The 144,179-nt window shown below is 42.2% G+C and overlaps 1 protein-coding gene and 2 non-coding genes across 4 annotated transcripts; 2 read left to right on the top strand and 1 right to left on the bottom strand.

Annotated features, from left to right (window-relative positions):
* Positions 1 to 28,615: 28,615 nt before the first annotated feature.
* On the top strand, positions 28,616 to 103,275 carry LOC126191394 (TIMELESS-interacting protein). Of its 2 annotated transcripts, XM_049932254.1 has the most exons (6): positions 28,616 to 28,759; positions 58,921 to 59,083; positions 77,795 to 77,897; positions 79,222 to 79,420; positions 95,644 to 95,865; positions 102,941 to 103,274. In XM_049932254.1, exons 2-6 carry the CDS (start codon positions 58,933 to 58,935, stop codon positions 103,214 to 103,216), a joined length of 951 nt encoding a protein of 316 aa, XP_049788211.1. In that variant the 5' UTR covers positions 28,616 to 28,759; positions 58,921 to 58,932; the 3' UTR covers positions 103,217 to 103,274. The 2 variants fall into 2 exon arrangements, with proteins under 2 accessions (XP_049788211.1, XP_049788212.1); XM_049932255.1 differs by lacking the exon at positions 28,616 to 28,759 and having other exon boundaries at positions 102,941 to 103,275.
* Trnat-ugu (transfer RNA threonine (anticodon UGU)) lies at positions 93,806 to 93,880 on the bottom strand. The gene has a single exon. It is a non-coding gene; the product is annotated as a tRNA-Thr (tRNA).
* Trnat-ugu (transfer RNA threonine (anticodon UGU)) lies at positions 94,251 to 94,325 on the top strand. Its single transcript has one exon. It is a non-coding gene; the product is annotated as a tRNA-Thr (tRNA).
* Positions 103,276 to 144,179: the final 40,904 nt, after the last annotated feature.

Here is a 144,179-nt window from a genome sequence, read left to right as displayed (position 1 = left end):
CCCAGGAAAAGAACAGTTGCGGACAACAATGTGAGTTGAGATTACATGACTTGAATTGACTTGATGTGCCGCGACTTGATGGACAATGTGGATATACCTTGAGGTGACAGTGCCGTGACGTGATAGTTCCGTAGCGGACAGTGTGAATTGGCCTTATAAGGGAATAAACAGAGCCTGTTTACCTTATCCATCATGTTCTCTTTTATTATGTAACTAATAACATCATAAACAACTTTGAAAATAACTTCATCAACTCAGTTTTCTTATTTATCCATAGTGTAGACGTCAGCTCTTTTATATTATTGTAAAACCTAAAAAATTTTCACTTTCAGATACCTGACCTCACTTACAGAAGAACACTCAATTTAAAGCCACTAGAAGGTCAAACCCAACTGCAAAGCGATTTCGATAAGACATCTGTATGGTGCGAAAATTGGCAATTGACCCTAAATAATGAAAAGTGTTGCGTCATCCACATGAGTGCTAAAAGGAACCTGTTAAACCCTGGATGCACGATAAATCAATCAAATCTAAATGCCGGAAATTCAACGAAATAGCTACAGGGTGTCTACGTGGACAAGGAAAAAAAATTCCCGGATTTCCCGGTTAAAAATACACTTTCTCCCAGGCGAAAACACACTTTTTCCATGTTAAGTGGCCGTATACTATTCCTTGGCACTGTAAAACTCATCAATCCTTTGAATGTTTATGGTTTTATATACCGACGTAGAATTTCCCGCCACTTTAGAAATCGAAACTCAGGGGGGGAAAAGACGTTTTGAAACACCTTTGATGTGCAGCAGTGTGTACGCTGCATAGTTTCGTATTATGTAGGTATAAATTCGAATTCCACCAAATACCGCATGTTACTTTCCGAAGCACTAGCCACTCATCACTCTTGTCACGTGATCTCGCCAGCTGATGACAGCATAGGACACGTGATGTCGTCAGCCATTAGCAAGATCGCGCTTAAGTAGCGCGAAAACACAAATAAGCAAAGTTAATGGTTTAAATTAATATACACAGCGTTCACATATAATATTGGTCTCCAAGATTAATAAGCTGGAAGAGAAGCTAAGCTTTCACATACACTCCTGGAAATGGAAAAAAGAACACACTGACACCGGTGTGTCAGACCCACCATACTTGCTCCGGACACTGCGAGAGGGCTGTACAAGCAATGATCACACGCACGGCACAGCGGACACACCAGGAACCGCGGTGTTGGCCGTCGAATGGCGCTAGCTGCGCAGCATTTGTGCACCGCCGCCGTCAGTGTCAGCCAGTTTGCCGTGGCATACGGAGCTCCATCGCAGTCTTTAACACTGGTAGCATGCCGCGACAGCGTGGACGTGAACCGTATGTGCAGTTGACGGACTTTGAGCGAGGGCGTATAGTGGGCATGCGGGAGGCCGGGTGGACGTACCGCCGAATTGCTCAACACGTGGGGCGTGAGGTCTCCACAGTACATCGATGTTGTTGCCAGTGGTCGGCGGAAGGTGCACGTGCCCGTCGACCTGGGACCGGACCGCAGCGATGCACGGATGCACGCCAAGACCGTAGGATCCTACGCAGTGCCGTAGGGGACTGCACCGCCACTTCCCAGCAAATTAGGGACACTGTTGCTCCTGGGGTATCGGCGAGGACCATTCGCAACCGTCTCCATGAAGCTGGGCTACGGCCACGCATACCGTTAGGCCGTCTTCCGCTCACGCCCCAACATCGTGCGGCCCGCCTCCAGTGGTGTTGCGACAGGCGTGAATGGAGGGACGAATGGAGACGTGTCGTCTTCAGCGATGAGAGTCGCTTCTGCCTTGGTGCCAATGATGGTCGTATGCGTGTTTGGCGCCGTGCAGGTGAGCGCCACAATCAGGACTGCATACGACCGAGGCACACAGGGCCAACACCCGGCATCATGGTGTGGGGAGCGATCTCCTACACTGGCCGTACACCACTGGTGATCGTCGAGGGGACACTGAATAGTGCACGGTACATCCAAACCGTCATCGAACCCATCATTCTACCATTCCTAGACCGGCAAGGGAACTTGCTGTTCCAACAGGACAATGCACGTCCGCATGTATCCCGTGCCACCCAACGTGCTCTAGAAGGTGTAAGTCAACTACCCTGGCCAGCAAGATCTCCGGATCTGTCCCCCATTGAGCATGTTTGGGACTGGATGAAGCGTCGTCTCACGCGGTCTGCACGTCCAGCACGAACGCTGGTCCAACTGAGGCGCCAGGTGGAAATGGCATGGCAAGCCGTTCCACAGGACTACATCCAGCATCTCTACGATCGTCTCCATGGGAGAATAGCAGCCTGCATTGCTGCGAAAGGTGGATATACACTGTACTAGTGCCGACATTGTGCATGCTCTGTTGCCTGTGTCTATGTGCCTGTGGTTCTGTCAGTGTGATCATGTGATGTATCTGACCCCAGGAATGTGTTAATAAAGTTTCCCCTTCCTGGGACAATGAATTCACGGTGTTCTTATTTCAATTTACAGGAGTGTATAATGTTGATTTTTTTCTGTGCTTGATACACTTTAAGATACATCACACAAATGTGCCAGTAAAATTTTTAATAACGACATAAATGTGTGATCCTCTGAGCTCGAAGTTCTTCTAAACGGCCGTCCTCAAAGAGTTGCTTTTTGAATTAGAGTCAAACGCTTTGTTATTTAAAAAATTCATCGTACATTCTCGCACATAGCTCATCTTGCGTAAAAGGATATTTGCTTTTAGTGTATGTAACGCTTTTCAAACCACCGTTCGCAATATTTTGCCGCTACCTTTTAGAAATAGGTTCGTTTCAGCAGTTGCAAGAGAGCGCCAGATAACAGTCGTCACCGCGCGATGACGCAGGAAGGTAGTGGTGGGCAGGAAATCGCGTATCTGTTAGAAATCACAGTGATTGAGAAGTCACAGATATCACAATAACAACTTTACAAAATCTAACTGCGATTTCAGTCACAGTTAGCAGTCGCAAGTAGCATTTCACATTCAACGCTGTGAGCCATCTGTTGGCCGAATTCCGTACTGCTTTCTGCGATTTCAGTGACAAAGACGTCGCAAGTAGCAACTGAAAAGCGCAGTTAACAGTGCTATCTGTTGGCCAAAGTTCGTACTACGCTCATCTCTGCGACACGCTATCGAGTCTAACTGCGATTTCCGTGACAAGTCGCAACTAAGAGTCGCAAGTAGCAACTAAAAAGCGCAGTTAACAGTGCCATCTGTTGGCCAAAGTTCGTACTACGCTCATCGCTGCGACACGCTATCGAGTCTAACTGCGATTTCCGTGACGAGTCGCAACTAAGAGTCGCAAGTAGCAACTAAAAAGCGCAGTTAGCAGTGCCATCTGTTGAGCAAAGTTCATACTATGCTATTCGCTACCGAGTCAAACTGCGATTTCTGTGACAAATCGCAACTAAGAGTCGCAAGTAGCAACTAAAAAGCGCAGTTAACATTCTTTTCCTAGTGCCATCTGTTGACTGACGTACGTACTTCGTTACGAGAGCCGTGTGCCTCACGAGATCGACGGGCTATGTGTGACTGTATGCATAATACTGAATATGAAGGGCTTATTTCAATAGTGGTACAAGTCCACTTTTGTTCATTTTGAGATACAGACTCGTAAAGTTAAATGAGTGCTGAAAAATCTGCAGTTGAGATACCAGAAATATTCAAACATATGGCTTCTTGCTAGAGATGAACCTTTATTTATGTTTGTTAGGATCATTAATTTCAGAAGCATTATAGACAAAAAAGTGGAGGTAATGGACTTGTAGCACTATTGAAATAAGCCCTTCATATTATATGACGACATGCACATTCAGCATCAGTTATGGTTGGTCAAACACAGCTGTGACTCTGAATGTATTATATTAATAAGAAGCAACATTGCCTTTTTCTCCTGAAAATATCAAGTAACGTAACAAATGTGTTTGATTCTGCTTCCAATATGACAGTTTTGGTTAATACTCCACATGCCTACAGGACTTTGCAATGTTAACACAGCAGAACTCAGACACCTGTATAAGTGTAGTGAAATAAAAACAGTATTATTGTGTCATATGAATGCTTCACTTTTGTTCCGACACAGTTCAAGACTCGGGAGAAAAGTTTTACACCTGGTGTTCTACATGGCAACTTCACACACAAGAACTTTTTGCCGACACTACTACCACCTACATAAGTAAGCTTTTCCTGTGTTACTTTCAAGTAATTCACTTAAGCTATTCCTGATTTAACTGTAAGATCTGTACTTCCCAGTTTCGTATCAACAGCCTCAAAATGCATATTGTAGACTTCAGGATATGTTACAGGTCAGTGTCACACTATGATTGTGGAGAAAGAGGGGGGGGGGCGGCATGTCACTCTCCAACAAGTGTTTACCAATAAATATGTGGCGGAAAATTACGGGTATAGGACGGCTTAACATGTGGAAAATGAGATTTTCATTATTCGCTCACTGTATTTAACATTTATTATTCCTTTAAAATCGCACAACAACTTCAATAAAACACAGTTTAATCACTCATCTGCACACTTATTTCGCAATAATGTCACTTTTAAACTGCAAATCCTCTAAGAGCTCTCTTGAATCTTCACAAGTCTCTCCGAACAGCCTTGATGTGGATAGATACGTACAGCAACCAGAACTGTGTCTGCAAAATCACAAGAATTATTAAACAATTTTTGCTGTCACTAATTACAAGCAATATAATTGACAGAGTAGATTGCTAATATTTGCTGTAATGAAAGCCACTCAATGGGGTATATTTCACATTTGCAAGAACGATCTCACTTAAGTAATTAAGTCCATCGAAACACTTAGAAACTAACCTCTCGTCTGACGAAAACAGTCTAAAGACGCAGTGGCAATTTCTACAGATCTGCTGACAATGATATTTTGAGTTATCACTTTACGGAGTGACTGAAATGTAGTTCGGGTACCTGAGAACATAACAATATGTTAGAATTCATTTTCTAAACACGAACTATTACAGTACTGTATGGCTACTTACATATTAATTACACTATTAATATTTTCACAGTTGTTTCTTTAATACAAGATTAAAGCGAACGGAAGAACAAACGTAAAACATACTTACCAATGATAGGTTTGTTGAGATGCAATTTTCTGTGTGGACAGATGTAGCTTTTTCATATGGTGGTAAGTCACAGAAATCGCAGGAGTCACAGAAATCGCAGAAGTAGCAGAAGTCACAGAAATCGCAGAAGTAGCAGAAGTCGCAGAAGTAGCAGAAGTCACAGAAGTCGCAGAAATCGCGGAAGTAGCAGAAATCGCTGATATAGCAGTGGCGGAGGGATACGCGACTTAGGTTTCTTAACTGCGACTCATCACAGTTAAGAATAACAGATACTGAAAAGTAGCATACACAGAAATCACTGATATCGGAAAATCGCAGTTTAGCCCAACACTACAGGAAGGCCATATGTTCGTACGTGTAAGACATTAAAAGATCTAACATTATGTCATAAAATAAACAAGACATCAAAGGAAACTTCAAGAGAATTTCGTGAACCATACTAAAATGCATAATTCGGCTTAAAGTGCACAGTCGTATGTCCAAATTCGGATATAAATTTTCTTGGAGTACCAGTATTGTATTATCTCATGTTTGGTTCTTTATTATGGCATAATGCATACGTTCACTTGAAATCAGCGAACAGTTGAAACCAACCAAAAGTGAGAAATTAAACAGTTTGTTTCAAATAAACTGACTGCCTCAGCAGAAAAGATTAATAAAAGCCAAATCTCTTTAGCAAAGATAACTTCACTGTTCTGCAAGGCGATTAATGCTTGACTGTCAGAAAGGTGGAAATAAAATCTGAAACTAATGACATATTGTAGCCATCCATAATTACGCGAACGTACACTCCTGGAAATTGAAATAAGAACACCGTGAATTCATTGTCCCAGGAAGGGGAAACTTTATTGACACATTCCTGGGGTCAGATACATCACATGATCACACTGACAGAACCACAGGCACATAGACACAGGCAACAGAGCGTGCACAATGTCGGCACTAGTACAGTGTATATCCACCTTTCGCAGCAATGCAGGCTGCTATTCTCCCATGGAGACGATCGTAGAGATGCTGGATGTAGTCCTGTGGAACGGCTTGCCATGCCATTTGCACCTGGCGCCTCAGTTGGACCAGCGTTCGTGCTGGACGTGCAGACCGCATGAGACGACGCTTCATCCAGTCCCAAACATGCTCAATGGGGGACAGATCCGGAGATCTTGCTGGCCAGGGTAGTTGACTTACACCTTCTAGAGCACGTTGGGTGGCACGGGATACATGCGGACGTGCATTGTCCTGTTGGAACAGCAAGTTCCCTTGCCGGTCTAGGAATGGTAGAATGATGGGTTCGATGACGGTTTGGATGTACCGTGCACTATTCAGTGTCCCCTCGACGATCACCAGTGGTGTACGGCCAGTGTAGGAGATCGCTCCCCACACCATGATGCCGGGTGTTGGCCCTGTGTGCCTCGGTCGTATGCAGTCCTGATTGTGGCGCTCACCTGCACGGCGCCAAACACGCATACGACCATCATTGGCACCAAGGCAGAAGCGACTCTCATCGCTGAAGACGACACGTCTCCATTCGTCCCTCCATTCACGCCTGTCGCGACACCACTGGAGGCGGGCCGCACGATGTTGGGGCGTGAGCGGAAGACGGCCTAACGGTATGCGTGGCCGTAGCCCAGCTTCATGGAGACGGTTGCGAATGGTCCTCGCCGATACCCCAGGAGCAACAGTGTCCCTAATTTGCTGGGAAGTGGCGGTGCAGTCCCCTACGGCACTGCGTAGGATCCTACGGTCTTGGCGTGCATCCGTGCATCGCTGCGGTCCGGTCCCAGGTCGACGGGCACGTGCACCTTCCGCCGACCACTGGCGACAACATCGATGTACTGTGGAGACCTCACGCCCCACGTGTTGAGCAATTCGGCGGTACGTCCACCCGGCCTCCCGCATGCCCACTATACGCCCTCGCTCAAAGTCCGTCAACTGCACATACGGTTCACGTCCACGCTGTCGCGGCATGCTACCAGTGTTAAAGACTGCGATGGAGCTCCGTATGCCACGGCAAACTGGCTGACACTGACGGCGGCGGTGCACAAATGCTGCGCAGCTAGCACCATTCGACGGCCAACACCGCGGTTCCTGGTGTGTCCGCTGTGCCGTGCGTGTGATCATTGCTTGTACAGCCCTCTCGCAGTGTCCGGAGCAAGTATGGTGGGTCTGACACACCGGTGTCAATGTGTTCTTTTTTCCATTTCCAGGAGTGTATTTTAATTCATTTGATATCTCCCGGTCTTAAAAATCCGTTTTATCATTTAACATGAGAGCAATAAACGAAGAGGAAACAACAAAATCACTGAAAGTAGACACAAGTCACGTGGACACGACCCACCTCCCCACCACAACTCAGACTGCTCTGTGCATCAGCCCCGGATTTAGTATATTTCCGAACCGGGGCAATATTAAGTAGTGGCGCCCAGCCACACATCTTTAACGAGAAGCGGGAAAAGGTACTACTCGAACGCGACTCAACTATGCATGCACAAGAGCCCACCCGCAACTGCTCAAAGGAATCTAATTTAAACATCTGTCACGTCACGGTCATCGGAGGCAATCTGTTGTTATGAAGTATTGCATAGTCTTCAAAAAGCATTTGACACATTTTGCTTTTGGCAGACGCTTGTATGATCACTGTGTTTTGTTGTTGTATACAGCACATTTCCTTTTCACCTTTATTTTACGTTTTTTTTTTTCCTCATTCATGTTTCGTTGCTGCAGTGTTATTTTGCAGTAGCGGGTTACAGTAATATCCTTTGTTAGAGTATTGGTTCTTACCACTCAAAATCACAAAAATTCAACTGAAAACTAAAACAATGAAAATTTCCTGGAATTGTAAACAATTCCCGAGTTTTTCCCGGTTTTCTCCCGGATGAAAAAATTCCCAGGTTTTTCCTGGATCTCTTGGTTGTCCCAGGTCGTATACACCCTTACCTAGGAATTACAATAACAAACGAATTGGGAAGAACACACAGAAAATATTGTGGGGAAGGTAAACCAAAGGCTGTCTTTTATTGGCAGAAAACTTAAAGGTGGATTCATACTTGTCGGAATGGCACCATCAAGTTTTTGAGCATCAATGGTCAGTGAAATTCTTGAGCATTCACAATATATGGCACTTCAACGTCGAAAGGACGTCATGTCATTACAGCTAGGTCGTAAAATACCCACCACATGCGCTGTTTCGTAGTTCTTGGTAGATAATCATAAAATGCCGAAATTTGGTTTAAAGTTTGCAATGATTGCTGCTGTACTTGATGATGAATAACGGAAAAGCGAGCAAAAAGAATCTGTGTTAGCAAAATGTTAAAAAAGGACTGTGAAGAAGAGTTCCACACTCTTTACAAGGAGATGGAAGAGGAGGCGTCATCATTCTATAAATATTTCAGAATGTCTAAGAAATAGTTTATTTACCTGTTAAGCAAGATACAAATAAAAATTACAAAGATAAATTCAAGGTTTAGGTGTTCAATATCGCCACAGCAGAAGCTGATGGTCTGCCTAATTATGTCTACATGGGCCCACAGGGAAATATCACGTGGCTCCATCAATGGCCATCAAAACATTCTTCCCGAGACACCTTGACATGATGCTGACATTACATGATGTGTCGATGGCGTTCCATTGACGGTGTGTGTATCACCATTTGAACTACAGAGGAGAATCTTTTGATATGATGGATGTGATTGATTGATTGATTTTTATTGCCCAAAACAAAACGTTTATAGGGATGTAAAGCTTATATAAGCAATGTCAATAAATGTACAAACAACAATGACATAAATACACAAATAATTAAACTATATTAGAAATTATGCTCACAGAAATCTTCCATTGTATAAAAACAATTTTGAATTAATAAAGTTCTTACAAATATCTTAAATTTTTTCAGCTCCAGACTCTTAAGTGACTCTGGTCGTTTATTAAATAACTTCACAGATGTGTGTTTAAAGCTGTTTAGAGTTTTGGTATATGGGCAGTAGTCTTTTCTTACATCATTACAGTGTCGTGTGTTATAACTATGTACATCAGATCAAAACTAGACAAGTTCTTTTTAATGTACAAGAGACATTGAAATATGTATATACATGGCAACGTCATAATACTAAGTTTAATATATAATTCTCTACAGTGAGTTCTAGGTGGTACTTTACATATCAGTATGACAGCTTTTTTCTGGGCTGTAAATAAGCATTTTGAGTAGCAATTATTTGATGTTCTGTCTAGTGGGAATCTACCTTTGTACTGCATTTACATGGAGTTCCCAAAACTGGACTTCGTAAACCAGTTTCCAAATACTGCTCCTGAGTAGTCATGTAAACATTTCAAAATCGACTCTGAAAATCCGCGTCCAGTTGCCGGTTTTCCAGTTCTGCAATCGATTTTCGCTCCTATGCAAATACTTAACAGTTTTTGAAACATATTTTGGTTGCTTTGTTCTCAAATTATTCGGCTCGTATGGATGGAGTGACTTATTGTGCAGAAGCAGAAATATTAGACTGAGCGTGAACCTGTCTACCACTAACAATTAAGTAAATAGGAACAGCGATTGTGCTGACTACAACATAAACTGTAACAGCTGTTTTCCAGATGGCATGTTTAAATGGGCTACCAAATCCACTTCAGATGTTAACAAGTAAACACGACAGTGAAAAATTGTTTCTGAAATTCAGTTTTCGTCTTTCAGAAAATGTGTCACATGTAAAAGCACTGTTAGGAGATGCAGAAGACCAACTAAAGAGACTTCTTACACTACTCTTGTCGGTCCTCTTCTGGAATAATGCTGGGAATTGTTGTATGCTTAACAGATAGGTTTAACGGAGTGCATCGAGAAAGTTCAGAGAGGGGCAGCACGTTTTGTATTATCACGGAATAGGGAGGAGAGTGTCATGGACATGATACAGAATTTGGGGTGGACATCATTAAAACAGAGGGATCTTCTCACATAACTTCCAATTACCAGCTTTCTCCTCCAAATGCGAAAATACTTTGTTGACGCTAACCTACACAGGGAGAAACGATCACCATAATAAAATAAGGGAAATTAGAGCTCGCATAAAAAGAAACAGGTGTTCGGTTTTTCTGGGCATTGTTCAAGAGTGGAATAACAGAGAATTATTGTGAAGGTGGTTGAAATAACCCTCTGTGAGGCATTTAAGTGTGATTTGTAGAGTATTCATGTAGGTGCAGATGCAAAATGAAAAAGTACTGACGTCGTTGTGGCCTCTTTTTTTTATTCACATAAATTATTGCACGTAGCTTTAAAACATACAGAGTTAACACTTTATTTTTAACAGATGCATATAAGGTTGTTCAATAATAGAGACTAAAAGGACACACACTGAACTTAAAGTACCACAGCAAAAATAACTAAACCAGGCATCTGAGAGACATCACATGCCTGTCTTGATATTCTCATAACATACAAGTACAAAAATGTACCACTGCCACACAGACAATGTCCCCACCATAGTGTGGAGGACCCAGAATGTCCTGGTACTTAAGCCAGATTTGCCGACCATTTCTTGTGTGGGTGAGATGTCATGGTGGCAGCAACAATGTCTGCTGTGGTGCAGGTGTGTCCGGGAATTTGGAGGCAGGGTTGGATGTCTGGGAAATATGATCTGGAGGCTGGACTGGTTGATGTCTGACATGTCAGAGAGCCATCTGGGATCCTTGAAGGTAAAATCCACACCGGTTTGACGTGTAAAATGGATGTTTTCAAAGGTGTGCCATTACATAGGACGTCCATAGTGTGATTCCTTCTACTTAAGACTAAAAAAGGGCCAGCATACGGTGGCTGCAGCAAGTCTTTGGGCACAAACAAACTGACAGTTGCCATTGTGAGAAGCGATTGGGCAGTGGATATCAGCACAGTTGTGTTTTAAATGTGGAAGTTCCGCCGTGTCAAGAGTGCTGGCACTCAGTAGTCCACTGGAATTCGTAGAGGCTCACCATAAATTATTTTGACCATAGACACATTGTGTTTGTATGCCGTTTGGAGACCTAAGAGGACTTCGGGAAGTGCCTCAGTCGACTTCTCTTGTCAACTGAAGAATGGGATACAGCTAGTCGTCTTTGACTAATGATATCACATTTCAGTCATAGATATTAATTTGTTTATTGTCGAGACCTAGATAATAAATCGGTTATATTCTGTGGCGAATTGTCATAATCTAAAATAGAAACGAATGAATGTGTTATTAAGAGACAAATACTTTGTACTTTTTTCACTTGTGAAAATTTTAAACCATATCTGTCGATGTTTTGAATTACACCTTTGTCTGATAGTGAGTCGTTCCAATTGCTGTTTCCTCTGCAAGTGATTCGTATCTTGTGCTATGTAGATCAGCTGAAGAATAGGATACTAGTAATAATGAAAGCAAAAAAGGCCACATACTTATCAGTCACATACCATACCTCTGTTGAGCTAGGAAGGTCTTACCGTATCTTCACACGTCAGTTGAAGCATAGGATACAACTTTTACGTTTGTCACTTTCTTGCCTTAGCTAGTACTTGTGTCCTAATTTGCATAGGTCAACTATTGTACAGGATACAAATTATACGTTTCTCGCTTTTTTCGTCTTTGCTAGTACAAGTACCCTATTCTTCAATTAACTTATATAGTTCAACTAAACTACAAGATACAAATTTTACGTTTGTCGCTTTTTCTGCCTTTGATATCTATTTTTCATTTGACCGATACAGGTCAACTGACTATAAAATACAAATTGTACGTTTTTCACTCTTTTTGCGTCGTCGATAGTACTAGTATCCTATTTTTCGGTTGACCTATGTGGGTCACCTGAAGTACAGGATACAAATCTTATGGTTGTCGCCTCTTTTCGCCTTCGCTAGAGCCAGTATCGTATTTTTTAGTTAATGACGCACATACATTTGTATAAATGTCATCTAGGTACTGCATGCCAATGTAAGGTATATCGCTATATACTACTGTTTTCTATTGTGAAACAAGCGATGTACGCAAATTATGTTCGAAATATAGATGTACACATATTTGTCCACGATATGTTTTCTCTGTACTACAGCCGTTTATGTCTCAACATTCGTCTAAGCGTTTGTAATATATAATCAGTGATAAATTCTACATGTACATGGATACTCTGCATATCACATTTAAGTGCCTGGCAGAGGGTTCATCGAACCATGATGTGACGTCATTGCTGAAAGCCAACGGGTTGTATCCCATTCTTCATGTTCCCCTTCTCCTGATGACATGTTAGCAACCCCTTTAAGATTCTATCACAATGCTCTACCACACCATTACCAGTGGACTCGTACTTAGTTATGTGAAGTCACTGAAAACCACGCAATTTATCTATTTCATTGACGAAATGGATTCAAACTGGCTCTCTTCATTGGTTGTAACGTGAAGAGGACAGCTGAAACGCGTAATCCACATACACATAAAAGCTTTTGCCGTAGTTTTGGCTGAGTTGTCAGTGGAGGGATTGCCTTGGGACTACTGAAGAACAGGATACAACCCTCTGCTTTGAGTAATGAAGTCAGAATTTGCCAGAGATGATTTATTACACAGATTTAACAGCAGAGACGAAGTTTCACATGAGTGCTTCGGTAGTTAGGTTTTTGAATCTCTGCACGTAAATCTCATTTAGTAAACACAATTCCTGCATTTTCGTCAGGGTCTACAGTAGAGTTGTGCAGCAGGTGCCAATATCCATTTATCTGTATAGTTTAGTTTTCCACGGTCTTTAGTATGGACAGGGACTGTGATTGTTGTGTGTGAATGTGAGCTGCATTGGTGACACTTCACTCTCAGCTTCAGGCTGTGATGGCTTCGGTCACACAGCTTGAGGCTGCAATTGATGGGCACCACTGTTGTGGGCCGACTGTGGGACGTCCAGCACGTCTGAGTCGTCCTATCAGTGCTCACCAGTGGCCAACCCAGTTACTGCTCACACTGAGGTTGACCCCTCACCTGTGGTCGAGTGGGAGGTCGTCCTGGGGCGTAGCAGGCAGCGACAGACTTCTCAGGGGCCACATGTAAGGCCTCTCTGATTAGTCTGATAACAGGTTCCAGGTGTTGTCCGTGGCTGACTCTGTCACTGAGCGAGATGCCATTGCCTGTCCTGTTTCAGAGAAAATCTCTCAGCCTGCAAGAGCAGGACAGTCGTAGAGGGTAGGATTATTGATAGTTGGGAGCTCCAACGTTAGATGTGTTATGGGCCCTTTAGGGACGTGGCTGCTAAGAAGGGAAAGAAAATCAATGCACACTCAATGTGCATACTGGGTGGAGTCATTCCAGATATGGAAGAGAACAGGGTGCAGCCAACTGCAGGTGGTGGCTCACATTGGTACCAATGATGTGTATCACACTATGAGTCAGAATAGATTCTCTCTAGTTTCGAGTGGCTAACAGAAGTGGTAAAGGCTGTCAGTCTGGCTGGTGTGATGAAAGCAGAGCTGACCATTTGCAGCGTAGTCAACAGGACTGCTTGCAGACCTCTGGTACAGAGCCGAGTGGAGGGTCTGAATCCGAGGCTTAGACTGTTCTGCGACTGTGTAGGCTGCAGATTCCTCGACTTGCGCCAAAGGGTGGGCGGGTTTCTGGTTCCGCTGAATAGGCCGTGAGTCCATTATATGCAGCAGGCGGCTACACAGGTATCAGGGGCGGTGTGGCATGTACTGGGCGGTTTGTTAGGTTAGAGGGTCTGGGGAAAACACAAAACTGGCTTCAGTCACAAAGGGTGCAGCCCAAACACAGGAAGAATTTAGATACTGGAACCATCGGTATAACAGTTGTAAATTGTCGTAGCTGTGTTGGGAAAGTACTGGAGCTCCAAGCGTATTAGAAAGCAATAATGCTCAAATCGTTATAGGCCCTGAAAGATGGCTAAAGCCGGAGATAAGCTCAACCAAAAATTTTACGAAGAACCTAATGGTATTCCGAAAGGATAGGCCGAATGCAGTTGGCGGTGGCTTGTTTGTTTCTGTCACAAGTAGTTTATCTTGTTGCGAAATTGAAGTAGGTAGTTTCTGTGGGTTAGTATGGGCAGAGGTCATTATTTGCAACTGGAATAAAATAATAATTGGATCCTTTTACCGACCTCCAAATTCAAATTATACAATTGCTGAAAGGTTCAAAGAAAACTTGAGTTTGATTTCAAACACATACCCGACTCATACAATTATATTTGGTGGTGACTTTAATTTACCCTCGATATGTTAGCGAAAATACTTGATCAATTCCGGAGGTATGCATGAAACATCATCCAAAATTGTGCTAAATGCATTCTCTGAAAATTATTTTGAGCATTTAGTTCATGAGCCCATGAGAATAGTAAACAAGTGTGAAAACACACTTGACCTCTTAGCAACAAATAATCCTGAGTTAATAACGAACATAAAAACAGATACAGGAATTACTGAACTCAGGGTTGTCATAGCGAGATTTAATATTGTAACCCTCAAATCCTCCAAAAATAAAATAAAAGTATACCTATTCAAAAAATCAGATAAAAGTTCACTTGATGCCTTCCTGAGAGAGAATATCCACTCCTTCCAATGTAACAATATAAATGTAGACCAGATGTGTCCTGATTCGAAAGAAATAGTATCGGGAGCAATTGAGAGATTTGTACCAAATAAATTAACAACCATCGGAACTGATCCTCCTTGGTACACAAAATGGTCAGGACACTGTTGCAGAAACAATTAAACAAACATGCCAAACTTAGACAAACACAAAATCCCAAAGATTGGCGATCTTTTACAGAAGCTCGAAATTTAGCGTGGACTTCAATATGAGATGCTTATAATAGTTTTCACAACGAAACTTTGTCTCGAAACCTGGCAGAAAATCCAAACAGATTCTGGTTGTGTGGGATTATGATAGCGGCAAGACAATCAATGCCTTCTCTGCGCAATAGCAGTGGGGATACTTCGAAGACAGTGCTGTCAAAGCAGTTACTAAACACAGCCTTCCAAAATACCTTCACAAAAGAAGACGAAGTAAATATTCCAGAATTCGAATGAAGAATAGCTCCCAACATGAGTAATGTAAAAGTAAATATTCTCGGAGTAGTGAAGCAACTTAAATAATTTAATAAAAGCAAGTCTTCTGGTCCAGACTGTATACCAGTTAGGTTCATTTCAGAGTATTCTGATGCAACAGCTACACACTTAACAATCATATACAACCGTTCGCTCGACGAAAGAAAGACTGGAAACTTACACAGGTCACACCAATATTCAAGGAAGGCAGTAGGAATAATCCACTAAATTATAAGCCCATATCATTAATGCCGATATGCAGCAGGATTCTGGAACATATACGGTATTACGTTCGAAAATTATGAACTACCATGAAGAAAACAGTCTATTGAAACACAGCCAACATGGATTTAGAAAACATCGTTCTTATGAAACACAATTAGCTCTGTACTGACATGAAGGGTTGAGTGCTATTGACAAGGGATTTCAGATTGATTCCGTATTTCTGGATTTCCGGAAGGCTTTTGACACTGTACCACACAAACGACATGTAGAGAAATTGCATGCTTATGGAATATCATCTCAGTTATGTGAGTGGACTCGTGATTTCCAGTCAGAGAAGTCACAGTCCATGGTAACTGAATAGGACACTTACAAAATGTAACAGATGTACTAAGGAGACTGCATACACTACGCTTGTCCACCCTCTTTTAGAATATCACTGTATGGTGTGGGATCCTAACCAGATAGGATTGATGAAGTAAAACAGAAGTACTCTCTGGCGTTTCCCAAGGTAGTGTTATAGGCGCTTTGCTGTTCCTTATCTATATAAACCATTTGGGAGACAATCTGAGCAGTTATATCTAGAGCTGTTTGCAGATGACACTGTCCACTATCGACTAATAAAGTCATCAGAAGATAAAAGAAAATTACAAAACGATTTAGAAAAGATATCTGTAAATTGACAATTGACCCTAGATAACAAAAAGTGTGAGGTCATCCACATGAGTACTAAAAGGTATCCGCTAAACTTCGGTTACATGTCAAATCTAAAGGCCGTAAATTGAACTAAATTCCTAGAAATTACAATCAAGAACAACTTAAATTGGAAGGAACACATAGAAAATGTTGTGGGGAAGGCAAACCGAAGACTGCGTTTTATTGGCAGGAAACTGATCTACAAAGGAGACTTCATACACTACACTTGCCCATCCTCTTTTAGAATACTGCTGTGTGGTGTGCGATCCTTACCAGATAGTATTGATGGAGTACATCAAAAAATTTCAAAGGGCAGCACATTTTGTATTATCGCGAAATAAGGGGGAGGGGTAGGGAGAGTGTCACTGAAATAATTCAGAATTTAGGGTGGACATTATTAAAACAAAGGTGTTTTTCGTTGCAGTTGAATCTTCTCACGAAATTCCAATCACCAATGTTCTACTCCAAATGAGTTAAGATTTTCGGGGAACTGTTCATGAGAATGAGGAAGGAGGCAAAAGTGATACATTAATCCAGTTATTTCGGAGAATTATTCTGAATTTATATCGAGATTTAGCTTATCAGAGGAAGCTGTAATTCGTCTTTTTAATCTTGTATCTTAGAAACTAGAGTTATGATGGGCAGGTGAGATAATTTTCTGATTTCCAAAATTGCACTGTTTATTTTTAGTAATATGTAATGTATCTTCCTTCTCTCATGATGCTCGCGATTTCAGAGAACTTGCATCCATACAGTTCACAGGCCCATTTATGAGGGCCACCTGGGTTGGGGTCTTGGCTCACTCTGGTGAGACACCAAAGAAACAGCATTATTTAAGCGATCATAAAGGAGTTCCCAAACTACTCTGTAACCTGTATTACTTTAGTCCATTTCATATGTGCAGTGCTACGCAGAACCTGTACTGCATTGTGTCTTACGTTGGCTCTATAAAGTACTATGTTCCACAAATCGTGTTTCTACTTGTTACAACAATATCCATTTGATTTCAGTACATTGTGTTATATATGTAAATTGTTGTGTTATTTATGTAAATTAGGCACATTAAAAGTACGATTCATGACAAAATAGTCTTGTTTGTTTGGCGTGTGTTACAAATGCTGCAGTAGCGGAAAGGACTGTTTTGTTTTATTTGGCAATCAGTGCCATAATAGGAATAACCATATTGATAAACCACTCCAGTTGCGGAAACTATTTGCATTAACAGTATTTTCAGTTTTAGAAAAAAAACCATTATAATTTTTCATGTTGCAAAAGTCTTGATAAAACAGTTGTGTCTCAGTTTCAATCGTTCACATTACGTCAACAGCACAAAATATTGTCCCATTCTGTTTCCTATTGGGAATTACCCTATTTGTAAGCAATACACAGCAGTGTTAGAGTAACTTCCTCCCTCCCCCTTCAGTGAAAATATTATGATCATAGGGTCTTTAATAGTTTAGAGCAATTACCATAACTGTAGCATATGGAAGGAGTCCCTGAAACGCTATGTTCATAACTTCACTTGAATATCAATGTATTTTCAGTGTTGTACTTTATGTCAAAGTGTAGTTAGTTAAAGGTAACTTAAATTGAAATATCTTCTATTGTACTTGTGTAAAGTACCATTTTTCTGAAACTGATGACTTACTATGATTTTTTAATGTAACAAAAATTTGATTGTATACCAATGTCTCAAGGGTACTCAGCCAAATCTATAATAAAAATATTGTTCACTCTTATCTGCCATTGGAACAATAATTTCCCATCTATTAGTGAATGCATCAGAGCAACAAAATTGCCTGCTACCTAGATTTATTCGCTAAACATATAAATTATTTGTGCTCACTCAAGTTAAATTCCACACAATAAAATTAATGGTAAAGTCAGTTTTTTTAAAAAAATATATATATAGCTGTAGGATATAGCTGTTGTTTCTCAGTTCTCGTGGTCATGTGGTGGCATTCTCACTTCTCGCACATGGGTTCCCAGTTTCGATTCCCGGCAGAGTCAGGCATTTTCCCAGCGTCGAGATGAATGGATGTTGTTGTGTCGTCTTCATCATCACCGTTCATCCCCATTACAGTCTGAGGAAGGCAATGGCAAACCACCACCTCTAGGACCTTGCCTAGTATGGCAGTGTGGGTTTCCCGCATCGTCCCCTAAGCTCCTTGGAGTATGGAACCTCATCATCATCTCAGTTATAAGTATTATACACATAACCACATCTGAATTTAACATAAAATAATTGTGATTAATGTGGTATAAGAACATAGGTAATTGTCATTCAGCTAACAGGAAACTGTAGTTATTGAATCTACATTATTGTAACAGCAGAAGGAGTGGCTGGCAAGTCATGTATTTAAATTCCTCTTGAACTCTCACACAAATTGTCTCATGTCACTCCTTTCATTCTTTCAGAAATGACACTTTTCCACCAATAAACTATCTACTACTGACATTCAAATATCTTACCTCTGGTAATTTCCTTCTATCCATTGGAAACTTCATTGATATTGAAAAGGGGAATAGCCAAGACGACTATTAAAATGATGTATATGACACTGGATAACGTGCATAAGAGACAATTTTGCTAATCATTTCAATTCTCTGATGTAAATAAATGAAAATAAAATAAACAAATGTATATTGATTATACATTTTTATTCCAATATCATTTGTTTCGATTTTTATTGCCTGAGAATAATTTTGAGCTGTATGTTATTTTTATTAGCCATACAGCTCTTCCTGTGCCTTGCCATACTACTTTCCAAGCTGCACCATCTGCAACTCTGCTTATTATTTCATATTTGAGAACAGGTATTTTTATTCTAAAAACAAAATTGACTGTATTAAGTTGAGATGACTGTAGAAAAGAAGGAAGAACACAGTAAAGGTGTCACACCTTCTGTTCCCCTTTCCTCTCATATTACATATAGCTGCTAGAGATGATTCCACAGCCAAAATAATATATGAAATAGTTACTGTTCCTCAAACATTTCAGGTGAGATACAATAAGAATAACCTCCAGTTTGGCCATGTGCCATAGGTACATTCCTGCTCCAGAACTACAAAAAAGATTATAGTTGTTTATTGTAAATGTTTGCAAATTATTATTCATATATACACTCAATGTAATTATAAATATCACCACATAATAGAAACAGGATTTGTATATGCCCAAGAATTGCAAAACTGCATGCACAGTGTTCAATAATTCACCACTGGTATTTTCTGTGGAACGCCTACTGCCACTGTAACGAATTAGTCATTCTAAGATATAAATGCAACAGCAAGTTAGCCAATAACAGTTCTCATAATTGTCAGTCAGATCAATCTCCATGATGTCTGTGCTGTCACATTTTGTAGGAGACTCTGATAAGACCAAGCATTTCACAAAGCAGACAGCATTTCATAGTTGCTTCTATATTATGTGCCTACTTACAGTTCACTATCTGCCATACAAGTACATTTGATACAATACTATCGTGTCTCGAAATGTTGCAACTGAATCTAAATGACTGTAGTGTCCTTCTGTTGACAAGTTCATCAAATCGTGTATACCATTGTACACAACTTGTATATTACTTTCCATTTATGGGACTCCACCAGTCTGTAATCTCTGCTACCTTTTTTTGGAGTAATATTAACCTGCTCGTTCTTGGAAAAAAAGTCATAGTCTGTTGTAGCTGCTCTTTGGACCTATGTGAAGTTGTTTGTGAATGGAAACTGTTGCAAATTTTTTCCCAAACTTTATTCGGAAATCTAGAAAGATACGTTGCTGGAGAAATAACAAATACCTGGTCCTTTAACTAATTTCAAGCTAGATTGTAATATTGTTAGACATACAAGTATCCTACAAACTTAGTTAAACGTTTTGCACTAATATTTTCATTAATGAGACCACAGCAGTTTTCGTGCTTTCGTCTACACTCTTGAACACATTTATAGTATCTATCGGCCTCACAGTATCCTCAAGCGAATAGTTTTGCGATCTGGAAGTCTTATGCACAATTTCTGTAGATGACGAGGAAGTATACATGAAATGACACATTCGAAAATACCCAATGTGCTCTTCAGTTGTTGCCAACTTAACTTCTATGGGAATCCTACACTGGGAATAACAGATTGTGGTTCACAGTCTAATATAACAGTCGCGACATTCCGTGTCGTTTTTTTACCGCCAGCGATAGGAGCGTCCCCAGCGGCCAGCAAGCAACATTTCTGAATACAATATGAAATTGATGCGAATATAAATGTTTATATTGATTTTTAACATAGTTTTTACAACAGAGAGAATGTGTAGTATCATAAAAATCAACAGTAGCTAAAAAATTACACCACATTTGTGATTATTTAGTTTCCTAAGGACTCTCGGAGATAGAAATGGAGCATCACAGGACAGTTTACTTACGATTCTCTTGTAACATGCAGGCACTTCCTGAATAATGTCGTATTATTTTAATAACGAAACGTTGCTAGCAAATACCAAAGGACCTGACCTTTTACAAAAAGACATCATATATCCATCCAACAAACCAGAGTTTTGTTCGCTATACTTTCAGCCAAATCAGTAAAGGTGGAACTTAGGAAACACATACAGAATGTAATATCTACATTATTTAACGTATCAACTGAGCCACCAGAACTGTAGCTTAAAGGAAAACCATACAAAGATGATAATAAACCGTCAAAAGCAATAAAACTGTTGGCAATACAGGAGAGTTCTGAACCACAAATGGCAAGAATCTCCAACACATTCGTTTTTGATGCAAAAGTAATTACTTTTACACAAATATACATATATTAGAAAGTCGAGTGATGTGTAAGAAAGGGAGAATCATTGGACTCCACAAAAAAATTTAAGTCGAGACGAAAGCGTCTATGATAATAATAACAGACAAAGGCAGGAATATATGCTTCTCATGTACTGTGTTTCTATTCTCTTGCCTTTAGTGGAATAAGCTGCAAATATAGACATATTCGAAAGTATTTCCTTATGGCTGAGTTGTAGTTTACATCATTGAATCAGTGTGATTTGGCTGTTTTTACATGTGTTTCACGATAATTCATGTCTCTTGGTAACTTACTAATGCATGGAAGGCAACAATATAACAACTACCCTGTTAATTAAGTAGAAAATAATTACAAACAAACATCCTTACGGCGCATGTGACTGTATGCTTTCTCACCGCTTAGAGCACTAGTGTCGCTCCAGCTGTCAAACGGTAACAACTTTTGCACCAGAGAGTGTCATAACTGTATTTATTAGATTGTGGAATAACTAACCGGGGAATAAAATGGCGTCGTACAATATACACTCCAAGTTAAGGTGTGGTTGGCCTATTCCTCGGTTTGCTATCCCTGGATTTATCCCAAGATTGTACAACTGGCCCTATGGGCCGGTCACACTAACTTCAGTTAGCTGTCAGTCAAGCTCTATTCTCGGAATAGCGGGAAAATGCTTTGTACGAACGCAGAATAACGCCTAACTGGAGTATAAAGTTGGGATAACTTAACTGGCGATTTCAGGCCAGGTTATCGAGTTTAACTGGAGGTTAAATTTTGATGATGGCGGGAATAGTGACAGAATTAGTCAGTGATTACATTCGATTTTAGCAGTTCTCTTTGTTATGTTAGAATGAGGAAAGAGATGAAAGTGAGACGTCACCTCAATTACTTTGAAGAATATAATGATTCAGAATTTGTATCTAATTTGCATCCATTGAAGGAACGTATAACTAGTCATTCTGATCTTGTATGCGAGAAACTGGAGCAGATGGCTGACAGGTAAGATTGTTTCTGTGTTTCCTAGCAAGCACTCTTTATTTGCAGTAATATCCATATGATTTCAGTACTTTGTGAATGTTATACTGCTGTGTGATTGATACAAACTATGTGCACAAAAATGATAATTTATGCCTAAATAGTCTTGTTTATCTGGCGTGTGTTACAACTACTGTTGTATTAGAAGGAATTACTCCTTTTTATTTTCCAGACAGTGGCAAAACAGACCTACACAAATAAAAAAGCCACACTTCTCTTGGACGCTGTTTACATTGATACATTTTTCTGTAACAGACTCCAACAGTATGACTTTTAATGTAAGAAAAAGTTTGCTAGTGTACTAATGTTCAGGTGGCTGATAGGGGAAGGCTCTGCGAACATGCTGGGCAGGCGGGAAATAAAATACCACCTATGGACCAACACACATTGAGACCAACACAGATTGGGCAGTGTTTGGTCTGCATCTGCTCCCCAGATTAGGGGCAGCTGAGAAAAACATCCAGGGCTAACAACTATGGTTGTAAACCAGTGGCTCTAACAATAGCAGCCACTGCGGTGTCCTGGTGTAATGTTATGCGTTTTCGTTGACTTACTTGTTGAGGAATGCTGGTTATGCTTTCTTGCAGCGCCGATGTCTTCTGCTAGCACCGGACGCTTCTCCGTAGATTTCACTGCAAGGAAGGGGGAATTTTCACTCTCTCGTTCTCTCTCTTCTTATTTAAAAAATACGCTACTCTTGGAATATCATTCAATGCACCAGAACATATTTATTTCCACTTTGTACAAAAAAACAACTAAACTTTATGACGTAAGCCCCACATTACTGGGCACCCAGAATCAGTTAGTTCCCCTTTTTTGAACACAATTAATACATAAGCTTTTATCGTGGCTGACTATCCACGTCCAGCCCACGTACTCTCAACAGCAGTTCAACGTCTAATGAACAGTCACTATCTCGAATCACTCCATTTGTTTTTCAACAATTCAAAGCTACATTACTCTTTGCAACTGGCCATGGAGCTTCCGGGCCGTATTTGATTATTCTTGGCAGGTCGCGCTGAACACTTGCCAGCGCCGACGAATTATCTCTCTTCCAGTTCCGCCTGTACAAACAATAAGTGGGTGAATTATGCCATACTCATCCTTACGCCCTGCTTTAAAATAACGCGTGTTCGAAACGGCTGGAACACAAGTGTCTCCAGACTTTCGTAAAATTCTGGGGGCGCTACACCACCCCATACATAATATTATCAATCATGGAAGAATGTGATGTGAAACCAATTATCTCAGGTACACAAACCATCGCACAAAAGTGCACAAGCAGGCAAGCAGATTCTGGGCAATCTACGGTACTACACAGAGTCAAGTTGGAGCGTCCTGGGCCCTCAAGCAAGATTAAGTGTAGAAAATTAAGTTACATAGCTACTTTCAACGTAAATTCTGTTCTAGAAACTGGAAATAGAAAAAGATAAGGTAGTCAAAAAAGTTATGAAAAACATGACACACTCGGGAACTTGCTTCATAACAGATGAAAATATTTCAGACTGCATTATCAACTTTTAATGACAATTCAAATGGGTCTCCACCCTTTCCTTCAAATCTACCAATAAAGTATACACCATTGTCAGTGCACATGCCCTCATAAATGAAGAAAGTAGAAAGGACAAAGCAAAGATGGAACGTTTTCGGGGTCAACTTGATGATGTTGTGCAAAGATTTTCGGAAAAATACAATGTCCTGCTTCTGGAGGACTTCATTGCCCAGATGAGGAAGGAGGAGAAATAAAAAATTACTGGATACTACACAGCACTTAACAGGACTAACCAAAATAACATTGGATTGATAGGACTATTCCACGCACACAATATGATCTGTAAATCTGCAGCCTTTAAAAACCTACCTCGAGAACAGAAAACATTTGTCACACCATACCCACACCTAAGTAAATGCCAGCTTAATTACGTGGCAGTCAAACTAAAGTTGCATAAAGAAATAGAAAACTTCAAAGTCCTCAGAGGAGCCAACTTAGATGCTGTTCACTATCTTTCTAAAATCAAACTCAGAATCATCCTAAAAACGAAAAACAGAACCAATAACCCCAAAAGAAGAAAATACTATCTAGAAAAGATAATAAACCCCTAGGAATTTCCCCTTGCAATTGAAGATATGTAAAACTAAAACTGGGATCAGATGAAGGAAAGCCTAATAAGTAAAGCTGAACAATTTGTTCACATAAAAAGAGTCAAAGAAAGATGCCCTGTGGACAAAAGAATATGACAGACTTCGTGATCTAAGAGGAAAAGTATGGGAACAGAAGCAATCACAGAAAACCGAAAATATAAGAAAAAACATAAGAAACTTAGTCAGCAAAAATATGGAAAGAATTAAAAAGCCCAAGGAGGCCACCCCTCTCTCAGATCGATGAAAATTTCATCAAAAACAATGCAAGGAACTTTTATAAGACTTTTAAGCAAAAAATAACCAGATACTGCCCACCGACCCTACAGCTTTAAGACAAAAGCGGAAATATTTCCCACAAGTGGGGTGATTGCAAAATACTGACAGAATATTTCAGAAACCCTCTTAACTGTGAAGAACCCATAAAAAACATGGATATTAACACCTCAACAATAACCAACCCTAACTCTGAAACTACCATCCACTGAGGAGCAACAGGCAGTTATTCCAAATTTCAAGAATTATGAAGCCTTGGGAGGAAACTAAATCATAGCTGAGCTTTGGAAAATGTCAACAGAGCTGCAGTAGACTCTCTCCAAAACATCTGGAAAAATGAAAGAATCAAACCTGAATGGAAGAGAGCTCTCATTCACCGAGTCCATAAGAAAGGGTGCGAAACAGACCCCCAACAACTACAGAAGGATCTCACTCCTATAAGGAACATACAAGACATTCTCTAAACTCCTATTAAATATGGCAGAACCCCAATTAGACCATCAACTTCGAGAATCCCAAGTGGGTTTTAGGACAGGCAGATCCTGCTTAGAACAAATGCAAAACCTCAAAAATCTCGTGGAATACCAAAAATCAAGTGCAAAATCATATGTTATCACTTTCACTGACTTTCAGAAAGCATATGATTCAATAGACTGGGAATCCTTCACCTCTGTACTCAAAGAATTAAACCTATACAACAAAACCATGAACTTAATCGGAGAAACCCTTCTCCAAAGTCAAACCCATGGTGTAAATCTCTGACCCTTTTGAGATAAAAACTGGTGCACAGAAAGGAGATAGACTCTATCCACTGCTGTTTAACTGTGCCCTAAAAAAGTAGTCAGAGAGTGGAACTTGAAGATCCACAGAGGAATCCGACCAGGAACAGATACCAAAGCCATCAAAGCCAATTGTCTAGCCTTTGCAGATGATAAAGCCCTACTAGCCGAGACCGGGGAAAAGGCAAAGAACAGACCCTGAAACAACAAATACCTTTTCACATGATTCATCTGAGTACAAATGACAGCTCTGCCAATGCATTGCCCTTTTATTCCTTGTGTATGTAATACTACCACAGTCTGTATATGTGCATATCAGGAATGCACTGCCCTTTTATACCTTGTCTATGCAACACTACCACAATCTCTATATATGCGCATATTGCTGTCCTCAGTTTGTTTCTAAATCAAGATTTTCAGATCCCTGCCTGAAGTCTACCAGTAACTTCTTTACCAGAATTTAATTCCATTCTGGATCCTAGACAGGGATTAATAGTATATGGAACGTTTTACCTGTATTATTGTGGCAGCGAATTCTAAAGTTCGCCTCTAAATCACTCTTATTATGAACTCAATATTATATAAGGAAGCAAAAGAAGTGTAACAACAGCTCCATTCCTGAAGGCACTGCTCCAAGACCATCCATTATCCACTTAACTCAATAGTCTGACTGCACTCTCCTTAAGAAGAAACAGGACCTATTTTGTTTTGCTAGCTGTCACAACTCCCATTTGTTTGACATAGAACAGTACTGAGTGAAAGTATGTTAGCAAACCCTTGCACCAGATCGAATAAATTTGGTTACTTTGCTTAGCTCTTTATAGTAAACAGTACTTAACGATTTTCAAATCATGTACTGTTTCCCAGGTATCTATGGGGTCAACAGCTCGTAATTTCTCTGTTAAATAATAAGAAGTATCAGCTTTCTTCTCCCTTTCGCTGTATTCTCTGCTTTTAATTTTCCACAAGCATGTCTGACTCTAGTACATTACGACAAATTCGGCAATGAACTGTATAAAATAATGACGAGCATCTATCATTTTAAAATGCACTCCGCACGCACAGACGAGAAACACCTGACTGAACAAACGATGATTCAAACACGTTTTAGTGCCAGATTTGCAGGGTGACCTCCTGTCCACATGCTCCAACTTGTCTGTGCAGATGCCATTTGAACCCATAGATTTTAGCACTTTCGCTCAAAAGTTTCCCCACATCTTAAGTTCACACGCAACAATCTTTCTGTGCATATGTGATGTACGCATACATTTGTGTAGACAGATCGTTGCGTGTGGATGGGTCTTTAGAATGTGCTCCAGGTTCTACATCTACATCTACATTTATACTTCGCAAGCCACCCAACGGTGTGTGGCAGAGGCCACTTTACGTGCCACTGTCATTACCTCCCTTTCCTGTTCCAGTCGCGTATGGTTCGCGGGAAGAACGACTGTCGGAAAGCCTCTGTGCACGCTCGAATCTCTCTAATTTTACATTCGTGATCTCTTCGGGAGGTATAAGTAGGGGGAAGCAATATGTTCGACACCTCATCCAGAAACGCACCATCTCGAAACCTGGATAGAAAGCTACACCGCGATGCTTATTCTTGTCCTCGATTAGCTATCCCTGGAGTTATCCTGCAATCGTACAACTGGCCCTTGTTTTTGTGGGAAATTGTAAGTGTTCGATGACGACTTGGATACATTTTCCATTGAGTGTTCTTCCACAATATCTGCAAGGGAAAAATATATTTGTTTATAGGTTTTGTAATAACAGAATAGAGTTGATGTAAAGAAGAACATAAGTTTAAGAAGCAATTTTCATTTAATCACATTTTAACTGAAAGAGTCAGCTTTGATAAAGATGACTATTGCAGTTGTTTATGATATTACTGGTTTCGTAAGAAAAAACCTAATGCCTAATGTATACCGGCTCGGTTGTTTCCAAAAATGGTTGCCTGTCGAAGTCGAGGGCTCCAAACGACACATATCGAGTGTGCGATCGTAAATCGGTCATGCGACTCCGCTGGCGGGCGTTCTAATCAATTATTTGTGACCTTCATTTTTGTCTGTTTTGCATCGTTCCCTTATTTGCTCTAAATTACGTAGCTCCGCGAACTATTCGTGTGTTGCTAGGGAAACCCAGACGATTTATGTCGTTAGCGAGTTGGATGTCTGGTGTACTTTATGTTTCTTCGGTGGATTCTCTCACATGGAAGAATCTAATTCCATGTTTATCCAATGTAGAAAACTGTTCGACTTTTTGTCGCAAATATACAGTACTACCAGACGAGAAAAGAAGGGACTGTGTAGACTGTGGTGGTGCGGGGTGTGCAAAACATCGTAAGAGCAGTTTCGGTGCTGAAATACCGTTACAATTTCATTGCGGACATTATGGAAAACGAATGAGTTTTAGGAAGAATACATGGTTCGACTCACCCAAATTATCCATCCAGAACACCGTAATGGACTTTCACAAGACGACAATACCGACTGCGAGTAAGGTAAGTCGTCTCCTTTGCAGTATTTTTGTAACGCTTTTGTTTTGTCGTTACAGTAGTGACCAAGGTAAACATACTCATAACGCCCGCCACCAGAGTCGCATGATCGATTTACGATCACACGCTCGATTTTTTTACGGACCTTGCGCTCGATATGTATCGTTTGGATCCCTCGACTTCGATAGACAATCATTCTTGGAAATTACCACTGGCTCTATTTATTCCCTTATTATAATTATTGTTTGATGTGATTGAATGCACACATTTTCGCTAACGAATAAATGTCGACATTTCCTATGTTGTTAAACTTCTCAGCACTTTAGTACACAAAACTGATGAAGAACACACATGTATGAAGTTTGCTTTGGCCATTAATAAATTTTATTGTTGTTAGTTCCTCAGTTCTGTTGTTATGCTCCGGCTTTTTGTGTCACGGACGGTATCTCATAACCTCAAAACCAACATCCGATACCGGACTTACCACAGAGGGGCTTAATGTAGTATGAATATAATGTGACGTGACGGTGACGCAACAGTTAATGTGAATCGATCTTAATAATTTCAATCTACTGACAAATTTACGAATGGATGTCCTAAAATGCATGTATGAAAACGGCAAAATGTTAGCTTGCTGTATTTTACAATCCTTATCATTTGGAATGACTATGTTGTATGTGTGCTAGAAGCAACAATAAATTTTAAAAATAGAAAGAAAGTGATCTCTGATTCTTTGATGAACTTTGCAACATTGAGCAAATATCTTTTTAGTTGCGTGTGACAGGTGTTCCGTGGTATCAGTTTGGGGTTATAAAGAAATTTTTTCGAAAAAAAGATGCCAGGAGAACCAAATCGGGAACCTGAAGTGTGTGATACATGTGATTTGCAAACTAATGAGGAAGTTAGGGAACTGACACTGACTGATAAACTAAACAAGAAACTTTTGATGTCTTTGCTGGAACGAATGAATACGGGGAACCAGTTTGAACGTTTCATTGATAATAAGGACGCCGAAAATGGGAATAAAGAAGATTTCGCATAGGGACTTTGGGTACTGATATAGTGCCTGCCAGTATAGAGTAAAAGCTTGTAATTGTCGTTCACTATATTGCTTATCTTTGACACTAGTTTCGCGCGCTTTTTTAACAACAAACAAATTGCTAGGGACTACTCTCTTGCAGGTAAACCTACTACTGTTGTATATAACCTACTACTGTTGTATATGTGAAGTAAAGTGAGTGAGTGTAAAGTTGATAGTATTTGGCCATAAATGAGCATATTTGAAGAGCAGTCGTCCTTTACGTACAAGGATCTTATAAAAACACTTGCTCACAAACACGATTAAAATATGTACATAAAAAAATTTATACCATGCGGTTGCAACAGAAAACACATGTTATTAATAGGTATTTGCATACAAAAGGCCAAAGATGTGTTGTAATTACGTTGACTCATTTTCGCTCTAGTTAACACTGCAAAACGATTATTTTATTTTTGTTTGTTTTAACACTGAGAAACAGTTTTGACCCATTTGTTTCATAATGACCACACAAGTTGTGAAAATCTGCTGCTTGTAACCTCCTGATATTGATGTACAATTTTTTTTATAATTGATAAATTTTTACCCAAGATATCTGCACTCCTACACATCACAGTACGACAAGTTTGGCAATTTCTTGTAGCTGCCCTGGCAAATAAGCACTACCAATGGACTGCAAGAGTCTCCCAATCTGCTTGTAGGGCCATTTACTGTAGGAACTGTGATTATCAAGATGTGGGCTTGTGTTCTCACACTGGAGGTTCAATAGTGGAGCACTTTTACCTGTTTCTCCCATAGAAACTAGATGCCTCATCTGTTTCATTCCTCTCTTCATTACAAGATTCACTGGAGCCAAAGCTTTATTCTGAAGCAGTTTCATGTTCACTTCTGTGAGAAGGATAATTTTACTCTTCAAGATCATTTACATCACTAGCTTTATCTTCTTCTAACAATTTCCGTACAGAAATTTGGACAAAGCAGAGATACGTTAATTATAACTCAGAACCATTGTAAAAGTGATAATAAATGAAAACTCTGCTTAAAAATAAGATGATTTAAGTTGAAGCATAAATTTTGACCATATAGAAATGTATTCCAAGGAAGTGGATCAATCTACAATGTGTGCAGTAACATTTTGAAATCAGTGGTTATTATGTTGACTTGTTATCAATCTATAAACCCGTATTTTCTTTTGTAAATCATCATTATAAATTGTTGTACAGGCAAAGATCTTGAAGTGTTTCTTAAGCAGGGAAGAGCATTAAAATTAAAGGACAAGAATGTGATTTATGTTGACTCATATTACATATTTGGGACATCCTATTCCTAGTGTACATTTTAAGTAAAAAGTGTCATCAAACTATTAGGAGTATGGATCTGGTTTTTATCACAGAATATGCACATTAGGTTGGCCTTTAAATGACAGAGTTACAGATTTCTACTTCTTGTCGGAAAAACTTTTTTCCTGCCAGCAGAGAAATGAAAGTATAACATTATGTGTCAAATAAGATAAACTTAACATTAACGTTTCACTTTTCAAACACCATGAAAATTTGTAAGAGAATGACATCTGGAAAAATGAATTGTAAATTCAATTAAAAGTCAGAGAAATGAAAATATCCTCTTGAATTGGTATCAAGTGGATTAATTTTCTGTATAATTTCATCACATTTTACAGGCCATTTCCGACAGTGACCAGCACACTCCATTGCAGTGATTGTACTTGCTTGTCCAGCATTGAATTTCTTCAGTTTGATGATCTGCAGCAGCAAAATTCTTTGGAAACAGCAGATATGTTTGTAGTAGTTCTTTCTTGTAGTGAAAACTGTGAATGCTTTTTTGTTCGGTATTGGTGGTGCTGAAGAAAATATTTGAGCCAGATTTAAGTTTCATATTGATTCCATGAATTCCATCGATAGACACATGAAAAACTTGCATAGTTGCGGTACTTGCAGCTACCTGAGTGAAAATTGATGCATCACCTAATATTAATTTTCACTTTTTTACTGCATTACCCACTAGCCATTCTGCAACTGTTCCAATTCCATCTATGGCTCCTTTACTGTGGAGTGTAGCAAATAAGTTCCAGGAGATTTCCACATTATGAAATGATTGAAATTGAGGTACAACAGCAGTAATATATTTGTTTTTAAATTGTGAGGCAGGTCTATCTCACCACATTGAAACGACCTTCACATTTTCAGGTATGTAAGCAACCGCAGAACTTGAGCCACGGCTTTATCCAGAGCACGCTATGTGGCTTATACAGTGACAAAATTGCTTTACTAGGCTGCTGATATCGCGTCTTATGGTACCAATGTTTTCTAACTGTCTCGCTATTTTTAGCTTTTTTTTCTTAAACTGTCTTTGCTTATCTTGACTCAATGGTAGAAACATTTGTTTCTGCTTCTGCTGGCTTTTTCGAGCTTCTGCTCGCTGCATCTTCTTAAATTCTTCATATTTTCCTTTACTCTTTAACCTTTGCCTTCACCTACTCTGTCTTTCTGCTGCTGCTAAGGGTGTCCTCTTCTTCTAATCTTAAAATAATACAACTGTGACTCAGATTACGTGACTCACATTACACATTTAATTTTCTATTTTTACAGTATTGGTTGAAATTGGGAAACTTTTAGTACTGTTATTAGTTACACATTCTCACTAATGAGTAAATTACTGAACAAGATAAAGTTATGTCTAATATTTCTCTTGGTATAAAAACTTAATTACATGAAAGTGACTCATGTTACATGAAAGTTTATGCTGTTATATTATTTACCCCAACCTATAATTTACCTACTTCATTTTTATACTCTTTTATGCAATACATTAGGGTATGTAACAGTAATATAAATAATGATGTGCTAATTCTTACCAGCCAATTATTTGAAATGAAGGTCCAAAATCTCCAATAATTCACACTGTCATCACATTAAAAACATATGGCATTATAAAAATGGCTATAAATTATGAAGGAAAGGCAATAATGGGCCACAAACCATTGTTTCCATACAGTAAAAAGTCCAGCCTTTCCAAAAAAATATATAAAAAGCACCAAATTTTAAACTTTTAATATCATAAGTGTATTCTCCTTTACATGGAATATCCCTATTTCATTGTTTAACACAGTCTGTTGCTACAAATGTTTGCTGATTTTGAGTGGTAATAGTGAAAACTACTAACTACCCTGTTTTTGACAGTAAGAGTTAACCACTCCCCCCCCCCCCCCCCCCCCCTCTCTCTCTCTCTCTCTCTCTCTCTCTCTCTCTCTCTCTCTCTCTCTCTCTCTCTCTCTCCTGCCCCTTTGCTGTATGTTTTTTAGCTAACGCATATTGTGTATGCATAAAATGCACTAAAAGAATTGTCAAAAAGTTTCTCAGTTGGGCCTCCTATATTGTAGTATGTAGCGTTTTAATGAGACCTACATGTAAAGAAAAGTATAATTAATATGGAGTGAATGATGGTCATAGATTTCAGAGTGATACAGGTAAGTGTCACCATAATCAAGATTTTGTATTCATATTCTTTGGTTTCGCCAGTTGTCATCTGTATTATCACCTTCCAATCTAAACTCAACTCTGAGCTGCACTACAGTACTGAAGAACATTTCATGGAAGCCACTATCAAATATGCCTGGATCAGTCTATTCATATGTAATCACTGATCACTTGGATGGTGTTAATCCATCATTTCACGTTTAGTTTTTCTTCTGAAACACCATAGTACCTCCATCGGTAATCTGCTTTAAACCTATATCTGTAGTCTGTGAACCACCGTGAGGTGCCTGGTAGAGGATATGTCTCATTGTACCAGTTATTAGGGTTTCTTCCCATTCTAGGCACATGTGGCGCGCAGGAAGAATGATTGATGAAAGCCCTGTGTGTGCAGTAACCATGCTGATCTGATCTTCACGATCACTATGTGAGCGATATGGAGGGAGCTGTACTGTATTCCTAGAGTCATCATTTAAAGCTGGATCTTAAAACTTTGTTAACAGACTTTCGTGGGATAGTTTATGACTGTCTTCAAGAGTCTGTCAGTGCAGTTCTTTCAGTATTTCTGTGACAGTCTCCCACAGGTCAGATATATCTGTGACCGTTCATGCTGCCCTTTTCTGTACACCTCCAATATCCCCCGTTAGTCTTATTTCGTACGGGTCCCACACACTTGAGCGATATTCTAGAACCAGTAGCATGAGTGATTTGTAAGCAATCTCCTTCATAGACTGATTGCACTTTTCCAGTATTCTATCAGTGAACTGAAGTCTATGACCTGCTTTACTGAAGCTCCATGATATTCCATTTCGTATCCCTACGAAGTGTGACACCTAGCTAGGTATTTGTATGAGTTGGCTGATTCCAACAGTGATTAATTGACATCTTTGAACCACTTCGAAATCTTGTCAGGATGTGACTGAATAGTTATGCGCTTCTTTCAGGCAGGACTTCATTGGAGATAACTGCATCATCTGCAAAAAGTCCGAGGTTACTGTTAAAGTTGTCTGCAAGGTCATTGATATACAGCATGAACAGTGAGGGCCACACACACTTCATTGGTGCACCACAAAAGTTATTTGTATACCTGACACTTACTCTCCATCCAAGGTAACATGCTGCGATCTCCCTATCAAAAAGTCCTGAAAGCAGTCACAAATTTCATATGATACCCCATATGGTTGTACTTTTGACAATAAGCGTAAGTGTGGTACTGAGTCAGATGCATTTGGGAACTTAAGAAGTACTGCATCTGTCCGAATGCCTTGATCCAAAGATTTCATTATGTCATTTGAGAAAAGTGAGAATTGGGTTTTACATGAGCAATGTTTTCGGAATCCATGCTGGTTGGCATTGAGGAGGTCATTCTGTTCAAGATACCTCATTATGTTTGAGCTCAAATTATGTTCTAAGATATTACAACAAAAATATGGCAAGGCTACTGGATGGTAATTTTGTAGATTACTTCTTCTATCCTTCTTGTAGACAGGTGGGACTTTTGCCTTTTTTTAAGTACGGGACACGGTTATTTGTTCAAGGGATCCAAAATAGATTACAGGTAGAAGAGGGCCTAACTCAGCTGCAAATTCAGTATAGAATCTGACAGGGAATCCATCACACCTGGAGCTTTGTTCAGTTTTAACGATTTCAGCTGTTTTCTAGCACCACTGATACTAGCACTTATTTCATTCATCTTTTCAGGATTAAATTTGGGCAATTCTCCTGTGTGTCCCTTTGTAAAGGAACATTTGAAAATTGAGTTCAGCTTTTGGTTTGTTATGCTCAGTTTCAGTTCCTTTCTCATTCTTTGCAGACTGGACACTAACTTTGGTGTCCCTAACAACCTGTACTGATGACCAGAATTTCTTTGGGTTTTGTGAAACGTTACTTGACAGTATTCTCCTACAGTAGTCATTGAAGACATCACGCATTGCTCCCTTGACAGCCAAAAGCGTTTCATTCAACATCTATTTATAGCCCTACGCTTTGTTTTACATCTATTATGCACTAATCTTTGTTGTTTCTTTAGAAGTTTATTTGCAGTGACTGCATACCATGGAAGGTCCCTCCCATTTTTAACTGTTCTGCTGGATGCATATCTATCCAGTGCATAGTCAGTTATTCTTTTAATCTTGAGACATAGTTCCCCTATATGCTCCTGCCCTGTGCTGAAAGTTTCAAGTTCCTCATTGGGTTATGACATCACTGATTTTTTTTATCTAGGTTGAGAATTGCGAACCATTTAGGAATAAAGGGAGACGACTCACTGAAAGGCAGAAGGACTATGCTGTTGGTAGGTACACAAACAAAAGGTACAGAGCTTTACTAGCTTTAGGAATGAACTTCCTTTTTTAAGCTTGTAGGAAAAACATGTATATGCCTGTCTCCCTACATTCTGCTCAGTTGACTACCAGCTCTTTCCTGGCCCACAGTGAGTGTATTGAGGTGTGTTGAAGGATGCAGGTTGGGGCAGGGTGAGCGATGGAGAGAGGCGGGAGGCAGAAAAGAGGGTGGGGGGAGGTGTCTAGTAGCTTGTGGGAGAGTGGGGAGCTGTCTGTGGGCTAGCTAGGGATGCTGGTAGAGGGGCAGGTGGCAGCAGTTGGTTGGGCATGCAATCTCACAGATGAGAGCGTGAGATACAGCACACATCTAGCCGACACGAATTGGTGGGAGGGGTTAGTGGGGCAGGGGATATGGTGCGCACATGTGCACGTGCCCCCTCCCCATGCGCACGCACGTCACACACACACACACACACACACACACTACTGGATTAGTGAATGAGGGGACAGCGATTTACCTTAAGTGTAGGCCAGGAAAGGTTATGGGATTGAAGGATGTGCATTAAAGATAGCTCCCCTCTGCGCAGCTCAGAAAAGCTGGTGGTGGTGTGGGGAGGACCCAGATGAGATGGGTTGTGAAGCAGCCATTGAAATCTCGCATGTTGTGCTGTGCTGCATGTCTTTCCACTGGTCCACCTTGTTTTTGGCAACAGTTTTGTGGTGCCTATTCATTCTAGTTGACAGTTTGTTTGTTGTCATATCAATGTAAATCACTGTGCAGTGGCTACAGCAGAGCTGGTGTATAACATGGCTGCTTTGACAGGTGGCCCGGCTTCCCGGGCCATATCCCCACACACACCTGATCCTCGCATCCATCCCATAACCAACCGCAAAGAAGTGCCCCCCTTGTCACCCAATACCTTCCAGGACTGGAACGACTGAACCACTTCCTTTGTCAGGGCTTTGATTATCTATCATCATGCCCTGAAATTAGGGAAGTCCTAAGATAACTTCCATCACCTCCCAAAGTGGTGTTCCAGTGCCCACCCAATTTACACAACATCCTAGTCCATACGTATGCCACTCCCACCCGCAGTCACCTGCCACAGGGATCATACCTGTGAGGAAGACCCAGATGCTAGACCTGGACAATCCACCCACCCAGCACCACCTCCTCCAGTCCCGTCTCAGGCTGATCTTGCCCCATCAGAGGCAGGGCCACCTATGAAAGCAGCCATGTTATATATCAGCTCTGCTGCAACCACTGCACAGCCTTTTACATTGCCAACTACAATGAAAAGCCACTGCCAAACTGTTGCCAAAAACGAGGTATACCACCCAGCGCGTGCTTGCGTGCGTGCGCGTGCGCGCGCATGTTTTTCCTACAAGCCTGAAATAGGAAGTTCATTCCAAAAGCTAGTAAAGCTCTGTACCTTTTCTTTGTATACCTGTGATGACACAGCGCTACTGCCTTACTGAAATTGTATATATTTTTCTGCTTGTTTTAGTTGTTCTTTATACTTTTGTAATCATTTTTATCACAGCTGCATCATGATCACTGTTACCAGTCTCGATGTGAAAATCCTCATAGAGGTCACATCTATTTGTTGCAATTAGATCCAATATATTTTCATCTTGAATGGGGTCCCTTTTTACCAATTAATTGTTGGATGATTAAAGTCACCACCAATGATTACAGTATGATCATGGAACATTGTACAAGTGAATTGGGGTTTTTTCCAAAGTTTTCTGTTACATCATGAAATGATTATTTTATACTCACCCGTGATACTGGGTCTTTCCCACACAATCTCACAAGCAGCTTTAATTTCTGTCTCTGTGGAATTGAGTTTCTCGTCTACTGTGACAAATACACCACCTCTATTTCCCAGTTGCCTGTCCTTTCCATTTACACTCAAATTTTCTCCAAAGATCTCACTGCTATCATTTTCAGGTTTCAACCAGCTTTCTGTACCTGGTATTGTGAGATTTGCTGTTTTTCAGGAGTGCTTCAAACTCTGGGACTTTGTTGCAAATGCTTTGGTGGTTTACCATTAGGATTTTAATACTCTCACATGTGGGATGCATTTCTTTCTATCTTACACTGATACTACCGTGTTTCCTACAGTTTTCATTATCTGAATTGGATGGAGAGTTGCCTATTTAAAAATTCTTGTGTGTACCTCCCACACAGGTACGTGAGTAGGAGCCTTTGGCATGTAGTGCACACCTGACCTAGCTAGGGAGACCGTACAGTTCTCAACCCTAAGGTGCAGGTCCAGGAAGTCACAGCCTAGCCTGGCACGGAACCCCCAAAGTCTCTGGTTTAGTCCTTCCACTCAAGTCAGAACCAAAGGACCACAATCAGTTCTGGGGACAATACTGCAAATTGTGAGCTTCATTGAAATTCCATGTGCAAGACTGGTCTTCTCAATCTTCTCTGCCAGTCTCTGGAATGACACAAATATGACCTCAGAGCCCAGGTGACGCACCGTTTGCCCCAACGTGCACTACAATCTACAATTGGTTGCACAGTGTTCCTTCAGTGGCTGCTGGAATAGCGTCATCAACATGTCGAAGGAAAACCCCATGCATACACAATGAGTGCACCTGGTGTCCTTTCCTGTCCCCTGTTGCCATTTCTCTAAGGAGCACCATCATTCTCCGTATGTTAGAGCTGCCAATAATTAACAGACCCCGACCCATTTGCATTTGCCTCCTCTTGACACCAGACAGAACAAGTTTCCCCAAAAAATGCATTGCCAACAAAGCATGTCTTGTATGGATAACAATGTTTTACTGCTTTCTCCCCATGCCATTTATAAAAGAGGATATTAATATTTGCAGTCAGTCAAAATATTTCATTACAAAGATTCAACCTTTTCCATTTCTTCCCATTGAACTTTTTCTGATGCCGACCTACCTACTGCAATCTGCAAGGCCTCTCAGTATAGTTTTGTAGTATACAAATTTTGTTTTTCAACTAATAATTTGTGGTTCTCTAACATGCAGATGACACCACTACAGGTCGAATCTACCGACCAATGAGAGCCCTAAGTTTATATTTAAGAGAACCGTTTTACGTAGCTCTCATCTGCTATGTTCTTGTTTATATGTCATTGGTGTTCTTTAAAACTATGTTATTTATTGTGAGTGGTTGCCTAGTTTGTGTTGTACACTAGAACTGTATATACAGATCGGTTTCATGGAGTTCAGATCATAATGAAAATTGCAATACTGTTGTTCTGATTTGTAGTGTAGTTGGAGGTCTGAGTTAAGCTGGAAGGTAATGGTTGTGATTTGGTGAAGCCAATGGGTGTATCAATATAAAAAGCTGTTTGTAAAAATAAAGATGGACAAGCTGATTCATAATGTAGCTGTAGGCTTTGGTTAAGTTTGAACATTACAGTAAAGATAATGATTTCATGACCTTTTACCCCATACATAGAATGTTCCATAGTTACAGCCATTTCCCTAGTGGAAACCTCTATTTTTCCAATGTGATGTGATATTTTAAAATTTTTCGTATGGTTCATTGCAGGAACTTCTTTGTCTAAAAATCCTGATTCATGTGGGGTCGTGTTAGTTTGTTGGTTTTTGTTTCTTTAATGGTTTTGTGTTAGTGATAGCATTGGTCATTTCTTGACTTGTATCTCCACCATGTTAAGCAATTGGTCTGTCACCTTGGTGTCACATTGTTTACTAATCCCAACAAGTCCTGCTTCTCTTCTTTGTACGACTTCAGGGCCTGAAATTTGCTGTATTTTTATGGGTACAACACAGAAATGTGATACACTAGTTGAGGCCAAAGAAAGGACATTTATACCTGGTATTACACCATTCTTTGGAAACCTTTGAAATTAATAATTTGGATGAGAGCCTTGTTTGTCATTTAAATCGCACTCATAGCAAGAATTCCCAATTCGGTTAAGGAATGTTATGTTCAAATGTTACCTTTTCTCCTGGCACAGAAACCTACCCCTTTGACTCCTCCTTATGTTGATGCTCATCCAGTTTTTCACATTTTTATCACATAGTCTTTAGAGAGAATTTGTGTAATGGTTCCTTCCTGTGCCCCTGTAACACTATTGACATTACTTCAAATTTCTGTGACATCTCTGTTTATCTTTTAGGGGTGACATTTGATAGGTTTAACAGTATGTGTTCTCAGTGTCTGTTGCAATGGCACCCCTGAATAAAATCTCAGTTTACAAGCTGCGTAACTTCGCACAAAACACTCAAGCTTTTGATAGCTGTCATTACCACAGTCACAAATTACTCAACTTCTCTTCCCACTTAGCTGTCACTTTGGTCCTTTCTGGAAGGCTATGAGATATTGAAAAGAAAAACACTATCACAAATGTCATTTCAGTTTTCTGGTGTTTCAATTAAAAAACAATGTTCAAAATTTACTGGGTAGTATTCTTTCAAACTTTCTTCAAAGCATTTGATATCCTGGTTCCTCTTCCAAGCAGTCGCTTTCTACATCTTCAGCTTTGTCTTCCACATCGTCTAACACACAATCTCTCTTTTGTATGTCAACATAAAATTTTAAGGAATCATCTTCATTCCATCCATTACCAAATCGTTGTTTCACAAGGTCGAATAAATCCTTCTTTTTCCTGATTTTATTGGATCTACCGAACTGACAACATTTGGGTGACGGATCTGATCTGTTGCTACACCTCTTTTTAGCAAGGTCGTATAACTTTTCGACAGATCATCCAAACCATATGAGGGTTCCATCCTAAAAACAACACGGATTCTTTTCCCCTTCAGTTTCTTTTTGATTATAGCCCATTTCATGTTTCTTATCCTCACTGCCTTCCTCAAATTTTGGCAGAGTGCAGAACATCCCAGTCTATTCCTAGTCTTCAAACATTCCCAATTTTCTGATAAATCCTGTGATATTGCTCAGGAGTTAGTATTTGAGATTGCTTCTGAAGACTTTTTTACGCAGTACCAAAAAGTCGATTTACAGATAAGTAGGAGTGACCACACATTGGAAATGTAGTGCATATCTCCTTTACTGAGTCTGGAGATTATTTAACAGCCACCATTCGAGTGAATGGACCACATGGGCGTTCTTGTTTTGTCCAGCGCAGCCATCGCAAAATAGTCTTACGTTGAAGTGTTTTCTTCATATCTATGCTTATTCAGAAAATCTTTAAGGCTGAAGCGACTTCGTTTGAACCTCTACTAGCCTGGTCTTCAGTCCAGCAGTAAAAGTAGATCAAAGCTTAAAGACAGGCTATTGGGCAGGTTCTCTTTCATAATTTTGTAAAACTGTTTAGCTCGCATTTTACGAGCAGCAAGCTCTGCTCGTGCCCTTTGTCTTTTGACCAATTCTTTAGTTTTATTCCATGTTTTATTCTATAGCAGTACCTACAAACATCTACTGCAGGATCACCAAACCCCAAATTAAATTTTTTTGAGAATATGTTGCTGAAGAACCACTTTTTTACTTTTAATGAATCAGGGACACTTTCATTATACATTTTAGAAAGTTCTTTGATGTTTATGTCTGGAGATAGATACAGCCCTTTACTTTTCTGTCTGCTATAGTGACTTTCTCTAACCTTCAAATTTGTGATGAATTGTGTCACACTACCTTTCTTTGCAAAGTTTTGTTTTGTTCTGTGATCCCCTCCTCTTTTTTCACAAATGGCATCACCAGCAACTAGTGAGGAAGCAATGCTATGAAGTTAAGTTGTTCCTAAACCAAACAGAGCTTGAAAAAACTTGGGACACACAGGAACTTGTATGCTGTCTACTCTCACATGAAACTTTGTAGTTTGAGTCTTCAGTTTTCCATCGTCTTTGACAGAAACCTGTCCTGCTGCAGTTTGTTTAAGTGTCTGTAGATTTTTATCCTATGAGGGTCACTGCAAAAGAAATGCACACTATTTTTGTAAAAATCCAGTTTTCATTCTGCATGTGTGAAAGTTTTGCAGTGTGTAGATACATCCTTCCCACTTGTTTTCAAAGTTAGTTTAACCTGTTCCCGTGAGTTGCGCCGTCACAGCATGTCTTCAAGATGGCTGCTACACTTGACGTTCGTCAGAAGCAACGTGCTGTCATAGAATTCCTGTGCTCTGAAAATGAGACGATTGGAAACATCCACAAGAGGTTGAAGAGGTTGAAAAAGATGTATTGAGATGCTGCTGTCAATCGCAGTACAGTTAGTTGGTGGGCAAACAGGTTACATGATGAAAGCGGGCACGGCAATATTGAGGATTGTCCTCGCAGCGGCAGGCATCGTACTGCACACACTCCAGACAATGTGCAGAGTGTTAACGAATTGGTGACTGCTGACAGGCGCATCACAGTGAACGAATTGTCACGCTACTTTGGGATAGGGGAAGGAAGTGTTTGCAGAATACTGAAAGTGTTGGCGTTAAAAAAGGTTTGTGCCAGATGGGTTCCCAGGATGTTGACAGTGGCTCACAAAGAAACGAGAAAAACTGTATGCAGCGAACTTTTGGAACAGTAGGAGAATGGTCAAGATGAATTTCTTGGAAGAATTGTGACAGGTGATGAAACGTGGCTCCATCATTTTTCACCAGAGACGAAGAGGCAGTCAGTGGAGTGGCATCATGCAAATTCACCCAAGAAAAAAAAGAATTCAAAATCACACCTGCTGGAAAGGTTATGGCTACGGTGTTCTTCAATTCCAAAGGACTCTTGCTTGTGGACATCATGCCAAGTGGAACCACCATAAATACTGATGCATATGTGACAACACTGAAGAAACTTAAAGCTCGACTGAGTTGTGTTCAACCATATCGGCAAAAGCAGGATGTTTTGCTGTTGCACGACAGTGCACGGCCACATGTCAGTCAAAAAACCATGGAAGCGATCACAAAACTCGGATGGACAACACTGAAACACCCGCCTTACAGTCCTGACCTGGCTCCATGTGACTATCATCTATTTAGGAAACTGAAAGACTCTTCGTAGAACAAGGTTTGAAGTGTGCACGCTGCCAAACGGTGGCTCCAACAGGTTGGTCCAGATTTTACCGTGCAGGTATATAGGTGCTCGTTCCAAGATGGCATAAGGCAGTTGAGAGAGATGGAAATTATGTGGAGAAATGAAAATATTGTTCCTAAAGGATGTGTCTGCACACTGTAAAACTTTCAAACATGTAGAATAAAAGATGGGTTAAAAAAAAATAGTGTACATTTCTTTTGGAGTGACCCTCGTAGTTCTGATTAGATGGTAAGCTGAGATGATACAGCATTTGAATGTTCCCTCTTTGTGTCCACAAGGAGGCTCAAACTCCAGCTTTTCAGGGTCCTTATAACGGCACGTGAAAAAGTTAAATAGTACACTTTTAAGTGGATTCCTATCCAGAAATTAAAGCGAAACACGTAGTTAGTATGTGTAGTAAAATAAATTTAGTAGACAATCTCACAAAAAACATCTTACTTCTCCGTCTGCTCAATCTTTATTTTCACAACGCTTTTCTGCCACTTCCTGGATCCAGAGGAGTGGCTCCCTCCATGTACATCTCCTACCATGTCAGTCATATTTTTCACGAGCAAGAAGCTCCCACATAAACGAGATAATGACCAGCCAGTCTGTTTCGTGTGACAGTGTGCTGGCAACAACAATAAGTGGTACGGGTATAATATGCAATGAAGTTTTGAAATGCATTTTGTCTTGGCACCACAGCTTTTATTTGCCTCACTGGAAAAACTCGTTAGAAACGGCAGTAAATGGACTTATCACGATTTGAACCAATTTCAGTGAAGGAGTTACTGCACTTTGAACCAAAAGTCAAATTTTGCACCTGATTTAAATGGCTAAAAATATAATTTTTAATGAAAACAACACCATAGCTTGATATAGCACACCTTGTAAAGTAGAAATTCCCTTCAAACTAATTTTTGACCGCAAGTGGAATTACTGCATTTTGATATGTTACTCCTCATACATATGTTTACTTTGTTTCCATGATTGTTCTTCAGTTGTACATGGAAGTTAATGTTAATCAAATTTTGGCTAGTGTGTTGTATTGGACACCTCCCCCCTGAAATATTCATTGTGATGACATGGATCTGTAGTGTACTCCAAGGTGTAGGTTAAGTTGAAAGTTGATAATTTGATTGTGAGTTGGTAAAGCCAACAAATGTGAATGGCAAGTAAAGGTTGTGGTAATAAATTGACCTGTAGCATAGTCTTATATGCAGGGGTGATTCTAGAAGTCGGTCAGGGGGGGGGGGGGGGGGGGTTGGGCGAATGGAATATCACTTAACACAAGGAGAGTTGGGGTCCTTCACTGTCTGATTGGTAAAATTTGGTTTTGCTTAAAGTAGTTTCTGGTAACTGTTTTGGAGGTCAGGGTAAAAAATGTGTATTAATAAATAATAAGACGCCCATTTTAAGTTAAATGACATTTACTGGTTTAGATAGTAAGCTATTTGCTGCTCTTATTCTGTTAAAATGTGTTTGAAATACATTGCAACCTATATTCCTACATAATTATTAAAAAATGAATGAATCTGTTGGAGTAATATATTTGCTGATTTCTGAAGTCATTTTATCCAGTGCAATATGATGCTCCATTGGCGCGGGGGGGGGGGGGGGGGGGGGGGGCTATCCCATAGCCCCCCCCTCCTTGCCACTGCCCTTGGCCTTATGTTTACTTTTGTACCATATTGAAATCCACATTCCCATTTTTAACACACTTTTTGTCATAAAAAATAAAACTTCATGATAAATTTAGAAAACATATATTAAATATGGAGAAGTCTCCAACGAGTATTTTGATGCATGTTATGTACATATACGTAAGCTATGAAAAATGCAATGGGGCTATGCATCTTGTTGTGATTTCTTTTTATTACTCTGTTGTTGCGTTATTAGCTGTAGTTAGTTGCAATTAATTGACATTGGTGGGCATTCTGGAATTTGGTCTAACCATTTTGGTGTGGTGAGGTTTTTCATAATAGTAGTGCAAGTTCGGTTTTTTGTTATTGTGAAGTTTGTTCTAGCGCTGAAGTTCAAGGACTCTGTTCTAGCTATATAGGTCAAGAAGTTGTCAATAACAGCATTTAGAGTGAGTTGGGGTGTGTAGTTTGTCCTAGCTGTATAGGTCAAGTAAACTTTTCAATGCCAATGTTTTGCAGATTTACATTAATTTCTTATTTGACTTGAGTATGCATTTGATATCGGTAATGTCATTTATTCTGTCTCTCCCCACCCAATTCCCACTATTGACCCATTAGTTTCATTTTCTTCTTGGAATTATTTTGATTTAATAATGCATAATGAGATTGTTTCATGTCTTTTTATTTTTTGATGACATGGTCACCACGTTGAGTAAGTGTGAAATGGCTCAGGTGTGCACTACACATCAGAGGTTGGTGATTGTATTGGGGGTACTCAAGGGGTTTTTAGATGAGGTAACTCCATGTAATCCAGGTAATGACAGCTGTAGGAGACCCATGAGTGTAAGTGAAAGATCCAAAAGAATGTTCCTCTACAAATAGGCGAGAGTATTAAAATCCTAGTAGTTACCTGCCAAAAGCATTTACAATGAAGTGCCAGAGTTTGAAATGCCCCTGAAAAGCAGTGATGATCACATAATACTAAATACAGAAAGCTGGTTGAAACCTGAAATTGATTGTAGTGAGATTTTTGGGGTAAATTTAAATGTGTGTGGAAAGGATAGACTAATGGGAAATGAAGTAATGTATTTATTGCAGTGGACAATGAACTCAAATCCACGATATAGAAATTTAAACTGCATGCAAGATTGTGTATACCAGAACAGTCGTGGGCATAAAATAGTAAGTGGATCTTTACAACACCATACAGATCAACGATGTAACCGAAAACTTTAGAGGATACCTCAGTTCGCATATATGGAAGTCCCCTGTCATGCTGTAATCATCGGTGGAGGCTTTAATTGGACAACAATCAATAGGCAGCACAGCGCTACCCCACATTCTAGTACTCGCTGTGGCTCGCATGTGCATCTCAGCTGTACTGTGTTCCAGTTCTGTGTGTTGAGATACATCCTGTCATTGTTTGGAGTGTTTCTGGGTTGTTGTCTCGCTGTATTTATCAGCTCAGTTCTTGATTGCTTGCCTCGTGTTGTGTCCTGGTCGGTTGTAGTGTCTGTCGTCTCCTACTTGTTCGTCTGTCCTGTATGTCGTCGTTAGCAGATACCTACAGTGGCTCCCCCACCTGATGGCTCCGTCTCCATTCTCTGCCGCACACTGCTCGCCGGTGGCTCACAGCTATAATGTCGGCGACAAGGTAAAAGAGTCAATAGCAGGAAGCTAAGTTGGTCTGTCTCCTGGAGCAGGAGCAGCAGCTCATGCAGCAGCAGTGCCAGTTTAGATGACTTACAGCAATCCTTGCAGTTGCTGATGGACAAAGTCACGGCACGGAATGCCCTTCTGCACCAGCTCCCGGTCGTCCCTGTTTCTTACACTTCCCCATGTACGCTGCCATTTCCACCCTTTAACAATGCTAAGGAAGACTGGGAAACAAACTTGCATCATCTGAAACATCATTTCATAGCGTTTCAGGTCATGAATGACTCCCTACAGTGGTTGTTATTCTTGTCCTGGCCATCACATTCTTTCTGCTCCGCAAGTTGGCACCATTGTCAGATCCCGTGGCAGATGTGTGTAATGCTGACTAACTGCTATTCTCAGCAATGCCATGTCATGGCGTCTCGGCTTGAGTTCCACCAGTACCATAAACAGCCTGGTCAGTCATACCATTCTTTGGTTACAGACATGCAGGGTCTCCCCCCTGCGGGTTCGGGGGTTAGAATAGGCCCGCAGTATTCCTGCCTGTCGTAAGAGGCGACTAAAAGGAGTCTCACATGTTTCGGCCTTATGTGATGGTCCCCTCTCTGGTTTGACCTCCATCTTTCTAAATTATTCCGAAGAGCGAGCCAAATGGGGAAGGGCGCCTCACATGGTGCGCTGTATCCGTCGTGCATTGAGACCTTTAGCTGGCTTTTTCGTTGTTGCAGTGGTGTCCCGCTCGTTTTCCATCTCTTGGGCGAGGATACGTCCCTGGGTGCGATTACCACGCTGCACTCTGCAGTGTTGCTTTTAACTGCGACGACGACCTTGGACATTTTTGCACCTAAGATCCAGCACGGTAGCCAGTCCATTGTGGTGGGGCCGCCATGTACCCTGTTGGTTGTAGCCCCCTGACAACACAGGGATCGCTCTACTGATGCCTGCGCCTTTAACTCCCCACGTGTGCCAAGGAGTAGATGCCCATCTCCCTGGGGCACCAGGACTCCCGGCAATGGCCATCCTGCCAGGTGGCTATTGCTGCGGCTGGGTGGCGCCCGTGGGGAGGGCCCTTGGTCAGAGTAGGTGGCATCAGGGCGGATGACCCGCAATGAAGCGTGGTACATCATCTCTCTCTGGCGGCCAGCCACCAGCAGTCTCTAAGCGTTCGAGGGCTCATTTTAAAGCTAACGTTTATGACCCCAAATTGTTCCCATCCCTGGCCACACCATGGGAGGAACGAAAGGCAATGAATGACAGTGACATGTATACGCCCAGGTATCTCATCTGTACCAGAGCTGATGGTGACTCGTTTCTATCCGTGAAGCCTCAGTTCTTTGTAGAGCATTTAGAGGACAAGTTTGGGGAGGTGGAGGGCTTGTCCAAAATGCGCTCTGGGTCAGTTTTGATAAAAACGGCATCCTCTGCCCAGTCACGCAGGTTACTTGCTTGTGACAAGTTGGGGGATGTTAACGTTACCATCACGCCACATAAGAGTTTAAATATGGTCCAGGGTATTATTTTCCATCGGGACCTACTTTTGCAGTCTGATGACGAGCTGCGCGCCAATTTAGAGCGCCGAGGTGTACATTTCGTCCGGCGCGTTCATCGGGGTCCGAGGGACAGTCAGGTAGCTACCGGTGCCTTCATCTTGGCCTTCGAAGGTGATACATTACCAGAGAAGGTCAAGGTGATGGTCTACCGATGTGACATCAAACCCTATATCCCTCCCCCGATGCGGTGCTTTAAGTGCTGGAAGTTCCGTCACATGTCCTCTCGCTGTACTTCTAGCCTCACATGTCGAGATTGTGGACGCTCATCTCATCCCGATACTCCATGTGCTCCGCTTCCCGTCTGTGTCAACTGTGGAGAGCCTCATTCCCCTTGCTCACCGGACTGCAGTATCTTACAGAAAGAACGCAAAATAATGGAATATAAGACCCTGGACCGACTGACCTACACTGAGGCTAAGCGGAAATTTGAACGGCTACATCCCGTGTGCATGATGTCATCTTATGCCTCCACTGTCACTCCTGCTCCAGCTCCTTCAGCTTCAAAACTACAGTCAGCTCTCAGAGTCAGAGGACCTCACCTGCCCCCTTGACGATGGGGTCCCCTTCTCTCGCTGTTGCTCCCACACCATCTACCTCGGGAGCAGCACCCACTAACCCACTGGGGACACCAGTCCCCACTTCTAGGCCGGAGAAGCGTAAGTCTTCTTCGGCTTCTCTTGCTCGGAAGGGATCCCTTGAGTCACTCCCTTCCCAGGTTCCTACCAGCGGCACAGCAGACACCAACCAGTGGCTGAAGAAGCCACAGGTCGCTGGTCGTCGGGCTTCGCGATCCTCTTCGGTCCCGGAGACTGACTCCAATAAGCCCTCTCAACAACGGCAACCAAAGGAACAGCGGAGAAAACGACTTTGAAGACCCGTAAGACCAAGACACCTGCGGTGGCACTTACTCCACCGCTACCTAAAAGCTCTGAGTCTGATGATGAGGTGGAGATCCTTGCGTCCGCTGAGGACCTCGCTCTCGCCGGTCCCTCAGACGCAATGGATAGCACTTAAGCACTTGCACGGCTGCTCCATCGGAGGCAGCAGGTGACCCAGCGGCGTAATCTGCCTTCCCAGTCCCGTCACGCCTTTCTCCGCCATGGACAATACCATCCTCCAGTGGAACTGCAGCGGTTTCTTCCACCATCTAGCTGAGCTCCGCCAACTTATCAGCTTTCACCCTTTCTTCTGCATTGCTCTTCAGGAAACTTGGTTTCCAGCAATGCGAACCCCCGCCCTCTGTGGCTATCGGGGTTTTTATAAGAACCGGGCAGCATATGAAAGGGTGTCTGGTGGCGTCTGCCTCTATGTCCTTCACACTGCACAGCGAGTCTGTCCCTCTCCAAACACCTTTAGAGGCTGTCGCTGTTCGGGTGTAGACGCCACAGGCTGTTACTGTCTGCAGTCTTTACCTTCCACCGGATGGGGATGTCTCGCAGCATGTCCTGGCTGCGCTGATAGCCCAATTGCCGCCACCTTTCTTGCTATTGGGCGACTTCAATGCCCATAACCCTCTGTGGGGTGGGTCAGTGGCAACAGGTCGAGGTGCCACCGTTGAGCATTTATTGTCGCAGCTCGATCTCTCGATTTTAAATGATGGTGCCTTCACACACTTCAGTGTGGCGCATGGTACATACTCCGCCATTGACCTTTCAGTCTGTAGCCCTAGCCTCTTACCGTCTGTCCAATGGAGTGTGCATGACGACCTGTGTGGTAGTGACCACTTTCCGATCTTTCTGTCACTACCACAGCGTCACTCTTCAGGGCGCCCTAGCAGATGGGCTATGAATAGGGCTGACTGGGACTTGTTCTCCTCCACTGCTGCTATTGAGCCTCTCTCTAATGATGACATTGATGCGGTGGTTCAATCGGTCACCAACGGCATCGTTACTGCCGCCGAATCTGCCATTCCCCATTCCTCTGGGTCCCCTCGGTGGCGGACTGTGCCTTGGTGGTCGCCTGAGATTGCTGCAGTGATTAAAGATCACCGGCGGGCACTACAGCGTCACAAGCGACATCTCTGCATTGAACACCCCATCACCTTCAAACGGCTGCGTGCGCGGGCCCGCCGCCTTATCCGCCAAAGCAAGCAGGAGTGCTGCGAGCGGTATGTGTCCACCATTGGCCTCCATGTCTCTCCATCGCAGGTCTGGGCCAAGATCCGATGCCTCTATGGCTATCGGACCCCCGTCAGCGTCCCTGCGCTCTCACTGAATGGAGCAGTTTGTACAGACTCCGACGAAATTGCCAACAGCTTGGCAGAGCATTTTGCTTTTAGTTCCGCTTCTTCCAATTACCCACTGGCCTTCCGCTCCATTAAAGAGCGGATGGAACGTCGGAGCCTTTCGTTTCGCACCCACCACCCAGAATCTTACAATGCTCCATCAGTGAGTGGGAATTTCGCAGTGCCGTAGCCACTTGCCCTGATACCGCTCCTGGGCCAGATGGCATCCACTGTCAGATGCTGAAACACCTTTCAGTGGACTGCCAGCGGTGCCTCCTCGATCTTTACAACCGTCTTTGGGTCGAGGGGGAGTTTCCGTCGCAATGGCGGGAAAGCGTTGTCATCCCCGTTTTGTAACCTGGAAAGAGCCCTGTGGAGGTGGACAGCTACCGTCCCGTTAGCCTCACCAACGTTCTTTGCAAGTTGCTTGAACGGATGGTGAGCCGGCGCTTGAATTGGGTACTGGAGTGTCGGGGCCTTCTTGCTCCGTCTCAGGGTGGGTTCCGCAAAGGCCCCTCCGCCACCGACAATCTGGTGAGCCTGGAATCGGCCATCCGTACTGCCTTTGCCTGCCGTCAGCACCTGGTCGCTGTCTTTTTCGACATGCGGAAGGCGTACGATACGACATGGTGTCATCACATCCTTTCTACGCTTCATGGATGGGGTCTTCAGGGTCCTCTGCTGCTTTTTATCTGCAGTTTTCTGTCGTCTCGTACCTTCTGCGTGGAAGTCGTGGCCTCATATAGTTCCTCCCATGTCCAGGAGAACGGTGTGCCACAGGGTTCTGTTTTAAGTGTCTGCCTGTTTTTAATAGCCATTAACGGGCTCGCTGCGGCCGTGGGCAATTCTGTCTCCGCTTCCCTGTATGCTGACGACTTCTGCCTTTACTATAACTCTATTGGCATTGCAGCTGCTGAACGTCAGCTACAGGGTGCAATCCGCAAGCCACGTCTTGGGCTGTAGCGCGTGGTTTTCAGTTTTCGGGAGCCAAGACCTGCATTATGCATTTCTGCCGCCGACGTACTGTCCACCCGGAGCCGCGGCTTTATCTTGCCAGCGAACTTCTTTCAGTGGTGGAATCACACAGGTTTTTGTGGTTGGTTTTCGATGCCCGGTTGACTTGGCTGCCTCATATCCGGCAGCTTAAACAGGCGTGTTGGCGGCATCTAAACGCTCTGGGATGCTTGAGCCACACCCGCTGGGGCGCCGACCGATCTACCCTGTTGCGGCTCTACCAGGCGTTAATCCAGTCCTGTCTGGATTATGGGAGCCTGGCTTATGGCTCAGCATCCCCATCTGCGTTGCGGGTGCTGGACCCAATACTACACAGCGGGATCAGACTTGCCACTGGTGCCTTCTGCACCAGCCCTGTGGACAGCATACTTGTTGAGGCAGGTGTCCCTCCACTGCGACTGAGGCGCCAACATTTACTGGTGGCTTATGCTGCCCATGTTTTTAGCTTGCCCAGGCATCCAAATTTCCGTGTCCTGTTCCCGCAGTCAGTCGTCCATCTGCTAGACCGTCGGCCCCGGTCGGGTTGTCCGATTGCCGTACGCGTCAAAGAGCTCCTCTCTGGGCTTGGGTTTTTCCCAGTTCCACCTCCTTTACGAGCACCTCTGCGCACGCCCCCATGGTGTGTGCCTCGCCCTTGCCTTCGGCTCGATTTGGCACAGAGCCCGAAGGACTCAGTCCCTCCGGAGGCCTTCCGATGCCACTTTTATTCCATCCTGGCCACATATCAGGGCTCTGGAGTTGTTTACACCGACGGCTCGATGGTTGCTGGTTGTGTCGGTTATGCTCTGACTCTAGGGGCTCACTATGAACAACATTCATTGCCAGCTGGCTGCGGCGTTTTACTGCTGAGCTGGTCGCCATCTTTCGTGCCCTAGAGTATATCCGGTCCTGCCCAGGTGAGTCCTTCGTCATCTGTAGCGATTCCCTGAGCGGTTTACGAGCTCTCGACCAGTGTTTCCCTCGTTCTCGTCTGGTGATGGCTGTCCACGAGTCCCTGCATTCACTTGCCCGTTGCGGCCGCTCTGTGGTCTTTGTGTGGACCCCCGGTCATGTCGGTATCCCGGGCAATGAACATGTTGACCGCCTGGCCAAACAGGCCACCAATGAACCCACCCTGGACATTGGCCTCCCAGAGACTGATTTGCGGGCAGTCTTCTGCCGCGAAATTCTCTCGCTTTGGGACACTGAATGGCGCAATCTGCCCACGCCAAACAAACTCCGTTCTCTCAAGGCGACGACGCGTGTGTGGCAGTCATCCATGCGAGCCACTTGCAGAGATTTAGTTGTTCTTTGTCGGCTCCGCATTGGCCACACCCGACTGTCTCACAGCTGTCGTCGTGAGGACCCCGCCTCTCTGTTGCTGTGGGGCGGTTTTGACGGTGGTGCACATTTTATTAACTTGTCCGCTTTTAACTGTGCTCAGGCAGACATTTGCGCTGCCTGATACGCTCCCTGCCCTTTTACTAGATGACTCTGCCATGGTGGACTTAGTTTTGCGTTTTATTCGGGCAGGGGGTTTTTATCGTTTAATCTGAGCGTTTATGTTTTTTAGTGTTGATTCTGGCTTTTATCCTCTGATTTTTAAACTGAGTTTTTAATGTGTTCTTGGTGGTTGGCTTTTCCTCTTTTGTTTCTCTATGGTCGGCCAACCACCGTCACTCTCTGTGTGTTTCAAATTGTTTTGTCTGACCTCTGTCGGAGTCTTTCTTGTCCCGTGTCGTCTGACGTCTTTCCTGCTGTTCGTTTTTATTCTCTTTGGCCGGTTTTAATTTTTTGGAAAAAGGGACCGATGACCATCGCAGTCTGGTCCCTTTAATCCCACAAACCAACCAACATGCAGGGTCTCACCCGCAAATGCGACTTCACTTGCGCCAGTAAGCATTGTGCAAGTCGTCGTATGCAGACTTCTTGATTTGTGATGTTGTCATTCAATTAGCAATCGATGCAGAAGTCCGCTCAGCTGTGTTGAAACTTTGTAACCCCCTCACTGGAAGACATTCTGCACATGGCCCACTCCTTCGAAATCGCCCAAGCGGTGAGCGAGCGTTTTATGGCAAGGTCACAGGTGGCAGCAATAGAGTTCTCCTCACAGGTGCCTGCCTCATGCTGTCGACGTGGTACAGACCACACAGAGCAATGTTGTCGAGACTCATTGTCCGACGTCTCTGTGGCTTGGGAGCTGCCGGTCGCCCCTCATTGGTGGTCGCGTGGGTCACTTCCATCTTGCCCCGCAGTGCTTTCCCACCACTCTCATGCAGACTGGCCCCATCACTGCATACGTCCATGCTTTGTCAGAAAGATGGCCATCTCCAATCTGTCTGTCGCAGCCGCTCAACCCGCTCCTGTCCCTCACCCGCGGGGCATCAGGATACCCTGCGCACACTGCAATCAGTCGTGCAACTGGACATCCCATTGATGCGGAAGTTGTTCATCATACTTCGCATTTTTAATGTGGATGTTCATTTTCCAGGTTGATACGGGGCCATCGTCTCCTTGACCAATCTGGTGACTTATACACGCCTGGGTTCCCCAGAGCTGTCTCCCACCTCTTGGCAACTGGTCACATACGGTGACAGTTCTGTCACCCTCCATGGGCAGCTCTCTGTCCTCTTTCTCTTCATCGTCATCATTGTCCTCTTCATGTATATGATAGTCTTCACTGCCATTAACAGTGTTACTTATGCTGCATTCTTGAAAGTTTTAACAATAATATCTTCTGTCATCTGTACCATGACCGTTTTATCCATTGACACACTTGTTTGATTGTAGGTTGTTTTAAAGCTCCGTTTGGCATGAATTCATGTTGGATTTCATCCATTTGTTTCATTCGTTTCTCGTATACACTTTAAATGGTTTATTTATCAAGACATCAAGATGCTGGAAGTACCCCAAGAATAAAAGCAAGCTCTTTATTTCCTTGTCTTAATTTCTCTTTCACAGAATTTTTCAAAAGACTACTAAACTGATACAGCACAAGAAGAGAACTCTTCTTCAATAAAGCACCTTTCCTTCTCCTCCACAATCTGTTAATCCATAATTTCATACCAGCCTCGTCCATCCAACCCTCGACATGTATGTGAACACCACCACTTGGCAGTATTTCAGAAGGTTTGGGAAAAGTTTTGCGCATGAAAAAGATCATTTCATTAAGTTTAGTACCATCAGAACAGCACGAAAGGACAACAGTGTAGTGCATTTTTTTCATGTCCACTTGTTTTATAGTTGCAGTTTTAGTAAGTTTCATGGCAACAGTTCTGGTACTTAGCACATCAAATGTCAGAGGAGTTTTGTGTGTACTCACTATTCAGATTAGTTCACACTGGTGTTCTTTCAATGTTGAATAATAAAGCAATGGAAAGATATTTTCTCTTCATTCTATTGTGACGTTTACTGATATGTTTTGGTTTTGGTTCACATGCTACATCTGTGACGCTTCATAAACCTGTAGCATCAACTCCACCCTTAAAGTATGTTAAGTTCCAATGTAGCACTAGATTACAAGCATACATTTAAATCATTTTTGTATTAATTCCAATGTCGTTTTGACAGTGTCCTTGAATCTGTTTCAATATGTCTCATCTTCTAGTTTTGGCAATTTTTCATTCAGTCTTGTGTTTGCACATTTAGTCTTCCTCATTTTTTTCAGTTCTTCTTCACTAGCCTGCCAATCACAAATGATTTTTTTCTGTTGGTGGAGGGTTGAAATGCTGCTCAGTTGCTCTGTTTTCATGTTCTTCTGCATATGCTATAACTTTTCAATTTATAGCCACATCATAGGAATACCTTTTATTTTTTTCCATTTTACTAACAAAAATATAATACTCTTACTGATAACATGTATCATTTTTAACTAAAATTCTCTGGAACCGTAGGCCACAGTGATGCTTCATAGGCTAGACACTGTTCTGTGTTTGTGATGGCTGGGCAGGAGGGAGACAGTGTTTGCAATCTTGTGAATCCCCACACTGTCACATTGGTGCACCACTGCTTCCAGTTGAATCCAGTGTTGCCAGATAGGGATAGGTTTCACATGCCATCAAACAAATGGCCATTTTTAAGACTGTCGGGAATTGTAAATCAAACACTGGACACTTTTATATTAATTTCCAGTATAAGGCACATCTGAATTTTGGAGGCAATTCTTCAAACGAAAAAGTGGATCTTAGAGTCTGTAAAATACAGTGTATATTGCCACTGTAAATTTAAGCCTTGGCACAGGTATAGCTGTGAAGGCATCAGAGAAACTACCTGTCTGATGTGTGCCATTTGATGTTGCAGTTTGAACACTGAACAGTGACCTTCATTGTTCACTACTTTTTATTTTTAGGTTTTCCTGTCTTTGTCCTGAGGTCTTATTGAATTTTCCTTCCACTTCCCAAAATGTTTATACTTGTTAATACATTTATTGAGTCATCAGTACATTTTTGTATTACATCCACAATAGAATCAATTAATCTATTTTGATTTTTCTTGTGTGCCTCACCACCAACTTAACAAGTAATTTCATGTCATTTTTGGCATAAGACAGCATTGTTCCTTGATATACATACTTAATAGATGTGGTTCTGTAGCACCAAACTCGACACCAATCTGATGCCTGCATGCTTCAGAGTTTCTGCTTTAGTGCCCACTGACATGTTTCTTGAAGCGTGCACTCGCTGAAGCGAATGGGAGAAGTTGTGCATAGATAGATGTACCACAAAGTATCTGTCAGTAGATCCTACTGCAGGCACAGAAAGAAAGCTGTCATGGTGTCACATGCTGCAAGAAAATCAGTAGTTCTTGCTTTCTCTACAGGCACTGCTTTATGCACTGTGGCAGTGAACAACACAAAAAGAAGCAAACAGCCATTACCAGTGAAAAAGTGGTTGAGCTGGTGGGAGGAGAGGGGAAGCTGGACATTCATTTGAAAATAACTTCTTTAAGAGGATGACTACTTGTTTCAAAATTAATTGATAATAAGTGAGGATAATTATTGCTTTCTAATAGAGCTTGTGCAACAGAAATTAAGGTAGCAAGACACTGTGAAGAGGAAAGCAATTACTACTTCTTAGAAATTAACAGCTACCATAAGATTCCATGCCATTGGTGAATTGAAGTCTGTCAAAAAACTATGGTTTTGATACATACGTGTTCTCACTACTAGCACCACTTCTCTTCTTGGTTTCAGTGGCATATCTTTATGGCAGTACTGTGAATGCAGAGTTTTTATTTTCTTTTAATTTCCTCCCCAGTCGTCTGCGGCCTTAACTCATTTAACGGCATATTTTCTTTAATGCTATATCACTTTTGTTCCTGTTGTTGTAGTATTTAGTTCTGACCTCAGAAAGACACAGCTTCAATCCATATTTTCAGTTAAAACAAATTTGTGTTCTTAGTAACAAGTTACCATATTCTGTCTTCACCCTTTTGGAAATTAGTCAGTGCGCTGTGGGAGCTGTGAAACGCACAGCTGCAGATGTCTTCACCACTTGGAAATGCACCTAATAGTGAATGCTTCAGGTTCTCTTACCAACATTTGTCTATAGTGGTATACACTTTCATGCACAAAGGTAGACTTGTCTTTGGTTTGGTGCGGTATGCTGCAGTAGAGTGAGGGTAGCAAGTTTAGGCAGTTTTTTCAGTTCTGCATAATCATGTAACACACTAAAAGGAATGTGTTATCTTCACTTTAAAACTAATGAGACAAAGTTCGGTCCAACCCTCAACTCCACACACAACTCCATATAATACCATAGTTGTACAGGTGCTGGTACTTGGAGTGAAGATGCAACCATCATGTTTATACTTTGCATGAAGCACACAGAATGTGTTGTTAATGGGGGGGGGGGGGGGGGCGGCTAGGTAATTTGTGTAAATCAGACAATGTTAAAGTGGGAATATAGGCATTGGTAAGATGAAGATGTTTTCTGTGGTTAGCGTGAGATGGTGTCATCATGAGAATATTATTTATTTCCTTTGGAGGCTTTAAGTTTATTTTTAATTGCAATTTTATGCTGGATGCAGGTTTGCCAATCCAATGCTAACAAGGTGACTGTACAAACTTCCCTGCACTAATTTGATTCATATTAACTAGATGTTGTAGGGCATGACTCGGACATCAAGTATGCAAACAAGAAGACGCAACTCTTGACTGCTTTTGAAAATAGAGTTTGAAAATTTTACACATGATTATCTTCATTGTATGGTTGTGAGTACTGAAAGAGTCTGCAGCCAAACAATTAAGCAATTAGTTTCAAAAGTGCTAGGTCTTTGGATTGAATTTGCCTGCCAGCACTTTTTTTTACTCCCCCCCCCCCCCCCCCCCCCCCACACACACACACATGATTATCTTCATTGTATGGTTGTGAGTACTGAAAGAGTCTGCAGCCAAACAATTAAGCAATTAGTTTCAAAAGTGCTAGGTCTTTGGATTGAATTTGCCTGCCAGCACTTTTTTTTACTCCCCCCCCTCCCCCCCCCCCCACACACACACACATGGTTATCTTCATTGTATGGTTGTGAGTACTGAAAGAGTCTGCAGCCAAACAATTAAGCAATTAGTTTTAAAAGTGCTAGGTCTTTGGATTGAATTTGCCTGCCAGCACTTTTTTTACTCCCCCCCCCCCCCCCCCAACATAATTCTATCAACAGATCCATTACGACTATGCATATTATCAAAATTTAAAGATTCATAATACTTATCCTGAAAACAGGAGAAAAAATTGTCATAAGGAGATTGGAAATAAAAACAGGATACACAAGAACTTTCAGTCAAATCAGCATGGTTATTTTATTTATTACTGATGCCGATAAAAGTGAAAATAATGAAGGTATTATTAAGTATTGATGGTTTACGCAGTCATAATAGATCTGTTGTTAGAATTACTTCGGAATTAAAATAATAATAATAATATTACGTTACCAGCAGCGAGATTCGATCCACAGACTTCATGTTTTGAAACGAAGCACTTACTCAGTCAGCTATGGAATCTGGATTCCTTGAATACTAGTGACCATATGAAATGTATAAGCATGATTTAAAATTTTTAAAATTGAATTTCTTGAAAACAATTGGGAGTTCCGTGTTTCTTCATATGGATGTTAATCTCTACATACCCTGTTAATATTAATCAAATTGGTGAGGGGAAGTTTGTACTGTCCTCTTGTAAGTAAAACCAAAAAGATTCTCACACCATTCTTGTAACTATAGGGGTGTTAGTGCTGAATGATGGCAGGGTGTCATTTTGTTTAAGTGAAGCTGATTGATTTTGAAGCCTTTTTAGGCTTTGCGCTGGATTGGAGAAGGCAAGATTCCCAGATCTTGATTTTTTTCGATTCCAGGAGTGACCCCTCTCATCTGATCACTTGTATGCAGAGTGCCGACCAAAAGCTGGAACCCATTTGTTTTACCGATGCTAAGACTGTGCCCTGTGTATGGCAGTTTAAACTTGACAGGTTGTCATACAATGTTTGTATATTTCCCCTTGTGAAACAAGTCAGTAGTGTGCAAATGTTGATAAGTCAAATCTCATTTAAAAGACTACAAAGATGTATGTCATGTCAATTATAAGGTACTTCACAACTTCAGAAAGCTTAAAATGTTATATTTTTCAAGTGACTGTCTGAATTAAGAACCACTTCGTTGGTAAATAGTGTTGTAATGTAATTAGATGGTTCAGTCACATTAATGTGACCGCTGCCTACGTTTGATGTCAGTGTGCAATAACCATTCACAGATAGGAGGTTGCAGTGCTAGCAGTGGAGGTTATATAGTGTGTGTCGGGGGATGCAGAAAACAGAGCAGTCATTGTCGTAATACAGAAGTGGAGCGATTTATCTGATACCTAAAATGACATGGTCATTGGCCTTCTGGCCAAGGCAGGAAGCATTTATGAAATGAAATGGCTAAGTTTGTAAACTGTTCTCATGCCGCTGTGTTTAAACTGTACCATATGTAGCAAAGTATCACTATCCAAAACTAGTGCCAAGGTAACTGTGGTGCACCACAGGCCATAGATGACAGAGTTGCATGGCGAATAGATGTGTGTCTGGCCACCCATATGAAACAAGGGGCTACCAAAAATGTCTCCTCAATGAGAATTAAGCTAATGTTGTTATGTATGGGCATCCATAGCAGGTGCGTGGTTCATGGAACCAAGTCGACTGCTGTCGATTGGGGTAGAAGGCCGGAATTTGCATGCCAGTACTGCAACAGAATGCCCACAGCGTGGCGACAGGAGGCCTTCTCAGCTGAGTCACATTTTACGCTCAGTGGAATGCTCCTGGGTGATGTCAACATTGTGGAAGAAACAGTGGATCAAAACAAATATGTATCTATCATTGGGGACCATGTCCACCCCTACAAGCAGTTTGTCTTTCCTTGGCACGATGGCATCTACGACCAGGAAAATACAATGTGTCACACAGCTCGCAGCATACGTGCATTTTTTGTGGAGCGCTAGTTTTGGTTTACCATACTCTCCTGGCCCCCAAACTCCCACACTACCTCAATTGGGCTTTTCACAGCATGGATCCTCAACTGAGAAACCTAGTGAAGCTGGCCACTACACGGGAGTCGTTATGGCTCCACATCCCTTTTGGTACCTTCCAGAACCTCAGTGACTTTTCCTGCACATTTCGCAACAGTCCACACTGCTGAAGGTGCTTATTCAGGCTTTTGACTGCTGGTCACATTAATGTGACAGGACAGTGTCTATTCCACCCTTGAATTTCCATTGAGCAGTTGGTATGGTAAGTGCTAGAAAGTTTGATTTATAAAAAACACATTTGGGTAATTGTAAACAGTTTAATATTAAGTATGTAATGGTGGTGACTAATTTTCTAACAAACCAAGTTTAGGTTGTGTAATTTGGGGGGGGGGGGGGGGGATTTGAGGCCGTATAAGACAGATTTACCTTACCATAATCATGACTTTTCAGCCTCTGTAACTACTGTTGCCTTTGGGAAGAGCACTTGTACTTTGACAGATAACTTATCCACTGAGATGTGTTCTTCGCATCATGCTGTGTTTAAAAATATTATTCTACTCTGACATGGTCAGTACGAGGGTAGTGCTGCTCTGTATGTTCTGCAGCAGAAATTGTTCATTTGTGTTACACAAAGATGAATTGGAAATAACATTAATAAAATGTGTGACAAGATCATGAGAGGAATTCTAGTGTGGAATAAAAGATGCAATTGCAGTAATTTTATTTATGACATTCCTTACAAGTGGAGAAATTTTAGAATTTTACTGAATTCCTGGGGGGACTCTGTTGGCTTATACTTTTTTTTCATTATTAGATATAAAATTTATTAATTGCTTAACCAAGCTAAATGTATAGCAATTTTCTCATGTAAAAGTTTCATTATAGCAGATCTGCTTGTTTACATTCATTGTCCTTAGCATTGGCTCTTGAGAACTTATATCTGTATACTGAATTATCATACTGCACTAAATGTATAAAAATAGTGTTTTCTTGTTCATAGGAAAATTAAAATATGTCTTCAAGTGTCTATGATGATGATGATTTACTGGGAGATCCAACAACTATTGAAGAAATAGTAGAAGTTGAATTAGAGGAACAGGAAGAAGCAGAAGGCAGTGATAATGATCAAAATCATGTGGAGGATGGCCATGCTGAGACTGAAGGTTGGTGATAATTAACGCATTTGTCATTATTTGAATTATGTATTTTACTGAAGTAATAGGTTTGGAAAGGATAGATCGCTACTCGCCACATAAGTGAGGCTTTGAGTCACAGACAGGTGCAATGAAAAAGGTGGGTAAAATGATAAAGCTTTCTAACAAAGTCCTTCTTTTGCAGTAGAAACACACACACACACACACACACACACACACACACGGTGCTGGAGCTGAAGCAGCAGTCTGCTGGAATAGATGAGAAGGAAGCATGAGGAAGGTATTAAGAGGACTATCAGGGTAAGTGTGGGGGAAGATGCTAGTGCTGCTGGTGAGAGTGTACTAAGACTTGGTGAGGACAATATAGGGCTGTTAATTGCAGTGTTAGGTTGCTGTGCTTGGGGGGCTAGAGCAGAGTATTAGAGAAGGAGAAAGGTGCATTGGTAGCGGGACAGATGACATGTTGTACTGGAGTGGGAACAAGGGAAGGGGATAGGTAGGTGAGAGACAGGGATTAGCAAAAGTTTAGGCCAGGAGGGTTACAAGAACAAAGAGTCTGTTGTAGGAAGAATCCAGATGCCACAGGTGAAATTGTAAAGTGAAGAACATCATTTGGTCAGCACGTTCATCAACTGGGTGGTCCAGCTGTCTGTTGACATCAGTTTGTTAGTGGCCATTTATGTGGATAGACAGCTTAATGGTTGTCACGCCCATGTAGAAAGTGGCACGGTGTTTGCAGCTTATCCCCTACTATCCCTCCCACCCCCCACATCGTGCTGTTTCTCAACCCCCACCACACATCCCAACAGATTCATACTCAGTCAGGCGCTGTCATGAAAGGGCTCCAGCAGCCTGTGACTCAACGTCTTCTCTACATGGTGAGTAGCCATCTGTCCTTTCCTTATTATTGTTTTGTATTCTTAACTTTCCATTGTTAGAAATAGTGTGTTTGAAATTTTTTGTACAGTATAGTGCTGTCGCTGCTATCTGTAGAAATGTGTTAGTCCTTCTGTTGAGGTGTTCAAAATCTTATTGGCTGTTTGCCAGTTTGACAGTGATAAAAAATTTTAGTTCAGTTGGACAGCATAAATGAGTTCATCAGCAACACACCCTTCATCTTAGCTAGGTGATAGACCAAAGGCTGTGGCAGCTTCTCGTTCCCGTGTCTGAGGAAATTGTCTGATGTGAAGTTAAGCAGCTGTCAGATCAGTTTTACCACCAGGGAGCTCACAACTCTGGTGAGTTCATTCTTGGCTGTCATGGACCCTAGCCTTTGCAACACCTTTTCCCTTTCCGGGCTGTGTTTCTATCATACTGCTATTCTTTTTACCCTCCCTCGGGGAACATGTCTGGGATATTTCTCGAAATGTGTCCTGAAGTTTTAGTAGCCTGACATCAGAGCAGTCCGTCCCTGTTTTTTCTTTCTTCACTCTCCATCTCGTACCCTTCTTCCGCTTCGGCATTTGAGGTCTCTCTTTGTTTCTTCTTCCTCCCTGTGCACTCCTGACGACTGGCCCATGTGTTTGATGCATAATAGGTGACTGGGTAACGAGTAATTCCTATCCCTGTGTTGATAGGTAGGGTTCAAATGTAACATCTGGTACAGGGCAGGCCCGGGGAGGGGTGATTGCCAGTTGGTCCCTCCGTCAGGAGTTTGGGAGGTATGACCTGAGGTGTGAATAATCACGTAAGGTGAGCTCCCCTCTGAGAGGGACCCCCAGTTGTAAGGAGCACACCATCAGACACGCTTGCAGTCATGGGGGATTTTCTCGCAATGAACCAATTAGCATCTCAGTCTAAATTTACTAAACATAAACAGAATGAGGCTAAACATTTGAAGATTCTCCCCGCTGCATTTTAGTTCTGCATGGTATCACATACTGAAGGAGGTCAGTCCTTCGCTATGGTTAATCTTCCTATATTCAGAAAGGTGTTGATGCAATTGCAGGTCCTGTGAACTACTGCTATCATTTACACAATGGGATTTCGTATTTGGAGACCAGTTGTGATTTTGAAGCCCAATAACTGTTCGCAGCGTTGCTCCAGCATGGCTGTCCTGTTTGTGTTGGCGCCTGTTGAATGTTCAATTCTTTGCATAGTGTTATTTACACTAGGCTGCTTGATGGTATGACTGAGGAAGAAATCCAAACTTATCTGTCTGAACAGGGCATCGCTGCAGTCCGTTGGGTAATGAAGAAAGTTGATGCAACCTAGTGTTTACATGCACTCCTTTTCTGATGTTTGATCGAGTAGCACTCCCATTGAAGATCAAAGCAGGCTATGAAGGCATCACGGTCCAACCGTACATTCTAAACCTAGTGCTTGTTACCAGTTTCAACGTTACAATCCCATTAGCATGTCCTGTCGAAACACAACCAGATATGTTACTTGTGGTAGGGATGTTCATGAAGGCAATTGCTCATCACATTCTCCCCCTTCCCCCAGTATCAGTTGCAGTAGCGATCACGCAGCCTCGTTCCGAGAATGTCTGGTGTATCTTGATGAATGGGCTGTCCAGGAGATCTGGGCGAAGGAAAAAGTACCTTACCCTGTCGTTCACAAGTTGTCAGCTAGTCGAAAGACCATCTGGTACTTACAGTACCATTCTTACTATGCCTTGCTCCATGAAGGATGTGACCACACATGCTCGTGACTTCAAATTCAACACTGCAATTGTAAAATTAATGGTAGCATCCCCGCTCCTTCCCCTCCTCCAGCTGTGCAACAAGACACCCAATCTTTGCCTCTGGCAGTGAAGTCACCTGTTAGACAACTGTCAGGCTGGGAGGGACACAGGGAATATTCCTGTGAAGTCTTCTTACGTCCCTTCAGCCAACAAAAATCCGAGTCTTCAAATGTCAACTGCAAAGGCTCTAAGAAATCAAACAAAGGCTAATGGTCTTCTGCTTGCTTGATACAGAGATCCTCTTCAACAATGTCACCATCTTATATTCCCACCTGGCCGACATCCATTTTGCCAGTGCGCACCACCTTCTGTTTTTCTGCCCTGGAGTCTGCAGGCCGGCCCAATGAGAATGCCAATACCTGTGTAAATCTCATGGAACAGGAATTTCCAGCTTCTGCACCCTGTACCACTGAGTCTTAAAAGGCTGGCACTTGGCAGCTGCCAAGGTGACAACCCTTCATTTGTTCCCTCCTCCTCTTTCCCCATTATTACTCTCCTCCAATGAAATGTTTGCGGATTAGATCCAATAAGGAGGAATTGCGACTGCTATTGGAATCACAGTGTCTACTTGTCCTCTGCCTGCAAGAAACAAAATTGCGTCCTTGCGACCGCTTAACGTCTCACATTTTGTTGTAGTACAGTTTGACCTCCTTCCTCCCCCTCCCCTCCCCGAAGATGGCATTCTGCCTCATGGGGGAGTCTCCTGCTCATCTGGGATGATGTTCATTGCCAAACCACCCCAATGAACACTTGGCGGCAAGCCTTTGCAGTCCACATTATTCTTCCTCGCTTCACCCTTTATCTTTGCAACATCTGCACCCCTCCGTCATTGAGTGTCACCGGAGCAAAACTTCGTCCAGTTAATTGATCAACTCCCTCACCCCTTTTTGCTGCTCAGTGACTTAAATGCACACCATCCTCTTTGGGGCTTTTGCAGAACCTGTCAGAATGGTGCCATCTTGGCTGACCCCAATCAACTCAATCTCATCTGTCTTAACACTTGAGCACCCATGTACCTTTCAGACGCCACACACACACACACACACACACACACACACACACACACACACACACACACACACACACACACACACACACCTGCCCCCCCCCCCCCCAAGGGGGTCTACAACTCTTTTGTGGATATGTGCGTAGCGAACACGGGACCCTGAGCTAATGTGGCCCTCCTTCCTTTCCGGGCTGCATACCTTCCTTTTCCGCATCCTTCCCTATCCCCCATCTTCGCCTCCCCCTCCCCTCACCTCTGGCTCTTTCCTTTCTCCCCCTCTGGGAGTATGGTTTGTGCCTACGTCCGGAGACGGACGCTCGTAAATGTAACGCATTCTTCGTCTTCTCTGCTTGTATGTCTTCATCCTTCCTTTGTCCTTCTCTTTTCCTTACCTCTTCTCTTTACCCTTTTCTCCACTGCGGCGTTTGAGACCTTTCTTCTTTCCTTTCCCTTTCTTTGTTTTTCCCTTTCTCTTTCTTCCTCCCTGTGCGTGTCTGAAGGCCGACCCACGCATTTTTGTGTGTAGCTGGTGACGGGGTAATGCGTAATTCCCCGCCCCGGGTAGACAGGTAGGACACGTACGTGCTCCCTGGTAACGGCCAGGCCCAGGGAGGGGTGATTACCCGAGCTGATACCTTCCGAAAGTGCCGACTGGTCCCTCCATCCATTTGTCGGGAGGTGTGACCTGAGGTGTGAACAATCACCTAAGGTGGGAGTGCCCTCAGAGAGGGCCCCCACAAGGGAGGAGCGCGCCATCGGAGACGCCGGCAATCATGGGGGATTCTTCCACAATGGTTTCCTCATCTTCCACTGTCTGCTCACAAGCGTAAGTTCACTGAGTCTCAGCCACAGACAGTTCTTCCATCGTTGCCACAGTTCCTTGTTGTTTCTCGGTCTGGCGAAGGTCACGACTTCTCCATGGTCAACCCTTTCATTATTCAGAAAGGTGTCGACGCAATTGCAGGTCCTGTAAAGTCTTGTTCCAGATTACGAATGGCACCTTGTTGTTAGGAAACAGACAGTGCACTCCAGGCACAAAAATTGCTGCGTACTTCACTGCTCCACACCTTCCCTGTCCGGGTTGAAGCGCACAGCACTTTAAATTCCTCACGTGGAGTCGTTTATACATGCTCCCTCGACGGATTGTCTGACGAGGAAATTCAGCACTAACTGTTTGACCAGGGCGTAACGGCTGTTCATAGAGTTATGAAAAGGGCTGACACGAACATCGTTCCAACCCATACTGTCTTCTTGACATTTGACAGAGTTCAACTCCCATCGAAAATAAAAGCGGGCTATGAGATAATTTCCGTTCGCCCCTACGTCCCAACCCCTACGCGTTGCTATCGGTGCCAGCGGTTCAATCACACCAGCGAGTCCTGTTCCAACCCGGCCAAATGTGTTACATGTGGCGAGGATGCCCATGAGGGTGCTTGTCCATCTCCATCCCCTCGTTGCATCAACTGTATGGGTGACCACGCTGCTTCCTCTCGAGATTGCCCCATTTTTAAAGACGAAAAGCTCATTCAGGAAATCAGAGTGAAGGAAAAGGTATTGACTTTTGCTGCTCGAAAATTATTCGCAAGTCGAAAGCCCCCTGTGCCTCAGACAGGAAAATGCAGCACTGTCCTTGCCTCTCAAAGGAGGCGGCCATGCAGACTTGTGATCTCACCTTTAGTGACACGGTCAGATCGGCCAGCGCAAAGATTGCCCGTTCAACCTCCCCACTTTCGCCTGCTCAATCTATGGCTAACCCCTCATCGGGTTCTGCTAAATCTCGATCCCAAAAGTCAGACACCCGTACTTCCAAAAAAGAGCATACTCGTGAAGATTTTTTACGTACCCCACCTTCACAATCATCGGTTCCTCCTTCATCTAAACATCATGTTTCCAAGAAAGCTAATAAGAAACCCAGTTCCTCTCCTTCTCCGCCACGGCGTGTCTCATCTACAGCACCACCTGGCGGTAACTGCCCTCGGCCGTCTTCTGTGTCGCCGAGGCGCACTGCTGGCGGCCAATCAACCGGCTGATAGCTGGTGGCAGGAGCTGATCCTGAACAACCTATGGATCAGGATCTTTTGCCTTCGGCTGAGTGCCGTTCCATGCTGTCGGTCGCAAGCTCTGAGCAGTTGTTGAGTTGACGGCAACCTTGGTCAGATCCTTCCACTTTCTGTCCACCCTATGTCCATTATCCATTGGAATATCCGCGGCACATTCGAGCCAATCGGGATGAATTGACGATCCTCCTACGATCCTACTCGCCGGTCATCTTCTGTCTTCAGGAAACAAAGCTGCGTCCCCATGACTGCTTTGTTTTCCCCCATTTTCAGTCAGTCCGATTTGATCTCCCATCTGTTGAAGGCAATCCAGCACATGGAGGACTCGTGATTCTTCTCCGTAATAGTCTCCTTTATCACCCAATGCCCTTAAACACTCCCTTCCAAGCAGTCGCTGTCCGTCTTTCCCTTTCTGGATACACCCTCTCTCTTTGTACTGTATTGTATACGTTCCATCGTCCACATCAATGGCATGAGCTGATCTTCATCTTCTTGGTCAGGTTCCACCCCCCTATTTGCTGGTTGGGGACTTCAGTGCCCACCTCACCACCCGCTTTGGGGATCTCCACATCCATGTCCGCGTGGCTCACTATTGCTAGACGTCTTTCACCAAGCGGATCTTGTTTGCCTCAACACTGGGGACTCTACATTTTTGTCTGCCTCCACGATAAATTTCTCTCATTTGGACCTTTTGGTCAGTACTGTTCTGCTAGCTCGGCACTTCAAATGGTTCGCTCTTGCTGATACATACTCAAGTGACCACTTTCCATGCGTCCTTCGATTGCAGCCACAACTGCCATATATGCGCCCGAGATGCTGGAAGTTTGCCCAAGCCGATTGGACACTTTTTTCGTCTCTAGCGACATTTGATGACCATCACTTTCCTAGCGTCGACGATGAGGTCACTCATATTACAGACGTTATTCTTACAGCTGCGGAACGTTCAATAACTCGCACCTCTGAATTGCCCCGGCGTCCCCCAGTTCCTTGGTGGAACGAGGCATGCCGTGATGCAATACGTGAGCGGCGACGTGCTCTTCGCGTTTTCAGACACCATCCTACATTGGCCAACTGTATCCGCTATAAGCAGTTCCGTGCGCGGTGTCGTCGCGTCATCCGCGAAAGCAAGAAGGCAAGCTGGGACTTCTTTACTAGCTCATTTAACACCTTCACTCCCTCCTCGGAAGTTTGGAGTCGGATTCGACGGTTATCAGGCGCACCTAGTTTCTCCCCGGTCTCCGGGCTCACTGTCGCGCATGATACATTAGTGGACCCCATCGCAATTTCTAACTCATTGGGTCAACACTTTGCTGAGATTTCGAGCTCTTCAAACTACCCGCCAGCGTTTCTCCCGAAGAAACGTGCAGCGGAAGTGCAACCTCTTGCTTTCTCCTCTCCAAATCGCGAAAGCTACAATACTGTTTTCTCCATGCGGAAACTCCAACATGCACTCTCTTCTTCTCGCTCCTCTGCCCCAGGACCGGATGGTATCCACATCCAAATGTTGCTGCATTTATCATACCATAGTCTGCGTTACCTCTCCTTCACCTTTATAATCGAATTTGGACTGACAGTACTTTTCCCAGACGATGGCGAGATGCTATCGTCGTTCCTGTGCCGAAACCTGGAAAGGACAAACATCTCTCCTCTAGCTATTGCCCCATTTCTCTCACGAGTAGAGTATGTAAGGTTTTGGAGCGTATGGTGAATTGCCGTTTAGCTTGGTGGCTGGAGTCCTGCAGTCTTTTAACACCTGCCCAATGCTGTTTCCGAAAGCATCGTTCTGCAGTTGACCATCTTGTTGCTCTCTCCACTTATATCATGAACAGTTTTCTCCGGAAACGCCAAACAGTAGCAATATTTTTTGATCTGGAGAGAGCATACGATACCTGTTGGAGGACAGGCATCCTCCACACACTGTTCTCTTGGGGCTTTCGAGGTCGGCTGCCCCTTTTTCTTCGCGAATTTATGGCAGAGCGCTCATTTAGAGTGCGGGTGAACACTACTCTTTCCCGTACTTTCTCCCAAGAAAACGGGGTACCCCAGGGCTCCGTGCTAAGTGTTGTACTGTTTGCCATTGCCATAAATCCAATTATGGATTGTCTCTTTCCTGATGTCTTGGGCTCCCTCTTTGTGGACGACTTTGCGATCTGCTACAGCTCTCAACGGACCAGTCTTCTTGAACGACGTCTTCAAGGCTGTCTCCATCGCCTCCACTCTTGGAGCATCGAAACAGGCTTCCGCTTTTCTCCCAGTAAGACTGTTTGTGTTAATTTTTGGCGTCGTACGGAATTTCTTCCACCTTCCTTACATCTAGGACCTGTCAACCTTCCGTTTTCGGACATCGCTAAATTCTTGGGTCTTATGTTTGACAGAAAACTGTGCTGGTCCTCCCACGTTTCCTATCTTTCGGCTCGCTGCCTGCGATCCCTAAACACCCTCCGTGTCCTGAATGGTACCTTCTGGGTAGCAGACCGAGTGGTCCTTCTCCGCCTCTATCGCGCCTTAGTGTGCTCAAAATTGGACTATGGCAGCATAGTTTACTCCTCTGCTCGGCCGTCTATTCTTTGGCATCTCGACTCTATCCACCACCGTGGATTACGTTTAGTGTCTGGAGCTTTTTACACCAGCCCTGTGGAAAGCCTTTATGCTGACACTGCTGAACTTCCGCTGTCCAATCGGCGAGCTGTCCTTCTAAGTCGTTATGCTAGCCATCTGTCTTCCATGCCTGCTAATCTGGCCCATGACATTTTTTTCAACGCCTCCTTGGATTTAGGGTATGCAGGCCGCCCTTCCTCCCTACTACCACCGAGAGTCCGCTTCCGTCAACTGCTCCATTCTCTTTCCTTCCACTTTCCTAAAACTTTCTTGACAACTTGGGGTACAGCACCACCTTGGCTCCATCCCCGGACCTGCCTGCTCCGTGACCTTTGTCAATTTCCCAAGGATGGTACCCCTTCACTTGTTTATCGTTGGGCATTTTATGTTCTATGTGCACAAATGAAGGAAGCCACATTTATATACACTGACGGCTCAAAAACATCGTTTGGTGTAGGGAGTGCCTATACTGCTGGCGACACCCCAAATTGATTTTGGCTTCCCGACCAGTGTTCGGTTTATACTGCGGAGCTTTATGCTGTTCTCCAGGCTGTCCAATACATCCGTCGCCATCAGGGGATACAGTATCTTATCTGTTCAGATTCTCTCAGCTCTCTCCTCAGTCTCCAAGCTCTCTACCCTGTCCACCCTCTGGTCCACCGGATTCAGGACTGCCTCCTCTTGCTCCACTTGGGGGGCGTCTCGGTGACGTTCCTCTGGATCCCAGGACACGTTGGTATCTGTGGAAATGAGGCGGCCGATATAGCGGCCAAGGCTGCAGTCTCTCTTCTTTGGCCAGCTATTCGCACGATTCCCTTTGCCAATCTACGGAGTGTTTTATGTCGTCGTGTTGTTCTTTTATGGCATGCACATTGGTCGACACTTCCCCATAATAAATTGCAGGACGTGAAAGCTCTTCCCTGTGCTTGGACCTCTTCCTCCCGAACACGTCGTCAAGAGGAGGTCATTTTAACTAGACTCCGGATAGGGCACTGTCTTTTTAGCCATCGACATCTTTTAAGCGGCGATCCTCCCCCACTTTGTCCCCACTGCTCTCAGCTGTGGACGGTAAGACACCTTTTACTCGAGTGCCCCTATTTTACTCCGTTACGCGCCCGTCTATAGCTGTCGCCTGAAATATCGTCCATTTTAGCAGATGACACGCGCTCAGCCGATCGCGTTCTCGAGTTTATTAGTGCCAGTGAGATGATGTCAGTCAGTTGAAGCTCTTTTTGGAGACAACCAACCCCTTTGTGTAGTGGTTTTTTAAGCTTTCCTTCTGCTTTTGTTTCTCCAATTTCTTGAGTTTCGTTCCCATTGCTGCTGGTTTCCATTTTGTTTTTTACCTTTTCGTAAGTCGCCGACCGGCCGCTAATGGAAAAAAAAAAAAAAAAAAACACCAACAACATTCCCATTTGGACCTCTCATTATGCACTGCCCAGTTTGCCTGTTGTCTTGAGTGGTCTGTTCTGACACGTCTTGAGCGACCATTTCCCATGTGTTATCTGTTTCCTGACTCCTGACACCTATGTGTAAACCCAATTGGCAGCTTTCTAAGGCTGACTGGAACTCTATTCCTCCTTGGCGATCTTCAGCAAACAAAATTTTGCCCCATTTGTCATGAGTAGGTAGAGTACCTCACAAATGTTATCCTTATCGCCGCAGAATGTTCCATACCTTGCACTACTTCTTCTTACCGCACTGTGCTCTGGTCCCCTGATGGACTGAGGCATGCTGTGACTGCGGAGACATGCTCTCTGATTTTCTATTCGTCATCCTGCAGTGGTGAATTTTATTTGGTATAAACAGTTGCATGTGCAGTGTCGCTTTCTTCGATATAGCAGAAAAGCTAGTGGGATTTCAATTACTAATTCTTTTAACAGTTCTACTCCTCCTCCTGTCATGTGGGACAATCTCTGTTGGTTCTCTGGGACCAAGGTTCATTCCCCAATTTCAGGTGATTCTATTGTGGCCCCAAGGCTATTTCCAACACCTTGGGTCACTATTTTGCAGACATTTCGAGCTCCACCCACTGTCATCCCGCCTTCTTCCATCAAAAATAAGTGCAGGATAAGTGGGTGACCTCCTCTCAGAATTGTTAATCCTACAATGTCATCCTTATTGTGAGGTATCTAGATCATGCTCTCACTTCATCTTTATCTTCAGTCCCAGGACTGGATGATGTTTGCATTCAGATTTTGCAGCACCTTTCTCTCGTGGGCAAGCATTTTCTCCTTCATACATATAGTCATATTTGTGCAGATGGCTCATTTCCCAGACGCTGGCGTGAAGCCAGTGTCATACCCATACCTGAGCCTGGTAAGGACAAACACCTTCTTTCCAGCTTCTGCCCCCTTTTTCTCACCAGTTGTGTTTGCCAGGTTATGGAACATATGATTCATGGCCGGTTAGTATGGTGGCTCGAATCTCGCAATCTACTAAGCACTGCACAATGTGGATTTTGAGCACGCCACTCTGCAGTTGACCATCTCATCACTTTGTCGATCCATGTTATGAATGGTTTTCTGCAGAAATACAAGACTGTGGTCACGTTTTTTGATTTGGAGAGAGCCTACGACACCTGCTGGAGGACTGGTAACCTTCGTACTCACTTGTGGCTGTCTCCCACAAGGTATCTCAGGTTTCCTTTTTTTTTTGACAACTTTGCAATCTATGGCAGTTCTTCATGGACTTGTCACCCTGAGTGGCGTCTTCAGCGATGTCTCAGTTGTCTCTACTCTTCGAATATTGACATTGGCTTTTGCTTTTCCACTGCAGAAACCATTTATTTGAATTTCTGGCAGTGCAATTGGTTTCTTCCACCATCTTTACATCTGAGCCTGTTCCTCTTCTTTTCACTGACGCTACAGAACTGCTGGGGCTCATGCTTAATAGAAAACTTTCTTGGTCCTTCCATGTGTGTTATCTGGCTCCACGCTGCACCTGATCTCTCAGTGTCGTACTCATTCAAAGCAGTACTTCCTGGAGAGTGGATCGGACCAGCCTCATCTGTTTGTACTGCACCTGCTACCCTTGAATTTATTATATGTGGATTGTCTCACTTAAAGTGTGCCATTTATTCCAAACATACTGAGGTAAAATACCAGAATGTGACAGGTACTAACTGCACGTGGGAATTCAGGCATATATTCAGATGATGATGATACATAATAATAATTTCCTTGAAATAGAAATAATATGGAATTTTTCAAGTGAAACAATATGCAACTTTTCAAGAAAGGGTCCATAGTAGAGAAAGATTAAGGAACATGTTAACTGAAGTGGCAGAGAAACTGGTATAAGCATGCATATTCAAATACAGAGTTATGTAAACAGGCAGTTTATGGCGCTGTGGTTGGAAACAACTATATAATGCAACAAGTGTCTGGCGCAGTTGTTAGATTTGTTACTGCTGCAACTATGGCAGGTTATCAAGATTTAAGTGAGTTTGATCATGGTGTTTAGTTGGCACACAAGCGATGGGACACAGCATCTCAGAGGTAGTGATTAAGTGGGGATTTTTCCATATGACCATTTCACAAGTGTATCATGAATATAAGGAATTTGGTAAAACATCAAAACCCACGACATCACTGCGGCCAGAAAAACATCCTGCAAGAATGGGACCAATGAGTATTAAAGAGAATCATTCAATGTGATAGAAGTGCAACCCTTCCGCGAATTGCTGTAAGTGTCCATACTGGGATATCAAAAAGTGTCAGTGTGTGAACCATTCAATAAAACATTATCAATATGGGCTTTCGGAGCCGAAGCCCTACTGCTGTACCCTTGATGATTGCTTGGCACAAAGCTTTATGCCTCGCCTTGGCCCCTTGACACAAACATTGGACTATTGATGACTGGAAACATGTCGCCTCGTCTGACGAGTCTAATTTAAAATTGTATCATGCGGATGGACCAGTATGGATACGAAGACAACCTTACCAATCCATGGATGCTGTATGTCAGCAGAGAACTGTTCAAACTGGTGGAGGCTCTGTAATGGTGTGGGGTATAGGCAGTTGGAGTGGTTTGGATGCCTGATACTTCTAGATATGTATCTGACAGGTCACACGCATGTAAACATCCTGTCTGATCACCTGAATCCATTTGTGTCCATTGTGCATTCCGACAGACCTGGGCAAGTCCGGGAGAACAGTGCGACACACCACAAGTCCAGAATTGCTACAGAGTGGCTCCAGGAACACTCTTCTGAGTTTAAACGCTTCCTCTGACTACCAAACTCTCCAGACAAGAACATTATTGACCATATCTGGGACACCTTGCAACGTGCTGTTCAGAAAAGATCTGTCACTCCGGCAACGAGCAGAGATGTCGTGGGCACGTCCGGAGTTCAGAGGAGTACAGAATAGAGTGATGGGTGTAGCGGGTGTAGCCTGCTCGGTCAACAGCCCCATCCGTCCCCCCACTTACGACGACTGGAAATGCTTGTGTGGCAGACAGCCTTTCTCAGAGGAGCGTGATCACCCGATGTCTTTGTCTGACCCGCCATCTAGAATGACCCAGCCACCATCAGACCTTGACTTGGATGATGATTCTGGAGATGATGATATTGTAGTGCATGATGCTCCTTTCATGTCACTCTGGGCCGATGAGAGGGCACAAAGGATGATAGCAAGCACGCTGCAGCGTCCAGATGGCGAGCGGCGCAAACAACCAATCTCCGCAGCACCAAGCGGCACCAAAATGACGCCCAAGGCCCAAGAAGAAGGCGCAGCTTGCTATCTCAACTACCGGCAACAGAAGATGCACAATACCTGACGAAAGCATGAAGGTGCAACCTGGACTACCGTCACGTCTTGGTGGGCGGCCAGACCCAGGACGACAACTTCTGTGCCGCCCACAGCTACTGCTAACTGCTACAGCGCGCTAACAAACGAGGAGAAGTCGGAGCAAGCAACAGCACCCAAGCAGACAGAGGCCACGGCCACTGGCCACTCAGCAGAAGAAGAAGCGACTGCTTCCTGATTGGACACCACTGCCGGACAGTCGCAGCAACAGCCGCCGCCCATTTGAAGTGGCCAAAGACTATAAAGGCTTCCTGCAGCTCGTGAAGCAGTGGACGACTGTACACTTCATGATGCAAGCTGCAGCAGGAATCCTCGTGTGACTGCAAGTCACGAATACGGAGGACTTCATCAAGGTGACGAGCGAGGTGTCAAACCAGGGCTGGCACTGGTACACGCACGCCGTCGTTCCTGAAAGACTACTGAAAATTGTCGTGAAGGGCTCCCCAGGGCGGCGGAACCTGAACTCCGGGGAGCGAACTGGCGCAACTTGACTCCAGCATGCGCAACGTGACGTGAGTCAAGTCCCACGTCAGGCACAGGGAGTCGCTTTCTCTTCTGGTGATTGCCACCGACACCCCAGAGAACAGACGGCTCTACCAGCTGCAATGAGTGGCCAACATGAAGGTCACCATTGAAAATATCAAGTAGAAGAGGGGCTTGGTGCAGTGCTTTCGCTGCCAGGGGACGGGCCACATGGCTCGCCAGGCTTCTTGCCCGAGGTGTGCGTGAATGGCACAGGCACCCGTGCAAACAGAAACTGTCTGCTTCCGAGGACACACACTCCCAAGTGTGCAAACTATGGCGGACCACACATGGCGAGTTACCGCAGCTGTGAAGTAATCGAAGCCACAGTTGCTCGCCAACGTGAGCAAACAACAAAGAAAACTGTCGACCGCTCCCTCGGCTGTCCATGCACAGGCGGCCAGGAGCCCGGCAATCGCAAGGGCGACGCTGGCAGCTGATGCTGCCGCCTCCACAGATGGGGGCATCAGAAAACGACGCATTCGTGCAGGAAAACATGCTTGAGAGGGCACACCTGAAGACTTAAGGCCGGTTCCCACTAGAGTGCGGCAGCGTGGCGTGCGGCAATGGCAATGGCAACGGCAAGCGTTTTCCGCATTGACGCGGCTCGCGGAATTGGCGTTCCCATCTGGAAGCGGCAGACGTTAGCGGTAGCCAATGAAGGACAGCCACTGAGGTACGGGGCAGGACCCACTGAAACGCGCGGTGCGTTTGAAAAACTATATCTAGTTGGGTGAAGAAATACCAATTTTTCATTTTCTGTACAATGTACTCTTTCACATATTCCATTATGCATGTTTTCTCATTTCACCATAAACAGATTTCATGACTACCGTTCATCATTGTTCACTATCTAGCACACTGCTTAAGAATCATGAAAGAATAATATAATTTAAAATCTTGTTTCGAAAACTTTGTTCCAAATATGTAAGACATTTCCCGGTGCAGACACAAACCTACAATACTTTATTAGTTACGAGCTGCAGTTTACAACTAAAGAGACAGTAAACGGTAGCAAATTAAGGAAATGGAACTTGAATAAGTCAAGACCCACAGTTTTTCGATAATCTTAAAGTTAGCGTAATGCAACGACTGACTGAAACAGAGGAAGGAATCCGCTAGAATACAAATGGATATCTTTGAGAGAAGAAGTGGTGAATGCAGCAGAGTATGAGAATGGGAAGAAGGTACAGTAGAAATCGTTAGATAAAACGTGAAATACTAAATCTGACAAGAGGGAAAAATATAAAAATGCAGCAAATAAAGTAGGCCATTGGAAATAGAAATGTCTAAACATGACGTTGACAGAAAGTCCAAAATTGCAACGTGATTTTGCACTTGGAAAACATAAGGGAATGAAAATGAGAAAGAACAAAGAAAACTTTGCTCAAAGGAGAAGCAACTGTCAAGAACTCATTTGGCAAGCCAGAACTAAGCAAATAAGAGAAGGCTACATAGTTGAAGGAATATGTAGACAGGAGAGGGGGAGGGGTTGTACAAACTAACATAAGTACAATGTTAGATTCCTGTGAGATGTCTGAACACGCAAGGCAATTCTGATCCTACCACTTAACTAAGTAGACACACTGAAGAACAGCGAAACTGTGTTTATAGCATTTGCATGTTTAGAGAAAGGTTTTGACAATCTTAATTAAAACATTCTTTGAAGCTCTGGAGATGTCATCGATAAAACACAGGGACACAAGATTATCTACAACTTGTACAGAAACCAAACTGCATTTCTAAGACTTCAATGACTTGAAAGGGAAGCAGTAATTGAGAAGGCAGAAGTAGAGAGGATATAAAATGAAGACTGTGAATAACAAGAAAAACGTTCTGAAAAAGAAAATTTGTTCACATGGAATATAAATTGTAATGATTGGGTACTATTTTACGAAGGTATTTGTGTGGAGTGCAGCCTTGTAAGTGAAACGTGGGCGATGAACAGTTCTGTCGAAGACAATGGACGCTTTCAAAATGTGGTGATCAATAAGAATGCTGAAGATTAGATATGAGGATCGTGTAACTAAAGAAGAGGTACAGAATTAAATAGAGTAGGAAGAGGAAATTACGGCACAACTTTGACTACAAGAGGGGTAAGTTGACAGGACATATTATGAGGCGTCAACGAGTGAGGACAAAGGGGTTGGGTGATAGTATTCTGATAATAATCATTTGTTCAAACGCTATTCTACTATTTTATCTGTTAATGTAAGCAGTGAATTTAGTCTTCCATGCACTCCTCCACAAAACATTTAAACCAAAACTGAAATCAGCTGAACACCAAACCTTTCAACCACTGTCTGACAACTACTGCATTCACTTTCAACTTTTTATAACCATCACTGGCTAGCCCCACACATATACAGATATAAGGAGAACAGAAATAAACAAACAATTTCAGCATATAATTCTTTAGGTTGGCAACATGTACATAAACAAACCAAACAGGAAGGGGCGTGAGGTGAACACACTGTAGTTACGACTTCAAATCAGTGTTTTCGGTAAAATGTCTACAGCTAGTGACAGAAGAAAAAAGAGCGAACATGAAAATGTGCTTATGTTCCATAATCTAAGTTTTAGTTTAACCTCCAGCATGTGACCAGGTGAGGGGAAACGTATATGTCCGCCAGAAACTCGATTCACTGTAAGTAATCAGTTATGCATTTAAAACAAAACTGAATCATTCTAGATTCCACCGAAAATGCCTTAAAGTAAAAGGCAAAACGCGTCTTGAACCAATAAAGTACACTCGATAAGGAAAAAAAACGTTTGTTACTTACCAAAGGAAATAATCAATAGCTGTAGATACTTAGCAAATTACATCTTATGACATACCAGCAAATTAGTTTCTGTTTAACTTCTCATTCCACACGCTATTAAATGCTGTTTAAAAAAAATCATCTATCCCTTCTGAAAAGCTGTAGTTTCTTTCATATCTCGGTAGATAAAGAGATTTTGGATATTTATCATGCGACGAAATACATGACTTTTTACAAGTTATCGTTTGCAAAAAAACGCTTTTAGATTTCTTGAACCATTTACGAAATTTGCAGTTGATACAACCACATGGTTTACAACGAGCAGGACGAAGTATCGGTCGCGTCGCGAGCGGTCACCGCACAGCCCGTCCGCCGACGTATCATTCAATATCTCGAGAACGGTGATAGCTATCGTTCTGCTCTCAGCTTTCAAAGCAATTTCGATATGTTGACTAAATTTCATACGCAATAATGTATTACCTAAAATGAACTGTACGCAAAGTCCACGCAATGCGTTTTTACCTCTGCACACTCATTAAAATTTCGTGTAAAGGTTTACGTAAATGCGATACAGCAAGTAACCACGACGAATATCGAAAAGAAATTTGGCCCCTTATCGAGAGAAGATATCAGGCTGTAACATGCCCAAGAATCGAATTTTTCTACCGAATAGTTTCCTTGGAATCGGATGATAAGTATTTCATAGCTGCCACCGCGTCCGCGCCAGCGGTTCGGCGAAAGTTCTTGTGGCCCGGGGTTGCGTACCTGACGTCACGCTCAGCGCATTCTGTGATTGGCGGCGCGAACCTGGGGCGCGTCACGTGGCAGCGGAAGCGGTTCGACATGGTCAAACCGCGACGCAGAGCCCGCCGCGCCGTGCCACTGACGCCGTTTCCACGGCAACCACGCCGCTGACGCGCGGTTTTGACGCGCGGCAGCCCTAGTGGCAACCGGCCTTTAGGTGCCGACACCCCTCCCTCCCGCCCCCGGGGGAAATCGCATAAAGAAGAGTTCACCTTGTTAAGAGGCAGCAGGAGTGGACTCACCCCAGCTGCCGCCCACAACCGAGCCGAAGCACAGCATCCGCTGCACAAGAAGACCAGCTATCTGCAGCTGTCTTCGCACTCTCTGCAATAATCGAAAAGGTCTCGCACTTGGCAGAGATGCTGTAGAGAGTTGCACAGTCACAGCTGACCACCTTACCAGTGGCCACCCAGCAGCTATTGCAGTAAGGCACTCCCTAAGCCGTCCTTGCAACACAGGCGGTGTAGAAGAAAATAAATCCTGAGAAGGGCAATAGGAAGACAAAAAGACAAGGAGAAGCAAACATCTCACACTATACCACAGAAGATCTGGAGGCAAAGTACAGACAGCCTACTAGGACTCTGCCTACCCAGGGGTCAGGAAGCCCCTGATGAAGCCCAGGTGTCGTCGTCATCCACCCCCTCGTACTTTTTCAGACATACGGACACCCCTGCGGGATTCGTGGCGTCAGTTCCTTCCAGCACTACTTCAGACATTAGTAGAGTCCGTGCCATGTTGTGTTGTGACAGTTCTGTGTGGTCGTAGGGACCCTACACAATATTAGGCAGGTGCACCTGTTTCTTTGGCTCTTCAGTGTATTTTGTTTATTTAAAGGAAATAAACAATTCCATTTTTCCTAATTCAGAAAAATCCAATTGTCCATTCACAGAAGCAGAATTTTTATATCGTTAGTTGCTCAAACATTGGCTGACTGTATCCTCCAGATATAACTAATATGCATTCCAGTGTAAGATGTAGAGGTATATGTAATCCTGAAACTACTGGAGCTGATAATAGACATAGGTTTTTGTCATACACTCTGTTTTCTTAATGCCTTCAGGCTAATGGACAAGTGCACCCAGTGGTGAAAATATTCACAACTACAAGGTGGTCTTGTCCTCCTGGCCAACAGGAATATCCAGCTGGAACGATTTGTCTTGTCTTGCAGTGAAGAGGGGAAGAGTTAAGATTTATTAATTGCATTGCTATTAAATAAACACTGAAGTATACAATAGACATCGAATTGAAATATTCATGCTGCTATTTCTTCATTAGTTTCCTAACTCATAGTGTCTTTGTACTTTGTTTATACTTATTATGTACTTACCTGATAGCGATTTATTAATGGGAATATGTTTACTGCATCCCAACATGTACTGAGGGAACTTGCATTTTGAATTTTTGTTATGAATCTTGGTTGATCTTATGAATGAAGTATAAAACAAGAAATATAAACTGAGAATTTAATTTTCAGATAATCCTCTGCCAGAGCTTCAAACTGCACCAGAAGGAGTTCCAGTTGACCCAAAGAAGAAACGAGTTGTTAAAAATCCACAACCAAAATTAAATCCTGTAAGGTTAGTGTATTCGTTCTACTGTGACATATTAGAAAGTGTAGATGAAGAGAGAGAGTAAGATGCAGTTTTTCTAAATTAGAGAGAAATGTCTGTTTACGATTCTATTGACTGATACCCAAAAATCTTGGGCAGTGCGTCAGTGTTCATGCGAAATGGAAGTGGTGGTGTGTGTGGCCAAACCAGACCTTGTGTTCTCTCAATAAGCGTAAAACACACTATTAGTTTGAGTACCAGTTTGTAGTAGAATCTGTGAACCTGGATAAATGGATATGTTGTGGCATTTAGAACCATTTGATTCCAAACACCTACTACACCCTTTGATGTTCTTTTGTTTTCCAGAGCTCGCACTGATATTCTATGAAACACAAATTATCTCAGTATTTCCAATTGTGATTGATGTGATGGCTGGCAAGATCTTAATAAATTGAGAGCCAGGCTGTAGGCATTGGTTAAATTGAAACAACCGTGCAAATCAGTTGTCACCAAGCTCTGCCTCTAATATAATCATGAAATAAAATAAGATGAGCCCAGTATCATTGAGCAAACAAAACGTTACTGGTACAGTAAAATTAATGTCTGTCAAAATTAAGACATTAGAAAACTAATAAACAATTGAAATAATGCTTGGGGTCTAGCACTTGATTTATTAAAATCTCACAGGCAGTCACATCCTCTAGAACTTGAAAATACCAAGAGGATTAGGATTTGCATTTCACAGAATATCAGCACATGTGCTAAAAGACAAAAGAGCATCTAAGGGCATAGTGGATATCAGGAATCGAACTCAAGTATCAGTAGCAGCATGAGACTAACAACTGTTCAGTACACAGGCAGTGAAAGTACACAGGCAGCATGTACATGTAACAACAAAACTCGTAGCACCTGAAGATGATGGCTGGGCGAGTTGTCAAAATATGGTGCATAACATGGGGGAAAAAAATCAACAGAACACTCAGAAGCACACAGTTTAAAGATATTGTTCATTAGTATTATCTCTCTTTCCCTCTCCTTTCAATTTCTGGTATGACTGCAATTTGGTCTGCATATTCTTTAACATGTAATATCAGGTTATAGTTACTGAGCAGAACCAAAATATGTTTGTGCCATATTTGAGATCATTCATGGATTGAATTGTTACATTTACCTTGATTAAATGCTAAATGATCAGTAAAGTTAGTTAATAGTCTCAAATTAATAGATTTGTTGCAGTGTCTGTCATCTAAGATTGTTCCAATGAATTTGTACCAGATTATAAATTCAAGCAAAGTGTTTGCAAGTTTAAATGTTCAAGGATCCCACATTAGTTATTGCATTTTTATTTTAGGCTTATGGGCCCACGTGGGATTGCAGTGCTTGAAGATACATTTAAAGATTTCCAGTTCAGCGGTAAAGGTTTTGAAAAATCAGATTTGAATCAGTTGATGAAACGACTTGAACATTGGGCTCACAGACTGTTTCCAAAATTCACTTTCGACGATTGTCTGCAGAAAATAGAAACTTTAGGCCACAAAAAGGAAGTGAAGGTAGGTAAAGTACTTAAACATTGGAAGTTATTAACAAATTCAAAATAATAATGTAATTGTAGAAAACTATAACTGAAAATATGAAAGGTAAGTACTAATATCTGTAACAGAAACAGCCAATTGTGAAGGTGTGCTGTAGTCAATAACTTGTCGTGAGGAAGCCTTAAAAATTTGAATAACTGCTTGACAATTCAACAACTGCATTGCAGCAGCAATCATGTGGAATGCTGACCTAGAGAAAATATTGTGAAGTTTGTAAAAAAAAAAAGGGGGGGGGCGATTTATGACTGAATAGTAAAATGCGGTATACGTGTAACCACAAAATAAATATCAACTGTTGTTGTTGTTGTTGTTGTTGTTGTTGTGGTCTTCAGTCCAAAGACTGGTTTGATGGAGATCTCCATGCTACTTTATCCTGTGCAAGCTGCTTCATCTACCAGTGCCTACTGCAACCTACATCCTTCTGAATCTGCTTAGTGTATTCATCTCTTGGTCTCCCTCTACGATTTTTACCCTCCACGCTGCCCTCCAATACTAAATTGGTGATCCCTTGATGCCTCAGAACATGTCCTACCAACCAATCCCTTCTTCTAGTCAAGTTGTGCCACAAATTTCCCTTCTCCCCAATTCTATTCAATAACTCCTCATTAGTTATCTGATTTACCCATCTAATCTGCAGCTTCTTCTGTAGCACCACATTTCAAAAGCCTGTATTCTCTTCTTGTCCAAACTATTTATCATCCACATTTCACTTCCATACATGGCTACACTCCATACAAATACTTTCAGAAACAACTTCCTGACACTTAAATCTACACTCGATGTTAAGAAATTTCTCCTCTTCAGAAACGCTTTCCTTGCTGTTGCCAGTATACATTTTACATCCTCTCCACTTCAACCATCGTCAGTTATTTTGCTCCCCCAAATAGCAAAACTCATCTACTACTTTAAGTGTCTCATTTCCTAATCTAATTCGCTCAGCATCACCTGACTTAATTCGACTACATTCCATTATTCTCGTTTTGCTTTTGTTGATGTTCATCTTATATCCTCCTTTCAAGACACTGTCCATTCCGTTCAACTGCTCTTCCAGGTCCTTTGCTGTCTCTTACAGAATTACCATGTCACCAGCGAACCTCAAAGTTTTTATTTCTTCTCCATGGATTTTAATTTCAACTCTGAATTTTTCTTTTGTTTCCTTTACTGTTTGCTCAATTGGGGATAGGCTACAATCCTGTCTCACTCCCTTCCCAACCATTGTTTCCCTTTCATGCCCCTCAACTCCTACAATTGCCATCTGGTTTTTGTACAAATTGTAAATAGGTTTTCACTCCCTATCCAACTATAGGTTTCTTCTGGATTAACACTGCAAAATACGCTAATAGGGTATTCTTAAAAAAGGAAATGCAACAAACAACATGGTTATGAGAAACCAACATCTAATTATTGGGTCATGGCAGCAAGAGCCTGTGCATGACAGTGTAAAGGACATTTTCCCTCCAGGAGCTGCTAGGTTTCTGCTGTAGGCAATTTCCATACAGGGGCCACTAGCTTTCTGCTGTAAGCATTTGGGGTGCTCTTCATGGTTGGCAGCCTCTGTTGGGGAGCCTGGAGTTGCTGACCGGCGAGCTACTCAAATGCGACATGAGGTGTGACAGTGGTGGCGGTTACGTAGTAATGCGCAAGTTACTACACTTCTTCCGTTGGGGGGGCTGCTTCATGTTGCTATGGTGGTTGGCACATCCATAGTGGTGGATTCAGTTGTCCTAGGTGTGAACATGTCCCAATCTATGCCCTGTAATGATGTGAGTGCAGACATGCATGTCTTCCTTCCCCTGCAGAAAAGCAGACAGATGATCCCAGCACCCCATAGGCTGGGGTCATGTCAACATTGGACTTGGCATGAGGGCTATGAGCTGAGTAGCTGCGATGACCAGAGGTAATGTAGGAAGTGCTGGCAGGTGCCAGCATCAGTGTGGGCGGCACTGGCAGCTGTTGGGGAGCTGCCTGTGTTCAGGTAGAAGACCCCTGTGGGTGCACAATGAAGACCCGGCATCTTCCTCCTGCCCCCCCCCCCCCCCCCCCACCCACCCACCCACCCACCCAACGCACATCGCCTGTTGAGAGAAGACAGGTTACATTTGTGTGGCCAGGCCACCGGCAGATCAACTGTAGACCACATTGGAAGGGTTGGCAGGCACGGTCTGGACAGTGTGCCACCCACGGCAATCATTGATGCTGGCAGAAGAGGCATGGGTGCAGCGGTCTGCAGGGAAGCGGCAGTGCTTGCACAAGGCACAGCTAATTGTAGTGGTGCTCATCAGTATGCAGTATGATCACACAGTGCCTGCACTTGCAGTGGATGATACTCGGAATCCAACATGGGTGTCATCTGAACCTTCGAGTCCAGAATCAGAGATGAGGGTGCAAACCTCAATGATCCTCAATGATGCCGTTGCTGTTGCACAGCAGCAGGAGATAGAGCAGCATCTGCAGCTGCCAGCCGTTTTATATTTCTTTGTGGTCAAGCAGCGTTTAGGGCATTTGTAAAGAAATTTTGTACAAGGGTTATCAATGATTTTTGGTTTGTTTTTGAAAAGCATCATGGTTGGGTTAAATTTTAGAATAGCAAGGAAAGGTTATACATTCTCATAATTGTGGTAGTATGTTATATAAACTGAAAAAATAAGTCTAAATAACTTAACTCATAGTGCTAAGAACTTTCTAACAAGATTTTTCCATATAATTTTTTGTAGTTTTGTAGATTTTATAACAGAGGCAACAACATTCCTCTGAGGTGGATCATATATAACGTAACACACTACTTTGTTAAAGTGATATGTTGCACAGTGTATTTAGAACCGACTAACAGTGATTGTCGAATGTACAAGAAAATTTATTTTGTGTAGTTTGAAAAGTGGGGCACACATGTTGTGTATGGGGTTTCTCGGTATGTGTGTGCTGATTGAATAGCAATGGAGACGGCGTCGCTACTGGATGGGGCGATGCTGGCAGCAACTCGCATTCCGCCACACTTCTTGTTGTTAATGTTTTCTTCATGCAGAGGATCCCCACCTCAGAGTTGCACTGGCATTCATGGAAGAAGACAACCTTGGCAATGCATAAAAGAGTCATGGAACAAATGAAGCTTAAGTTAGGGTCTGTGATGAAGTGGGACCCTGATCATTGTTAATGTATTTGAGATATACTTCTCAAGCAGACAGAAAATTGTTTGAAGTTCATTTCCTGAGTGTGAGAAGGTTTTGTAATATGGTTTGGCTTACAAAAGAAGAAAATTGTCTCATTTAGTGGTGTGTAGAGTAGTAGTCTATTGTAGAGTTTTCAGCACTCAGCACCAAGCCAGAAAGGAGAAGTGGTCAGTGATACAAGGCATACATCGTATTGTTGAATGCTGATTCAGGGAGGGAGAGAGAGAGAGAGAGAGAGAGAGAGAGAGAGAGAGAGAGAGAGCGCCTACCTTCCAGATAATATGTAGCATTACTCAGCACAACTGTCATCGAGATACCCAGGAAACATTTCAGAGGTCACCAAGGTTGAGAAAGATGTAAGTCTCAGCAAAAACTGTGATATCTCTTTAGGTGATGATTGGGCATTGAGTGAAAGCACAGTTTCTCCAGAATGTGTTCTTGTTATCGTAAAAAGACTTGGATGTATACATTAGGAAGGTGAATATTGAACCAACACATAATTTGAGTGCTGTGGTCGTCAGTTCCATGTAGCTGGGGATGCAGGTAATGTTGAGCCATTACTTTAATGAACTGTACATTGTAAAATGCATCTCACACAGACAGATATTACAACGCAGGGCAGTACAACATTTTATGTAAAATCATAGACAGAATGCATAGATGCAGTTGTGAAAAACTAATGGAGAAAGATTGGTCCAACATTCCTTCCTGGAGTCACAATCTCAGACAAGATTGCACAAGAGAAGCCTTATTCCAAGGATAATATTTTGTCTGTCTTAAAAACACAGTCTCACAGTGGTACCATTCAATAAAATGTGGTCTTTAACACAGCTGGAAGCCTAATAGTGTTTTATTGGAGGGGGCAGACTTGTTATTATAGATGAGCTCTTTGATAAATTTTTAGAAGAATTTTTGTCCTTGGTGCAAAGTTGTAGGACGTTCCAAAAGCACTAGACTAGATGAGATGTTACGGTGCCTTGATGATCCTGATGTGTGCTGAGTCCTCAAGTACAACTTGGGCAGTCCAACAACATAATTGGAATAAAGATGCTCTTTATCTAAAAAATCTGAGTATGTAAAAATAAAAATTAATGGATAGCAAATAGCCCAAATTAGGGAGCTGTTATGCAGTGCATGGTTGTATACAGTTGAGCCCTGCATCCATGTTGCAAACCTGCATGTGTGGTGTTGGGTCTCCAGCACTCACTTTGCATCCAATGTGAAATCACACAGCTGACTGTTTTCTCACTCGCCATCAAGTGTGCATTCACTCGCTGACTGGAAACAGGCGTGTGGCCTTGCCGTGCAGCTAAGGAAGTGTGGACACTACAGCTTCATCTAATGAGCCTGACAAGCATTGGAATACACTTAGAATTATAATTTCTTTTTAGCTGTTGAATGTCCATGTTTTCTACAGAGAATGTGTATGCTGGTGAGCCTCAGTCACCAAATGTTACCACATTGAGTATGATAACGTATAACAAAAATTAAATTGCTAATCAAATATTGAATGTAATTGGTGGTCATTGATGTAGTGTGGAACTGTAAATTTGCCCGAATGAATAGCTGATGAGATAATGCTCACATTTGGTCTGCAGCTAAAATCACATTGACGTTGAGAAATGTTTTAAATGGAACAAATGAAAAAGACCTGTGTGGAGGAGCACGACAACTAATTGTAATTGTCAACTTTGTTTACTATTAACAAAATACTTTAGTCCAGCTGCACTGTAGGCCCTTGTTAGTGTTTGTTCCCTCAGCTCAGTGCAATATCTGTTTGTAAATAAGTAATTAATTGTTTGTACAGAAATGTGTCTTGGTGGCTCATTGCTTTGACTTCCAGACTGCAGAGCTAAAGGTTGGGGTTCGAGCCCCACCTTGATCCTCGTCCTCCTCTTCCCCCCCCCCCCCCCTCCCCCCTCTAACAATAGGGTCAATGCCAAGTCTAGTTGCACTATGTTTCAGGCTGTATAAATTGGTTCAGTGGTGGGAAGAAGGCGAGCTTACACCACTGTGCCTACAGAGATATGCAAAATAGTTTGTCAAAAGTATATAAATTCGAAATGCAAGTAGGGGGCTATTTTTATTTCAAATATAAATACAAAATCTTTTAAATAAAGATATTTAAATACAAAATGCAGAACACACACATTCAGAATACCTTTATTTAAAATACCCTTATTTAGTGAACATTTTACATCCTATTTAGTTTACTGATTCGAACACCAATAATAGTTCAAATGTTCCAGCTTTCATGTTCTGCCTATGTGGGCTCATTATTATCCCACCAAAGGAAAACAGTTGTTCAACAGGAGCAGAACTTGGTAAACAAGTATTATATTTAAGAATAACTGTTCAAGAAATCTAAACTATCCATGAATAATTGGGGTGAAGGGATTGGAAAGGAAACAGAATGGGAAAGATATAGGAAGGAAATAATGACTTCCAGCCACACAGAGCATTGCGGCAATGCAATGGTGAGAGTTGAAATTTTGTGTCAGATCAGGACTTGAACCCGAATGCTTCACTTCTCTAGAATGAGCGCCTTAATCACCTCGGACATTTGGACACGCTTCCTGTCAGACCCAAATTTCTAACTTTCTGATCACTGCACATAAGACTTCTGCCTATTAACCCCCTACTTGTAGATTTCTGTTTCCCATAGGCATTCAGATGTTGATTGTGCATTGGTACTGAAACTTTTTCATCAAACAGTTGTTGCACCCATAGAATTATGAATATGAGTGGTGTCTGCTCTGTTGCACATATCCGATAGAAGAGACACCACACATATATAGAATCAGAACTATTGCTGTCTACAGAAAAATCAAGAGCCATAAAAAAACGTATAATCAGATCCTGCCTTCTCCTTTATCGGAATATTGCAAGTTCTTTCCGTCTTCTTCTTTGTGTTTCTTACTTGGCAATTCTTAAATGAACAGTTCTTTCAGGTATTATCTGCTAGCCTTTAGTACCCATTTCATTTTGAAAAAAGGGGCAAGATATGGATACTAAAATGCCATTTTATGCTTTTGCTTCCCCTTATTTAGATAACCTTTTAAAAATGCCTGTTAAGGCTTTCATTAATAATTTCTGTCACCACCACAGTAAGAAGGGTTATCCATTGCAAGCTGTTTAGCATACTTTGCATTCTTGTTAGTTCTGGCAGAAGACATCCATAGTGGGCATCTTCGTCCACTTCTAAACTTGTATATTCACTAAGACATTATATTTTGATTTCTTTAAAAGTTGCTAATCTGAGATTCCTTAAAAGTTTCATTTAGAATATCCTTGACTGTGAGTAGATCTTGAACGTAATTATATTATGAATTCCATTATATTGGACGGGGATAAGTAGGGAATTTTCCAGTTGATTCTAGATGAGTTGCACAATCTTTAGGAGACAGTGAACGCAGATTCCAAAATGCATGACATTTTGACATGGCTGCGTTGTAAAGTCTTTTGTATGAATTGCTTTGGGATCTGGTCTTATCCGTATCTCATTATGCTATTAAATGTAATGTGGGGGTAGGGAGCACACCACTCAGTATTAGGCAGTTGCAACTCTTTCATATCTTCAGATGTCATCAGAAATTCTTGTAGGCTTAACATGTTGTCATCAACATTATCATATACAGCTTCAGTATTTTGAATAAGAACTGAATCTCTTTTGCTTGTTCATGTATCTGAATCTCATACACATATTTTAAAAGCTTTGACTATATTTGATTCATCGTTGGAAATAGTTATCACAGTTTATTTCAGCTTAAAATCAAATTCAGAATTGTCCTTAATCTGTTCAGCTACTTTATCGTAACTTTGTTCTGTGAAACCTCCTGCAAGCCAGAGCTTAACTTTTTCATTCAGATGTTTCAGTCCAATGAGCCATTACACCCAGATAGCTTCTCTTGAATAATGACTTAATATCAGCAGTGGTGCAAATAAAATTAAAATTTTTTGAAGCTTTTGTATTCTGTACACAGTCTTTGGTGGGATAGATAACTGCTGTGTACCTTCAATAAGTGCCTTAAAGGATTCATTTTCTACAATTAATATAGGTGATATTGTTGTGACTCGCCAATTATTCAAAGTGCCGCCGCGCAATTACGCACGTCCTCTACGTGCGGCGCTGTCTGCCAGCCAGGCAGCAGCTGCGCCACCTAAGCGGCCAGCCGAGCAGAGGTCGCTAGACTGAGACTCAGTGTTTAATCGAATGCCGACTTGTACACAGATCAACTTTCTCAGTGACTTATATGTGTTGTTGTGTTGTCCGAAATAGGTGTTAAATTTGACGATTTAACAATTGGCGACGAGGATGGGATTTTTCCTTTTCACCGTTGACTCACAGGGTTCCATGGCTACTATTGAGCAGCTCTTGCAAAATCTCCTTGAACAGCAAACGCTTCTAACAGCGGCGATTCGCGATTTCGTCGCCACGTCAAATGCGGGGCGTTTCTCGTCGTTGGCTGTACCTCCTTTTCCACCTTACGATGAGACGGCGGAAGACTGGTCTGATTATGAAAAACGTCTTCGACAGCACTTCTTGGCATTTCATGTCACGGACGAACAACCATGTAAGTCTCTGTTCCTTTCCTGGATTTCACCTCAAATGTATCGGTTGTTGTCGCAATTGGCTCCTTTGAAGGATCCCGCGTCTTTGTCCTTTGCTGAAATGTGTTCCCTTCTGTCTGTCTATTTTCAAAAGCAAACGCATGTGGTAGCCTCTCGTGTTGCCTTTCATCGTTGTCAAAAACAACCAAATCAGTCCTATCGTGCTTGGGCTGCTGAACTTCACGGCCTCAGTCGAAAGTATCAATTAGTTACTGACGTTCACAAAGAATCCTATGCCGATTCCATGGTACGGGATGCTATTATCCGGTCGGCGCCCGACAAAGAAGTTCGGCAACATGCCCTTCAGTTGGCGAATCCGACTCTAGATGAAGTTCTCTCCATTGCGCAGTCTTTTGAAATTTCTCGCGCCGCTGGGGCGCAAATAGAAGCGTGGGGTGACGTCGGGGAAATACAACCTCTGTGCGCTGTTGACGACGCGTGCGGCGCGTCCCCGCCGGCCGACGTGGCCGCAGTACGCTCCCACGCGCAGCCTCGGCCTAGCCGTAAACAACCCACTAAGAAACTGCAGCAAAATCCCCGGCAACTTCCTTCATGTCCGCAGTGTTTTACGAAACATTCACGCGAGGATTGTCCCCAACGTTGGGCTGTGTGTCACAATTGCAAAAAGAAAGGTCATGTGTCTTCCGTTTGTAAATCCGACCACATACATGATGTTCATGAACATGACGCTGATTCTGATTCTGTGTTGTCTGTCAATTGCACTTCTTCCCTTTCAGGGAAGTTATTCCTCACTGTCCAAATCCTTGGTCGAGATGTTCGCATGCAACTGGATACCGGTTCTGCTGCCACTATAATTAATTCTCAGACGTATCTTCAGCTGGGTTCTCCACTCCTGTCCCCTGTCACTCGGCAATTACGGACGTACAATAAACAGAAGATTTCTCTCTTGGGACAGTTTAATGCTGAGGCATCTTACAAATCCGTCGTTCGCACTGTTCCCATATTTGTGGTCGATCAGAGCAACGCAGAAAATCTTTTTGGTTTCGATGCCTTTCGCGTTTTTGGGTTCTCCATAGATGACTCTGTCAATATTGTCTCTGACGCTATTCCTTATGCTCAACTGGATTCCTTGTCGACGACATTTTCGTCCCTTTTTTCTCCTGGGTTAGGCCGTGCAAACGACTTTGAAGCTCATATCACGCTCAAACCCACTGCTCGGCCTAAGTTTTTTCGGGCTCGGCCCATTCCTGTGGCCCTTCGTGATCGGGTAAAGCGGGAGTTGGATCGTCTCACTGCTTCATGTGTCTTGCTTCCTGTCACTTCCAGTGAGTGGTCCTCTCCTGTCATTGTAGTTGCTAAGCCCAATGGTGATATTCGTCTCTGTGACGATTTCAAAGCCACTGTAAATGCTCAATGCCTCATCGACACTTACCCTATGCCCCGTCCTGAAGAACTGTTCACTAAACTCGCTGGAGGACAGTATTTTTCTAAAATTGACCTGTTGGAAGCTTATCATCAACTTCCTCTCGACGCTGCTTCCCGGCAGTTTCTGGTCCTTAACACGCCTTTCGGCCTCTATCAATACCAACGCTTGCCATTCGGGGTTGCTAGCGACCCTGCTCTCTTTCAGCGATTCTTGGAACAATTATTGCTCCCTGTCCCGGGGTGTATCAGTTACATGGATGACATTGTTGTCACTGGCTCCACCACTGAAGAACATCTTCAAAATCTCCGCACACTTTTTAATGTCTTACAGACTGCCGGTCTTAAGTGTAATCTTCAGAAATCACAATTTTTTCAGGCATCTATCACGTACTTGGGGTTTCAGCTCTCTCGGGATGGTATTCGTCCGCTTCAACACACTGTTGCTGCGATCGATGCCCTTCCTCGCCCTACATCTGTTAAGGAACTGCAGGCCTTCTTGGGGAAAATAGCATACTATCACAAGTTTTTACCGCCTGTGGCGTCGGTGGCTCACCCGTTGCATCGCCTGTTGCATAAAAACGTGCCTTTTCACTGGTCCGCGTCATGTGACGCGGCTTTCCGGAAATTAAAGACTATGCTGAAACAGGTCCCGTGCCTGGCTACTTATCGACCTGGCCAACATCTTGTTCTTGCCACAGACACCTCTCAATACGGGGTCGGTGCAGTCCTTGCGCACCGTTTTTCTGACTGTTCGGAACAACCCATCGCTTATACCTCCAAAACGCTCACGGATGCCCAACAGAACTGTATTATAAGTAAAAAATTTAATACACAAAAACAAACTGAAATCATTATATTTGCTTGAGAACTGCTTCTACTTCAATAGAATTTTTAAAAATATTCAAGGTGTGTGTGTGTGTGTGTGTGTGTGTGTGTGTGTGTGTGACTATAGTTAAGTGTAATCACTGTGCATAAGAAAGAACTAATGATAGAAAATACTAGTGTAAAGGATTATCGTAAAAATGGTCAGTAAGTTGTCATATTTTTCACTGTTAACAGGCATAATGAGTGTAAACTGACCCGTTCAAAATTATAGTGACAGACCGCATTTATAATCCATTGAACAAGCAAACAATTAACCATCATTTGTGGGTAACTCCAGAGAATGCTGATGGATAACATCGAAAACCACTGATATCTGTATAAGTAATAGTTACTGTTATTTTAGGGCCTTATCCAGTTTGTGCCTTGAAAATAACAGGGGTTTACATGTGGAAATATTGGACTTATGACAAATTATCCAGCTGCATTCTCGCTTGTTATTAGAGATTCAACATTCTCCTTGGACATTATAGTCTGTTTAATTCAAAGGATACAAAGTTCTAATCAAAAAGGCTAGGAAATTTACAATGATAGGTTCAGGAAGCTTTTTAGCATGCCTCACTGACAGTGCTAATGCTACATGCGGGATGTTGTTTTCTGCCTCATGCATAAGCGACTCATGTATGTTATCTTGAATTTGTGTGTGTGTGTGTGTGTGTGTGTGTGTGTGTGTGTGTGTGTACCACATAGCTTTAACACTTTGCCCAAATTAATTCCATGGGGGCCACACTGACAGTGACACTTGGGTAAATGCAAAACTGTGTGACCCCATTTACGTGCAAGGAAGTAGAGTTTGTACTTTCCTGTTGTGTGACTTGCATTAATTAATGAGGTACTGGAGATCGGCATGAGTCTGGTTTATACTGTGCTTAATATTTTTATTTTTTAAGCCAGGGAAGAGTATTTGTTTTTCTGGTGTTTTCTCTGTAACAGTTGAATTATAACTGGCAATGACCGACTTCGATGCAAGGTGTGACAAGAATTGTGAATCACGCCACGGAACTGACAGCGTTCATTTACGAATGGTAGTCACTGCTGTTTTTCTTACACGTAAATACAAGTTTATTCTCAGAAACAAAACAAGAGGAGTCAGCATGCAGAATGATTATCCGAGAGCCTATGCCTGTGAGAACTTTTAAACCACTGGTACAGTCACTCATTTTCCAGCAGGTCTTCCTGGAATGATTCTAATTGACCTTTGTTTCATCAAGGTAACACACTATTGAACTACTTGAAGCCAGTTTTCTCCTGCATAACTGTAACACATTTTTGTGATGTTGGGCATTCATCATTAATATGGAGAACTTGAAAACATGGTTGTGAAAACCACCCATTTGTGTTGCAGATTCCTTACAATTTCTAAACTTAACTTTTCTACAGTTCCTACAGCTCTGACACATTCGTTTACTGTTCTATTTACAGTTATTTAGCCGACACCATATGTTTCTGTAGTCCGTTCTTGTGTCCTCAGATGTCCTTGTATCGTCAGGTGCCAACAGTAGCAGACCTGCTTTCAAGTTCACATTTGAAAAAGTTATAAATGTGGCAAATAATCCCCCTCGCCTGCTTGTGAAGCATTTCACATTTATTGCCCATCACTTGACTTTTTTCAAATCTTGCTTAAACATTTACAGATACACATTCACAATTATACTGCTACAGGAGGGGGGGGGGCTGACAGTTGAATGACTAATTCAATTGTCGCGAAGTATTATTAACAGTGCTGCATGTAGGAATGAGATTCTCGCTGTCCAGCTGTAACTCGCTGCTAGCTGCCCAGAAGGAGAATTAATATTATTGGCTGATGGTGGTTAGTGGAGGGGGATGCACAGAACGGCTGAAAATTGGGCCGCCCCCATACATGACACAAACTTTAGTAGCATCAAAACACCCTCTATCAAGTAGAACCTTCACATTGTTCTCATTCCTGTCCTCTTTCGTTCAGTGTGAAATTCATTCATAATGGTTATTTGCTTTTACTTCTTATCAGCAAAAATTAATTTGTTTCCCATGTTCAGTTTTTCTCCCCGTTTAGTTTGGTACTGTACATTGCATGTCTATTTCAAATATACTTTTTTTCTGTTTCAAGTAAATTGAGTTTATCACAGTGCAGTTGTCATATTCTTGGTCACTATTTGCCACATCATTTATTAGATCTGTCACACTGGATTTGAAGCTTAACTAAAAATGTTGTATGTTTCATATTAAGAAAATATTAGAATTTGCTATTAGGTTAAAGTACACTTCTACCTCAAGCATACGAATTGTGTCCGGAAAATGAAGCAATTTTGTGTGTGTGTGTGTGTGTGTGTGTGTGTGTGTGTGTGTGTGTGTGTGTGGGCGCGTGGGCACTGGTGCTTATAGGGGACGCAGATCATTGTGACTGTTTAGATTATTTGGGGTGGGGGGGAGGGGGGGGGCGGCTATAGGATCACAGTCTCTGCATGTTCCTGTTTAATGCCTGTGTCACAAAACACAATGGAATAATCACTAGAACAACCTTAAGCAATGAAGTTTAGTTTGGAACTGAACAAATCTCTTGTGAGGAACCAATAATTGATTTTGCAAGCTCACTGGGACAGTGCTGTATCATATTTGCAGGTTTAAAGTGTTTCAGGAAAAGGTGATCGACAAACCACGCGCTGTGGCCATTGACCGGCACAACCGATAACAATTTGGCCCATGTACACAATCTGTTAAATTCTGACCATTGATTGAGTATCTTGATGATTGCAAAAACTCGCAACATTCCTGAAACCATTGTGCATGAATTGTACATGAGGAAGGTGTGTGCCAAGCTTTTACGGACAATTAGAAGAATCACCAGGTGACTATCACGACTGAACTCCTTGAACACATGACAGTTGAACCTTCTTTTTGACTATGTCAAAGTTGCCAATAGTACACCTTGGGATCCCCAGAACTGGAAAAAGCAAGAGTGAGCACATCAAAAGTGAAAACTAGGTTGATTGTCTTCTTTTTTGACACCAAAAGTTTGGTCCACAGAGAGTTAATTCCTTAAGGTCAAACTGTGAATGTGCCTACTACTTTAATGTGCTGGGACAACTGCGAATAATGGTAGTCCGAGTGAGAAAGCAGATTGCCAGTACTTGGGAGCTCCATCATGACAACGCTTCAAGCCACATCGCTCTGAGCATCCATGAATACCTGGCGAAGCGCAACTTGGCATCCAAAGCTACTGCAACACCTCCACAGCCTTGATGTTGCTCCAACCGATTCCTTTCTCTTCCTGAGGATCAAGACCGGCCTGAAAGGAATCTGTTTTGAGTAGATTAAGGCCTTCCAAGGCACCATATCGAGAACCTTTCTGAAGTCCCCATTGAAGCCTTCCAGGACGTATACCGTGTCTGGCAGAGCTGCTGGAAAAATTGTGTGGATGCCAAAGGGAACTAATTAGAACAATATTGTAACAATATTTACAGTAAATCAGTTGGTTAAACGCATTAATTTTCAGACACATCTAATACGAACATGTGTTTTGAATTGATTATGAACATATTGTACACTTGTTTACAAATGCTATTTTTAATCGAGCAAAAAGAAGAAATAGAAAGAAAAGAAAGTTGGCAATCACTGTAAATAACTACGAAGGTGTATAACAAGACCACAGCTCTTTGTGCAGGAAAGTTGTACTCATCGTTTTGAATGGATGTGATTCAAGGAACATGAAAAGAAGTGTGTAAGACCCATATTTCCTCACTTATGAGTATTTTTGCACTTTTGCAGCATTGAAATGCTGTTTTGTGGATAGTATACACAGACACGTTGAAGAATGTCACAAACACACACTACATCTTAGAACAAATGTATTGGTGCAGTGGTTATCCTCTGACTTGACACTCAAGAAAAGCAGGACATTTAGATTTAAATTTTTCATGGTTACGCTAAATCATTTTAGGAAAATGCTAGGCTGGTGCCTTTGAAAAAGGACACTGACAATACTGTTCCCCATTCATGTCTAATTTGTGCTTGTGCTTCATTTCCAGTGAACTCATCATAGATGAAATATTAAACCTTGAGCTCCTTTAGCTATCTCAACGACATCAAATATGCAACAGAGTATCATTTCAAGACAATGGTGACAGTTCATAGGCTCAAGAAATGTTCTAAGGCAAAAGCAAGGTCGACCAAGAGTTATGACGGTAGTATCTGTTCCCGAAAGAACAGTTACCGTCAATGACCATGCAGCTTTGCTAGAAATGAAATGATAATTAATTGGACACCCTAGCTGCAAGCAGGCGTTGATATACTTCATTGGGGACATGTTGAAAATGTGTGCCCCGACCGGGACTCGAACCCGGGATCTCCTGCTTACATGGCAGACGCTCTATCCATCTGAGCCACCGCGGGCACAGAGGATAGTGCGTCTGGAGGGACTTATCCCTTGCACGCTCCCCGTGAGATCCACATTCCCAACATGTCCACATGTCATTTCTAGCAAAGCTGCGTGGTCATTGACGGTAACTGTTCTTTCGGGAACAGATACTACCGTCATATATAGTTAAAAATATGGGTTCCCGGCCTTTGACCTTCTTGTGCGAACGCACACGCTATGCCCGAACTCGTACGGGACTTGGTAGATTAATCTGCCACGAGTAATGAGTATGATGGGCAAACATCTATTAGGCGCACTACGAATGTAGTGTTGTGGACATGTTGGGAATGTGGATCTCACGGGGAGCGTGCAAGGGATAAGTCCCTGCAGACGCACTATCCTCTGTGCCCGCGGTGGCTCAGATGGATAGAGCGTCTGCCATGTAAGCAGGAGATCCCGGGTTCGAGTCCCGGTCGTGGCACACATTTTCAACATGTCCCCAATGAAGCATATCAACGCCTGCTTGCAGCTAGGGTGTCCAATTAATTATCATTTCAAGAGTTATTAGTTCATAATAGAGCTTACATGTTGCTTAAGTTACACAGCAAAATCAAAGAATATCCACAAGGTAATTGCCTGCTAAGATTATAGCTGTGAAACAGTCTATTGCTTTTACAATTATTTGAACATCATGGAAAGAAACCAGTTTAGTTGTGGTGGGGTTATGGTATGAGAGAATAGGTGTACCAAGCTTTATATCTTAGTTTGTTGCCAGAGGAATATTGTCGGGCATATTTAATCCAGACTACCTGTTCAAGATGTCCACTTGAATCGTTGTGTTCAGGTAGATGTGGATCTTTTCAGTGACAAAATCGAGCTCTTCTTTAGGGTGGGAATTGACTGCCAATACAGCTCTTAAACTACCACGTAGACAGCATGCCACATCACTGCCCAGTAGTTTGTTGGACAATATGCCATGACCATATCCTCTGTTAACGTAAAAAACAAATTTCTCTGGTTCTGCTATTTTTTAAATAAGAATCTTCATTTTGAGAACCCTTCTGATTAAATTTGTTGTAAGCAGAGTATTTTGTGATTAATATTTACCTTGTTCTGTAGCCCTTCAATATTTTCATGAAATACAATTTACTTATTGTCCTTTGCTTTTGGACACTAGTATATGTATGCTCAAGAAGTAAAATGTTGCATTCAGGACCCCTATACTTCAATGCTAGGGCTCCTTGTATAAACTTTTTTTTGAGAAAAAAAGGAGGGGGGTGGCAGCCTTAAGTAGCATTCCGAATCAAAAGATGTGGTCATGTTACTGGTAGAGTTATTGTAAGTTTCACTCATATTCATTTTCCTTAAGAAAGCAGCTAGTATTGAGGATGGAAGAAAAAGTTAAAATACTTCCTAGATATTCCATGATGTTCAAACTAGGTTTATTGCTCCATTATTATTGTCACCACTTTATTGTGGGAACAAGTGTGTATAGATTACGTCAAGAGCTTGTGACACTGTATGAAAATTATAAAACGGGAAACATTCAGTCAGCTCATTATGTTGAAATCTGGGGAAAGCTGATGATTTAAATAGCTTCAAGTTTGGTGGTTTGATGTGTGTTGAATGAACATTGCAAAAACAACAAGGTTCGTAAGGTGTTTGCAAGATATCAATTATATAAAGACTATGATTATTAGCACATACTAGATGCCACAGTGTCTCTCTAAAATTAAGTGCTGTTTGTCTGTTGCCTACAAAGTGACTGTATGACTAATTACTGTAATCTCATTTTGCAGACGTATGTGAAGAGACTTAGGATGGGTCTTGTCAATGAGGTTGAACCAGCCTCACTTTGTGATGAGGTTAACGAAAAGGAAGAGCAGATTGATGAACCAATTGATGCTTTTGATGCTCTTATTGGCCAGCAATTATCTTTAAGTCATGTGTCTCAGGCTCACATGGCACATCAGAATGCTTCACATTCTTCAGCACAGCCTCAGACGCAGTCAGTAGTCAAGGTAATTACTAACTTCCGTGGTCTGGAAACTTTCTTTGCTCTGCCATGCTTTCACTGTAAATGATAAGTTGGGTGGAGTAATAAGTGGAGTGCAAAATTTGTTATTTTCCTCTACTCCCACCTAAAATTATAACATAGTTTACATTAAAAAAATAACAAACTGGTATATCTTTAAATATTGGCTTATGAATGCATAAAAGATTCCACACTGGTGAGAAGGTTAGTTCCTGTGATCTATATCACAGGGCTTAAAAGTACACATGAAACTCTTGATTATAATTTTTAGTGCCCTAACTCTTTCATTGACATCTTCCAACACTACTAACTTCGCATCTCATCTGCCTGGTACTGGAAGTTGCCTTTGTTTCTGTTATTAGCCTTTGTTTCTATTATTATGTTTTGTTTGTCATTTATTCCACCTTAACCAGTATGTAAGAAGCAGTCATTTCTAGATTTATTAATTTCTTTGTAGTGTACGTACATTGTTCATTTGAAAACAGCTACTTTTAAGTTATGTTACAGTAATGCATTATATAAAATACTGCATAATACTGGTACAAGACATTTAGATGCCCATATAATGAAGCATTTTTATTAGTGAATAACAAGTGTTTTATCAGATTAAAGAAAATAATGTCACATGGTATATATATCTACAACATTATGATACCTGTGTTGTGTGTGGCCCTCGTGTAGTTAGTTACTTGTACTAAGGTTAAATTCACAATAAAGGTTATGATGTTTTTTTATGTCTAATGATGTCTGCTTGAGAATTCCTCTGTGATATAGTAGGAGTTGTTACGGCAAAAGCTTATTTTGCAAGGCAACCTCACTTCCTGGATAAATGTCAAGATTTTTGGGGGTCCGTGGGCAACGACAAATGTTTGTTACTTTCCTCATCACCTTACACTTGCTTTTAGTGTAAGAAGATATGAGGACACTGTGAAATGCAATAAAAACCAGGCCCTAGGTGTCACCTAGTGAGATGACATAAAATAAGTGAAAAGGATAGATTGCTACTTCATCATATAGTGGAAATGTTGAGGCACATACAGGCCCAACAAAAAGACTATTAAACAAGTAAGCATTCTTCTGAATTACACACACACACAAATGCAACTCTTACATACATCACCACACAAGCCAGTGGTTACACACGCACCCCTGCGTGTGTGTCTATCTCTCTGTCTGTCTAATTCAGAAGAAGGCTTTTTGGCCGAAAGCTTAGAGTAGCAATCTATCCCTTTTCATAATACTGTCATTATTCCATCCTGTATTTTCTGTTGTTTGATAATGTAGGTGACAAGTATTACATTTAACTTTTCATAGTGTAATAATGATAATAATAATAATAATAATGATAGTAGTAAGTGGCATTGGGAATCACATCTCAAAGTTTTTCACATACAAAGTAAAGTAAACAAAAACCATGACTGGCAAGAACAAATTCTTTGATGTTAAAAAGGCATCCTAGAGTGAGAAGTGGACAATTACTGCTTGCCAAGGAACAGTGTCTCTCATCAGCAGAGTAAAAATTTGACACGACCAGTACCAGAGTTGCATCTAGATAGGAGATGGTTATACTGACTGGTTTACCACAAACAGAGAGTTGTAAGGGAGCAGTACATTGTCACTGCTCGTATTCATCACTGTAATGAATGAGGTAATAGGGAGAATACCCCTACCTTCTACCTATTACCCAAAATCCACAAAGAGAACCATCCTGGCCGTCCCATTGTGGCAGGCTTCAAAGCCCCAACAGAACGTATCTCAGCTCTGGGAGACCAACACCTCCAACCTATCACCCGCAGACTCCCATCCTACATCAAAGACACAAACCACTTCCTAGAATGCCTCAAATCCATTCCCACTCCCCTCTCACCTGAAACCTTTCTTGTCACCATAGATGCTACATCCCTTTACACTAACATCCCACATACCCATGGTCTCTCTGCCCTTGAGCACTACCTCTCCCAACGCCCACCCGAAGATCTTCCAAAAACATTGTTCTTTATCACACTTACCAACTTCATTCTCACCCATAATTACTTCACTTTTGAAGGCTGACGTACAAGCAAATCAGGGGAACGGCCATGGGAACCAGGATGGTGCCGTCCTATGCCAACCTCTTCATGGGCCGCATGGAAGAGGCTTTCCTGAAGACCCAACAGCTGCTTCCCCTGGCCTGGTATAGGTTTATAGATGACATCTTTGTAGTCTGTGGACTCATGGTGAAGAAACACTCCTTAATTTCCTCCATACTCTCAACTCCTTTTCAAATCTGAATTTCATCTGGTCCTTCTCCAAAACCCGAGCCACCGTCCTGGATGTTGACCTTCATCTTGTTGAAGCTCACATCCCCACCTCTGTCCACATCGAACCCACAAACAAACAACAGTACCTTCACTTTGATAGCTGCCATCCATTCCACATCAAACACTCCCTTCCCTACAGCCTAGGTATTCGTGGCAAACGTATCTGCTCCAGTGATGAATCCCTCAACAATGACACCAATAACCTGACCAGTGCTTTCCTCTCTCACAACTATCCTGCAGACCTTGTCCACAAACAGATCTCCTGAGCAATACATTCCTCCCCCTCCAACAACAATGTTCCTACCCCCAGACCACACAGAAGCATCCCCCTTGTCACCCAATATTATCCTGGCCTCGAATACATCAACAAATTACTCCACCAGGGATATGACTTTCTCAAGTCAAGCCCTGAAATGAGATCATCCTTTGACAATATTCTCCCCACACCACCCAGAGTTGCCTTTCGTCGCCCCCCTAACCTCCGTAACATCCTTGTCAAACTATAATATTCCCAGACCACCTTCTCTACCCAGCGGTTCCTACCCCTGTAACCGACCCCGCTGCAAAACCTGACACATGCATCCCCCCCCCCCCCCCCCCCCCCCACCCACAACCACCTACTCCAGCCCCGCTACTGGAAAAACATACACAATTCAAGGCAGCGCCATATGTGAAATAACACATGTCATTTATCAGCTGACATGCCTGCACTGCACAGCCCTTTACATTGGTATGACGACAACTAAACTGGCTGAGCGCATGAACGGGCACAGACGAACTGTCCGCCTAGGAGATGTCCAATACCCAGTAGCAAAGCATGCCCTCCAGCATAATTGTAGGGACCTAGGAACCTGCTACACTGTACGTGCCATTTGGCTTCTCCCACCCAACACCAGTCCCTCGGAACTGCGGAGATGGGAACTTGCACTCCAACACATCCTTCCATCCCACCATCCCCCTGGACTGAACATACGTTAAACAACCTCACTCTCATTTACTCTTCAGTCTTCTCCTCTTTCCCTTTCCTCTTTAGCCATGCACGCATCTTTTCATCCTACATAATGTGTTTATCTTTATACTATATACCTCTTTACTTCTGTATGCATCCTCTTTGGTTTGAAGCTGACACAGTACTTACAGTAGAATATTAGAATATCTTTGGCTTCCCTCTGACACCCATGCCTCCATCTTTGCTACCCTCCCTTTTTACCTTTCCCTTGTTGCTTCATAACCTGGGTTGTGAGTACCTGAATCTACTTTCCCTTCTTCTCCTTATTCCCCTCCCTCCTCCCTCACGAGGGAACAAAGTTCCGAAACCTAGGACAAAAATTTTGTGTTCTGTTTTGTGTATCTATCGGCTGTACTGAGCTGAGGTAAGTACTGGCTAACCCCTCTATCTCTTTGTTAGTATTTGTTTCACACCTTTACATGAGATTTTCCATTAGTCATTTAGAATAAAACAAAAGGGTAATATGAAATTTGACACATTTGCCTTTGCAAATGATAGTATGATGTGGGGAAGCACAGAAGTATTAGTTCAGTGTAAATGGCACATAATGAAGCCATCAATTTTGAAGCAGTTTGGCCGTAAGTCTCAACCACACAAAAAGAGTTTTGGTGCCATTCAGCAGACAAGGATTACATGTGAACATTCTTGTGGATGGGGAGAACCAAGAACACGTTGATCACATTCGGCTCTTTGGTGGTAATAACTTGAGACACCAAGTTTTCCACAGAAACCACTAAAAGAATTCAAAAACCTCATTTTTACTTAGGACTGCTCTGACTGACTGCAAAATCCTCTTAAGAGCCAAGAAAACCCGTTATCAGGTATTTCCTGAAACATACATGACAGAAATATGTTGCCGAACTATCAACCTGGAATCTGCTTTTTCTACAGTTTTCTGTGCTCGCTTTGTATAGGTACTCCAAAGGTTTTTACAATTGTCACTGTTTCCAATGTAATGGAATAGCTCGCATATTTATCTGCACTTACTTTCAGGGTCAACTGTCGATCCTGTGCAGGTATTCGTGCATTTCGTTATAGTTTTGTGACCTTGCAATCTTCTTACAGACAACAACAAATAGCATCATGAAACTCCCAGCATTTTCCAGTAGATTATTTATGTTTCTTGTGAGCAGTAATGGCCCCACAACAGTCCCTTTGGAGTTTTCACGTGATTATCATTATATCTGTCAGTTTAATCCCATTACATAATGAAGTTAAAATCTCTGGAATAGAAGGCAAATATAATTCCCACAGTCTTGTTTGTGCAGTGTATTGAAAAAAATTTGTACCATCTAGAATGCTGAAACTAAATGTCCTGTTTGAAAACAAAAAGCATTTATGCATCATAATTCATATATTTAGAGCCAGCCTCTGAAAATGGTTCCATTACATAAAGGAGTGGAAACATCCCTGTTGGTGGTGAAGGTGGAAATGTGTTGTAGGAGGTTGCATGAGAAGCCGCACTGAAGATTGAGTGCATTTGACTTCTTTTAGAAATGTTAGTGGGGGAAGTAAAGCTAACTATTCCACAGCTTATAAAAGGATAAGAGCCCAGAATTTTTTTGAATTTCAACAAAATGGGAATCTTTTACAATTTTTTTGCCTCAGTAACATTGTGTGTTTTCAAGCAAAGAGAAGTTTATAGCACTGTTGTGTGTTTGTAACGATAAAAATGAGAAGTTGCCACCATTAATAATTGGAAAACTTGGAACTGAGTGATTCAAGTATGTGAAACAGTTGACCGTATTAATGCCTAAATGGCCGCAGAAGTGCTTTGAATGTTCCTTAGTTTAGATGCCAAGATCAGTGGAGAAAAAGAAAGGTTGTTCATATTAGAGATAGGTGCCTCCACATTTGAAGATAAGCACATTTCTCAGGGAAACTGAGGTGTTTATCCCGGTAACTGTATCTCTAGACCTGGACAATATTCAGTTTGTGAAGGAAAACACAGAATGGCTGCCGTGAAGAAGTCAGTTACGTTAATTGAAAACGAACTATTTACACGGTCTTGCAAATTTTGGCTATGGTGCACCATTTGTTGTTATGCAGGGTGCCCCATTTGAGAGATGCCCCATAAACAAACATTTACTTAAATTACTATTAAAGGCTTTGCATACAAATCAGGAAATGAAATGGACATTCCATACCTTGCTCATTGAGAAATAAAGATGAGTCACAAAAGGTGCTGGAAGTGACCTCCCTTGACTTGTAAATGTCATTGAACATGGTGCTACAGTTTCTCAAATGTTGCTGCCAGAACCTCTGGTGTCACTGCCTGAATTTCATGGATGATGTTCTCACATAAATTTTCCAAGCTATACAGTTTGTTCCTGTAGACCTTTCCCTATAGGGCACCCCAGGGGAAAAATTCAAGTGATATTAAATCAGGTAACTTCGGGGGGCCACAATTCTTTCAAAATCCCTCTGCCGAGGGAAAAAAGGTTCGACCTCAGCCGTGGTCACTTGATACTAAACCTCTATGGATATATGCTGGCTTCCTTCACAGCTCTGTGGCATGCTCCGTGACATTCCACATTCCTGAGATAAATGTCAAACACATTTTGCAGGTGAGGCCAACAATCGTTTCGTGTTGGCCACTTTTTCTTACAATAATGGCAGCCGGCCCCCACCATGAAGATCCAGTACCATTCCACTGCTCTCTATCTTGTTCACTAACTTTTTATGCAGCATTTATACAGTAAATGCCGGTCACCAAACTATTCAACAAACATTCGCTGACATGTCTTAATGGAGCAAGTAATCCAACATTATTTCACAAGAAACACATGCTCTTCAACAGAATAGCTATACATTGTCACTGAACACTGAGCTCCAGCCATAGAAACGCATGGAAACAGTCTGTTGGGTGAAACAATATTGCAGAGGCAATTCAGTGGAATTACTACACGTGTGTGGGGTCTCTTTTGACTGGGGGACCCTGTAGAAAATGATGATTTTCCTAAAGAAGAGTGGAAAATCATAAGGTGTTCTAGCAGTGAGTCATTTCAGGATTGTTTCATATGATGACATTAGTATCATACCTAAGATGGATGTAAGTGTGCTATATGAAGGAAATAGTTGAAATAGGCAGTAGTGGGTATGAGAGTGGTGGGGCAATGAAGAAAAGAAGTCACCTAGAGCCTGTTCTGCTGTAGCTTCTAAAGAACCTGATACTGTTGTAAGCTTCTTTCTTCGGTGGTTCTTGTAGTATCATCTCCCTGGTATGAGAACTCTTGTCAGTATGTTATACTTGGAGGTAGGTGTAAACCACTGCTTTTTCTCAAGAAAATCAAAGACATTATTTAAGTAGTTGTCTTTAACATCCCTCATCATCATATTTAATGTGTGCCAGAGATCTGCTTCTCTTTGAATTATTCAATGAAATTAGGATCATATGCTATAGATTAAAGTTCCAGCACGGGCTATTGCTGTGATTACAGATTGCTTTTATGGCTTAATAATTATCAAAGTAAGTTTCTGGGTCACTCCTTCAATGTAATCTAGTCAAATTCAAATTTAAGGAGGAAAAAAAAAAGGTTGTCTTCCCAGGTATTTGCTAAAGAGGAGTTTTAGTGGACGACCATTACAATGCTCCAAAGATAAAATCTGTTGGATAATGGTATGAAGTGTCAATTTATGTGGTTAGATTATTACAGTTCTCTATAATGTATTAGTTGTTGTGTCCTTTTTGTTGTGCAGAAGCAGTTTACAAGTATTTTGTTGTAACTGTTGTTCATTTTTAATGTTTACAGACACTTACAGAAGAACAAAAAGAACGTATGCGACGTAATAGACTTATTGCAGAACAGAGAAAATTAGAGAGACTTAAGGCACAACAGATGGCCAGCGTAAATGAAATACCAGAAGCTACACAGGATTATAACTCTTCCTCAAATGATAATTTGAATCCACAAAATACAAATGATGCAGTGATTTCTACTGAGACTGAAACAAGTGCAGCAAGTCAAAACAGTGCTAATATTAATCAAACAGACAACATGATGGAACTGGATTTGCAGTCGAGTTAATTTATCCGCTTATTTTATGACTAAAACTCATAAGGAACAAATACAATTATTTTTGCATAATGCATAAAAAATCCTTGTGTTTCTTTTATTTTTTTTTTTTTTTTTTTTTTTTTTTTTTTTTTTTTTTTTTTTTTTGTTATTTCCAACACTGACGTTTATTCTTGGCTAAATTAACAGTTATGTCTCAATTTATGCAGTGTTGCAAACTACAACAAACAAAATTTTCTGGACATTATTTTCCTTTAATCTAGTCAGTATCTCAACCATAGGTTCTCATTGAATGACAGCAAGTTGCTTTTTTTTCCCTAAAGTGGGTATAAATATAAGGAAACATCATTTAATATAATTCCTTTTGGTTTGTGGGGAAACGTCACAAACCTTAAATACAGAGGAGAACAAATATAAGATGTTCCACATAAAACCAGTATGCCTCAGTACCAGTTAATCATCTGTAGTCAAATTGCTTGTGAAGTAGCGACACTGTCTGAAGTTGGCTACACTGAATTTTCTCAGAAATCTGAGTGCCACAGTGTGTTCATGTGTGCGTTTTTGTGAGAAGCTTGTGTTGTTGAGTAGTTACAAGAATAGGGCAGTTCACATTAGAACAACAAACTGATATTGTGGAGTGTTACATAAAGACAGGCGTCAAGCAGTAATTAAAGAAATGTTTCAAGCAAAGTCCCCTGATAGGAAACACCTTGCTACCAAGAAGTGGACGGCTTTAGGATCTGTTCAGAATGTGCAGAGGAATAGGCAGGAAACACCTTGCTACCAAGAAGTGGACGGCTTTAGGATCTGTTCAGAATGTGCAGAGGAATAGGCAACCGACAGGGAGAACCACTGAAACATCAGACAGAATTTGCATGGACATTACGAGAAGCCCCCGGCAAGTTGGTAAGGAGGTTATCGCAATGGGTTGGTGTATCTTGCATTTAACAGGTTATCTAACCTTCCAGTATTGCAGATACTAGTCGCAGGACAACCCACATATTCTGCATTAAGAAACTCTCCACCCAGAGAAGGTAATTTATGTTCTTTGTTTGACGTCTGCAAATTGGCCCCATATTTTTCAATTACACTGCCAGATATCTAAAGATATATGACTTTTTCTGTGGACAGTTAACAAAGTGGAGACGCTGTATTCGGTATTCCAACAAGATGGGGCAACCACTCACACATCCAACGAAAGTATAGTCCACATCACCAATGTATTCCCTGAAGATGGACTTGCCAATAAAGGGCTCCAGCCGCCCAAGGTCCCTGGATTGAACATCATCTGATACTTATTTATGGGGCATACTAAAAAGCAAAGAGTTTATTGACAATCCACGCACAATAAATGATCTTAAATGGAACATTACTAGAGAAATGAACATCATCACACATGCAGAATTATAGTGTGTTGCTGGTAACATCCATTGCAGTCAGCGGAATGCTTGGATGCCTGTCGCCACCACTTCCAGCATCTCGTGCAGACAGGTAGATTTAGTTCATTGTTGCTTGAAGCTTGGGTGTGAGATGTGCTGGTTTTATATGGGATCCACTGTATGAGACCGATAATTAAATGAAGATAAAATCTGGGTATAATACTGTTACATTAATATTGACAACCGTTCACTTTGCAGAGGAAATGTTACATAGTAGATATACATAGCCACAAGAAACTGGACACTAGCCCACATTTTCACCTTTCATGGTACTTGCACGAACGTTCAATCAATCAAAGAATCTCTCTTCACTGAATAAGATATAGGAAATACCTTTATGAGGCACACTTGCCACGCTGCTGATAAAAACGCTTAAAATAGAAAATAATATTTCTAACACTGGAAGTCCATGATGGAACAATAATAATAATAATGAAACCTTAAATGTGTTGCATTGTTTTCTGCAGTAGCCACCAGAAAGATTGCGGGAGGCGCACATCGGCACAGCGCATCACGGACGGTAGTTGCCGCAAGTAGAGTCCCGTTCACCAGAGGGCACACGAGAATTCGGACACGACCTCTGCCGGCGGAACAACAACAACAACAACAACAACTCAGGCAGCACGAAGGAACACTCACACAACCTTCGCACCCTCTTCCTCAAATTCAGATCTGTGGGCTTGCGTTGCAACCTGCATAAGTCAAACTTCTTCCAACCGTCCATTGAGTATGTGGGCTACACCATCTCTCGGCACGGCGTCCAGCCTCTAGGAAGTTTGGTCCAAGGTATCGTCGACCTTCCTCGGCCCGCTTCGCTGAAAGAGTTACAAGCTTTTTTAGGCAAGATAGCCTATTACCACCGGTTCATTCCCAGGGCTTCCACCATAGCCTGCCCCCTGTACTGCCTTCTGCACAAGGGTGTTCCTTTTGATTGGTCGCCTGCATGCGAGCGAGCGTTCACCTCGTTGAAGGGCCTCCTCACGTCAGCGCCTTGTTTGGCTACTTTTGACCCCCATAAGCCGTTGGTCCTGGCTACAGATGCTTTGCAGTATGGGGTGGGGGCGGTCCTGGCCCATTGTAACGCAGATTGTTCCGAGCAACCACTGGCGTTTGCGTCTAAAACTCTTAGTCCCGCGCAGGCCCATTACTCCCAGGTGGAAAAAGAGACTTTGGCCATTGTCTACGCTGTTACCAAGTTTCACCCTTTCTTGTATGGCACGAAGATTCAGTTAATCACTGACCATAAGCCGTTAATATCGTTATTTGGCCCCGCCTCTCAGATTCCGGATAGGGCAGCCCATAGACTACAGCGCTGGGCCTTGTTCCTCTCTTAAGTACCATTATGACATACATTTTCGCCCTACCGGACAGCATGCCAACGCCAACGCTCTTTCCCGTTTTCCAGTGGGCCCGGATCCTAAGTTAGATCGAGAGGAGATTATGTGTTTTCATTTGGATGTGGCGTCCCGCCAAGCAGTTGATGGCTTTCCGATCACTAGTTCTCGAGTCGCCAGGGAAACGGCAGCTGACTCGGTTCTCCGGCAAGTAGTTCGCCTCATTCAGCAGGGGTGGTCCTCCCTCCAGGCCAGGCCTCGGACCCTCTTCGTAATTATTTTATTCTATGAGACCGCCTCTCGGTCTTGGAAGGAGTTCTCCTTCTGGCTACTGATGATACAGCTCCTCGCGTGGTTGTTCCTGCAAGTTTACGAAGGGAGGTCCTCGCGTTATTACATGCGGGGCACTGGGGTGTTTCCCGTACTAAAACCTTGGCTTGCAGTCATATGCACTGGCCCAGTGTTTACAGAGAAATTGAGTACTTGGTGGCCACCTGTTCCCAGTGTGCGAGCCAACAGGCATCTCCCAGGGCAGCGTTCTTTTCATGGCCGCCGGCAACCCAAGCATGGGAACGTGTTCACATCGATTTTGCGGGCCCGTTTCTCAATGGCTTTTGGCTCATTGTCATTGATGCTTGTTCCCGATTCCCATATGTGGTTCGCTGCTCCTCAACCACTTCAGAAGTTGCAATCCAGGCACTAGCAAAAATTTTTTCTGTGGAAGGTCTGCCAATCACCCTGGTCTCGGACAATGGACCACAGTTTATTTCGCAGACCTTCCAGGATTTTTGTAGGCGCTTCGGTATTCGGCACGTTTGCTCTCCCCCCTTCCATCCACAATTGAATGGGGAAGCCGAGCGCATGGTGCGCACATTTAAGACGCAGATGAAAAAGTATGTGCACGAATTTCCTGCGGAGGAGGCATTGACGTTTTTCCTGACGGCATACCAGACCACACCAATGGGAGAACGCAGCCCCGCAGAGCTCCTCCATGGGTGCCAACCTAGGACTCTGCTGCACCTCCTCCGGCCTGGTCCTCACCAGTCTTCGCAAAATGAAATACCTGGCTTTCCACTAGGTATGTCGGTCTGGGCACGTGGATTTGGTCGCAATCCATGTTGGATACCGGTGGTGGTCCTGTGACGAAATGGCAGCCGGCTCTATACCTTGCAGGTGGGGGACTGGGTGGTACGTCGTCACCAAAATCAGCTACGTCCACATTTGGGCACCCACCCTCCAACCTCTCGGACACCGGCTTCCCCATTGCTGGCACCCGTGTTGGTTTCTCAGGGGACGTTACCGCCTCTCCCCGCTGTGACTCCGCCGCACTGCGATGGTTCTCAGCCTTGGCAGCCTCCAGTAGCTCCAGCACTGGCATCGCCATCATTAGAGATGCCCCAGCAAGAGCCGGCCCCCCTCGCAGGCCCGGTTTCTCAGGAGGCTGGTTCACCTGTGGTCGTCCCTTCCCAATCGTCCCCACCACTGGGTCTTTCCCCTCCCGAGGTGGAACAGGATCCGGAGTTGGACAGCTTGTCGCTCGTTCTGTCCCGGGCTCCGGTTGTGGGACGACGGGAGCCTCTTCGTGTGGGTCACTTCCAGCCGTATTCGAAGGTTCCGGCTCGAGGGTTGGAAGATACCCTCGACTCCAGCCTTCCAGTGGATGTGGAGGTCATTGCTCCTGCCCGACACTTCACCTTCCGATGCAGTGGATCACAGTGGCTTCACCCCCCCGAAGGAGGAGGAGTGCAGTAGCCACCACAAAGATCGCGGGAGGCGCACATCGGCACGGCACGGCGCGTCACGGACGGTAGTTGCCGCAAGTAGAGTCCCGTCCACCAGAGGGCACGCGAGAATTCGGACACGACCTCTGCCGGTGGAACAACAACAACTCAGGCAGCACGGGCCGTGCCCAGTCAGTTAACATCGGGCATGCCTAGGACACAGTCCCGGTCTACGCTAAGTGACGTGCGACGTAAAACGTGAACAGTGTTACTACATTTTCATTGTGCCTGTCTCTACATTTCATCTGTATGGTGAGCAGCAATCTATTCTTTTCATATTATTGTTATTATTATTAAAATATTTCTAGCTTTTAAACTGTACAATTCTCCTTCAAGGAGGAAATAGACGCAGGTTAGGAAGGTTGGAAGAGAGCGGTAAGAAGATGTCATACCCAAGATTGAGAAAAACCCACCAGATGAAAGGGGGGGGGGGGGGGCAATGAAGGAAAAAGTGTCAAAGATAGTACATTAGGAAGAGCTTTTTCAGCTTCGGTTCAGAGATATAAGCGACAGAGTGAGAAATGAAGCAGGATTACAAGACAGAGAGAAAATTAAAAGTGGAAAGAAAACGGAAAAGAGAAATGGGTACAACGATAATAAAAATGTGCAAGTAAGTAATCTAACAAAACCATGTAGGACGGAGAACTGGTTTTAAGTAACTGGATACTATAAATAGGGACCTTAAAAATTGGCAGTAAATTGCGAATATAGATGAGAGTTCTCCCTCAAAATATGTAATTACCTAATAAATGCCATTGCATTGCAAATGATATCCAGATGAACAATTTTTTTCGGAAATAGTGTAAAACAGCTTCATTTTCTTCACATAAATACTGGAAATGTTACTGTTAATGTGAATCATGTAGTGAAGCACAATTTTGAAAGATAATTTGTGTAAGAATGTGTTTACAGAATAAAAAGGGCATGAATGCTTTGCACTATCAATGAACTTGGGGATCTGGTGTCATGCCAATAATTGTAGACGGTTGAATGGTCTGTGTAACATACACGCTGTGTAATGCAATGAAGTACTAGCTGTGGGACCTCCTAGTATCTTAGAACAAAAGAAACATGTATATTTGTGTGCTAGCCAAAGTTGAAAAGTTGGTATAATGTGGACACTTCAACATGGCAGTTTTAGGTGGTGAGCAGTTTGAACTGTGGTTGCATCAAATACCGTTACAAGTCAGAACTACCTCATTTACGATACTGCCGACATCATCAAGCAATAGCGAGGTAGCACTTACCGAATGCTTTGCATTATGTGTTGCTCATTGTTTTCTTTTCTGATTTTGAAATGAGTGAAGAAACTAATCCTGGTTCATCACAGAGTTTAATTACTACCATCAAAACACCAGAAGGGATCAGTGATCCCCATGATGCATGTGTCAAGTTCCACTTTTGCAGAAAAATGGAACATGGTCATAGGTGTGGGACAATTTTAAGAAAGTGTGTGACCCATTCTTGAGTACTGCTCTATTGTTTGGAATCCCCACAAGGTCAATTTAAAGGAAGACATTGAAGCAATTCAGAGGTGTGCTGCTAGATTTGTTAATGGTAGGTTCGATCAATGAATGAGTGCTTCAATGGTGCTTCATAAATTCAAATGGGAATTCCTAGATGGAAGGTGATGAGAAAATTTAGAGAACTAGCATTTGGAGTTCACTGCAGAATGATTCTAATGCTGCCAATGTTCATTTTACATAAGGTCCATGATGATAAGAAAAATTAAGTCTCATACAGAGGCATATAGACAGTTTTTCCTTCACGCTGTTTGTTAGTGGAACAGGAAAGGAAATGATTAGTAGTGATATAGGGTACCCTCCATCATACACCTTGTGGTAGATTATGGAGTACGTATGTAGAGGTAGATGCACGCTGGCTGCCCTGCGAGAGAAATTGTTATCCCACAGCACTCCTCTCCCCTCTGGTAGACATAATTCTAGTTTGTTTACGCTTGTGTCCAACTGCCACATTCTGCACTGTATTTATTTTATTTTATTTATTGCTCATTTAGTCTCACCAGATTAGGGCCCTAACTTTTGGAGACCAGCCACTTACAAGAATATAGGGTGTAGGAAACCAGCCATTTGTGCCTTTTATTAAAGTGGTATTGGTGCAAATGTAATTTATGTATCTTCGAGGATAAAAATACTAAAAATGGGCCAAAGTTAAAGATTTATTTTTCATATTTGCTTTAGTCTTTTGGTAGATTACAAATTTTAAAATAATGATGACAGGAAGTATAATTTTCCTCCCAAGAAAAACAAAAAGTGAAGTGAGCTAGTGAGAAATTTCTTGCTCTTAAGCTTCCAAAATTTCTTGATCACTCAACGAATGTGACATATTTGTAGCAGGGTTACAACAAACTGCAAAACCTAGTGAGTACAAGCACAGAACCGTGTCAGTGCAATCATATTGGCTCAGCTTCACAATAACAGAGCTTTCACTTTCTTTTCCACAAGTTTCACAGACTTTGTTGTTTGAAATTGTCACTCAAAATCTACGCTACCACAAATTTTGTGCAGGGTGGGTGCCCAAAATGCTTAGAGAGCACCATAAAGAACAGCAAATGGGGGCAACGTTGACATTTCTGGAGGCCTACCACAAACATGGTTATTCATTACTGGATCAAATCGTAACCGGTGACGAGACATTGGTGAAACATGTTAATTGTGAGACAAAATTACAGTCCATGAAGTGGGGGCACACAAGGTCCCCCCAAAAACAAAGAAAATGTTTGCAGAATTTGTCAGCAAGGAAGTTGATGGTGACAGTGTTTTGGGATAGGCAAGGTGTGCCTCTTATTGATTTTCTCGAATGTGGAGCAACCATAAATTCTGCCCGGTACTGTCAAACTTCGCGCAGCCTTAGAAGACCAATTCAAAACAAACGCCGAGGTAAGCTGATGTCCAAAATTTTTTTTTGCGCAACAATGCCCGATCTCACATGGCAAATCGTACTAAAGAACTCTTTAATTCATTCAAATGTGAAATTTTCTCTCATCTGCCGTGCAGCCCCAATCTTGCACCAAGCAACTTCCACTTGTTTCCCAACGCAGCAATTTGATGACAATGCGGAACTCCAGGCGGTGTGACTCACTGGCTGAAGTCTCAGGTGGCAGAATTTTACAATGAATGTCTGGCAAAGCTTGTCCACCACTTTGATAAGTGCCTCAATGTGTTTGGTTAGTATGTGGAACAGTAGTATGTCAGTCGCTGTTTCAGACGTATATAATAAAATGTATTTCTTGTGTTTAGTTTTTTGTTTCTGCCAAAACGTTCCCTAATTCCGGAATAGTCCTCGTACACCATATTAAATTTATTAATCAATACAGGTCGTGAATTTACTGGTAACTGCAGGGCTGAAAAGCATTAAGTCCGTTTTTGAAAAACAAAAATAAATGCAGATGAAATGTTCAAATTGTATTTTCACTAACAAAAATTAAATTCTAAGAAATTACTTTATAGATAATAGGAGTTATAATCAATATTTATTTGGCTTAGATACATACATCTATACAATTTTTTTGTTCTCCTGAAAAGTTGTGAAAATAGACTTAATGCCACAGGTCCGACCGATTCATTTATTCCTATGTTCTTTGCAGCATTTAGGATTAATGGGGAAGAGGATTCTCTGAACTGAGGGCTAATAAATCTCTTGTGAGTGACTAAGATTGCTTGTGTTTTAGATGGATTAAATTTCAAACCTACGCTCTGCACAAGCACTGTTAGGGTAAGTAAATCGGCTTTTACATGCTGTATGGCTGTGCTCAGGTTTGTTGGACTTGCACTTAGGTATAACAGAATGTTGTAAGTGTGTAAGCGATTTATGAGAGCAGTTGTGTTGCAATTTTGCTGGGAACCAGACTGGTATTCATCTAAAAGGTTATTTGATGTTAAGTAATTAATAAGCTGTTCGCGAACTATATATTCTAAAGCCTTGGGTTGTGCTGGCAGAATTCAAATGGTCCTGTTGTTGGAAGGCTGTTTGTCAGATTCCTTCTTGGGTAACAGTTTATGGCTTCCTGGTCCCGGGCTGTGAGAAAGTTGCTGGTGGTCAGAGAACCGTGAAAAAGTCTGTTATTTTGGCATAGATGATTGATGAGAAGATAGATCATTTGCTCTGTTGCAGTATTGTGCCCTGCAGCTGCTGAATGAATACATGCAGCTGACTTCTGGACCATTTTTGGGAGTACCAGTTGTAGAAAAAGTTTTGTTTTTACCATCCACTGATACTTTAACGGACTTAATGGTTTGTCCCCTAGTGTGTTGGTCAAGTAAAGATATCAGCATAGCAAAATATTCATTTAGAGCCTCAGTAGGAACTAAAGGGTCAGCTGAAGATTTTTTCAATAGGGAGGTCCAACTTGTTAAAGAGGGCCTTAAAAAGGTTCATCTTTTTCATTTACTCTGAAAAAAACATTTTTATTTATTGATTTTATGTACATAATGTGCTTTTAGGAGGCCTTTGTACAGACAGTATTTGGTCTTTAAAGTTAACAAGGAAAGGTTTTCTTGAAGTATTTTAACATTAGGTTGAATAACTTGTGAAGTTAAATGGGCTCAAATCTGTTTGGACAATAGCTATCTATCTCCAACTACAACTACAATCTTGTATTTAAATTTATGATGTAACTAAAACCAAGCCAGAATGCCTTCAGCACATCAAAGCATCTCAACTTCCTCAATTCTATCATAAATGTGATTAAAGTACCTTTCAGTTCATTAAAATTCTTCAATTTCCTTAAGTGATTGAGAACTTTTATAAAAATTATTATTTCAGCAGTCAGTTTGAAACTGTAGCAACCACATTTGTTTGTAAAACAAAACAGAATACACAAATACAGTGAGCTACAGTTTAGGGGTCTTAAATTTGATACATGCATTGATTTCAACAAGACTTCTAATGTATGTGACCTCATGAATGAGTTGGGGGTTTATCTGTGATAATATGGTTATACAGTGTTTGATGCTAATAAATTCCTCTATGATGCACAACATACATTGCTATTTTTATGACCGTTATTTACAAATATGTAACAGTTGTGACTGTTGGACTCATTGTCCAAGGATATTTTGAATAACAAAATAGAACATGTTTGTGAAAATGATAAGTTGTGATTTACCTATTACTGTGCTCTGTGTGCCAGTAAATGAAATCACCAACAACAATTTGTATTTTTCGATTCTTAACACCACTGGCACACACAGCTGATGTATAAATAACTGTATAATGCACCTGATGATGGCAGCATGCCACCAAAATGCATTGTGCTAATAATATATTTATAAAAAGTGACTGCAGCAGGGTAAATTATTCCACATAACATTGTTATTGTTGTAAAACTTGAAAAAAGATGTATAACTGTTCCACAAATGATGATGCCTTCCAATGTAATAATCACTATACTACGCATATCTTACGCAAACCAACACATAATTAAATACTGGCTGTCTAGGAAATAAATAACTATTCCCCCAAATCAAGATAAGGACTGTTTGGTCATTTGATAGTCTATGAATGCATGCAGATTTTAAGATTTAATTGTGCATGGAATTCCAGGCTTCAGCTGTTATATACTACAAGAGCGTACATACGTTTTGGTCGGAAAAAAAAGGGAGGGAAGGGGTGGGAGATACAGGATGCAGTCGGCTCAAATGAATCCAATCAGCTCGATGAAAAAATCCGTTAGAAACGAACGAACTATAGGATGTGCAGTCATCGCCTGCCCTTTCTGCTCTCCATAAACCACTTCCCATCATTCCACATCAAAACTGATTTTCATAATTACTGAACCCCAGCCAGGTGACCAGGCTGGGCTTTTTTTGCTACAAATGATAGAATTTTGACCAATTTTTTAAACAAAATGCAACCGTAGCTGTTTGGGTGATATTTTTGTTGATCAGTGTAATTTTTGGATGACACAGCCAAATCTAAATGTGTTTTTAAGAACTGATTTTAATTTAATGTTATTTGTAATTATGTTTATCGTTTCGCTGTCTTGTGAAATACTGAAATATTGCAACCCCAAACTTCTACCAGTCTCCAAATAACTACTCCAGTGCTAACATTAAACTGCTATACAGGGTGATCAGAAACAGTCCAAAAAGCTTGTAAGGGTGATGCAGGGTACACTTTGCTGAGAAATAATTAAGAAAAATATTCAGTACATCACTCAGTTTCCGAGTTAACTGGCATCACAGGTAGCTAATCAGGCCATCGCGTCAGCAAATTCAAGCTGCCCGCCAGATATAATTTGTGTCAGTTGTTCTTATAGCACAGGTGATAACACAAGAAACTGCTCAACTCAGCCTTTGCCTCAAATTCAATCCTTAGTACCGTTCCATGTCCAATTTTTGTATCGCTGTCTTTCTCGACTTTAGGAAATAAAACAAAGTACACTTTTGGCGACACCATCTCCAACAAGCTGCTTGAATTTGCATGCGTAATGGCCTGATTGGCTGACTTCAGTGCTAATGAACTGGGAAGTAGTGCAACATACCGAATTTTTTTAGCAATTATTTCTCAGATCAACCTACCCTACAAGCTTTCCAGACATTTGCAAACACCCTGTAAATAGGTAATTAAGCTACTATAGTAGTGCATACATATTTTTAACTTGCTATAATGCTAATGGAAGGATCAAAATAAGTTTCTCACTTCTTTCTTGTCACAGACTTTTCCCCAATTCGAAACTACTGTAACAGCATACAGCATAAAACAATAAGTTAAATTCAATTGCAAGTAAGAACTGAACAGGTTAACAAATCTATGACTGAGTACAAGAAAGGCCAACAATGTACAGTAGGTGGTCTTGGTTAAAGTAGGGAATGCTGAGAGCCGATAGTGGTATCGGCAGTTTTTGTCTGTCAATGGCCTTGTTGACTATCGATAGTGGATATCCCTTTTTCATCGTATGATTGAAAGTCAAAATATCTTTCAATTTCACTACACAGCAACTAGATTGTGCGTAACTTCATTTAGGTGATATGGAAGGTCCAGACACCCTTTGGCTGCATCCTTATTTGACTCCTCTACAACTAACCCACTTGTTCACACATGAATCTCCCAAGCGGTCTCCTCCTCCAACCCAGCATATACTGAATGTTGAAAAATGTCAGAGATAAACTCCCCCTCCCCCATCTATTAGTGTCCAAGCCTAGAATACCATGACTGTGAAGTCAATTTTCTCCAATATACACCACCCATTGCCACCTCCCATTGCTGTCCTATCCTCAGAGACACACTTGTCAGACTACCATCCCTGCCCCAAAGTTCCTGCACCTATAACTGCTCCTACTGTAGAACCTGCTTCACGTGCGCACCCACTACCACTTACTCCAGCCCCATCACTGGTAAAAAACTGCAGTACTATGATTCAGTTATGTCGAGAGCCATTTTACTGTCACACAGTATGCAAACAAATGTAGTCACATCATGGCACTTACCACTGATTCACCTTCCGAGTGAGCTCACTCCACACACACACACACACACACACACACACACACACACACACACTCATGTTCTTTACAAACTAACTGTGTAGAACACAGCACAACATTTATTATTGGGAGACCACTCTCAAACTGATCAAATGCATGAATGGACACAGAGTTTTCCACCTTGGGGACATCAGTAACCAGCTATTGAGCATGTTCTACAGGCATGACTCAAGTGACTAGAGTGCATCTACACCATATGCTACTGTTTGGATCCTCCCACCAGTCACACATTTCCCTGAACTTTTAAGATGGAAACTTGTTCACCGAAATATCTGTTGTGGTCTCAGCACCCCACAGTGGGGAAACTGGCAACATTAGGGCAGTGATTTACCAGTTACTACAGTAGAGTATCTGCCAGTATGCACCTAGTTGGTGACCAGCCAGATAGTACATGCAAGCACTACTCTGTTGATAGTTCCATAAATGGTCCTCCCAGGGGGCTCGCCACTCTTCGGTGGTTTCGTGCTTGGCTAGCACAGAGCCCCAGCCTTTGCAGCATCTTTTTCCTTCTGTGCTGCATGTCTATCCTCTTGCTATTCTTTTTCCCCTCCCTTGGAGAACATGTATGGAGTGTTATTGGGAATGTTTTGCATTGTCTTTCGCTGACGTAAGGACAGTCTCACCACTGTTTTTCGCTCCATTTTCCTTTCTTTGTGTCACTTCTCTCATTCCTACACTTTGGTGTTTGATGTTGCTCTTTTTCTCCTTCCTCCCTGTACACTCCTGAAGGCCGGCCCATGCATCTGACGCGTAACAGGTGACTGGGTAATGCGTAATTCCCAGCCCCGGGTTGACAGGTATGTTTCGCACATACCCCATGGTACAGGTCAAGCTCAGGGACGGGTGATTGCCTGAGCTGCAACATTCCCAAATTGCCGATTGGTCCCTCTTGTCAGGTATTCGGGAGGTGTGAACAATCGCCTAAGGTGGGTGCGCCCCCTTTTGAAGGGGTCCCCCAGTTGGAAGGAGCGCACTATCAGAGACACTGGCAATCATGGAGGATTTTCTCGAAATGAGCCAATCATCTTCACAATCAACATCTACGAAACATAAACTTTATGAGGCTAACGATTCAAAGACCCTTCATGCTGCTCCACGGTTCCTCGTGGTCTCATGTACTGAAGATGGCCAGTCCTTCACCACGGTAAATCCGTCTATTATTCAGAAAGGTGTTGATGCAAATGTCAGTCCTGTGAAATCTTGCTCTCGTTTATGGAATGACACTTTGCTTTTGGAGACTACTTCTGATTCTCAATCACAACAACTTCTTGCCACCTTGCTCCTCCGCTGATACCCTGTTTGTGTCGAGGCCCATAAAACTTTGAATTCTTTCCACGGTGTTATTTACAATAGGCTGCTCGACGGTATAACCAAGGCCAAAAGCTAATCTTACCTCTCTGATCAGGGTGTCAGTGCCATCCATCGAGTGATGAAAAAGTTAGGTTCCTCCCTAGTGCCCACCCACACTTTTTTTCTAACCTTCTCTTCTCAGAATCATGAGTGCTAAAATGCCGCCTTTACTATGAATGAGCTAGGTCATGGTCTCGGTACATCCCAATCCTCTGCCCCAGGGCCAGACACTATCCACTTTCAGATGTTGCAGCACCTTTCTCTTGCGGGCAAGCATTTTCTGCTTAACATGTACAACTGCATCTGGGCAGAGGACACAATCCCCAGAATTTGGCATAAAGCCACCGCCTTACCCATATATAAGCCCGGTAAGGACAAAAACCTTCCTTTTAGCTACCGCCCCATCTCTCACCAGCTGTGTTTGCAATGTGATGGGACATATGATTCATGCTCGGCTGGTATGGTGGCTTGAGTCTCACAATTTACTAACAAATGCACAGTGTGGATTTCGAGTGCGGTGTTCTGCAGTTGACTATCTTGTTACTTTGTCCACCCATGTCATGAATGGTTTTCTGTGGAAATCCCAGACTGTGGCCATGTTTTCCGATCTGGAGAAGGTATATGACACCTGTTGGAGAACTGGTATCCTCCTTACTCTTTACACATGGGGCTTCCGTGGCCGCCTGCCCTGTTTTCTTCAGGAATTTTTAAAAGACCAAGTTTTCAAGATGTATGTGGGTTCTGCCTTGTCAGACACCTTTATCCAGGAAACTGGTGTGCCTCAGGGTTCCGTCTCGATTGTCATCCTCTTTGCTATCACCCTTAACCCTACAATGGTCTGTTCCCTGCCTGGCATCTCTGGCTCCCTTTTTGTTGACGATTTTGTCATCTATTGCCTTCCTCCACCGATCTGTCTCACTGAGCGGCGTCTTCAGCGATGTCTCGATCATCTTTACTCCTGGAGCATCGACAGTGGCTTTTGTTTTTCAAGCGACAAAACCGTCTCTAAGAATTTCTGATGGTGCAAATGGTTTCTTCCACCAGCTTTACATTGTGGGCCTGCTGTCCTTCCGTTCGTTGAAACTTTGAAATTCCTGGGACTCATGCTCAATAGGAAACTCTCTTGGTCCTCCCATGTGTCTTATCTGGCAGCCCACTGTATGCGGTTCCTCAGTGCCCTACATGTCTCAATGGTACTTCCTAGAGTGCCGATCGAACCTCCCTGCTCCATTTGTAGCGGTCCCATCTGTTCGAAACTCGGCTATGGGTGCTTTGTTTATGCATCTGCACATCCATCCCTCTTTCCGTTTATTCACTGGTGCCTTTTACACTAGCCCGGTTGAGAGTCTGTATGCTGAAACTGCTGAACTACCACTGTCCTACTGCTGTGACTTCCTCCTCAGCAGGTATGCAGGCCATTTGTCTGCCATGCCTAGCCACCCATCCTATGCCTCCTTCTTCGATGATTCCTTTGATCAGCAGTATGGGGCACATCCCTCTTCTCTGTTACCTCCTGGAGTCTGCTTTCAACACTTGCTATGGCGGCTTAACTTCACACTACCTGCAATTTTCCCGGTGGATGTGAAGACTTCACCATCTTGGATTCATGAAGCGGCCCACGTTGTCGAGCACGTTTTACTTTTTATCTGCCAAAGCAATATAGCGAAGGCCATTTAATTTTTAGTTTCGGACATCCGTTTCTGGATGGCGTCTTTTTAACCCTTTCTCCACGTCCCTGTTTTTAGCTGTCTTCTCTTATGCCTATTGGGGCTGACAAATAGTCATTTTTTAACTCCTCTCTGTCTTCATGTTGTATAGTTTTGACTTGGGCACATATGACCCAGTTGTTTTTGTGCCCTAAAGCAAAACAAAACCAAACCAATCCAATTACAGCAGTCTCATCCGAAATGTTCTGCTGCAGTTCTTGAAAATTGTGAGGGTTACTGCAATACAATTTAGGCATGAGGGCTCCGCACACAAAGTAATCGCATGCTGACAGCTCAGCTGGCCTGAATGATTAGTTAGGGCCATGACCGGACTGACCTCTGCTAAAGACTCTTGTCACGTGTGAAGATTGTGTACATTTACTTCAACATTCGGCCAGCTGTATCAACAGTTGCTCCATGTTGGAAGTACTTATGGGTCTCTTCCTCCTCTGTTAATCGTGCCAAAAATGGTCTGGGCCACTTTCATTTGCCCCACCCTGTATAATCTGAGGCTATTTTTACCTCCCAAATGGAGACACAAACACTAGAATGGAAACTTTGCATGTACTCAACAAAAGTGCCAGTAGTGATATTTGAGCACTGTATACCACAACACACGAGTAGCAAGAATCTTTTAGATTGAACATTGGACAGACAGCCATCATCAGATGTAACTGGAGCAGCCAAGGGCACAGCTAGAACACTAAAATCACTTGAAGCTACCGAACCAGCTACAAGGGCAGCAGCAACAGCTGCACTAGCAATAAGAATTCGTCTGGGAGCAAGAGCAACTGCATCAGAGGATGGTTGCCACTTTTTTTTTAAGGGGGCTCAAGAGCATCACAGGTTTCATTTAGAACGTTACCATGGTAAACTCTCTTCAGGGCAGCAAACCTAGTTGCATCTAAGTCAGCAACAAAATGGCATATTAGATATGAGACCAATCATCATAATGATGTACCAAATTAATCACTACCTGCCTGCAATACTATGGTTCAGGTACATTGAAATCCATTTCACTGTCGCCAGCATAACACAGTGTGCAAAGAAATATAGTCACGTCAGGACAATTACCATTCACTCACCTTCAGAGTGAGTGACATGATCACAAAACCCTGTGGCACAGAAGCTGCTGTAAGAAGAGATCATGTGACATTATGGAAGACAGAAAACCATCTCAATTCCTGCACCACCTTCGCCTGTTGGCAGGTTCGGAAGCGCTCAACAAATTCTTGCACTCCAAATGAATGTCAGACGTGCCAAAAACACCACTCCCTACAATCATGGAATTGAACAGAATTTAAGAGGTTTCAGCTCCACTGGTGTTTACCATATTCAGTGTGTCACATAAGGCCACTACAGAGAACTTCACATCATGGTTTGGTGAACTCACACACCAACTTGGGGCACTCAGTGCAATTAAAGGATAGAGAAGCCCAATTAGGCAGAAAGGGAATGCCACTCACAGATGTGGCACTCATAATCCTCATCCACATTGGAATGGGAGAAATGGGGAGCAATGATCTACAAGACGCAATTGAAGCTTGTTACCTAAGTTTTGCTGAGATTGCTTTGCTTGCTCGCACATCCTGTTGGTGGCAACCCCTTTACAACCTTTTGAGGTAATTCAGCTTGTTATGTGGGTGCAGTTCCGCAGCAGCATGTCATCAAAGCTTTGGGACTGTTAAGTTATTTTCTTAAAAAATCTGGCAGAAAAACTATGCTCTTGATCACAATTGTACACGGAGCTGTTTGCTGCCTAAGAGGTCAAAGGCCATGTCTTGTCTGTGTACATAGAGCATTGACTACTGACATATTTTTGCAGCCCCAGAACTATTATCCCCTAGTCCAACTGAATTTCACCAAGAATGCCTGTTGGGCACCTGTGGCTGAGCTTGTGTAAGGCGAGCCTCTGCTGCCAGGAGAGCTCTTTCTCCTGTTGGCCACACCTGCCTACACAACACTTGGATTTGTAATGAATAAGAAGATAGAAGAGTAGCAATCAGTAACTCCTTTGTGCCACAATAAATGAGCAATGTTTGTTCTCACAGACCCGGGCACAATCAAATACATCTTTTGTGCTGAGGCTCATTACGTACAGCCTTGGAGCCACCCTACCAGCACTCCTACCCAATCATGGAGTGGCGTGACAGGATGCTGACTCCAAGTAAAAGGGGAAAAGAAAGTTGTGTTCAAAAATACCTGAGTGTCACAGATATTTCTGAATCTCTGGCCACTACTCCTCAGTCCCTTGTGCACCCTCCACCCCCAACAATTCAGCTGGTAGCTGCTGCACACCCAGTTGTGGGAGGCTGCTTGCAATAAAAATTCTAGTTTGCACCTAGCTGGTGACCCAGGCGGACAGCGGTTGTAAGTGCTACTGTGTACACACTTACATAAATAGAACTGTTTGCTACCATATTTTGAGGAACTTAAAAGCAAAGCCATCAACATTGAGAATGCTAAAGAGATTACAATGTTGAACACAGAGAAGAGGGCAGATAGATAGAAAGAGTACAATGAACGCATACAAGGGGGAGAAACTGCTGACATGATAGAAGAAGAAATGGGTGTCGATCTGGAAGAGATAAGTGATCCAATCTTGAGTTTGACAGAGGTTCAGAAGGCTTATGACCAAACAAGGCAAAACTAATTGTTAACATTCATTCAGATTTCTAAACTTATTGGGGGAAGGAGCAACCAAACAATTACTTTATGGAGACATGTCATTGGACTGTCCGGAGAATATCACCTACAGAATCTTGAAGATAACAAGAGCAGATTAATTAGAAACGTAGTATGAAGAGCGTAACACCTCATCATGATTCAAGTTTATGTCCAAGAACACTACACAGAAAACTAAGAACGAAAATGGAGGATCTGTTAGATGATGATCAGTTTGGCTTTAGGAAAGGTATAGGCATCAGACAGGCAGTTTTGATATTGTGCTTACTAATGGAGACAAGACGTTAGAAGACTCAAGAGCCTTTCCTAGGATTTGTCAACCTAGAAAGGTGTTAGACAATGCAGAATGGAGCAAGATGTTTGAAAGTATCAGAAAAAGGTGTAAGTTGTAGGAAAAATGGTTATTGTATAATACACTGTGTGATCAAAAGGATCTGGACACCCGGCTGAAAATGACTTACACGTTCGTGGTGCCCCCCATCGGTAATGGAATTCCATATGATGTTGGCCCACCCTTAGCTTTGATGACAGCGTCCACTCTTGCAGGCATATGTTCAATCAGATGCTGGAAGGTTTCTTGGGGGAATGGCAGCCCATTCGTTACGGAGTGCTGCACTGAGGAGAGGTATCGATGTCGGTCGGTGAGGCCTGCCACAAAGTCAGTGTTCCAAAACATCCCAAATGTGTTCTGTAGGATTCAGGTCAGGACTCTGCAGGTCAGTCCATTACAGGGATGCTATTGCTGTGTAACCACTCTGCCACAGGATGTGCATTATAAATAGTTGCTCCATTGTGTTGAAAGATGCAAATCGCCATCCCCGAATTGCTCTTCAAAGTGGGAAGCAAGAAGGTGTGTAAAACATCAATGTAGGCCTGTAGCCTGTGCTGTGATAGTGCCACGCAAAGCAACAAGGGGTGCAAGCCCCCTCCATGAAAAACACAACCACACCATAACGACACTGCCTCTGAATTTTACTGTTGACACTACACACACTGGCAGATGAAGTTCACCAGGCATTTGCCATACACACACCCTGCCATTGGATCGCCACATTGTGTACCGTGATTCATCACTCCACACAACGTTTTTCCAATGTTCAATCGTCCAATGTTTGCGCTCCTTACAGTAAGCGAGGCATCGTTTGGCATTTACCAACGTGATATATGGCTTATGAGCAGCTGCTCGACCATGAAACCCAAGTTTTCTCACCTCCCGCCTAACTATCATAGTACTTGCAGTGGATCACGATGCAGTTTGGAATTCCTGGGTGATGGTCTGGATAGATGTCTGCCTATTACGAATTACGACACTCTGTCAGTCAACAGACGAGGTCGGCTTGTACACTTTTGTGCTGTACATGTCCCTTCATGTTTCCATGTCACTATCACTTCGGAAACAGTGGGTCTAGGGATGCTTGGGAGTGTGGAACTCTCACGTATGGATGTATGATACAAGTGACACCCAATCACCTGGCCACATTTGAAGTCCGTGAGTTCTGCGGAGCACCCCATTCTACTCTCTCACAATGTCTAATGACTACTGAGATCACTGATATGTAGTACCTGCCAGTAAGTGGCAGCACAATGCATCTAATATAAAAAACATGTTTTTGGGGGTGTCCGGATACTTTCAATCACGTATTGTATACTGTGAGCTGAAACTGGCAAAATGCTTGCTTTGACCTACTCGGTCTCACAGCTTTTGCTTAATCTTTGTCTCCCATCATCCTTCCCTAACCTTCAGCCAATCCCTCTTTCTTCCCTGAAGGAGAAATGTATAGTTCTAAAAGCTAGAAATATTTTCTGTTGTAAAAATTTCATTTTGACCACATATTTACAATGACTGACAACGAGGTAAATAAAAGTTTACATCACATGTCAATAATAAATAAGTTGCAAATATTGTCTGTTGTTATTTCAAGAAGGATTAAAGAAGAGAGCATTTTTTGCTAGCACCAGACACAATAAAGTAGCAGGAGCTAAGAAGCAACACTAAAACTTTAAGTGTGAATTAAAAAAGATTTTATTGCCAGACAATGTCATGACTGACACAACATGAGTAATAAAATGGAGATTCACAAAATGCTTTCAGTTCGCTTTTAGTTGCAAATGAACTGAAATAGCCAATCTTCACAACATCTTCACTTCCTTAGGAATATTTCTGACAACAGCTAATGAAGTTTTTATGGCTGGACATCAAACGGTCTACTGAATTTTGCCATTGTTTAATGGTAACCTTAGACAACATCAATTCATTGTCATACTGAGTAAGCATCAACAAGAGAAAAAAAAAAGTTCAGAGTGTCGAATCTGCTGATATATAACTGCAATAAAGCATTACAATGAGAGGGCATGGGCAATTACAAGCAATGTGAGTATATTTTCTCTACCTTCATAATTAACAAAAGCAGTGGCATGACAACTCTGTAGATTTTTCTGAAATTCTATTAAGTTTTTTTTTCTGTGAATGAAAATTGAATGCTATGTGATGCAGCAAGTACAAAAGGCAGCAGAGAATAACTGTCAATAAAGATATGTGAATTTTCTCAACTTTGTTTAGTGATTACAGGCATCTCAGTATTTATACACTATTTTGTTTCAGATAGCCCATTTGTTCTTTTACTCCTTTGTTACACCTGGTACCATGTGATTCTGAATTTAAAGTCAAGCTCAGTGCCTTTCAGTGTTTTCACAACTTACCCATCCCTCAGTTGTATTGCTGGACTTCCTCATTTGTCTAACAAAAGAGCTTTAAAATTTTTGAAAAGGTAGAGGTTATTACTTCATATATCTTATCAAGTCCAGCTGCAGGTATTCCTGTTTTGGCATTCTGTAAGTAGATACTCTTTCCTGTCTCAGATGCTGCAAAATGCCGCAAGAATAGCATGTGACTTGAGGTAGGGGAAAACTAACATACAGTACAGAAATACTACAAAAATATCTTAGTCAATAATTTCTTGGCAAAAAAATGAAGATGGTATGTAATTATGTATTTACATGGGTCACTTATCACCAAAAAATATGGAAGATTAGGATTTAATATCTCATCGATATCATAAAATACACAGCAATAGTTTTGAATGGTTCCAGGAAGGGGAAGGAAATCAGCTTTGCTCTTTAAAGGAGCCATCATGGCATTTGCTTAACTATGTGTGTGCGCCCCCCCCCCCCCCCTCCCCCCCAGCAGTTCTTGTCAACTGACAACTAGTGTCTTATTGATCAATCAGTCTTTGCTTTGAGTCATGTTGGGCTATAAATTTCTTTTTTCCCCCTCTCAATCTGATTCAGTAACTCCACATTATTTACTCAATCTATCCATCTAACCTTCAGCTTTCTTCTAAAGCACCATATTTCAAAAACTTCACTTCTCTTCTTGTCTGATCTGTTTATCATCCATGTTTCACTTCCACACAAGGTTGTACTCTAGGAAAATACTTTCAGAAGACTTTCTAACATTTAAATTTATATTCAGTGGCATGGAGGAGATCATCCTGTTTATGGTCCTTATTACGTGTTCACTCAGAATATGTTCTGAGATTCTACAACAGCTGGATGCCAATTCTGTTGTTTTGTAGATCACTTTTGCTGCGCATTTTGCATATCAATACAACCATTGCTTTCTTCCAGTTGCTGGGCACAGTTTTTTTGTTCAAGATATCTATGGTGTTTTATGTTTAAAAGAGGAGCTAATACATCCACAAATTCTGTATGGAATCTGATAGGGGTTACATATGGCCCTGCTGAAGTTTAGTTCACTTTTAGTGATTTCAGCTGTTTCTCAATGCCACTGACACTACTAACTACATCAGTCACTTTTGCAGTGGTACAAGACTTGAAAACCGGGATAGATTCCTTCCTCCCTTTCCAATGTCCTTTATCCAGCTAATGCTCGGTTGGGATTCATTCAGCACATCTTCAGTTTCACAAAGAACCAACCATACCTATGCATAGCCTGTTATTACAGTAGGGCCTCCACTTCAAACAGCATTTTAAAGCTATTAACAGCTGCTGCCCCCATCCCCAAACTAGCCTCTCATGGGGGAAGAAAGTACCTCCAGGCTGGCCAGCACCCCGGTCCCCATCTTTAAACTGCAAGGTGGATTTTATTCAAGCGCACCTCCATGTGTCCCAGAAGTGGGTGCTTCAATGGCCTCAGCTATACAGGCAGGTGTATTAATCCTAGATTCTTTTTTGGAAAGGTACATTTGAAAATCAAATTCAGAATTTCTGTTCGGTTTTAATACCCTCAATTTCAGTTTTTGTCATCCATGACTGTGTGAAAACTAACTTCGATGCCACAGATAGCCGCTATAGATAAACATTAACCCGCTTAATAGAGCATTGGAATACGATACAGCCGTGATTCTAAATGGCATGGATTCTGAAAACAAACCCTTGGTTCTATAACCACTCTTTTAATTGAGAACAATATTATCCCTATCATATAGGGGAGAGGTGATCGATAGTATCGGAAATAATTAATAGCACTGAAAAAGCTTTAATTTAAATTATCGGCATATAATCTTTCATCAGAATAACGCCCGCAGCACATTAGCGCATCAGGGAACTCAAAGAGCATTCAACGCAGCTACTTCTGTTTCTAAATTCTACTATATAAACATGCGCGGGTATTGTTAGTTCTCTTGTTTTGTTTTCTGCACTCTGAATAAGTCTGTGGCGACTAAAGCCGCGTACACACTGATCCTGACACGTTTCCGGCCGCTGGAAACATGTTTCTGTTGGAACATTGTTTTCTGGGATGTTTTGCAAATGTTTCCGACTTTAGTTTCTGGTGTCCGTCCACATTGGCGGCAAACATTTCTCGTTGTGTGTTCACGCCGTCTGCAGTGTTCCTTGTATTCTTCTTCTGCGTTATGTCTGATGTCGAGGAGAAACTAATGATATGTGGTGCTGCATTACTAGAAGGTTTACACAAACAACATGAAAGTCGTCCTCGTTGTTGATGGAGAAAAACATTCTATAGAATAAATGGCGGGAATGACTTGTTACGTGAGCTGAGTATGGAAGACTCCTCTGGCTTCCGTAACCTCACTCGGATGTCATCTACCGATTTCGAATATCTGGCAAATATGATAGCGCCATTTGTTTAAAAAAAGACTAATTTCAGGAAAGCTATTTCAGTCAGCCAAAGGCTTGCAGTTACTCTTCGTTTTCTGGCAACAGGAGCTTCATTTCAGAGCCTTACGTATTTATTTCACACTTCGAAGCATGCAATATCTCAAATAGTACCTGAAGTATGTGGAGCTCTGACGGAAGTACTGAAGGATCATGTAAAGGTAAGTAAATGAAAAACATAATTAAATAAGCATCTTTTCGAAATATTATTTGCCAGTTACATTACACATCTCATCAAACACAACTTCTTCAGCTATATAACTCGTAAATGTGACTGGAGGCTTACTACGTGATGTGATGGCCCTGCCACATTCATACCCACTGTCGACTGCTGACTTTCCAAATATGCTACATGCTGTTTCGTTAACACTTCATTAAGCAAAGGCGTTGTTTTTGCTCTTTGTAACTCTGGCAATTATCGTAACATTGATGCCACATACTGTCCCGTAACATTGATGCCACATACTGTCCACATGCACCACATTCATCGTTCTGTTATCTTCTTGTTTTTGCAGCACCTTAGTTAATAATTAAGACGCAGTTTTTTAGTGTTGCTGCATATCTTTTTTCTCGCCAACCCTTCTGATTTTTCGTGGTCGAGGACTGGAAGATCCAGCCACAACCTCTTCATTTTCATTTATGCCCTCTGGTGAATGTACGAAAGCCTGAAATCAAATTTAATTCTTTCAGATACCAGCGACTGAAAACGACTGGAGTGAAACAGCATGTTTGTCCTCACAGCTTCTTCAGTTCCCCTCATTGTGTCGGAGCATTTGACAGGAAACATATCGTGCTTCAGCGCCCTGTTGGTAGTGGAAATGAATATTACAATTATAAAGGTTCATTCAGCATTGTGCTGCTTGCTCTCCTCGATGCCAGCTATAACTTTTGTTCGCAGATAATGGCTGCCAAGGCAGAATATCAGCTTGCGGTGTGTTAAAAAACGCGAGCATAAGTGAGTTAATTAACAAAAAGAAACTAAACTTGCCACAAGCTGAATGCTTACCAGGTAGCACAAAGGCCCTACCATATGTTTTTGTAGCAGACGATGCTTTTCCCTTACAGGAAAATATTATGGAACCCTACCCAGGAAAACATGTTAAAGGTTCAAAAGAGTTTTTAACTACAGTCTTTCTAATGCCAGAATGGTTGTTGAGAACACTTTCGGCATTGTGGCTTCAGTTTTTCGTGTGTTTTGGAAACCTATGTTGATACTATCACAGAAGGCAAAAACTGTCACACCAATAGCTGTTGTCTCCACAACTTTTTAAGGCGAAATGCTGAGGCAAGGAACCAGTACACCCCACATGGAAGTTTCGATTCCTACGATTTACGAACAGGTGAGATGATTCCAGGCACATGGAGACGAGATGACACTGCATCAGTTTTCATTGCAGCACAGAATGTACCAAGGAAAGCTACTTCCACGGATAAACAAATTCGAGACGAGTTTGCTAACTATTTTTCAAGCCCAGAAGGAAGTGTACCGTGGCAAAATAACTATGGGTGAATGTGACTGTGTACTACTATAAAATACAAATAAAGACAAACTAGCATAATTTTCGTACCTTATTTTCCACAGTATATGTTCCTTCGGCTCATGAACATCGTCCAAGAACTGCAGTAGCCGATAGCCGAACCAGTTGGAGTCATATGCAGTGTCTGCACCACTACCAGATGGTCTGCTGAAAATTATTTTTCTTTTCTCACGCCTGTAAGCAACCAAGAGCGATCGTATTTTTTTCTCTATACTTTCCTTGTCTGTGCCAAAAGCTGCTGCAATTTTTGTAAGTGCATCATGTTTTTTAACACTGTTTTTCTGTTCCTTGCTCCAGAGGTTGGTTCCATAAGTAATCCTCCCCCTGGTACGTTGCTGCCTTGACCACTCCATTGTTTTAGAAAAATGAAGCGAAAACACCACTTAACAGTAAATGACACATACACAAGCACGCTAGTGCCGTGCAGCGGTGACAAGTGATAGCTAGCCTGAAACATTGTTTCCTTCGATCTGTACCGACACTGCTATGGATAGATGTTCCTGTGTTCTGAAACGTGTTTCCAAACATGTCCCCAAATGATATCCACATCACTTCGCCAGGACATGTTTCAGGGTCAGTGTGTACGCGGCTTTATAATTGTTCCATTGTTGATTTCACAGAACTTTTCTGGGGAGTTCTACTCAAGTTTTCTGCAACGTTTCATTGGTTACTACTGTGTAATCACTGCCTATGTTATGTGTTCTTTCCTGAGTGATCTTCAATAAAGCATGATAAACATAGATGACGTACTTCTTCCACAATAAGAACGCGATAGTTAGTCGTGGGAACACTACATCTGGTGACCCTGACGTGATTGTGGCTAAGAAGACGATTCATCAGGACCAAGAAAGCAACATTCGTTAGCGGAAACATCACAGATACACCAGAAACTCTCGCGATTTCAAGCCTGGCAATACGACTACCACCAATATGGCCTCACAACCCGGCATTGTGGTTCGCACAAGTCGAGGAGAGTTTCCTTTGTGCAGGTATGACGTCGGATTCAACCAAGTTTGCATTGGTAGTGAGCCAATTAGACCATCGATACGCTGCCGAAGTACACGATATTATAACTTCGCCACCCGACACAGAGGCCTACACAAAACTCAAGACCGAGTTAATTCCACGAGTATCCGCCTTGCAAGAGAAGAGGCAGGTTCTAACACAGGAGGACATTGACGACAAAAAAAAAAAAAACCGTCCTAATACCTCCATCACCTGAGGAGCAAAGTCGATGCAGGCGCGGTCCCGGATACGCTACTTCGTACATTATGGAGCAGCAGATTGCCGGCTCAAGTGAAAATCGTCACGTCACAAACCGATATGCCGCTTGACGCCGTAGCCGATCTCGCCGACCGTATTCAAGACGCAATTGTGCCCACTTCCTATTCTGATCCGTCGACGGCGTGTACCCGTGCTTCGATGGGAACTAAACCCAACTAAATGAAGTGGAAACACTTAAGAAACAGTTGAACGAGAAATTATTAAGCAAGGTCGACGCCCTCAGTAGACAAATGAATTAATTTCTCGCCGACCGGAACGTAAGGACAGTTCTAACGGAGATCCCGAAGCCGCTCTTCATCGCGCTCGCACGCCTCTGGTGACGCGCCGCCTACTAATGTATGTTGGTATCACCAGCTATATGGAGAGCAGGCAAGCAAATGTAATCTGGCTTGTGTATATACCATCAACAAACATCACACGGAAGTAAACGTACCGGGCAGATGTGTACATCTAATCATAATGGACCACAAGACAGGCCGAAAGTTTTTGATCTACACCGGATCCAGCCTCGGCATTCTACCACTCGATAAGCTACATTTTACCGTCCAGCCACTAATAAATCTGCGATCACGACTTATGGAGTACAGCATTTGGAACTAGACCTCGGACTGAGACGTTCTTTGGTGTGGAGCCTATCATCGGCGCAGACCTCTTGGCGCATTACCGCCTGAAGCCTGACGTCGCGAATGCTCGGCTGCTGGACAGTCACAGGGCTGTCCACTGCTGGATTCCGGTGCCACGCTGCAACTTAACGACGACAAGGCGATCCAGGCTGCGGACGACAGATACTCTAACCTGCTAGCGCAGTTCCCTGCTCTCCCGAGGCTTCCAGGGGCCCCACAAAAGGTACGTCATGATACAGTACGCTACATTAATACGACGGCTGGCCCCCCCAATTTCATGCAGACCCAGACGATTAGCTCCCGACCGGTAAGCGATTGCTAAGGCAGAGTTTGATGCTATGCTGCCGCCCGTCTAGTGGGGCGTGGTCGTACCCTTGCATTTGGTGCCTAAAAAGAACGACATGTGGCGGCCGTGCAGCGACTACCGAGCCTTAAACGCGAGAACAATTCCAGACCACTATCCAGTGCCTCTCCTAAAAGACTACAATCGCGCATTGTGTGGCAAACAGGTGTTTAGTGTGTTGGATTGTGCCAAACTATACACACAAATTCCGGTTGCTGGGAAAGATATCCCGAAAACAGCGATTACAACGCCTTTTGTCTTGTTCGAAAGCTTATTTATGACATTTAGCCTGAGAAAAGCCGCACAAACATCGCAACGATTCATTGATTCTGTATTACGAGGGTTACCATGTTGTTTTGCCTATCTAGACGACATACTCTTCTTCTCAGAGACGCCAGAGGAACATGAAAAGCATCTCATTGAAGTTTTTGAGCGCCTTTTCAAGGACAACATTGTTTTGAACGTCACTGTTTGTGTGTGTTTGGACAACTGGAGATAACGTTTTTGGGTCACCTAGTTTCTTCTGCAGGATCGCGCCCTTTGCCAGAGAAAGTTAGCCATTTTGAATGTTCCTCGCCCAGAGACAGCCAAAGAATTACGTAGATTCCTCAGAATCCTCCAGTTCTATTGCTGCCATCTCCCATATGCGGCAGAACTTCAAGAACCACTTACAGCAGCGCTGGCCGGTCCGAAAACAAAAGGCAAAGTGCCTGTGCAGTGGTCACAGTCAATGATAAGACGCTTTCGAAACCACCAAGAAAAGCATAGCTGAGGCAACGTTTCTTGCTCACCCTGCTTTAGACGAGCCTCTTGCGCTCGTAGTCGATGCTAGCCAGGTGGCAATCAGCGCAGCATTGCAGCAATATGTGGACGAGGCCTGGCAGCCCCTCGGTTTTTTCTCTCGGAAATTACCGCCAATCCAGCAACAATGGAGAGCTTACTACCAGGAATTGTTGACCATCTACACTTCCGTGAAATATTTCCGAACGCAGCTGGAGGCGAGAGTATTTACATTATATATGGATCATAAACCTCTGACATTCGCCTTCCGCCAGAATAACAACAAATGCTCACTGAGGCAGTTTAATCAGTTGGAATTTATTGTTCAATTTTCCACTGCCATTAAACACATCTCTGGGTTGAACAATGTAGTCGCAGACTGTTTGCTGCGCATCAATGCAATCACGGGGACTATTGACCTCGCAAGCCTGGCCCAGGCACAAAAATCAGATCAAGAACTTGAAAATTGCCTAAACGATGACACAGCAGGTCTGCAGCTCTAGCTCATTGACGTACCAGGATCAGACACTAAGATATATTGCGACACTTCCAATAACAAAGTGCATCCATTCGTCCTGGCACACCTGCGTAAGCAAATATTTAATAACCTCCACGATTTATGTCATCCAGGGGTAAAGGCGATGATGAATCTCGTATCTGGTCGTTACGTGTGGCTGGGGATACAAAAAGATTGCCGTCAGTGGGCTCGCGCGTGCGTCATTTGTCAACACAGCAAAATTTCACGTCATATTCGCCCGCCAGTAGGCAAATTCCCAGACACGACCGAGAGGTTCACCCACGTCCACTTGGACATCGTGGGACATTTACCGCCCTCAGAGGGTCAACGCTATTTGCTGTCCATCATTGATAGATTGACTCGCTGGACAGAAGCTATTCTGATTGACAACATTTCTGCCGAAACACTGGCTGCCGCATTTATGTCCAACCGGGTCGCTCGTTTCAGCTGTCCATTACATATAACAACTGACAGAGGACGCCAGTTCGGGTATGAATTTTTTACTCAGCTGAGCAAGTTTTGCAGCGCATCACATCACGTAACAACGAGTTATCATCCAGCGAGCAACAGCATAGTTGAACGGTGGCACTGGTCCTCAAAGCCATCCTAATGTGTCACGAATCAAAGTGGACCATGGCTCTTCCTTTAGAGCTACTCAGCCTCCGCAGAATCACTAAGCCAGACCTCAACGCATCCCCTGCTGAGTTGGTCTATGCGGAATCCCTGCGGCTACCAGGCGAGTTTATTGATCCAGATGCCTCACTGGGGTACTTATCACAGTCGACCCAGTTTATAATCCAATTGCGGGATCGTATTTCACTCATGCGACCGCATCCGGCATCGCAACATGGGACACCACATATGTTTGTACATAAAGAGTTAAAGCATTGTACCCATTTCATGCTACGCAAAGATGGCATTAAACCAGCACTCACACCACCTTACACTGGACCACACCGTGTAATGACAAAACGGGACAAAATGATGGACATTATGGTGAATGGAAAAAGGAACACAGGTCGACCGAGTTAAACGTGCTTTTGTCTTGGAGGAATCTTTAGTTGCATACAGTTCCCTCCACCGACCGACGTGTTCGCCAGCTGATAATCCAGCCCCTCACGCAGCTCCTTTCTTCTATGTAGACACAACGTGCAACTTGGTCCGGATGTTGTGTGCACTTGCCAGCCAGATTCAAGGACAGCGTCTGAGGCAGTTATCAACAACAATGGCGCTCCACTCTCCTGTGGGGGGCTGTGTGGCGACTAAGGCGGTCGTGCTGCTGGCAGCCGCGATCAGCTGACGGAACGCAAGTGTCAACGAGGTTCTCGTGCCGGCCGCGAGGAGCGTTCGAGTTTTGCATGACTTTAAAACGATGTGCTGCGTTATAATTGTTCTGTTGTTGATTTCACAGAACGTTTCTGGGAAGCTCTACCCAAGTTTTCTATAATGTTCCATTGTAATCACTGCCTATGTTATGTGTTCTTTGCTGAGTGATCTTCAATAAAAACATGATAAACGTAGAAGACGTACTTCTTTCGCAATAAGAACTGACGTTATTAACTACATTGTCTTCGTAACACGGCAACAAATAAGAGTGATAGACTGTGCAAAAAGTCGACATTAATTATTATTATGAAAACCCGAAATTTAGTCGCTGTGACAGTGAAGATGTTTGTGTCTCCTCCATCTGACATTTAGATATAACGAAAAGTCTGGCGTATACAGTAGATAACAATATCAGTATCTTACGTCAGAGAAGTCGACGACAGCAGATCGACGGACGGCAGCGATAGAACGTTTCTGGAAGTATGTGGCACTAGGTGTGTACATACAGATCGCGCAGTTCCTATATATTACAAGTTAGTCATTTGAGGGTACTGAGTTGGTGCCTAATAGCCTTTCAGATGTGTTTCATCAGGTTCAGATCACGCGAATTTGGTGGCCAGGTCATTCGTGTGATTTTACTGTCAAGCTCCTCAAACCACTGTAGTATGATTCTGGCCTTGTCACACTGACAGTTACCCTGCTGGAAGATGCCATCACCATCAGAAGCGACATTAAATAGGCAGGTGTGCAGGTGGCCCATAATAATGTTCATGTTGTCTAGAGCTGTCATGGTGCCTTTGATTTCTACAACAGGTTCTATGGCGCCCCAAGTATATGTCCCCCGTAGCATAATACTGCCCCCATCAATCTGCATCCATGGTGCAGTGCGTTTTCAGCAGCTGTTCACCTGCAGTATAACAGCCAGACGTGACCATATACGTATTGCAACAAGGATGTAAAATTATGGGAAAAGGATTTGGAAATGATAAGGGAAATATTATTTAAAAGGGTTAAATGTTTTTTTAAGTTTATTCTGGAATTTATCGTCCAATAAAGGAGGGGTTTTGGCTCTCTGAACAGTCACCATAGCAAATCAAGAAGAAATTAAAAAATACGATTTCGCTATAAATACATGGATATAAAAATTAAAAATATTCTTATGTCCCTTCTTGAAATGATTTCTTATACTTCTTCAACAGTGGGGTGACACGTTGGTGTTCTCCATTGTTACTGGTGTACTTTTGGGTCCTCATGATCATCAAAAGATTTATTACAATGTACTTTCCTGGACTAATAAATAAATATTCAAACAACTTTTAAAACTGTCCCAAATACATTTTCACACACAACCTTTACATTGTACATTCACAAGGTTAATAATACTTTGCATATGTACAGTTTTCTTTTTTTTTGTTTTTTGTTTTTACAGAAGTCGTAATTTGCATCTGGTTTCTTCCACATCTGAACACAGACAGATAGAGGCACAGACAGCTACTAATTAATTAGTGCATGCAGGTTTGCTGATCAATAATCATCTCTAGCCTCACTATCCTTTATTGTTGTCACAGGCGTTATCGCTATCTAGCAGCCAGAGAGGACATCTTTTTAATCAACTTAATAATTACTGCCACATCTGCCCCCTGCTGTGTGATGTTTACAAAGAAATACAGCACACAATACTAACATATAATTGATCATTGCCTTTCCATACAGACTTTGGTTATAACAAAATATTTAAATATACAAATATAGAAGTGAAGGCAGTGTGTTAATATTAGTAAGGCCATATGGGCAGAGCTTTAATTCTGTTTTCTGGGAACATATCATGATATGTTTAATAAATTATGACGGTAACCTCTTTGTCACAACTTAACTCAAAGTATTGCTTTCTACTATTATGAACGAAAATAATCAAAAGAGAAACAGAAATTAACTACATAAATAAGTTACCCAATTCTTGTGGAAGTCTGATATTTCTTTACAGTTTTGCGCTCCACCTTATACAAGTATGAAAAATATCCTAATATTATAGTATATAGACATATGTATACATGTAAAATTTTCATTTCCACTTTTTTGGACCAATACGTAAGTAAAGGGGTAAACGTCATTTTTGTTTTTCATTCTTTCTTTATTAAGTTATGCGACCTTTGCGATTAATATTGTGGTATTAAACAAGGTCCTTACTGACTACAAGATAAAGGAAAAATTTGAATGTTTTTGTTGGCGCTGCTGGTTGGGTACACTTCTGGATCTGACTGGCACTTGCAGTATCATTGGCCACGGCCAGCTATTGTTCATTCTTTGAGTAGTCGTGGCATTGTCTTCACTCATACTCGCGCATGGTACCATGTGAGCTTGCATGTAAAATACTCTTGTAACAGAGCGGAGTCCGAGGCCGGTTCTTCTTAATTTTGCCTATACAGTATGCAGATTTCGACGACAGCACGGGCGTGCATCTCCTTAAGAACCCGCCAAACGAAGTAATCGCCAACATCGCGTCATTGTTCCACTTGTAAAGCTTGGTGTCTTTATTAAATGGATTCCTTCTCCTGGTTTGCGGATAAAATTTGTGCACTTTAAGAGCATACTTTTAACGAAGCACAGCATGTTAATTTTTCACTGAGTGGGTGCCTCACTGATTTGAGATACGTAACACTTTAATTGCATTGCACTTTACCACTTTATCATAACACCTATGCGACGATTAATTCACCGTGTCATGATTTTTTTCTGCTTCACACGTTCTGATCAGACATGTTTGCACTTTCACGTAGAACATTCATATACATATATAAATACATGAAATTTAGAGCTAATTACAAAATTGTTGGAAACAAACTTTATGTAGAAACATTGCTCCTGCTCGCTGTGCATCGTTGAATCCGTCCTCATACACCAGGTGATCAAAAAGTCAATATAAAACTGAAAACTGAATAAATCACGGAATAATGTAGATAGAGAGCTACAAATTGACACACATGCTTGGAATGACATAGGATTTTATTAGAACCAAAAAAATACAAAATTCAAAAAATGTCCGACAGATGGCGCTTCATCTGACCAGATTAGCAATAATTAGCATAACAAAGTAAGACAAAGCTAAGATGATGTTCTTTATAGGAAATGCTCAATATGTCCACCATCATTCCTCAACAATAGCTGTAGTAGATGAATAATGTTGTGAACAGCACTGTAAAGAATGACCGGAGTTATGGTGAGGCCTTGGCGTCGGATGTTAACTTTCAGCATCCCTAGAGATGTCGGTCGATCACGATACACTTGCGATTTCAGGTAACTCCAAAGACAATAATCGCATGGACTGAGGTCGGGGGACCTGGGAGGCCAAGCATTATGAAAGTGGTGGCTGAGCACACGTTCATCACCAAACGACGCACGCAAGAGATCTTTCACGAATACGGGGTGGTTCTAATAAAACCCCATGTCATTCCAAGCATGTGTGTCAATTTTTACCTCTCTGTCTACATTATTCTGTGGTTTATTAAGTTTTCAAATTTATACTGACTTTTTGATCACCCGGTATATAGTTATCATTCCTTTTGGCGATTTAGCATGGTAGTAATTCAATCAGGTATTTGCTAACTGTAGTTTCGTGTAGTTTGTAGTTGAGTGGCATGATTAGTTTTAGCTCGTAGAAAACTTAGCATAAGGCGTTCTTACATTAAGTAGACGTATAATTCGTTCTTTTGTTCGCCTAATAATCTCGTTGTACATCGTTTTACCTTCCTCTGTGTATTTTTATGTTTGTAAATAGTTTGTGTGTGTGTGTGTGTGTGTGTGTGTGTGTGTGTGTGTGTGTGTGTGTGTGTGTTTCTTTTCTTCTTGTATATTGCTTCCCAGTATATTAATGTATTTCCTATTTTATCTAGAAGTTCATGAAGAGTAGCAACACTGATGCTACATTTATACATTCAAATAGTCAGAATATTAGCGCACTCCTGAAGCTCTTTACGATAAATATGTACATAATTTGGTCCATTCTATTGAGACTACTTGCTGTTTAACACTACAGGTAAATGTGTTAGCAGCGACCAAGAAAGTTCTATTTACAACATTTTATTTCAAATGAATCAAGAAATCTTTAGCTGATTGGTCAGATAAATTGCTCTTTTATATAGTAGTGCCTGCCACGTTGTAGAAAGCTGAACACCATATTGCTAGTATTTTGCAGTTCTGCGCATGTGCGAGATGATCGCTTTCTTTTCATGTAAAAGTAAAAAGTGGGGGAGTGGGGGTGGAAGGGGAGTAAATGACCTTTCACAACTGCCCCCTTTTCTTCCACACCATACTTCTACACTGCGCCCGTTTCTGCCATGCCATACTTACACTGCGCAGTCAGTATTATTGCATATAAGTGTCTACTGTTGAAGAATATGTTCAGTGCACAGTACACTGGGAATGTCTACCTTTTCAAATAATATTACAAATATATATTCTCCTTCAGCTTTTTGGTAAACTATATGCAGTGGTCACCTTCTCCAAATTAACATTATTAAATGTTTCGTGTGTATATAAAATTTGAGGATACATCAGCTGAATGTTAACCTTGTTTGTCAAATGACTGTGGACATTTGCCTTTGTTTTCAACAAATCAGCTGAAAAAGGTTTTTCGTTGACATGCAAATGGCATTTAGCTTTGCCTAAATCAATCTTTACCTGATACTTCCTAAACAATTCCATGCCTAACAAAGTTAACTATTATTTTTTCTACTACCAAAAATGTGCATATAACTATGTTTTCATTTATGTTAAAAGGTAAATAGGTTTACAGTCTGACAGCTTTTGATTTACTACCCAACGCAGGTATAATGTGTACTGATAAATCAGGCAAATTGAGTTTGTTCTGCAGCTCGTTAAACAGACTTTGCAAAATGAAATTCGCCACTGTGCAAGTGTGTAGTACAACCTGTACACCGATGTTGCCAATTTTGGCATTTATAATAGCTTGTACTTCATCCTGTACTCCCTTAATACTACTCATGTCTTCATCTGTATAAAGCTCATCCCTCATGTAATTCCTGATCATGTCTTATAAAATAGCTCTTCAAAAGCCTTATGCCCCCGCTGCCATTCGCGTTCGTTAGCAGGTGGCTTGCCTCGATCAATCGCTGTGGCCTCACGATGGTGGTGGCCGTCACATCAACTGTGTGTATCGTGGGTTCAGAATTGTTCCATGTACGGCCTTGTATTTGACCAGAGGCGGCATAACCCAGTTCTGCCCCCATAGCCACTGTTATTATTGTAGTTACTCGATGGTTGATTAAAATCTATTTTGTTGTGTGTTGTCATTTCAGACCATACGCATTATTCCATCCATTCAGGTTATTATGGTGTTGAGAACCGCGAATTCGTTGATTGTGTCCCTGCCGCTACGACCTCAGTTACCGTTTATTCGGTTGTTTCCGAAATTACAGTTCTCACCATACCCCCTGAGGTGGTGCATATGGATGACACTATTGTTGCGCATTGCCTTGTTGGTTGCAGTGGTTGCTATCATTCTTGTTGTTGTAGCTGCCCCCATTGTCTTTATTGCCATTATGGCCATAGTTGCTAAACTTTCAATTTATGGGCGAACCTGACTGACTACAATTGTAATCGTTTGTCTTAGGGCTGGCTGCTTTCATACATGAGATCAATGGAATCGACAACAGATAAAAAATATTCTAAGTCGCAAGTCGGAACTGCGACCAGTTTTTCTCGAATGTGTGTGGGTAACCGTTCTTTTAATATGCATCAGGTTTCTTCAATATCTTTGTCTTGTTTAAATATTTTTCGAAATGCTTTCGCATACCACCGCGTTTTACATTCAAAGGGCGCGGGCCAAAGACCTCAATTTGAAAGCCTCTCTTGCATTCCCTGTGTCCAGCATTTCTCTAAAAAGGTTTGTTCGAATTCTATCTATGTGCAAAAAATGCCCATAAATGGGCATCACTCTGAATGCATCCAACAAAGAACTGGATTTTTTGTTAATCAGACCGGTGTCGAGGTAATATGCTCCTGAATGCTCAAACAAATACAATTGGGTGTGGCCTTTTCGATTACTGTGAAGAAATCAGAAATTGTCTGTGTTTGAGCAATCATCCATCAATAGGGCCTGACGATATTCCTTGCGCTATTTCAATTGACTGTGATGGCGTTCTCTGCCTCTTTGCTGATGGCATGGCAGTGTTCGACAACGCAGGTACAGCCTATCCGTAAAATGAAGAGCGAGTGAGCGAGTCCCCAGTCTGCCCACCCAACTATGTCATAAGGCGCTACTACAGGTTGTTTCACAAAATAGTACCAGCCCTGCCGCGGCGCGCGCTTTAAATCTGTGGCGACGCCTTGTACAGATACGTCCCTAGACAAATACGTTAAGACCTTAAGGGACACAAAGGACGATAGCTTCTTCCGAAACACCACATTATAGAGTAAATAATATTAACATAAGAACGGAAGTCAGAATTCTGCTACAAACATAGAACCGAATGCCTGTTCATGTGAATGTATGTTCCTGTATTGCGTTTTGTAAAATGAACCCCATATAGTGCAATCAATCTGTAGCATTTAAGGCTTGTTCTTACTTTGTGTTTCTACTAAAAGGTAGAAGTTTTCTTGGAAGGGCTGCATTGAAACTTAACAATTCTTGCAACACGAAGAGTGTTTAAAAGGTAACCAGAAATATATAGTTTCGTGTGTCGTATTTGTCCGATTTGCACAACTTTTTTTGTCACCGTCTTCATAAACATATCTGAAAAATATCTGTACAATGTTATGCATTTTCGGTGTTTACTCTGTTGTCAGTTGTCAAAAAGGTTACATGTATTTTGATAGCATCAACGATGATTTATCTTGCATAAAAGTAGATTACAGAATCTGTATTAAATTTTGTTAAAAGAATGGAATAAAGCGTATCAAATTTTTAGAAATGTTCGATATTGCCTTTGGTGGGTCTGATATGAGTAAACCAAGGGCATACAAGTAGTATAAACATTTCAAAGCAGGCCTTAAAGGGCAGCGGTTTTACAAGCATGGACGAGATTAAAAGTGCACAGTTAAGAGACCTGTAAACTATCCTGAGGAAACAGTTCCTACAGTACTTCAGGAATTGGAAAAAGCACTGGCATAAGTGTGTGGTATGTAATGGGGAATATTTTGAAGAGGATAACATTGCTGTACATTAACAAATAAAGTTCTTACTAAAAAGTTGAAATTAATATGTAAACCCAGCTCTTATGCCAAGCTTCTTACATAGAAGTCCAGAATCGTGTACATGTTTCAAAGGAAATTTCAGTAGTGTTTAAAATAGTTATTGCGCACATGTTTTAACCAATGTGTCTTACAATCAGGTGAATAGTAACCGAAATAGAGTTTTAGTGGCAGAATAGTCCAGAATCGGTGTACGTTCCAAAGAAAATTTCACTAGTGTTTAAAACAGTTATTGTGCACATGTTTTAAGCAATGTGTCCTAGAATCAGGTGAATAGTAACAGAAATAGAGATTTAGTGGTAGAATACATTCAAATGCTGATGGTCCGTAAGCATCAAAAGTTTTACGTGATTGAATCACATTCTACTAGCAAAGAGTTAATTAATTTTACCTGAAGTTCTTAAATTATTATTGATTTTGTGCAGCTAGTGATCAAGGTATTTATTGCTTTGGACCAAATTTGACTGTATTTATCTTGGAAAACTGTTTAACACTTTTACTACCATGTAGTACATTTCTACCAAAAGGAACTTTGTTGTGAGTGTGCAGAGTCAGGCTTGAAAGGAGACACGTATTTTTAAAGAAATTATTCATCGCCTGTTTACATACATCGTATTTTAGAGGTCATCATCAACTGTGTCACTGTCATTATCATCGTTGTCGTCGTCAGTTTCTAAATTAATAACTATGACGTCTAGTATGCCTTCAATAATCCCATCCTTAACCCATTACTATCTTTCAAATTTCTCCATGTGGAGGCATTATGCATTCCAGTCATCTTCAGTTATCGTTACAAAACCTGTAGCAATTGGGACAAGTGTTTGTATATGATCTTTTTCGGTTACTGCAAAATTTAGTTTCCAGCAAAAAATGGAAGCTCCAAAAATGGCTACATACCTTCTTTCACCAACTGCAGCAACTGTGTCATGTAAATACCTCCAAGAATATTTCTTCCTCTGACGAAATTTTTGAGTTTTTCCGATGCCATTTCAATTGGATTTAAGTCACAGTTGTATGGTTGAAGTCGCAGCAGAGTGTGTCCATGAGCTTTAAGTATTTTATTAATTTCAAATACTTTATCTTCTGGCTTATGTTGTTTAATTAAGTCAAATGATTTTGTTTTTCTCATTGACAAATCAGCTTACACTTTATTTTTTAGTAACCATTCAATCATTTCCCTTTTATTTGAGGACATAGTTGGAGCTTTGTTATGACCCTTGTTGTGATATGAAGCATTGTCCATAACACAGTTCGGTGGCAGATTCGGAATTACTTTAATAGATATCCAATTTGAAAAGCTTACTTAGTTCATTTGCCCATGGTAGTCTCCTGTTGCACATCCCGCTTTATAAATCAACTGTGCGTTGGGTAAGAACCCATCTTTTGATCCAGTATTGACCACTATAATCCTATTGCTTCCGCTAACATTGTGCATAATGCCATCAACGCCAGGGCCCTGCCAACGTTTTCTGTAAGTAATGTTGTTGTCCACCCAAGTTTCATCAATGTACAAGAATTTTCTACCTACCTCCCTTCATTTCCTCACTTGGATCAGGTACTTACATCGCCAGTCAATTATATCCGTTCTCTCTATCAGAATCTTTCGTTTAATTACAAATCTTTTCCAGGTAAATCCCATTTCATGCAGTGTCTTGTGTAAAACATCTTTCTGTCAAGGAAAATGTATTTTTTCTTTCATGGCAGTAAATAATTTCTGTACTGTCGGCACTATTTTTTGGTTTATACATAAACCAAAGTTTGTCGAATGACTGATTTTTGAAACTGTCTATAACGATGGGTTTCATCCCAAAATTATTAGTGTTCCTTCGTGACGATTTAAGCAAACCATGCGGCTTATTTTCGTATTTCTTTCTTATGCATCCTATTGTGGCTGATGTTTGCATAAATTGCAGCCCCTTGCTTGGGACTGGTAACAATAGCCAAGTTCTTCTTGTGTTGCCTCCTAAACACACGTTGTAAAGACAATCGAGCGCTCGTTACTCCGCAAATACATCTTCTTCGTATTCTGTACATTTTCTTGCAATGCAGATCGATTATCCATTACTTCCGGATACCGAAGTATATCAGTGAGTATACAAAGTTGACTGACTGACACTGGCAACTAGATTTGGCCACTGTTTCTACGTTTCGATACAGTGTATCGATACATGGAATTGTTTCGGTGATTCGGAACGGCTGTGTTTCACTGTTTCGAAACAGTGGTGTTTCATTCCGCCCCTGTCTCGGATATCCGGACCAGATTCGATCTCGAACCAGACACAGAAACTGTATCGTTGTTTCAAAATAAGGCTGTTTTAGTCCACCTGTGCTTGGAACGGACTGATTGTAAAGAAACAGTTATGTTTCATTCCGCTCTGTGTCGGACGAGATTCGGGCTCGGCACAGGTACTGAAACACAACATACCACTTTGTGAAACACTTTCAAGAGTGTCGAAATCGTTTTGACAAGCAATAGCATGAAGCTTAAGATATCCGAAAATAAAGCTTCGTTTCTAGATGACTATCCTATTCCGAAATGGCGTAACATTTGCTTTATAAACATTAACCAAACAATAAAACAACGCATACTATTCACATTCAAAATAATAAATACGTGAAAATCATTCAGTTAAATTACACTTTTTTTTATAACATACGTTTCTCTGTTCATGTACAGTAAACATATTAAGAAACGCAAGTAAGCCTAGAACATTTTGAATAAAAAAAGGCATAGAGTGACAGTTATTATACATATACATAAATTTAATGTAGGTATAATTGAAGCAATCTGTTTGACATATCACTGATATTGTAATGGTGAACAGGAAGGGCTGGGAAGCATGGTGAATTTATAGTAACGGTTCGAAACACCTTGAAAGAAAAAAATTTTTCTGTTATATTTTGTTATTTATTCGAATTATTTGGCATTATTTGTGAGTCTATAGTCACTGTGCCTATTATCCACAATGATTCCCTTTGTGTGCATGGGAATTAGCAGGATGGGTATATTCCCATACTAGCGGAATGGGCGATCCCAGTACCATATCCGTTGTTTCTGCAGTTCGCTCCCATCTCCAGTTCCGTTCGTGGTGGTTCTTCTGTCTTCAGCTATGGCTGTCCTCAGCCAATTCAAAAGTATGAAAGTCACACGACACGAAAGCATCGCATTTGCTGCATGAAATACGAAACTGCCAAGACGCCTAAGTGATAGTTTCATACTTTCTGCGATATGATTAGCGCTCTCGCACCTCATTTGTATTTATATGGACATACCTATACAGTAGACATTCAAGATGACAAAATGTCTAGGTTTATTAGATTACAAAACACAAACTGTTTCACTGTTTCGAAACAGCGTATCGAAACATTACATTGTATTGTTTCATTTGTTTCGAAACAGTTACGTGTTTCAGTTTGTCCATCTCTACAGGAAACTAAGATCCCATGAACAGAAACGATATATATCACTGCACGCTGATCTAACAGCTAGGCAGGTAACGGGCAACTGATTTTGGGTGCCCCTGTAGGCCAGTGACAGCGTTCTTCCGTGGAAGGCCACTTGCCCCACGGAAGTGCTGCTCACTTTTGATTTTACAGATGACTATACATTCGCGTGATCATGTGCAAATTGTTCCTATTCGCTTGTATCATACGCTGACTGTGGCAAAACCGTGTTCGCGCGATTATTTTCTATAGCTGACTGATTTTCGTCTGTAGCTACAGAAGGCCGTTTGAACTATTCTTTTCGCTTATTAGCTCAGAGCCAATTTTATCTTCGATCGTTTTCATGTCACTCTCAATTTTAGCAAGCATTTTTGTTTCACGCTCGCTAATTATTTCCTCTACAGCCTCGTCATAGTCCTGTGTACCTGGGTACACTTTTCTGCTAGTGTGGTGTCGCTGACGATTACTCCCACTTGAGCTCTTTCTTTTAATTCCTTTATATCTTTCTTAAGCCCTTCACATTTGGATGTTAGAAAAATGAAAAAAATGGTTCAAATGGCTCTGAGCACTATGGGACTTAACATCTCAGGTCATCAGTCCTCTAGAACCTAGAACTACTTAAACCTAACTAACCTAAGGACATCATACATATCCACGCCCGAGGCAGGATTCGAACCTGCGACCGTAGCGGTCGCGCGGTTCCAGACTTAAGCACCTAGAACCACTCGGTCACCAGTGGCCAGCAGAAACATATGATCCAGTTGTAAAAGACCAACATCTTGCATGAGTTTGCGTTCATCCTCTGCCAGTTCTCTGCAAGTCGACACAAGTTCAGCTATGTCTGCACATTTGCGACCAATTCACTCAGACACTTGTGCTCATTTTTCAAGGTTTCTTGAGCCTCTACTATCTTTTGTACCTGGTTTGCAACCATTTTTCTGTTCCTTTTCGATATCTGATAGCTTTTGGCTT

The sequence above is a fragment of the Schistocerca cancellata genome, chromosome 6 (assembly GCF_023864275.1).
Source record: "Schistocerca cancellata isolate TAMUIC-IGC-003103 chromosome 6, iqSchCanc2.1, whole genome shotgun sequence".
Classification (NCBI taxonomy): Eukaryota; Metazoa; Arthropoda; class Insecta; order Orthoptera; family Acrididae; genus Schistocerca; species Schistocerca cancellata.
This window is presented reverse-complemented; position numbering and strand designations above follow the sequence as displayed.

Coding starts and splice junctions, on each gene's coding strand:
- LOC126191394 (XM_049932255.1), top strand. CDS start 58,933: ATGTCTTCAAGTGTCTATGATGATGATGATTTACTGGGAGATCCAACA. Junction 59,084..77,794: donor TGGCCATGCTGAGACTGAAG/GTTGGTGATAAT, acceptor TTTAATTTTCAG/ATAATCCTCTGCCAGAGCTT. Junction 79,421..95,643: donor GCCACAAAAAGGAAGTGAAG/GTAGGTAAAGTA, acceptor CTCATTTTGCAG/ACGTATGTGAAGAGACTTAG.